General features: G+C 29.2%; 15 protein-coding genes and 3 long non-coding RNA genes across 23 annotated transcripts in view; 9 read left to right on the plus strand and 9 right to left on the minus strand.

The window, feature by feature from the left end:
- LOC111038743 overlaps positions 1 to 9337 on the minus strand; it is a 17148-nt gene extending 7811 nt beyond the window's left edge. Inside the window, exon 1 of the long non-coding RNA XR_002605005.1 lies at positions 9187 to 9337. This is a non-coding gene — a long non-coding RNA (uncharacterized LOC111038743). The remainder of the gene's footprint in view (positions 1 to 9186) is intronic.
- Positions 9338 to 41368: 32031 nt separating this feature from the next.
- Positions 41369 to 46601, minus strand: LOC111038752 (porimin-like). The gene is made up of 4 exons (XM_022321981.1): positions 46468 to 46601; positions 45996 to 46324; positions 41807 to 42115; positions 41369 to 41729 (listed from the first exon to the last, which is right to left on the minus strand). Exons 2-4 carry the CDS (start codon positions 46123 to 46125, stop codon positions 41635 to 41637), a joined length of 534 nt encoding a protein of 177 aa, XP_022177673.1. The 5' UTR covers positions 46126 to 46324; positions 46468 to 46601; the 3' UTR covers positions 41369 to 41634.
- A 2132-nt stretch (positions 46602 to 48733) lies between these two features.
- LOC111038751 (zinc finger C4H2 domain-containing protein) lies at positions 48734 to 54130 on the plus strand. Of its 2 annotated transcripts, XM_022321979.1 has the most exons (6): positions 48734 to 49037; positions 49597 to 49768; positions 49848 to 50026; positions 50515 to 50766; positions 51237 to 51314; positions 52818 to 54130. In XM_022321979.1, exons 1-6 carry the CDS (start codon positions 48964 to 48966, stop codon positions 52945 to 52947), a joined length of 885 nt encoding a protein of 294 aa, XP_022177671.1. In that variant the 5' UTR covers positions 48734 to 48963; the 3' UTR covers positions 52948 to 54130. The 2 variants fall into 2 exon arrangements, with proteins under 2 accessions (XP_022177671.1, XP_022177672.1); XM_022321980.1 differs by lacking the exon at positions 51237 to 51314 and having other exon boundaries at positions 48738 to 49037.
- Positions 54131 to 55288: 1158 nt separating this feature from the next.
- LOC111038753 (iron-sulfur cluster assembly scaffold protein IscU) lies at positions 55289 to 56867 on the minus strand. Its single transcript, XM_022321982.1, has 4 exons — positions 56292 to 56867; positions 55863 to 56087; positions 55702 to 55780; positions 55289 to 55546 (listed from the first exon to the last, which is right to left on the minus strand). Exons 1-4 carry the CDS (start codon positions 56364 to 56366, stop codon positions 55461 to 55463), a joined length of 465 nt encoding a protein of 154 aa, XP_022177674.1. The 5' UTR covers positions 56367 to 56867; the 3' UTR covers positions 55289 to 55460.
- Positions 56868 to 58063: 1196 nt separating this feature from the next.
- On the plus strand, positions 58064 to 58894 carry LOC111038754 (small ubiquitin-related modifier-like). The gene is made up of 2 exons (XM_022321983.1): positions 58064 to 58381; positions 58459 to 58894. The coding sequence occupies exon 2, from the start codon at positions 58463 to 58465 to the stop codon at positions 58859 to 58861; it is 399 nt and encodes a 132-aa protein (XP_022177675.1). The 5' UTR covers positions 58064 to 58381; positions 58459 to 58462; the 3' UTR covers positions 58862 to 58894.
- An 889-nt stretch (positions 58895 to 59783) lies between these two features.
- Positions 59784 to 67938, minus strand: LOC111038742 (PTS-dependent dihydroxyacetone kinase 1, dihydroxyacetone-binding subunit DhaK-like). 4 transcript variants are annotated; one of them, XM_022321970.1, is made up of 13 exons: positions 67631 to 67938; positions 65606 to 65768; positions 65456 to 65519; positions 64960 to 65067; positions 64766 to 64863; positions 64595 to 64684; positions 63874 to 64077; positions 62335 to 62494; positions 61573 to 61808; positions 60923 to 61079; positions 60615 to 60853; positions 60121 to 60257; positions 59784 to 60044 (listed from the first exon to the last, which is right to left on the minus strand). In XM_022321970.1, exons 2-13 carry the CDS (start codon positions 65750 to 65752, stop codon positions 59924 to 59926), a joined length of 1761 nt encoding a protein of 586 aa, XP_022177662.1. In that variant the 5' UTR covers positions 65753 to 65768; positions 67631 to 67938; the 3' UTR covers positions 59784 to 59923. The 4 variants fall into 4 exon arrangements, with proteins under 4 accessions (XP_022177662.1, XP_022177663.1, XP_022177664.1 ...); XM_022321971.1 differs by lacking the exon at positions 67631 to 67938 and adding an exon at positions 66537 to 66901; XM_022321972.1 differs by lacking the exon at positions 67631 to 67938 and adding an exon at positions 66053 to 66262.
- Positions 67939 to 72060: 4122 nt separating this feature from the next.
- LOC111038740 (isocitrate dehydrogenase [NAD] subunit beta, mitochondrial-like) lies at positions 72061 to 74649 on the minus strand. Its single transcript, XM_022321966.1, has 9 exons — positions 74451 to 74649; positions 74263 to 74313; positions 74128 to 74196; positions 73841 to 74059; positions 73558 to 73764; positions 73334 to 73498; positions 73021 to 73230; positions 72799 to 72954; positions 72061 to 72687 (listed from the first exon to the last, which is right to left on the minus strand). The coding sequence occupies exons 1-9, from the start codon at positions 74490 to 74492 to the stop codon at positions 72613 to 72615; spliced, it is 1194 nt and encodes a 397-aa protein (XP_022177658.1). The 5' UTR covers positions 74493 to 74649; the 3' UTR covers positions 72061 to 72612.
- Positions 74650 to 74781: 132 nt separating this feature from the next.
- On the plus strand, positions 74782 to 79509 carry LOC111038739 (NADPH-dependent diflavin oxidoreductase 1). Its single transcript, XM_022321965.1, has 9 exons — positions 74782 to 75105; positions 75594 to 75776; positions 76435 to 76686; positions 76752 to 76890; positions 77264 to 77521; positions 77582 to 77836; positions 78571 to 78735; positions 78828 to 79054; positions 79121 to 79509. Exons 1-9 carry the CDS (start codon positions 75014 to 75016, stop codon positions 79329 to 79331), a joined length of 1782 nt encoding a protein of 593 aa, XP_022177657.1. The 5' UTR covers positions 74782 to 75013; the 3' UTR covers positions 79332 to 79509.
- A 2765-nt stretch (positions 79510 to 82274) lies between these two features.
- LOC111038745 (casein kinase I-like) lies at positions 82275 to 98159 on the plus strand. Its single transcript, XM_022321976.1, is given in 10 exon segments — positions 82275 to 82689; positions 85323 to 85429; positions 95493 to 95524; positions 95527 to 95591; positions 95593 to 95718; positions 95779 to 95918; positions 95996 to 96074; positions 96158 to 96232; positions 97500 to 97776; positions 98038 to 98159. Coding segments are annotated over 10 exon segments (1056 nt in total). The 5' UTR covers positions 82275 to 82563; the 3' UTR covers positions 98067 to 98159.
- Positions 87623 to 89493, minus strand: LOC111038750. Its single transcript, XR_002605007.1, has 3 exons — positions 88551 to 89493; positions 88355 to 88477; positions 87623 to 87772 (listed from the first exon to the last, which is right to left on the minus strand). It is a non-coding gene; the product is annotated as an uncharacterized LOC111038750 (long non-coding RNA).
- Positions 98160 to 98244: 85 nt separating the features above from the next.
- On the minus strand, positions 98245 to 103985 carry LOC111038749. The gene is made up of 2 exons (XR_002605006.1): positions 103849 to 103985; positions 98245 to 100238 (listed from the first exon to the last, which is right to left on the minus strand). It is a non-coding gene; the product is annotated as an uncharacterized LOC111038749 (long non-coding RNA).
- On the plus strand, positions 102097 to 104969 carry LOC111038746 (vesicle transport protein SEC20). Its single transcript, XM_022321977.1, has 5 exons — positions 102097 to 102553; positions 102628 to 102812; positions 103604 to 103711; positions 103992 to 104113; positions 104192 to 104969. The coding sequence occupies exons 1-5, from the start codon at positions 102482 to 102484 to the stop codon at positions 104377 to 104379; spliced, it is 675 nt and encodes a 224-aa protein (XP_022177669.1). The 5' UTR covers positions 102097 to 102481; the 3' UTR covers positions 104380 to 104969.
- On the minus strand, positions 104741 to 105988 carry LOC111038748. The gene is made up of 3 exons (XM_022321978.1): positions 105673 to 105988; positions 105424 to 105610; positions 104741 to 105148 (listed from the first exon to the last, which is right to left on the minus strand). The coding sequence occupies exons 1-3, from the start codon at positions 105769 to 105771 to the stop codon at positions 105087 to 105089; spliced, it is 348 nt and encodes a 115-aa protein (XP_022177670.1). The 5' UTR covers positions 105772 to 105988; the 3' UTR covers positions 104741 to 105086.
- Positions 105989 to 106131: 143 nt separating this feature from the next.
- On the plus strand, positions 106132 to 114074 carry LOC111038744 (gamma-tubulin complex component 6). 2 transcript variants are annotated; one of them, XM_022321974.1, is made up of 18 exons: positions 106132 to 106467; positions 106777 to 106925; positions 107509 to 107577; positions 107634 to 107711; positions 107773 to 107856; positions 107913 to 107990; positions 108067 to 108144; positions 109011 to 109085; positions 109162 to 109219; positions 109359 to 109604; positions 110198 to 110362; positions 110434 to 110735; positions 110798 to 111023; positions 111096 to 111279; positions 111881 to 112431; positions 112495 to 112686; positions 112888 to 113060; positions 113517 to 114074. In XM_022321974.1, exons 3-18 carry the CDS (start codon positions 107528 to 107530, stop codon positions 113806 to 113808), a joined length of 2832 nt encoding a protein of 943 aa, XP_022177666.1. In that variant the 5' UTR covers positions 106132 to 106467; positions 106777 to 106925; positions 107509 to 107527; the 3' UTR covers positions 113809 to 114074. The 2 variants fall into 2 exon arrangements, with proteins under 2 accessions (XP_022177666.1, XP_022177667.1); XM_022321975.1 differs by lacking the exon at positions 109011 to 109085.
- A 2355-nt stretch (positions 114075 to 116429) lies between these two features.
- Positions 116430 to 117441, plus strand: LOC111038741. Its single transcript, XM_022321967.1, has 2 exons — positions 116430 to 116970; positions 117042 to 117441. The coding sequence occupies exons 1-2, from the start codon at positions 116872 to 116874 to the stop codon at positions 117408 to 117410; spliced, it is 468 nt and encodes a 155-aa protein (XP_022177659.1). The 5' UTR covers positions 116430 to 116871; the 3' UTR covers positions 117411 to 117441.
- A 2983-nt stretch (positions 117442 to 120424) lies between these two features.
- On the plus strand, positions 120425 to 134976 carry LOC111038732 (solute carrier family 15 member 1-like). The gene is made up of 17 exons (XM_022321959.1): positions 120425 to 120749; positions 120838 to 120987; positions 122274 to 122315; positions 122403 to 122475; positions 122541 to 122682; positions 124987 to 125079; positions 125255 to 125529; positions 125920 to 126002; positions 129427 to 129600; positions 131438 to 131686; positions 132420 to 132662; positions 132752 to 132849; positions 132937 to 133059; positions 133156 to 133255; positions 133327 to 133455; positions 134567 to 134674; positions 134736 to 134976. Exons 1-17 carry the CDS (start codon positions 120615 to 120617, stop codon positions 134835 to 134837), a joined length of 2319 nt encoding a protein of 772 aa, XP_022177651.1. The 5' UTR covers positions 120425 to 120614; the 3' UTR covers positions 134838 to 134976.
- Positions 134977 to 137318: 2342 nt separating this feature from the next.
- LOC111038733 (DNA-directed RNA polymerase II subunit RPB11) lies at positions 137319 to 138902 on the minus strand. Its single transcript, XM_022321960.1, has 4 exons — positions 138658 to 138902; positions 138496 to 138585; positions 138249 to 138423; positions 137319 to 137430 (listed from the first exon to the last, which is right to left on the minus strand). Exons 1-4 carry the CDS (start codon positions 138708 to 138710, stop codon positions 137395 to 137397), a joined length of 354 nt encoding a protein of 117 aa, XP_022177652.1. The 5' UTR covers positions 138711 to 138902; the 3' UTR covers positions 137319 to 137394.
- A 148-nt stretch (positions 138903 to 139050) lies between these two features.
- LOC111038731 (phosphoinositide 3-kinase regulatory subunit 4) overlaps positions 139051 to 144179 on the plus strand; it is a 7015-nt gene continuing 1886 nt past the window's right edge. The window contains exons 1-18 of the mRNA XM_022321957.1: positions 139051 to 139340; positions 139413 to 139593; positions 139663 to 139812; positions 139873 to 140045; positions 140117 to 140218; positions 140306 to 140432; positions 140500 to 140675; positions 140749 to 140859; positions 140970 to 141075; positions 141377 to 141517; positions 141587 to 141857; positions 141919 to 142067; positions 142897 to 143049; positions 143156 to 143467; positions 143537 to 143665; positions 143730 to 143941; positions 144005 to 144093; positions 144160 to 144179. The exon at positions 144160 to 144179 is cut by the window's right edge and continues 170 nt beyond it. Of these exons, the coding sequence (XP_022177649.1) occupies positions 139249 to 139340; positions 139413 to 139593; positions 139663 to 139812; positions 139873 to 140045; positions 140117 to 140218; positions 140306 to 140432; positions 140500 to 140675; positions 140749 to 140859; positions 140970 to 141075; positions 141377 to 141517; positions 141587 to 141857; positions 141919 to 142067; positions 142897 to 143049; positions 143156 to 143467; positions 143537 to 143665; positions 143730 to 143941; positions 144005 to 144093; positions 144160 to 144179 (2694 nt within the window). The 5' untranslated portion in view covers positions 139051 to 139248. The remainder of the gene's footprint in view (positions 139341 to 139412; positions 139594 to 139662; positions 139813 to 139872; positions 140046 to 140116; positions 140219 to 140305; positions 140433 to 140499; positions 140676 to 140748; positions 140860 to 140969; positions 141076 to 141376; positions 141518 to 141586; positions 141858 to 141918; positions 142068 to 142896; positions 143050 to 143155; positions 143468 to 143536; positions 143666 to 143729; positions 143942 to 144004; positions 144094 to 144159) is intronic.

Genomic DNA, 144179 nt, shown 5'->3' on the forward strand with positions numbered 1-144179 from the left:
TATATGGGTGGCCACGAGCCCACAAAATACGAAAAACCAATTTGTATTCAGATAGTAATGGAACACGGATAAATTGTTTTTTTCTTTCTTTCTTTTTTCGTTTCTCTGGCAAAGAGATCAAGGGAATTGGTCGGTGTACGCACAGAAAGTAATCTTGTTTACTGCACGGCGCAGTGCGTCCCCGTCCCTTTGGCACGTTTATTGTTTTGATATAGCAGATTTTGGCCCCAGAGGACGCGAAGTGAGTAGAAAGCTCATATAAACTAATCAATGGCATAGAAAATTCGAACGGACCGCGCCGCGGCGACCGGTGATTTATTGGTCGGCGGCGGCAGCCCGATGGAAATAACGTTTTAATCCTGGGAGGGGGGGGGGAGTATGCTGAAGCAGCTACGTAGAGACCTTCCACGAAAACGATGGATATTTATCGGTTTTCGAATCTAGGCGGGTCAAGAAACGGGGCGTACACAACGATGACAATTATTGCACTTATTGCATTACAATCTCTCGATTGATTTCTAGATAACAACGCATTAACAGACATCGGTGAATCTGAATAATGTGGAATAATATAGATGAGTGATAATATTATTTATTGAGGTGCAACATGAGTATAACGATGACGTGTGACATTACTGCAGAGCCTACTAATTTCTTATGTAGTATGACTTCAGCCTTGTGATTAGGTCTAAATGTGATCTAATTATCTAAATTGCTTATTGGTTGGGAAAATTGTAAAAGTATAATATTGAAATATATCAGCATGAATGAATATATGACCTATAATTCGAGTTAGTGCAAAATCCAAATATAATTGAAGACCTAGAAGTGTTAGGGTAGCAACTCCACTGACCTCTTTAGCCCCCACCAAGACGCTAGTTAGAAATGAGAATCGGACAATGCCAAGTGAACAAAAAAAAAGGTGAATTATGTAAGCTTTTTACTATCGACTACGAGGAGGTATGAGTTTTATTTTCAAACATTTTTTTGGTAAAAATTGTATTTAGTTTTTATTTAAATTGTGTATTAAAAAGAAACATGCGCTTGATCCAAACTCTTTTGTAACTCTGAATGCATGTTACTTCGTATTCAACTAGACGAAAAAAAAAATATAATTTTTAGTGCCACCAAGCATAAAACAGGTCAAAACGAATAAATACTATTTTAATTGACATGAATACAATTTCATGCACGAATTCGAGTGACGGCGTATAATAATATGATGTCCACGAAAAAAAATTTCCATCCATCAGGTGGACTTGCTGTAAATAATTTAAACGTATATTGTTTTTGAAGTCTGCGCTATTGTGATACTGAAAATTAAACAACATCTGCCGGGACGGAAAGAATTGGCTAACTAGGATGTTTTGTTGTGACAAGGTATAATTAAACAATTAATAACAAATATCTAGCAATGCACGTCTTATCTTTCCTATTTTTTTAACCTTAAGTTGTGAAATTTAATAACACAATGAAACGTGCACTACCTATTTTTCATATCCTTTGTATTTTGAACCAAAAAGTAGACGCATTTTTTTCTTTTTCTTTTATTTTTGAATAATAGCAATGTTATGAATTCATGATATTGTGACGATAATAACATGAAAGTCAAATTTAATTACAAATTTAAGTTCAAAAATGAAGGTCTAAAAATATTTTACTGCACACTTGGAACAGAATAGTATATATAATTTGGACTTCTTTGTCCTCATTTATTCTGTAAACGTGTATTTTCTGCTACACAAGATGAGCATATACTTTGTTTGCATTATATATTTACATTTTACAACTTAAGTTTACAAAGAAATATTAATTACAAAGCTGAGTAGTTAGTGGTTACACTGTAATTTAGTACCCATATACATGAATACAGTAATTAAATTAGACACATATGATAAACAATAAGTAATAACGTACGAAACGGTTTGTCTAAATAGTGATTGTAACCCGTTATTTATAGTCAGTTTGTTACGGATATATTATCATTATAGGTATTTTGTTTCTTAGATATTAGGAATACCTACTTCTATCCTGTTTATTTCAAAACGCCCACTTTGTTTGTATTATTAATTATCATTATTATTACTGCTTAAATATCAATAAAAATGGTTAGCTCCATTACAGAATTATTTTAAATCAACTTATTATTAAATTATATAATTATATATATATATATATATTATATTATATAATTCAATGTTTTTTTTTAATAAAGAACATTTTTTTTAATCCAGAAAGTGATGCAGCTATTACTTTGTTTAGTTTAGTATTGTAATCTGGTAAAATATTGATTTTTTGAACAATTTGCTTGAGTAAAAAATAAGTGTAGGAATTAAATTTAAATATTAATACTTAAGCATGAACCTGCTCCTTTTTCCCTTCATTTTATTACATTGAACAAAGTATTCTTTATTAATCAAAAAATATGACCAAATAATATTATTTTATTTGAATGATAATTAGCTAATAAATAACAATGGCCACTTACATATTTAACTTATTTACGAACAATTCACATAAAATATAAAATTAGTACATTTATTACAATGTTTTAATTAATTTAATGCACTCTAATTTAACGAAGGACAACATTGATGTTATATCAATACAGTAATTGTATTCTGAACTATATAGAGATAAATTTAGATAAAATCTTACCAGTCTAAAAAACATTTTTTAACTTACACCGAACTATTAGTAATCCTTATATTATTTCCAGAAATTCTATAGTCTCGTTATTCAATTTTCATAACTAGTTATAACATAAATTCTTTAAGGAAAAACAAAATATCAAATGCAATATACCTAATATACCTAATATATCTAAGCTTTAACCATACAAACATAGTAACATATTTAAAATCTAAAATCAAATCAGTCGAAAGTATCACGTATACCGTATACGTGATACCATTTATTCTTGTTATATTGATACAATCCAATACAAAAAATTCAAGAAACAGTACTCTCACTATATTCAATAATATATTCAATATAGTTTTTAGCTTTTTTTTATACCCTAATGCCAATTTGTTTCTTACTATCGATTTGAGCAAAAAAATGGGAATCGTTCACACTATACACGAGTGTTATTTACCTTAATTCTTGGAATAAAAATCCATAAATATTTTTTTTTGTTGATATATAAAAATTAAAACTAAATTAAGTACTAACGAAAGCGTTGCACCAAAATATTTCACTTTGTTCCTGTAATTTTAATTAGTACAATTTATTTTATTATTGAAATGCATAAAATAAATATCACAATATTATTATGAAGAGTAAGAGAAAAATAAGTGTAGGTGAAAAGTCAAAAGCTGGAACAAAAAATTAATGTCAAAAAACACGTTGAATAATGACTCATCATTAAAGATTTATATTGGTCGAACTTCTAACAAATATGACCCTTTTTTAATGATAAATAAAATATATATCTACATTCTACTTACATATAAATAAACATCGAAATTATGTTTCTTATAATTTATTTGAGCATGATTTAGATTATTAATTTTAAAAATGTTTTTATGTGTTGCACATTGTACAATCTTCGTATAAAATAAAATAAAAAATAGTTTTGTTTTTAAAAAGTATCTATTTTTTTTTCAAAGAAAATAAAACGACATTTCGTGTTTTAAAATACAGAAGTTTTCCGTCCTCTATACGAACGCTGCCTTTTCATGTAAAGAGATATCTGTTCACGGACCGACGGCACGTTTTCAAACGGCTCCTGTGGGAATTGCCCACCAAGGTAAGACATCCCCTTTGCACTGGCTCGCGGGTCCCCCATCATCAAGTATTAAGTTACCACGTTGCCATTGATCGACAACCAAATGTCCCGAAAGCTTTCGCGGTGTGCATGTATAATAATTTAGGATGTACAACAACAATATACACAAACACATTGCGTACTTAACTCTAACACGTATTAGACTTGACCAAGGCTATCACCAATGGACCGGAAATCCGTAAATGAACTTACGAATTGATCAGCAAATGCACATCCGATAAGTTGCTAGGCGTAAGTATTAATACTCGTCCCTCCAGTAATTATCATAATAATTAATCAGTTACCAGAGGACTATCTATAGGTTACCTAATATGTAATAAATCAATATTATAGACATTGAGGTGAATGAAAATAAACAATATAAATTGATTAAAAGACTTAAATAAGAGACAATTATAAATATTGTTTAATCGTTCAAAAGTATTTAGTCGTCTGGGAATATCATACAAATTATACCAAACTTTATTTTTTAGTATCTCAATTGATTAAATTATTTATTAAATACGTTAATAGGAAATTTCCTTATGATTTCTATGATTTTCAGTATTTTTAAATTTCCAACTAGTTATGTCAATTGTTCAAAAGTTTTTATCATATAAAAAATTTAAACTTATGTATGAAACAAATTGTTAAAAACTTTTAACTTAACAAACGTAATTTAAAAATAACATGATTTACAATATTTGTTATTTTAATTTTCCTTAACAGACTTGAGCAAACTGAAATAACATCCATATCTGTTTTAAAGATATAATATGTAAATTATAAGGAAATAAGTAATAACTTCAACAATATTATACTTAATTTAAATAATTAAATCATTCTTAATTTTATTTTTTGTTTTAACATTCTACTTTACTATCAAATGAGTCAAGACAAGTAATAAGTAGTTACATAAAGTGTTTTAAATAGATAAGTTAATAGTATAATATTGGATTTGAAATTATAACAACAATATTCTCGATTTAATACAAAAAATTGTTCTCGCGGAGTACCTACATAGATTGATGTAGATCAGAAGATATTTTGGAACCCTTCTTTGCGTTATATAAGCCAACCGCCTTCATACCGTTACGTGATTTGAATAACATTCCGTTTCAGCATCAACAAAAAACCGTCTTATATCAACTTCTATTCCGTAATTCAGATTTATGTTCCTCTTTCTTTGCAGTCTTTTTAATTCAATTTGTTTGTCTCAAAAAAATACACTTGAAATTTAATGTATATTGTTATTTTAAAAATGTACGAGTCAGTTTAGTTTAAGCAAGGATGATAAAATTATTTTCAATTATTAAAATGTTCGATGACATTTGATTTGTCATACTTCATTCGATTTTTATTTTATCGCGAAGCAGTCAATATCTTAAAAATACTAGGAACTTTGACATTTTTTTTTTTAGTTTCTAGAAGAATAATAACTACAGCATATTATAAGTGTGCCATGCTTAAAAATGTCTTATAATATCAAGTAACAAGTTAACAAGCAACAAATAATAAATCATCTTTACAATATGACTATTGCTTAGATAGTATTCAATAGTTATGAATACTTATTTTAACCAAATTGTTGTTATATTATAAGTTAAGTTTATACTTTGAAATCCAAAATGATATTTTACTATTTTACAAATGTTTTTTTCGTATCGGTCAAAAATATCTATTGTGACTCATTTGTTAGTATTTCAGTCAGTGATCTCGATGAGTACTGTAATTGAATCTTAAATAGATATCATGATCGTGAAATATTATTAAGCTCTTTTTGTAACAGTATATATATATATATATATATATGTACCAGTGAAAAGAAACTCATTTAAGATTAATGAAAACTATGAAAGTTTACCGCGCATTCAATTTGATCAATTTGGACATGCGTTTTCAGTCGAACATAATATAATATTAATTTTACGAATATTAAATTAAGTCATACATATATATATACCTATATACCTATTATGTATGTATATGTGTTTAGGACGTGGAGTTGAATTCGTAACAACCAGGCTATGTACAAAAGTTAACGAAATAAGATTCTTTGTCTCTCGGAGGGAGCCCTTCAAAGTTATCGTTTAGAAATCAAATCGACATCGTAATTTCATTCGACCACCGCCATTCATGGATAATCCAAGCGTATCAAAACCGTGGCCGGTGGCGGGTGGCGGCGTTATGAAAACGCCCGAAACTTTGTTAATAAAAGATAGAGAGCGGAAACGGAAAATACAAGCAAATTGCATGGGAAAAGGGTTAAGTGTAGACAGGGATGGCAAAGTTTTCCATATAATATAATCACTATAGCAGATTTCTGCTTATGGTCGTCTCCCCCCCCCCCCCAGCATATATTTCCCAACACTCACCCTCCGTCACACTATCTATCTGAACCGTAGTATTCACAGCACCGTAACAGTTATACTGTAATCGCGTGCGGTATAGGTATTTATACGTAAAATGCCGTCCAAACTAAGATCTACAGTAAATTTCAAGTAAGTCGAGCTTAAAGTTTTGCCTATAAAGGTAATTCTGAGATATTTAACACCATCGCGTGTGTCGCACACCCTTAAAAGTCCTATAACAATATTGTGCCCAACGCCAAACTGACTGCGATCTGCACATAATAATGACTATTAAAATGCCACGGGTCTTTAATATAAAGCTACCCCACTTATTTAACATCTGAACGGAATTTAATAATAATAATCAAAACATATAATTAAAATACATTTGAAACTAATAATTAATGAGAACAATATTATTCAACTATTGTAATATTTGAAAGTAGGTCGGTACTATCGATATTATAGTAATAATACTTATATAATAAATAACAGTTATACATTTTGAGAATCATAAACAAAATTATATTTCATAAATTTGTATAATAGGTACTCATTTTAATCATTTCATGATATAGTTTAGAACCTATAACAACGAATATTTAAACTTATAATATTATGATAAACAAAAACGTATTTATTATGTACGTATTTTTGTAAATTGTTTATTACCTACAGCATTACCTTTTTATAGGTATATAAATTGACTTGTAAATTAAAACTTTTATAGTTAATTTGTTTTAAGTTAAATAAAACAATCAATGAAAACAACAATTAAATGTTCCAAAAAAACAGTTTTTTGTTTATCTTTGGGAAATTAGGTAACTTTTTAATCGGAATACTTTTTAATTAAAGATTATGTCTGAGAAGCACTTGATTTAAAAAATAACTCACATTTAAAAAGTTGATTATTTTTTTTTCACTTGTGCATAATTTATTAAAAGAACAAAAAAGATTTACGCTGGTGACATTGCAATATTATATCAAAATGTAAAGGTATTAAAAAAAGTTACAAAAATACATTTAATCTAATAAGTAATTAAAGTGTTTGTAAGTACGTCACATTAACCAAACATTTTGGTATTGCAATTTTTAAATCTGTATTATATTATGTTTTTATTTCCTAAAGCGCTATAGAAACATAATATACTTAATTGCCTGCAATTAAACAATTTTAATTAAATGCATTGTATTTACTATAAATAAAATATATAATAAAATATCAACCATTACACTTATAACTTTTTAGAGACAAGTTGAAGAAAACTGAACAAAGGAAAGTCTTTGAAAAATTCTAAAACCTCCAACAAAATTACACAAATCCTGATAAAAAAGAAACTTTCTTCAGACACTCGAAAAGCCTAAAAACTAAAAAGCCATCGGTATTGTGACAGTGGCAAAGTAAAAACAAGATAAACTTCCGTAATGCAGTTTCAGTAGCTGTAACACAACAATTTATTGTTCGAATAACGTATTTTTTTATATTATACCATACTCGTATTATCTTAACGATTGAGAATTAGGAAAAAAATTTGTCTTACACTTGGGAATTTGTCAATGTCTTAATCTTAAACTCAAACACTTTAAGCTTTTACCCAATAACGTTATTTAATACAATAAAAACGTCATTTCTACCATATTTTAGATACCTACTTCATAACGTACATTGATATAGGCTTAAATTTGCATTGCACGTATTGTATGAGTGAATGAAATGATACAATTTGTATTAAATTAGATAGTCAGAAAACATAACCCATTTATTTGCACACAATTTAAAATACAACTTACACCACGAAACATTTTGATTTAAGAGTAGCAGTTCAGCTAATAGTAAATCTCTAGGTACAATGTACAAAACATTATGAAATTGAATATCTTAAATAGTCGTAACCGAGAAATAGATACTTAAAAACTCGTGATTTATTTATTAAATACCAAATATATTGTTTAGGTACATCATATAGATACGTATAACATGGTTTGAACATACTTTTACAAAAGATAAATTTGAAAACACATTTCGTATTTCAATCTGTGAGGGCGCTGCGAATTTATCGTTTTTACTAACAGGAAAAAACCTGTGTGTGTGTCAGTATGCAAAAATGGTTTAATTTATCAATAAAGTACGAACTTAACATACCATATTGATATATATTTTGATGTACGGTAGCAACGTTGTTACCATATACCATACTTAGTCGTATTTGACCGTACAAATAAAGTAACTACTGCACAACTATTTACACCTGACAGTATAACTGCAAACTACCAGAGCCACAGAATATAATATATAACAATATAATACCATCATACAACCATACAACCATTGTATATATTACCAAAGCACCAAACATGGGGTACGGGAAGCGCTGTGTGCCCATCTATTTAAGTTTACGTATTCCTCGCAAAGTCGCAACACTATAAACGATATTTAAAAACAATTAATATAATATTTTTTATATACCTAAATCCAATCAAAGCGTCGAATATTCATTTAAGTATTCACTTCGGTCGTTTGTACAGTGCATTGACACACCCACGCATTTTTAAGATAAGTATCAATTTAGTATAATCATACATTAATTCAATAGTATACCGATAATAATTCAGAAAAATAATACCAAGGTAACAATAAGAAACATATTATATTATAATATTAAATATAAGTTTATTTTTCACTCAAACAGACAACTCTAATTCCAAAAATACGCCACAACGATTACTTCAATTTTCAGTCTGACAAAATAATCTAATTTTTCGAGACATAGTTTTATAATTGTATTTAGTTGATGAAATATTTAAGTTAGAAATTTTGCGATCGTTTGAAAATACTTACAACATTTACTGCAATCTAAATTACCAAAATTAAAATTGGGCTTCGATCGTTCCCTCGTACATACTACAGAGAACCCGAATATTTTTTCAGGATGATAATTAGCGACAAGTTACGTTGAAATTATTGAAAACAGTAGTTTTTGAAATTCGTAACCCTTTTCATATGTGTTCAACGGTCTGCTGTCGCTTACAAAGTATTCACTTCAATAATTCAAAAAGTAAACGTACCGTCATTTGGATTAAAACCGATAGATTGATCACCTTGACCCGATGATCAGCCATGTTTAACCTCTTTTATTCTTCAAACAGTTCAAACATAATACGGCAATACTGACAATTTAAATTATTAACATTACAAAAATAAAATATATTATTAACACTATGTAAAATGAGCATGCGCATGAGTGCCATCGTCTAATATAGCCGGTGTTGCCATATTATCTGAATAGTTTACGGTTGGGGGAAAATTAATGAAATTACCGTATCAGTACCGTACACAGGTTTTTATAAAATTTCCTTACTGATAAGAGTGATAACTGATGTACTGTACCTTACAAATTAAGAAATATGATATACAATAAGTTATCACAATGACACAATTTATGATTTTAATTATAATTCAGTATTCAAATAATTAACAATTAGATAGGTAATAATATTTCACAGAAATATAATGATATACAGCAGACTGAGATTCCCTGTTTATTAAAATTGAATATTCATTCAAATAATCTAAATGGCTACTATAATGATTCTCATTAGAATATATTTTTACTGATATGTGTTATGTAGGTAGTCATTGACATTTATTGACATTCAATGAATCCATATTATACTATTATAGGAAAAAACAATCATAGATCATAGGTTAATGCTATTGATGGAAAACACCGTGCTAATGTGATCATAACAAAGTAACTGTGGTTAGGTTAAATGTGAAAGTCACGGGCGATTGTAGAGAGTCTTAGACGGTATAAGAATAGAGAATATTGTAATCATTAAGTCTATCTTGACGATTATGTTCCTATTAACAAAGTTATAAGTGTTACTTAAATCGTGTACCTTCTTATTATACCATACTTAAATTTCGAGTGCTGAAGTGGACGGACCCGTTAAGATATTTTTTGGCAGCGGTGGGTCGAATGTTTTAAGCTACAAATTGAACTGGGACAATAAAACGTCAATTGAAGTTCAAAACAAACGAAAGTAAATCAAAAGAATAATTCAGAAAATCAAAAACAAATTTGAGTACAATCAACGTCAATCTAGACGTCAACTTCGAAAATTTAAATCAACTTCAATCAACATAAATTTCATCTTCAAAACAACTTCAACCAACATACATTTCAACGTCAAAGCAACTTGATTCAACATAAATTGCAACATCAGGTCAATTACCGTCATGTATGCTTCCAATTTATCAATTGCACTAATTTCGTGTTTTTTAATTTCCTCCTGTTATTGTGCTCCTGCGGAGCCTTTTTCCTCATCAATCGAAATTCCGCAGGGGAACGTACTGACACGTGATTCCTTCCGTCAGTGTCTCTTACGTGCTGTGCCTAAATCGTTCAATAAATCTAATATTCAACAATTTTGTACATATGTTAGAGCATGCGATCTAGGTTGTAGTTCTAATACTAGTGTTGATAATAGTGTTATGAGAACTAGTATAAAAATTGATAAGAATTCTAGAAGACATATTGTCACTAATAAGGATGTCCATGACTTTGTTGATACTGTAATTGTTGTTGATAAAGCTATCTGTGTGCTTGGTGGAATTGCCGTTCTGTTGGCAACAGCCTCAACTGCGGGTGCGACTTCGCCTGCTGCTGCTGGGTTGGCGGGGCATTGCGTTCTTGTGCTGGGCGGTGCTGAGCTAGTCGATGCTATGATGTCTTATTTCAAATGGTAGTAATACTTCTATCCATAGTTGATTTTTTTAAGACTGGATCTAAATTTTTGAGTGGTAAGTTGTTGGGTAAAAATTGTATTTATAGTTAATAGTGGGTTTTTTCAATATTTGAGCTATTAGTAGGGGCCATTGAGATATTTTACAATATTTTATTTTAAAAATTATCATTTTATGCTGCTAACTGTTAAGTGTCAACTGTTTGGTGTCAATTATCATCAATCATAATATTGTATTCATAAGTTGCAGCTTAATCTCGTTTACAGTTCATACAGTTGTTGTTCATAACGTTTGAACCGATTAGTTATGACTAATTTATTGGTTAATATCGATAATGTGTGTACCACCCATCGAAAATAGGCCTATCAAATACTGTAGTCGTGGACATGATAATTTGTAACCTGCAACAGCAGCGATAGATAACGGAACAGCTTCGTTGAGAACCAACGGTGAAACGTACGAATATAAGTACCCTTTTCACAAGCTCTACAAGATATTAAAAAGTTTATTTGGGAACTAGAAATAAAAAATTGTTTAATGATTGATTTTTCATTGCAGAAATCTAATCCATTCAGCGAAAAATGTAACTGTGCAGTTATTTAAACTATTATCTATTATTTAAAAATTAAAAGTTAAAACTACTCACAGAATATATTGTAACATGTATTATCTGATTGATTTCTTAAAGCAATAAAATATGTGTATGACAAATAATATTTTTTGTTTGTACCTTTCATTTGGGTTTAATCACAAAGTGGACTAGATTAAAAATACCGACTACTTAGATATACTACTACTTTATATATAAAATTGTACTAGTATTACTTGTACCTGAGAAAATTATGAAATGTTGCTAAAAAAACAGTGTGTGCCAGTACCTATGAACGCCAGAAGTGAATGGTAGCGGAGAATCTGAATATTTTTTAAGATTTAAAATTGTGGTGATCGTGGACACGTAGCAACTCGCAATTAACTGTAGGTATGGAAATAATCTATGTTTAAACTACCCAATACTAGGGATATTCGAACAGACCGACAAGTTGAATTTTAAACACGCATCTGTGCGCAACCGTTAGACGATTGGAATAAATTCACTCACTTCAACTGTTAAATTGAATTGGTCAGCGTGTATTTTAGGTGCATTTTGTATGTAAATTGCAACTACATAGTAGTCTCAGGACTTTGTCGTGTATTATGGTTTTCTATTTGCACATTCTATACGGCTCGAGCTGTTTTACTACTGCCAGCCAACGGTATTCCGGCCGGTTTGACCTTTTTTTCGTTCTCGGTGAGGTAAACCCGCCGCGTATCAGGCGAATACGTTTTTCTGACAGTACTGCAGGTATCCAGCGACTTGGAGTGGTGCGTCTAACGCATAAAGACCGTTTGTTTTGGTAAAAGGCCCGCCGCCATTACCGACGGCGGCAAAGACGACTGGGGCGTTTTAATTAAATTAAAAACGAAAAAAAAAGCGGTCGGGAATAAGTGCAGGAAGGAAGGCGCGGTAGAGAGGAAGACCGGTGAATGAAACGGCCGCAATTAACGTGCATATTGGGCGCAGAGAAAAATTCCGGTGGAATTAAATCCCGCCGGAGTGGCGATGTCGGTGGCGGCGGCGGAAGCAGTGGCGAAAGAGGGGCGAACGAAAACTAACGGACTGGAAACTATGTAAGGACAAAGGCGGTAAATCAACTGCCGACGCGCGACGTTTCGTCGCAATTTTCCCGGACGACGGGACCATAGTACTATCTTTGGTCAGTGGCGAGGGGTGGAAGCGTGACAAATTTTTAAAAGGGCACCCGACGAAATGATACGGAAAAGTGGATTACACACCTAGTAAATTGTAATAACCCCTCGGCTATGGTTTATTTTACTATACTAGGAACAACTCGATTTTCCGGCACCGTGCAAAAACAAAAAAAAAATAATAAACAAATTAATTTAATCGTTTGTGTAGACTTGTTCAGTGATACACATGACACACATTTTAGTATGTAAGTATGTAGACATCAAGGAATGGAAACCGAAAAATGAAATTTATCTATGAATAAAAAATAAAAATTCAACTAGAATTATATTCAAAATTATTATGTTTAAATTATACAATGTTTTATAATTATATACGCTGAGGATTCTATACTTTCTTATACAATATTATATTCAATTCCATGTTCTATGATAAGCAATTTATAATTTTTATGTTTCTTAATAGTGTTGTTCAGAATGCACTCAAGTCATATAAGTCAAATGTTTCATGTTAAACTCGCAGTTCATACATTTGATTCAACAATTATGATTTTTGAAATTATTTCAGGTTTTTAAGTTTTTTTCATTTTCGTGTAAAGTATTATGAGTTGAGACAAATATCAAAGCTGCTGTTTTTCATTTGAAATCCTGTTTATGTATATACTTTTTATTTTTAATAATCCTGTTTCTATAAAATAACAATGGATAGTTATTTTTATCAACTTTTAAATAAAAGTAAACCGTCTTTTTCCACCTGTTTACTCATAAATGTGTCTCAATTAAAATAAACAATGTATGTTTATTTTAATACAACTTATGGTAATAAATTTACAATATGACGTAGGTAACAATTGATTTACACGATGATTACGTTTTATTAATATTATGCCTAAGTAATTGACAAATTTCAATGTATGTAAATACTGCTCTGAGAATGGTCTCGCTTAAATTTTAGCAATCGAAATGACGAGGGAAAACGGTGGATCGTGTAAATAATACAATCTTGATGAATAATACACTAACATCTGTCTAAAACTCTCACACATTAAATGGGTACTCGCATAACTTCATTACTATTTATAGCAGTAAGAATTTGTCCAAGAGATATTCATTATTGACCGAAATAAAACGCGATACCGATAAATTAAGCATTTTGATGTAAATCGCGAGATATTATCAAATGTGAATACCATTATTTTTCTACCTGCAATAAATCATAAATGTAATGTGTTAAATAAATAATAAAATATTTTTAATATAATCAAATGTTATTATAACGAACAAACGTTCAAATAACAATTATACAATATTGGTAGATATAGGTAACCAACATTTAAAAAAATCTTTTTATCGAATCGTTCGCGAATTACTTTTATTTTTTATATATATATATATTTTTTGAATATATGTATACACCTGCTGTGTATTATTAAGAGCTTGTAATATTATAACGTTACTGTTACATCTTTACCAGATATTAATATTATATTATAAGTAATGCATGAGAATCAAACACAATTTGGAAGTGGGTTTTAGACGTATACGCGTATTCATTCTTTAAAATTTAAATTTACTCATTGTGCAAGACTTTCACCGTGTAGTTGACGGAATGTAACTCCTATATTACTATAATACGAGCATACATATAAATATATAATATCAACTATATATATTACATTCATTTATTTAGATTTTAATAAAACAATGTATTACATTTTCTGAGAATATAGCTCAAAAGACAAAAATCCTGAACGATTATTTACCCTACGAATTGATATGACCATAATAACTCTGACCAGCAAATCATTCCAATATTGCGAAACTGCAATAATTTGTACACCATTGATACACCCTTTCCGGCGAACTTTCGATAATTTCAAACATCTTTCTATGTCTGTTAATCATATTAATACTGCGTGTAATTGTCCTTGCTCGCGTGTTATGGATTGGTTGCCTTGCGACTTATATACACTATATAAGGCCACTCACCACGGGCATAATATAATATACACTTGTGTGGCATAAAACTATTGATTTCCAAAATGAACATTCGTGTTGATTAACACCAAGCCGATTATTGTTCACGCGTACTCGTCCAGTGTGAAAGGTATGATCATTTAATAATCGTACGAAATCGTATTAAATCGTGTAGAAAGTCACCCGTGGAACTGAACCTAACCGCGAGCTCGGTGTTAAAGTCGCCTTTCAAAGTATTCTCGGTCGACGTGACTACTCATCGTTGCACTGACGCAGCTAGGTGGTGAGAAAACACCTCCCCTCGGCCGCATTAGAGGAAAAATTATATCATCGCTACGCATATACTTCAGATTTCTATAAAATTCGTTGTCACATTGTTACGGTGTTCTATATTTCGTACATTTGATGCGATTACGATTATGAATGCTGATGACTATATTATATACACAATGGCGAGTTTCATGGAGCCTCCCCCTCTCCACAAGTTGTATTTAAACATAAAATTAAAACACACCGCATCACCATGAAAATAATATCCGCCACTCGACTGGGGCTTTATATGAGGCACGTCATCTATTATAATATATCAACGGCCGCCAATTCACAATATATACTGGCACAGTTAGCACCGACTGCATAATATAATATAGTGTGTGGCATTCCCGATTCCGGATATAATAATTTCACAATACTATGTGACAAAAAAACGCTACGACGATAATATTATAATATATTGTCTATAGTTTTTCATTTTCCCGTCGGCATGACGCTTGTACGCATTTCGCCTGCTCCGTCGTCAAATCGAATGTAACGAATAATCGAATATAAGGTACATTTAATGGTGACAAAGCAAAATATTCAAAGCGTTGTCCAGCGCGTATTATGGTAAGTCGCGACGGGTGCCTAAATACACACGATAATCTACTCGACGCATACAATACTATTGTACAAATTAAATTATTGTATTAATTCGCGTCGTATATTGGACGTATAAACGCCTCTGCGCGGTACACGGAGGATCGTATAAAATAGAATAACGAGCTGGTACGGATATAATAATAATATTATTATTATCGCCCGTTTTCGTTGCAGTTTGTCGCTTTTTTTTGTTCGTTTCGAATTCCGTGTTAATGTCAGTTAATGCGCCTCGGCACATGTTGTTATTGCAATAATTTGATGCGAAGACCGCCGTCACAACTCTGGTCCGTCTCGGACTCTGCAGCCGGATCACGAGAACACGCAGCTCGCACATGGATAATACACTAAACAATATTAATACAACGATTGGTAATGATAATATTTTAACGACCTGCGCGGACACGAGGCGCACGAGTGACGATCGTCGTTGTCGAGGCGATTTATTCCGCGAGTGGACTAAGCGGACGGTGGTCGGTGATAATGTGAGAGAAACGTCGACAGACAGAGAGTGCAGAGCGAGTGAGTCGGAGAGAGAGTGGGCGTGTGTGTGTGAGAGAGAGAGAGGTAGTGAGTGAGAGAGAGCGAGTGATGGATGAGGGGGTGGGACAAAAAATGTCGTTAAACGCCAAGACGAGGAAGAGCACATTTCGGAAGCTAAGTGAAACCAGTTGACGAACAGAGGGCGCGGGGGAGCGGGCAATTATACTGCCAACTATGTTATGCCGACAAACCACGAACGTCTTTTTTTCTCGTTTCTATATTTTTATCAGACGGCTTCTATACAGCCACGATATCGAGTTTTTAAATAATAATAATATATAGGTATCCCCGTATGTGCGTTGAACATATTATGATAATAATAACGATAACGCGTAACATAAATACGCGATAATAATATACATGCTTCGCTGCGGTACCGCGGAGGATCGGAGTTAAAAAATTATTATACGACCGAAGCGAGTGAGTTTTATGTTCGTGTTTTTTAATACAGATACACTGCTGGACTTACGTACATATATATATATATAATACAGCCGAGGTCGGTACGGTACCCACAACTGCAGGCTACTGCAGTATTATTTCGTAAAGCACAACCGAGGGTCGTCACTCGTCTTTTGCGCCCACTTGCAGGTCTCCCTCTCGAGCGGTTTACTCGCGTTTTTTTTTTTCTGTTTTTTTTTCGAGCCATTAATTCTCGGATTTATGTTCTACGTCAACGCGTGGAAACTTTGCCGGGAGATCGAAGCCGATGAATCAAAATTTTCCGGTCGTTTTCCTTTATAATTTCTCGGAAAACTTTTCCCGTTTGACCGGCAACACGCGAGTTTATTTCGAAGGAAACCGAGCAAGAGACCATATCGCGCACCGTCGTACACTCGGCCCTCCACCACTACACACACGCGCACACGCACACACACACACACACACACACACACACACACACACACACACACACACACACACACACAACCACCGTCACGCTTGATGTATTTTTGTTCTTCCCGGAAGATTGAAATTCCACCGGCGACCATCCCCCACAATGTAATATATACTCCTTCGCGCTATATACAGCCCGGCAGTTTTCACACCCCGCTCCTTGGTCGTCATCGTCGCAGGCAGGGGCCGTAGTGGGGGAGGGGGGATAATACTTTGTGCACGATAAGGAGGAGACGAGTGAAAATAGTCGTGTTCACGCCGGCGCATGTAGTAAAAATATATATATATATATATAATATATATATATTATTAACTCCCAATTCAACGGGAAAACTCTGAACTGGTCTCTGTAAAACTGCAATGGTCGCGTATCACGAATTATCATTTATCACCGTCATATATGATGCAATGCAGAATTTTCTTCCAGTCCTATCGATATACAGGTAATGCACAACCGGGGAAATCGTCCGTGTCAGTCACCCCTTGGAAAGGTGTAGTTTGGAAAGTAGGGTCTTCGCGTATTAGGTGCTGCAGGGACTAAATCGTGACGACAACGACGTCAGGACCGGTCATTTGAAACTTGAAAGGCATATTTTTTTATTTTAAAGCTCATATACGCCCGGGGGTTAAGTCCAGCCCTTGCAGGTCTCTGTTAGGTACTTAATAATGTTCTTCTAACCCATGTGGCAAGCACATTTCACATAACATATTGTACAAGTGGTAGCGGTACACTATATACTAGTGGGCGTCTTCTATACCGCCTTCTATCCCCATCATCCCGCCTTTCGTTATTTGTCAAATTGTATTTATTCTTTTGTTTTTTAAATCACATTAACTTATTGCATTTCTATATTATAGCAATAATAATAAGTATAGATTGTAAATTTACATAAAAAAAATATTTATAAATTGTATTACCTAATGAAAAAGGAGGTACAAGCGTTTCATAAAAAATATATAACAACCTGAATCGTGTATAATATACGTCGACCTAATGTGTATACGATAAACAAGTCTTTCTTTTGGATGTTTTATATATTTTTTTTCAATGCCACCATTGGTATCATATAATCACGCACGCGTAAATGCAAAAATTACGTTTAATTATTCAGAAGATCCCCAGCAACCGATAACAATAAATCAAGACCCTCTTTATACATTGAACGCGATTACTAAGCGATACAAAGTGAGGTGGGTTTAGGTATTCGTATTAATATTGGGGTTTTTTTTTTAATAAATATATAATATAATATACTTATATATTCATTTATTTAAATACAATTTAACGTTTATATCCTACCGAAGAAAGAGAGCCGAAGTATTTCAATTTTCAAGATGAATACGAATTCAAATATATAAACCTTTCGAAGTTACGCATTTTATTATTTAGGTACATAGAATTAATATAAACATTAAACTGTATTTAAAAATGACGTTCCTTGCGTTCCATCGCAGCCGAGGTATATGCACTCTAATATTTATTCCGAGTTTAACCAACTATTAATTCTTGCAGGTTGCATTTATCGCTATAAAAAAATTGTTGTTTACCACAAAACCAGTCAGGACGTTAAGTACCCACCTACCCACCTTACGAACGCATTATTGTATAATATTATGTATTACAATAATTTTCATATCTTGCATCGCAGTGTGTTTTCATAAAATAAATTATACCAAAACGTATAAGCGCAGTAGTCACATACCTACCTAATGTAACGGTTAACAGTCATATCAGACTTCATCGTGCAGAACAATATTCATTACCTACTTATACTTGTTTTTTTAAGTATTTTAATAGTTACCGGCGTGCCGGCGAGATCGACACGAATAATTATTGCTCTGAGGTTATACAAGATTTGCACACACAGCAATATTATTACAACATTACCTATACGTTTCTGATCACCGACGACTCTCACACGATATCAAACGACATCCTAACCTATGAAGCTTAAGCAAAATACGTAAACCACGAGTCCACGACAGATTTTCTGGAAACGTATAAAACATAACCGCGCGTGCCATTTGTTTCCGACGGGTGCGTCAGTGTGCTTTAATAGCAATATTAGTCGAAAACCCGCGGTGTTTACGACTTTTAAATTGTTTTTCTGGTTGGACAGCTCGTGGAATCCCGAAACGGCGGCTGGTCCAAAACGAAATCAATCTATGCGGCACGAAACGCGAGAAAACCGGTGCGGTGCCGCGCGTGAAAGAACGAGCAGTGCAGTTCCGCTTCCGGCGGCGCGCAGCATCGTTTGACGTCGACTGCGTTCAGCACCGTCAAATCGCGTCCCCGCGCGTTTTTATCGTGCACCATCGGACTGCGGTAGTATTCGAAATACTTTCAGATCAGCTGGTCGTGTTTCCCGAAAATGTATTTAATGATGTGTTCAGAATACTTTAACGGTATTAAAATTACGTTTTAACTCGGTGTTATGTAAAATGTATCTTCATATGTTGTGACACACGAACTATCACACTTATCAAAACAAACACGATATAGTGTCTTGACATGTTTTTCAGCTACAATTTTAAATTTCCGGAAGACGAGTTGTTTTAATGTCTATAACAAAATAGATTTTAAAAGTAAATACTTTATTCAGAATAATATTTTTACCGAGTATTCGATGCATATTCGCAACAATGATCTTGACGTACTATATTATCAAGTTTTTAACTAAAATAATGACATACAAAGTATAAATTGAAAAAAAAATTTAAAAAAGTCGAAAAGTATATGTATAGAGAACAGAGATCATTAAATATAAAAATATTGGAAGTTTAATATTGTGTAAATATATGTAATAAAAACTTACTTTATAATGATTTGAAAAGTTTCAAAACGGGTTAAATAATATTTACATACTTATAATTAAATTCCTAATATTAAATATAACCATAAAAAAGGTTAAACCCTAAATACCCAAACCCCTCTCCCTAAATACATATCTACACCGAATATTATATCACGATTTATTTTGAATTTTAAAAACAAAAAATTTCACTCTGAAAATAATATGCTTTATTCCGTGAAACAATAGCAACAGATCACGTGTTATATTTTACCAGAGATTTATAATTACTTATTATATTTATTTAAAAATAATTATCTGTTTCTCTGAGTAGGTGAGGTTACACTCAAATGTATTCTTAGTTAAAAGTTTAACCAAATATGTATGCTTATAAATTAAAATGTACATTCCTTTAGCGTCATAAAAAAATTGTTGTTTATACATACTAAAAACAAGCAATATTATGTATCTACCTATTCCTTAAATTACACACAATTGTATATGTGTTAGATTTTTTTTATCTTGCAATTCATTACATATTATTATATAAAATAAGTTTAATATTAATAACACTTTAATTCATTACATATGTGCATTTTTATTTGAATGTAGCAAAAAATATTAAATGTTTTTATTATATGTACAAAACCACATAGGTATCAAGCCTGATATCAAAGGAATTACATTAATAGTACTTTAGTAGGTACTTAGTACTTACTATACATATTTGTAATCTATGTAAAAATAATAATAAATATTTTTTTTGAATAAAACGAGTTCTGCATAGATATGATGCATATTTTATAACTACACGAATTCTTATACATATACCTACCTGATAACTAAAATAAAAAAATCTTAACTGAAAATGCGTTTTACAAGCACTTGAGATAACTTTTATTTATTATTTTTGTATGTCCTATATTTGAAACTTGCCATAATTACTTTTGGCATATCTATACATTTATCTCCAACCAACATTTTATTCAAGTAAAAAAGTAAAAAAAAAACCACGATGCATATGACATTATAATTCGCAGAAGAAAATAATTTATTGTTGAGACGAGAGTAATAATAATAATAATTTTCCTTTAAGTATAATTTAATTAATTTGATTAATTATTACTATGGTTGAACAAATTTTATAAAAACATTAAGCCATTTTACTGGTAGGTACCAAATTAATTTAATGATTAATAGTTCCGATAGCACATTTAAGACACTGAAATATATTTCTAGTTAGTCTTAGTTATTTTTGCTATAGATAAAATGGTTACTTTTTAGGGATTCCATTCCAGCGTTTTATTTGTTAGTATAATATATTTAATTTAAAAATCTAATTCATAATATCTTATTATTGAGTTATTCGAATGATATTTGTAATCAAATATCAATTAAAACATTAAACTTCATACAACTGTTTGCGACATTTAATAAAAAATAACATTTTATTTCCAAGCTTCAATAATTCATGTGTAGTATCAGAATTATTATGTTATCAAAATGGGTATATAAAATAAATAAAGAGCACTGGCTTCACTTAATATCGTTGAATAGATGTATCAAAAGATGTATACATTATTTATAGTTTGATTTTGAGAAAAATAAATTCGTACCTTGAATTTATTTAATAAAGCTTAATCTAGATATAACTCAATATTTGTCAGTATAAACTGAGATAGAAGTATAGTCAAGATTATTTTAGTTATTTTCTCCTTCACTTGTCCCGTTTACATCATTCCACAATTCCATGCTATACTCAAATTAAAATAAAAAAAAAAGTTCTGAATTATTTACTGAGGGAATTCACTTTTTATTTGAATTATAAAAAAATGACCTAAAAAGAGCATTAGGTATATATTTTTTTATTTTGAATATCCTTAATAATTTTTATTTTCAATAATCCATTATCATACACCATTTAATCGAATTCAAATAAGCTTTCAAAATAAATTCCTTTTAACATATAATTTGCCACTAACGATTTGTATAAAAAAACTAGAAAAGTTGAAACTATATTGGATGTTTTGATACGATGTTTATAATAAATTATCGTGTACTATTAAAAGAGCACAGGCAAATGTACGAATTAATGTTCTATTAATAGAATTTAGAATGTAAGAAAAGTTTGGTATGCCGTAGATGTTAAGATTGAACGCCGTTTACCTGTTACTAATCAGTAATCGCTAATCAGTAGCCAAATATCATGGAATTTAATACAGTGCAATTATTTGTATACCAAGTGGAACATTGAACACAATACACAAACACACAATATTATTCATAATATCTAGTACCAATGATAAACTATGATTAGACTACATTTGCGCATATAAATACTAATATAATATTATTATTGCGATACAATCAGTCTACACAATTTAACTATTTCCATTGTGTATTAAACGTCAATGGTACAAACAATATAAATCGTTACAAAGGGGAACGTCACGAGCTTATGACGAACGACCATCCCACTATCTAACATCACACTCAAAGACACTGTCTCCGCGGAGAAATAGTCTGGCAAATTACATTTCCAAAAGATTTAACAATGAATTCAAAATATGTTTAACAGCATCAATGCATCAACGTTGTATAAATAATGTACGGGCGATGACTGTATATTACATACATCAGTAAACAACAGATGCAAAAATGTATGGATAAATGGCACACATATTTAGGGAGTTGTAGGATAACATCGATAAGAAAAAATAGAATAAGCAAGCATATGACGCATAATAAATAATACAATACCGTTTCTAATTATTTGTAACAAACCGTATTGCCAGACTTCGCCAAAGTTAAAATCAATCCATCTATTTCTATCGTTTTCCGTTTTGCTTCAGTTGAAATATATGGATAGTGCAAACACAATTACAATGACTATAATAATTGTATGAATAATTATTATTTATATGATTAACTTTTATCTACCGTGATTATTATGTGGGTAACCTCTTCTCGTTTAAAATTTGCCGAAAATCTGTCTCTTTCATAAATTTGAATTTAATCTTTTTCATTGCGTGCACTTATCCTCGTAATACTCGAATGACGTCATTTAAATTCGGATAATCATTCGTACACTACACTTTCCTGATTTTATTGTTCTTTGTTTTTGTGATACTACTTCCAATTCAAATAGTTTTTATTTACTTTCTCAGTATTTGCTACTTTGGTTATTTTTGGATATCCCCGAAACCGTCCAACTCATTTGAAATGAAAACTATCTATTTTATGTAGAGCTAGTGTACCCTAAGCCATTATGTATAATATGAAAAATTATTTTATAATAAAACGACAACATTTATTAGGTATTGTTTTATATTGATTTAAAATGTATATTAAGTGTTGAATTTCGTACTTGTGAAAAGAAACTTGTACCTATTCAAACGTTAATCACATCATTATTTTTAAAAATAAGTCCAAAGCAGATAGAAGTAAAGCAGTGCAAGCTTTTCAAAAAAAAAAAAACCCAGGTTCACCATAAAATTATTATTGAAAGCTTAGTAATTTACTAAATAATTTTAAATTCAGCCACAAGATTAAAACTAGTTCACCAGCGTCTAACTATTTTACACCTTAAAAACTCAAATACTCAATGACTCCAAAAACTAAAAAGTAATTTGTTGGTTTGTGTTTCGATCATCTAATATTGAGTTCATATATTTCAAATTCAGCCAAACTATAGTGAAAGTACTTGCGCCATTCTCCAAAGTACTTTATTCGGATATTAAATGATCGGGCTTTCAAAAACACGGACAAAGAAAAAAAAATACCTACCTATGCCAACAATATGGTACTCCACTACTCCCCCACAATAAATACTTCAATCAGCCAGTTAGGGATTACCTAAACATTGTGAATTTCCATCGCGGATCAAATGAATAATTGACACAATTAGACATTTTCTTATGGCCGTCGATTAAAACAAACCAGCGTACCTACTACCTATACATATAGTAATAGCTTATACAATAATTCAAACTTTAGCGTTACGGGTTAAGTATAAAGTCAAACAGTATCAAATTCAATAGTAGTAAACATTATTGACATTTTATCTCCTGCAAACTATTGTATGTTTATATTAGGAATGTTGTAAACAAAATTGAGTTATAAAGATGCCGATTTGTAATAGAGATTTGATGTTGAAAATTGTATTGTTTTGTTTACTCCGGCACAGAACAGCCGACAGGCCCTGAAAACTTGTACAAACCAATATTATGTCCGATCTATAGCATTATAGCCAGGTCTCATAAAACTGTTACGTTAAGAAAAAGAAAAATGGGCCAAACCATTAACCTCCAACAGCAAAATAAAAACTAAAAATCAATACGGTGCTTCACTTACATAACATCACAAATAATTTTTATGTTAAATGTTCAGTTTTATTAATTCACAATATGGATTTTTTTTAGTAAAATTTTATTCTACGTAACATAATTAAACTATGAAAGTTTGGTTTCAATAGTAATGTTGTATAATTCAATGCTTGAAATGTGCCTACATGATTCATATAAAACTGAACATAATTTACTAAACAATTTTTTTTTTTTTTGCTAAAGCAAACAATATCGACGGAGAATACATTATTTATTATATACATGCAATCTTAGTTCATACTTAATAAAATGATAATATCATAATCTATGCGTAAAATTGGTATGCATAATTTAATTTTGAATAAAAAGCCTAAGTTTCATATTATAAAATAATATTTTCCAAAAGTTAATTAATTCTGCACGTAGTAAATAAATCAACATGACATTTGTTTAGCGCATCATTTGTTTGTGAAAAGTTCGCTATATTTGTACTCGTTGAAATTCCAAAAAAGTCAGAAAAGGGAACGCGTGTTCTGCAGAGCTAGCGGAATAGACTCTTAATAATAATAATAATAATAATAAGTAAACGGCAGTGTTTCAGAGAATATAAAATAATTACAAACTAGCATTTAAATAATAATTTATCGCGTAAAAGTATTTTAACCGCAAATCGTCTAGATTTCCTTGGGCGAACGCGTATCGCAGCGGCAGAGATTAATCGAGTTGACCTTTACAGGTTTCAGATCTGACGGTTTAATTAAATTCGTTTTATGAACGTGGTGGCGGGAATCGTCGTCGACGGGACGATAGGAATAAGATCGGGTGAAACCAAAAACGATATAAATAAAGAACTACTATGAGGCAGCCGCGCGGCAACGACCGGCGTGCAATGTTTTTTTTTTACGATGTTTAATTTAATTTGACACTATCGCGACGGATGCGGTTTCGCCGAGTGAAGAAAATACGAGTGCGCCGCCCGGGTGTAATGTGTCACAAACTCGTTGGGGTGTTAAATGAGATAGAGAGAAATCTCTCACACTGCACAAGAAGTCAAATGATAATGGGGGCACCCTCATCCGCGCTGCAGCCGACGAAGACGAACGGGCGTGTCGCTCCCCAGCTCGGAAAATTCCCGAGCTAAGGAATTTCTCCCCCCCCCCCTACACACGCCCACGTACACACCATAAATGTATATAAGACCATAACCCTTTGCCTTCGTCCGCTTTTCTCGCTCACACACTCTCACTCTGTCTCTGTCCGTCTCTCTCTCTCTCTCTCTCTCTCTCTATCCATCTATTCTTTGCGCGCCGTGTCGTCGTCATTGTCGCACGAGGAACGAAAACTATTCCACGATGTCGTGTGGGCGCAGCTTCCGGTACACCGGTAGTAAGACTTACCCGGCTACCCTGCAGCGACGGTGTTTTTCCGGTGTAGGGGTTTGACGTTTAACGAATCGAATAATATCTCATGACAGCCTCCCTTTCCGACCGAGGGGGCCTTAAGATTCGGACTTTTCACGTGGACCGCTCACGACAGTTTGACAATCGTCCGGACTAGAAATCTTCTCTCGAAACTTTCCACGCACAGTGAACACGTGTAGCTGGATATAGCTCAAACCCACTTCCATCGTCGTTTGCACTCTCTAATTAATTATAATATTATGATTATTTTCACTGTCGGCAGGTATGCGCACAGCAGAATACCACTCATCGTTACACCATTCCGCCTTAACCGAACTCTCCGTTTTAAAAACCACCATTATAGGTATCCGTGGTATACGTTTTCATTCCTTCTTCTCGTCCTCGTTCTTCTGCTTCTTATTTTTTTTCGTCACCGTCGTTGTGCATAAACTTATGACTCGATTTTTAACACCCCACATTAATATCTCATACGCGAACATGAAAAATCCATTAATGTATTCTGGTGTAAAATGTTTAGACACTATTTCATTCACTTCGAGTTCTAATGCAATATTTTTCCGGTCATCACATTACTGTGGCACATAAAAATGTGTAGGTACACCAACAGAACAGCTTTAAAATGTTGATATATTAGAGACAATTTTTAATATACATTTTATGATCCAATAAATAAAATAAATGCGTAGGTATATTATTACAAAATCTGAAGTGCACAATTTAACAACATAATACAAAAACAATTATTATTTTTAAATATGAATTAGGTAAATAAAACTTTGTTCCAACTTATGTTTTTGGATAAAAATATAAGTAATGAGTTCATATTTTTTCTTATACAATACAATTTCAAACTTTTCCCTCGGAGCGGTGAGTCAAAAATAATTATTTTGTATTTTTTTTTAAAAATGTATTACCCATGAGAACAAATGTCAGTTAAAGAGATTGATAAACGCGAAAAATCCTGTAAGCTATAGGTTAAATTAACTTATGAAGTTTTTAGATAAATTCTATCAGGAGTGAAATATTATTATTAACTTAAGTTCCTACTTCTTATATACTAAAATAACAAAAATAAGCATGGAATTTGCTTATTTAAATTTATGTACCTACAATCTATATACAATAATAATATTTTAAAATAATTTTTCTCACCATTAAGTAATATAATAATATAGGTACTGTTACTGTATTATTTTTGTAAGAAAAATGTAATAAGTAAAGTTCTTTGAATTGTTATGAATTTATTATATAACATGCTTGTGTTATAATTTTCTTAACAAATTGTAATTCCTCGTGTAATTTACTAGGCATGTTATGACTTCATATTATTTAAAAATTTTAAATATTGAGATTGAAAAATCAAAAATGAAATTTAATTGCCTATCCAAAACGCCGGGCCACCGTAGTTGTATCATCGAAACTTGAAATTAATTAAAATAGTATTATAATATTCAGTTTTAGTTGTGGACGAGTATCGAACAATAATCGTAGAAAAAATCATATAAAATAAAATTATTATTTCAGGGACAGAGCTACGGTGTTCGATGTCACGTGCATTATTTTAAGTACATTATTATTATAATATATTTGATGGCACTTATAACTCGTATTTATAAACATAAAACCAAAGCGTATTGCAATTCCGTCCAACTTTATTTCGGATTACAATTTTACAGCTGAAAATGCAAACGCAATAGACAACAATATAGAAACCCTGCACGTTTTATTCATCCGTCGATAGCATCTTTTGTTTTTTTCCAAATCCCCCACTTTGGTATATATTTAAGGTCGGACAGTAGTTATTTTCTATCGTCAAACATCCACAAGAATAATAAAAATGTATCAATATTTTTCCTGTACACTGCAGTGTATTACAGGAACAAATCGCTATATACGCGCGTTTTGAATAACGCCAATAATAACATTTGCTGTGCTGTTCCGCTGAAACGTCTCAAACCTGCGGCGACAATACCGTCTCGATTCGATATTTTTTATCGAAAAAAAGAATCGTCCTCGAAACGGACAAGTTTTTCGCGAAAATCGCTCGATCCCGAGATGCTGAGCGACACGGAGACACGACTGCAGTAAACGCACAAGACTACAGCACTACAGCAGTACAATACACATATAATTTAATAGTATTATAATATTACGTACGCTGCACAGACGCCCTATCGCTCATTCGGCTTTGCACTAATCAAATCGTCTTTATCTCGGCCGTCCCTCGCACGTGGATATAGGAGAAGTCGTCGACGCGATCACTTCGCCCGTTCACATTGTACATGTAAGGTACTTGTTATTCCGGTTTCTTGGGGTTTTTTTTTTTTTTTGTTTTTTTTATTATTCTTTTGCCCTTTTTTCCCTCTCGAACGGTCCGTTCCACAGATATAATTCGGTTTTGATACGAATTTGATAACGTTGTACACCCGGTTCGCGTAAGTCGATTTCGCCCCCGGCCGTTTTGGGGTCGAACCGTTCGAACTCGGCGGCGGTAACGGCGGCACTGCAGCCCGATTGGGGTGAATAATAATAACACGTTTAATTCTGGTGCCCGTAATTGCTTCGATTCGAAAACCACCATAGAGAAGACCTCCCTTATCGCGTAGCTCAGAAACGATAAATTCCGGGTTTATCGTCCGCACGAAACCCTTGTACATTTGTGTCTGTTGCGTTAACACGATATACCTATGTATATATATATATATAATATATATATATACATAAAGATGTGTAGATATAGATGCAGATGTATATTATAGTGTCTCCGCCGGAGTAATTTCGCCTACGATATTTGAAAACCAAACATGCGTCGAATTTGTGGTGAGAAGTTTAATACAAACGTTTTTTTTCACATTTCCACTTCAAAATGCAATAGTACAATTTTAATAAACGCACAGTGTTACGTTAATATCGCTTCAACGCTCAACTATTCGCTATACAGTAACTGAAAGTTTACCACCAAAAACAAAATTAATTAAGTCAAAATAAACTAATTAATAGTTTAATAACTTTTTCTCGAGACAATAATAATTTATTATCCATACAGAGAAACACTCCTTAATAATATTGATTTTAAAGTAAAATATAATTTCACGAAATTTATTACAGTTCCCGTTTCTCGCTTCTCTTTAAATATTGTATTTAAAATTTTCAACCACCAATACTGTACGTTTAAAAACAGTTCACAGAATAACTTCACACTTGAAACAACGGGAGACGCTTTTTGTAACAACTATGGTTTACACTTCTATAATTATTTTTTTGCCAGACATATAGAAAGAGCCTGTGGGGCCCTAAAGACTATTAATGACAGATTTATGGACTATAAAATTTATTGGAAAGAAAATAGAGAAAGCGCATTAAATATCTACTGATACCAGTGATACCAATATTTTAATGGCCGGAAATTAATTGAGAATGAAAACGGGGCTAGCCGGTATACAAAGTGTATAGGAAATACATTTATAATTCACCTCTTTCAAATGATTTTAAATAGCATGAGTACAGTTACGTCTTAAATTATAATTTCGACGGGCACCAAGCACCTGGTTCCCAGTTGTCAGATTTACGCAGATCTTGTTTGTCGCCAAAAACGAAAAGATTCGATTTTTGTTTCAGTCAAATTGTATAATATTTGGAAAAAAATTTTCTCTCAATATTTTTGGAAACCATGTGATGCACAAACATAATATTGAGACATTATATCACGTTGTATATAGAGTACCTACGTGCACTACAGTAAAACAATATTCTAATCATCAAATAATTGCATATAATAATATTAACAGACATTAATTAAATTAATAAATAATAATTTAATTTTAAAAAATGCATTACATCACACTAAATTAATCAATATAGTATAATTAATTATTTTGGTAATAAGTAAGTACGTAATTATATGATTGCATTTCATACAAATATAAGTTATACAAGGTAATGGAGTAATGTCTAAATATTTTAAAGTGTTCAAAATATCAATTTATTCGTCTATCCGTTCAGAATCTAAAATAAACAATTTTATTCGTCATATAAATAAACAATTCAGTCAATGGCTTGGTGAGGCGCGGTCGTAAGCTCAATCTACGGAAACGCTCTGAGCGTACCGGCCGTCGTTGCCAGCACTCGGATGGGTGACCACCCGGGTTTTTAGCAACACATCCTTGCCACACATACAAATACGGGTTTCAAATCAAAAGTTTCCCCGTACAAACAGCTTATGACCATAGTTATAGGGCCTTGGTTCAATAAAAAATAAAATAATAAAATAATAGTTTAAAGTCTTTAAAAATGAAATGATAAAACTATCTTAACAAAAAGGTACTGATTTAGCCCTATATTTTTAATTCCGTCTTCAGTTTTGTATTATGTTACTTTTTTGGATATTTTTATGTTATCATTAGAACTGTTCATTTTTATGTATCTATCAATCCGTCTGTATTGTATTGTTTAATATTTTTTAAAACCGTAAAAATGTATGGATCATGAATTTATGAATGTGTTTTATACAAATTCTCGTTGAAATTGGAATGAAAAGATTTTCAAATAATTTTAGATATTTGCTGATAATTGTAATGTTGCTGTATGCCAGTATGTGAAACCCACATACTTAATCGGGAATTTAGAGTTATCATCAATATAATTTTTAAAGATACAATCGGTGTGCCGACATTTTTGCTGTGTGATTACTGATTAGGAATGTCTGACACAAAATCAAATTGGAAAAGTCCGATATTTAAGAAGGGTTGAAAAATGTTAGACCTAAAAATAACACAAAATTATTGGTTTAGAAGCCGAATCGGGTATCACCCATTCAGTCGTTATAAAACTTACTAGATTTTTTCCACTTTACGTCTGAATTATTATAGTGTTTAAATATTTTATACATTTAAGATTTTTGCACAGCCTTTTTCAAGTTTAAATCGATACACAATGCTTTTATTTTATAAACATAAATTTTTGATTGAAAAAACAATTAATTATACATGCATATATAGGTCCAACTATTCTGTATAACTTTTATTTCTTCACGTAATTATCAGTTTTAATTATTAAAAAAGTTTTGTCCTGTTGCGATAAACAAAATAAAACAATGTTATCAAGCGAACCGGGATGCTGGCCACAAATATTACCGCAAAAGGTTCGGACCATCATCAATATAAAGGCACTTTAAGATTCTTTAGGTGACGCCTGAACTCTCCTCATCTGGACGAGTGCCGTTAATGACTTCAGAGAATTCGTGATATTCCAATTCCTTAAGCTACCCGTCGTTTTTGGAAGCCAAAATTCAATTTTATCCTCTGAACATCGGAATGTTGAACCTTTCAAAAACAATGTACATACTTGTATAATCCTGTGCACAAGCTAAAGGGGTTAAGGAAAAATCTCACAACAAATTGTTCTATTTATCAGCGAAACAAAACAAAAAGATTTCCCACAAGACATGACAAAAGTTAACAATTTATGATAAAATTCAAAAACTAAGAACGATAAAATAAAAACAATAAAAGGGAAATACCTATAATATAATAGTGGCACTAATTTTTAATCCTATAATTTAAATTTTAAAGTCTCAAAAATCTATAGACAAAACGACAAAAACAACAACATTTTAAGCGTATTATGTGCATAAGATATTATAGTAAGTAATCCTACATTTTTATACCAAAATAGTTTATACATTTAATCTAAATATTTTTTATTCATTAACACGAATAATAAATTGCTTTTATTTTAACTTCAAAGAATAATACAAATTACTTAACCAACTCAGGTCCTGTTGTTTCAGTTCCACATAAAAATCGTATAGCATTGCCTACTTAAAAAATTACTCTCAAAGTCTAAAATCAAAATTAAATTATATAATTTCCAATTATTGAAAATAACTAATAAACATAAACGTATAACAAACTGACTTAATGCAAACTTATGATGTAATAATATAATGGTTTATGGATTTTACTATTGACACCTTCTATTCGAATGAATATAATTTTCTTCGCGACATTTAAAAATGTTAGGGTAAAATAAAATTTAGAGAAAATTGAATATGTAAAATAAATACTATGACAAATATTTATTCAACACTCTAATTTCAAAGACACGTTCCATAATATGTTTACAGAATTGTTTCCAATATTTAAAAACTACCTAAGTAACTAAATTGTAATTAAATTGGAAAATAATAGCTAATATTAACAAGAAGGTATAATAATTTTGTCAGTCTATCAAATACGCTATCGAATCATATTATATTTAAAAAGAGAGTAAACATTAGCTTGTGAAATGTATTGTTATTACTTGCAATAGAGATATAATATAATGGTATGTACCTATAGACACCTAGTTGTATGTATTACTGTACGAGTATGTTATGCATTTTACGAAACTTAACTAATATAATATTATATGAATTTGTGTATAAACATATTAGATGATAAGAATTATATAATTATGACATATACAAATATTTATATTGCAGGCATATTTTTTATTTAATACAATTTAAACTGAAACTTTAATAATGTATTTTCTATGGTTAGTTACCTAGTTAATAAATTATTAAAACGTTCAACTATTATACGACATATACGCCTTATACTAAAATCTATTAATAAATTTAAGTTGTAAACCTATTACAAAATGAATAAATTAATTAGATGTAGTTTTATATTTACTAAATATAACACTCGTCAAACATGATGAGTGATGACCAAACTGACCAGATATATAAATATATTTTTTTCTAATAGACAGGTATCGCAAACATTCCAAAATTCCGAGAAAGAGGTGAGAGGAGATGGAATAAAAAGGATGGACGAGGTTACTGGTGAGGAGTATTATTATATGAAACATAGCTATAATGTATAACTTTTATAATACATATATATACAGTGTGTCTACAAAAACGGGGTACACAAAAAGGCGAAGTTGTTGCGCACATACTCAAAATACAAGAGTTGAAAATTGTAAGTATTATAGGTATTTATGATTCAACAGTTTTAGTTGCATATCCCGCAAACAGAATTCAAAAATACGTATAGGTTTATAGAGTGCACAGTGTTTGGTAGACATACGGTATACTTAGAATGTTTCTTTACAAAATCAAAATCAATTAAAATGTAGTAATAGTATGCTAATAATATTTTCATTCATACATCTAAATTTTTAAATATGTTTTATAAGCCATGAAATTAAATCACATTGAAATTATGAAATCGAGACAAAACCCCTGATCATTTAATTAAATCAGTACATTTTACTGTCCTGACTAGACATAAACATTTGGCGGGACATCCACTGAAATTTCGGAATGTATAGTTTACTAGTGATGACTAATCATTCTAATTTCTACTTAATATTCCACAGAAGTAGGTAAACTAACCCAGTAAGGATCCTACTCCATTGAGTATAGTTAAATTAATTATTAATATTTTAAACCGCTGATGTCAACAAAACAAATTAAGTTAAGATTGAACGTTACTTATTTTATTAGGTCAAAAAGGTCCATTTTTAACTCGATTTTACATGGTATTAACTATTAATATTTTCTCAGGAGGTATTGATTTTGATAAGAAATTACATTTTAGTTTCCACTTTTTTCTTAGAAATATAGAACAATATAACTGCAATGATCATTGATTATTTTCCGATAGCTCAAATTCCTCCAACTTTTATTTTATCATCTGTATCTTTCACTGTGTTATTTGAAAAATAAGAGGAAACGTAAATTCACGTTCAACTGTTATACAGTATATAAATTATAACTAAAGAAGTAATGAGTAATATACTAATATATACACACTATGTAGGGACACGTGATAACATAAAAATATTGTGTATGCAAAATACCATATGATCAACACCTTTGAGCTGTGTATGATATAATTCATTATAAAACAAGCTAAGTACACAAACATTTTGCAACGCAAGCACGTACTGTATAATTTTATCAATCATGTGACTTACCTACTACCTACATAAGATTTTTAAGGTAGGATTATCTAAAAAAATGTTTTCAAATAAGTGGAAATAAGTACGTGAATATATGATAATTCTCATCAATGAAGAATTAAAAACACATTTAGTGTGTACAGGTAAGAAGATAAAATAAACTCACAAATAATAATATTATCTTCAATATTCACGGTTCGTGTATATTTTATTTTAAGCAACTATACATAATAATCTTGTTTATTAATTAAATGTGTTATTTTTATATTGAACATATTTTAGGATAATTTTTTTTTTTTGTAGTAGTAGTAAACTAAGTAAATGCATACATTTGCATAAACGTGTGGAACATATTATGACAATAACAATTTATTTGAAATATAGTAAAATCAAAACATAGACTGAGAGTAAATGATTATCTAATGAGAAGAAAAGTTATTTCAGACACAAGCTCCCCACAAATGATTACCCAATGAAAAAAAAGTTATTTTCAAACAAAAGACTTAGTAGGATCGAGTTAATTTGCCGTCCTAAAAGATTTCAAATATACCGAGTTCAAAACCACTCACCTCGCCCCAATATCTCTGGGTCCGAGCACATAAAAACGCTGGCTTCCAGAACAAATAATTACAAGGGAGAAAGAATAGTTTTCTACCAGTCCCAGAAAACTTTTCACTTATCGCTAAAACTTCTTTTTTTTTAAAGATCCTTCCACTTAATAAGTTCCCGGCCAAGCAGTTATAATACTTGCAGCGTTCTGTTTTAACGTTGTTACAATTTCCGTTTATTATTGCTGGTACAAATAACAAAAATACTGCAGTCGTGTCTTCCAAATTGCTTTATACTTCACTCATATCCATCATAATTTTTGTGTAATATGCATTTGTGTATGCTGTACAGTTTCTTTTAAATACAATAGTGTAATAATTTTATAGTACATAATACACTGAAAGCTTATTTTTAATTTTAATTAAACTTTGCACATCACTCATCCGCTACAATATGCACTCCGGGCAATTATAATTTATTACAATAATGTATATTTAATGTAAGGTTTGGGAACCAGTACCTGCAGTATGTATCTACTTACTAGGATATCTATGGGAATCGGTAAGAAATAGTGTACATTGAGTTTTAAAATAAGTAGATAGACTTGGAACGCATTGATTAGATAAATACCTATATATTTCTATCTTAATGATTAGTTTTAAGTATAGTAAAATACTAAAGTTTGAATAGTAAAAACAAAATTAACAATGTAACACATTGTGTTAAGGTCGTATTTCACACAACTTTATATAGCATCATGACTATAAAACGGATAACAAGACACATAAAATTCGCAATATTCCGAGGTTAAGCATGTATTAAAAGATTAGAGCACGTGAAACCCCTAAAGGATATTGCACATTTTGTAATTTGATTGAAACATCCACACAGTATAGTTTCTTATGTTGATTATCAAAAAGAAAAAAATTACAAATTCTTAAAACTGACTTACTGCTCTGAAAAACACAAAAAAATAAATAAATTAAGTAGATACGTACCTGATATACATAAATAATAAACCAATAATAAGCCTAATTTTTCAAATCTAAAGACTAGCTAGGTAATAGTTATGTATCAGGGTGCAGTGGCGCCGAAAACTTTACGATAACTTATACAACGAGTTATGGTATTATAATTTATAATATTATACATACATATTTCAATATTTCAATATAATATGTATACCTACTACACAACAGTTACTTATAACTTTCTAGCCATCACTCACTGCAATTCCTCCAACATAAAAAAAATTGTTAGATTTTATTTCTGATTTAGAGAATAATTTCGGAATTTCGTAGCTATTCGACCATCGCTATAAAATATTCTAGAACAAAAAAAACCAAAAATCTATTTAAATCTGCTGTGTTGTACGTCAGCAGTAATTAATATATTAAATTGTTTTTAAATTATATATTTCAATAGAAAATGCGAGAAAAGATAACTGCTGCAGCCTGCAGTGGTATAAACTGGTTAAAATAGACTGCGGATGATGATTTAGTGACTGCTACAAAATAATAACTTGTTTTCATTTAGGTATATATAATATAATTATAATCTGCATTTTATCACTGTGCAAGTGTTTTTTTCGTACAAAGCAAGAGACCATAACTGAAAGAATGCTCTTAACTGTATTTTTTCTTATCTTTATATGCCTATTCGTACCAATAATAATTTACTATTGTATTATATTATTATATTAGTGAAATAACAATGCACCAAACAAGGAATGATATTTTCACACAATACAAATATACAATTGATACCCCTAAAAACAAATATAGTACCTATTTTACCGAACACCTAACTTGTATGAAAAAAATTGTTTAGATATTTAAATTATACAATAAGAACTACTTGTGGGGAACCTTGTAAGTTGTGGAGTTTAACTTTTAAGCATTTTCTAATCATAAAAAATTGTACACACATTTAGTACAAAACAGTTTTCAAATGTCTGTGATTTTGACGAATTTTGTCAACATTTAAACTTCAAATGCCTTATAAAAAAAAAATCGTTCCTATATGATGTATATATAATATTTTTAAATAATTGCTGCAATAACAACCTACAAAGGATCTTCTATTAAATTGTCATGTTTTTTGACCAAATGGATTTTTTTATCGAAATTTAAAATATTAAATGTCTATAAATAGCTTAAATAGATTATACATTATAATTATACATTTATAGATTATGCCATCGAAAGAAAATGCTAACATTAACTTTTGGGGAAAACATCTTCGGTTTTTCGGTTTTTGAATTACAACAAAATAAGAAAGGCGAAAGCCGATAATAATAGCTAATTGTATATAAAAATGTCCGTTTTTCACTAATTTTTTTTTTTGCCCAATATTAAAAAAATTACTCGGAATTTTTATGTCAACCTCCCAAAAGTAACAACTAGATAAAATTTTGACGTTGAAAATCGAACTTTTGTTGTATTATAATATAGGGTACCGTGTATGTACATAGGTACAGATAACTGCCACAAAACAAGAAATCATCATCGTAAAATCAATACATTTATCGATACTCTCAGAATCTAAAATCGGGGCTCAGTTATAATTTACATTTTTATTGGGTACCTACCTAAAAAAGCAGCTCAAATAAAATCTAATTGTAACATAATTTTAGCACACCCTATAAAACAAAAACATACATCATAGTATTATATAGTATTATACACATGAATTCATCTCCAGTCGCGCCAACGAAACTATTACCTACTTGTTTGTTACTACGCACTACAATAATTATTCGTGTGATGAATTCTGGAAATTTCAATAGATAGGTTGTACATAGGTTCAAACACGCACTTAGCGAAAACAGCATAAACGTTTAAATCCTGGTTTAATGATTCCGTGGTATAAATCACACCAATCTCGGTAGGCCGTAGGCGTGCGAAATCGCAATTTCACGTAGGTATACCTATACCGCAGTCGAGAAAAACAACATACTATTATATCTAAGTATAATATTATCAACATTATAATATATATATTTTATGGTGCATTATAGTATAATAACAAAGTTTATGTGAGCGCCTATTTAACGGTCGGAGTTTTTTTTTCTTCTACAAACCAATCAGCATTAATTATTTAAAATCAGGTTCGGACCCTCCGCATTAATATTATAGTCTACGCAGTGAACAAAATATTACCTATTATATAATGATGTATAATATATACTCGTACAGAATAACGGAGTATATAGGTAGCTATACATACATTATTATGTTACGTACACTGCAGGATGATGCACTCAAACGAATCGAAATGCCGTAAAGGCGTACGTGCACCATTAAAATCAATCTTTCCGTAGGTTCTAAAAAAATATATATACCTACAAAGGTGCGTATAAATTATTAAAATGTGTATACAAACGCCCATTTTCCGCGGACACCGCCTAAATTACAAGTAAGTAGGTGCCTTCCAGTAGTGATATCATACACTCAATATTATACGTTATATATATATATACACAATACACAGCGTATATTATAATATACGCACTGCTGCAGCGGTTCGACAGGATAGGTAGGTATAACCTACCTGTTAATTATAATAAAAGATGTACCTATACAGTATACACACCTATTTACCTGCCGCGCGGAAGATTGTAATTACGTATACCGTAAGCCGTAAATAATTTTAACCAACTGCGGTTAAGACTTAATTAAAACACATCAATCATATTATTATGGTGGGGCTACGAATATTAATACAATACCTACCCTACCTACTATACATACGCATACGCATGTACGTGACAATATGCACCTACCGATGTACCTATATGTATGTATATTTGTATAATAAATAAGGACTATACCACTGTAGTATTTAAACCGCGCTGCATTGATGAGCCCATGATAGTTTATAAATTAGTTATAACTCGTAACAAACGACCGTTTTCCAGAATACGACAACAATTGACAGTGATGGTTTTTTGATTTTTTTTTCTAGAAGGGGAGGGGGGTCCTTTATCATTATCTTTTAATATATGAAGACAAATTGAGTCCAACCAGTTAATAATTACTAAATAAAATTGAATTCTTACTTAAACGAAAAAACATAACAAACATTTAAGTTACAAGACAAAATCAACTTTTCGTTTTTTCTTTGTTAATTTGTCCAAAACTTCGTCGGCCGTTAATTTCAAATCTTTATGAATACACATCATAGCTAGACCATTTAATCTTTTCTGAAATATTTAATAAGCAAATTAAGCTTAAATAAATTTAAGAAAAAATTAAAAACTACAATCACAATAAAAAATAAAAAATCATGTACTTAGATTAAAATTAACTACATACTATTTTGAGTCAAATAATATAGATAATTACTTTGTAAATTAAAAAGCAAAACAATTTAAAATTGTTATTGCACATTAATAAAATGTGTAATAAACCCTAAATACATTTCAAGTTTGATTCAAATTGAATGGTAATCTTAGTCCTTAGATTAAAAGAATATTTGTGAATAAACTCGTAAATGGCAACTATTTGTACAACAAGATTAGCTGTAGCAAACATTCAAATATACAGAATAATAATGATGAAATCACCAGAATTAAATATAAACGTATATCCGCATATAAAAATCGTAATAGCTAGTAAAAACCCCAACGCCCCGAGCGAAAAATGTATCACAGCCTAAATTTGAGGGATCCAGCCCCCCTAGACCCCCCCCCCCCGTAAAACCGCCACTGAGGATCAATGTCCAATAAACAAAAAAATCAAAACTAATAAATACAATATATTTACCCGGTGTTGTACGATTGAGAATTGAGAACGTTTTAAATTTTTATAGCAACACGATTGAGAACGATGTCGGCAGATCAAAGAAACAATATTTTGTACCTTAAAATCAAACGATTGAGAACGATATTCATACCGTTAATAATTTACACTTATATTTATATAAATAAATTATAATATAAAAAGGATAATTATTATTATGACATGTCACAAAAATGTTATCTTCTTAAAATTGGGTATAAATGGCAATAGCCGCAAAAGGTGATTAAACTAAAATTCTTAGTTCTGACATGGAAGTCATATGACATATTTTTTCTATATTGCACTTTAGGTTTAACCTTTCTATGATAAGACAATAAGAAAGAACAGATTCCGCTATTTTTCCCTCCATTAAGGAGATCGGTGGTGGACAGTTTTTAAGGAGCTCGGAATAGGCAATTTTCAAATTGCATATATGCGGGTCTTGTAAATGTGTACGTAGTAAGTGATGATTTTTTTATATAGTGTGTGAATGTGTATAAAAGAAATAGCGGAGCGTTCCCACCGCCGCCGCGCATGTAGAAGTCATCTATTCAACGTTGCGCGAGTGAAGTAAACAATAATTCATGTTCATTTGTATGCACTTTTTATTCATCTTACCGATCGACCTAATAAGTAATAATGGTATAATATTTAAGCAAACTGATCTGGATTAGTTATAATATGTACTTCGGACAGTCCATATTTTAAGATTTCTGAGGCAAATTCCAAATAATCAACTTTTAAAAATTCAAAATTTCAAAATATTCAAAATCAAAATACTTTATAGTTGTTGGGGTGAAATTGGGAAAGTATAGGCTGAATGATCTCAAGTAAACATAATAACTAATTCATATCAGTTCGAAAAAGTATTATTGTATATCTAGGTCGATAAGTATGATGGACAGAAGATTGGTTAGGTTATTTATGTTTTGGCTAAAATAGCTGTCCGCCATCGATCCTCTTCAGATATAAATGATAATTTATACACAATAAACATATTACATTTTGTTCAATTGATAATTGTTATGGTATAATCTATAATATATACCTAGGTAGATATTATATAGTATATACTATATATATTTATATGTACGATGTACCCATACTGTAAAATTTAACTTCTTTTAAAACTACGATTTCAAATTATTTTAGTCTGGTTCAGTAAGTACGTAACTATATATGTTCTTGATTTTTAGTTTTTGGAGACTTACTAACTAGGCATATCATATCATGTTGGTAGTTGGAAGTTATAAATTTTATTTTATTACAATAGGATTAAATAATAATCCAAATTATATTTAAGGTAGTCAGTTGTTACATAGTCAACAAACATGATGTATTGATGTTCATTGTTTTTCTCCCAAAGAAATGTTAATTAAGCATAAAATGTATTATTATAGTTCTCATCCAAAAATGCTGTTATCATTGGACCATAATATGAATGATGGTAACTTGTGAGTTGCTGCCTTTCAAACATTCTTCGGTAAAGGTGATGAATGATGGTATAGGCAAAGTATCACCAGAATAATATTAATTTTAAATCTTTTGTGTCTTTTGATATTGGACCTATTATTTTATCATAAACATTAAATCATATTATAGTTAATCACAACTCACTAAGTTAAAAAAATTGTTTACCTATTGAAATACATAAACAGTTGACAAAAAAACTATAAGAGCCAAATTAAAAATACGATATAAGTATTAATACACAAATGAAAAAAAATGTGAGAACCAATACTTCTCAATAAAATTCAATTTTACAGTATTCTCGCATACAAACAATAAAAATAAGTTGAAGATGGAAAAGAAGGTCATTATTTAAAAGCTACTTATACATCATTTTTATAAATTACATCTAATCACAACAATTTGCTTATAATAACCAACAATTTAACAATCGATTAATTAAACAATTTCATATTGAAATAAGAAAATGTGTTGCAACAAAAAAATTTTGATACGCAAAAATTTAATTTTTTGAATGAGTAATATTATTTATTGTTTAAGTGTTGATGAATATAGTAGTGAACCAACATTTTTTAATTACCTAGAGTAATATTTTAAGTAAGGCATCTAGCAGTAATATAACATACATTGAGAGTATAATACATTTTTTGAACAATTTGCTAATTATTATCTACAGACAATTAATATATGTCAAGGCTTTACTGTGAAACAGCTGATAAATGACTAGAAAGAAAATATTGTAGTTCAAATAATTTTTCTTGTACAATTAGTTTCGACCTGTTTGAACTAATTATCTGTTATTTGATTGATAATTTATTCACTTCATCAGATATCACTAACATAATAATTATGTTCACCCAAATTTACCATTTTGTGTAGACTGTAGAGTAGAACATTCCTTTTAGATATATTGTTTAAAACCAAATAATTTTTGGTTTACTTAACATTTATATTTTATACATTTTTATCAATTAATAAGGAAATATTAAACCCACACAAAACAGTTTAAAATAAAATACAAATTTATCTTTACAGCGTTTAATTATATAAAAAAATACTTAAAAAATAATTTTACATTAGTTATCACCAAAATAAATTGAATAAGAACAGTTTGTCAAATGTCGACTATTCATTATTTAAAAAAAAAAAACAATATGAACTGAATAAACAATACTAATACCTACATTGGGTTTCCGAATTCCTAATTTTGTATGAAGCATTTAAATATGCCACTAAAAATAAATAATGAGCACTGAATTTTGAGAAAGGGTGCTCTATTTTTAAAATAATTAATCAGTAAAATATTTTTACAATTATATAGGTTTTTGAATTAAATTTAATAGCCCTATATATAAAAAAAATATTATATTTTTTATTATTTGATCAGATTATCAATGTTCACAAAGTATGGTAGGCACCACCACGTCCCAAGTAAAAGAATCGGTATCCAACAAATCCGACTGCAACAATACCAAAAGCTAGGACCATGCCACCTGAAATTAATGAATAAAAACATGTTATAATAAGTAACTTTTTATATTTTTGAAATATAAATTAATTTCAATCATACCTAAGAAACTTGGACCATCCCAACTTCTAGCAGGAGATGGGGCTGGAGTTGGTTCTGGAGTAGGAGGAATAGTGGTCGTAACATTTGGACCCAACGTAGTTGTTGTAACATTTGGACTCGAAGTGGTTGTTGTCACATTTGGTGCATGAGTTGTAACATTTGGAGATAGTGTAGTTGACGTAGGACGTTGGGTTGTAGTTGTGGTTGTAGTTGTAGTTGGCTTTTGAGTAGTCGGTATTGATGTAGTTGAGTTGTTAGGTATTGGTGGATTCACAGTTGTGTTTCCAGCTGGGGATGGTTGAGTTGGTTCTAAAAAATGATATAAAATAATTAGTAAAAATATACTAATATAAGTAAAATATTTCTTAGAAAGGTGCTTATTATTATATCATTCTTACAATTTATAGCATAACATACCCATGTTACATAAATATTTATTAAAGAAAAGTGGCGTGCTACTAGATATTATTGGTCTGCAAGGAAAATTAGCAAAGGAATCATAGGTGTGTTGAATTGTATTTCTATGGCAATAAATAAATTGTTACGAAAACTCAGTCAGGAAAAAAAGTTGTATTCAGTCCAAAAACTTATCTCTGTAAAAGGTATTTGAAGACATTGAATTTTAATAATTTGTTAAAAATAACTAATTAAAATGTTGATTATATAATATTATTTAGACAAACATAGAATCTCTTAAAAAAAAGAGCGGTTGAATAAGCTGGAGAAACAGGAAATTTAAAGGAGTTTGGACGAGCTGAAAATGATTTCAATATTTAATTCATAAATTAACAATATCAAAAATAAACATGGTATACAACTAGCCAATTTAATATTATCAATGTTAAAAACAATATTTTAATTGATTTTATAAAGCTAATTACTTTATGATTTATAAAATTAACAAATGAATCTTGGGCAACAGATGGTGGTCCAATTAAATAAATTGTATTATATTTCGGAAAAGTAATTTAAAACATTTGAAGATAGCATACTTTTAAATTAATTTTTTTTCCTATTTCATGTAAGCCTACATACAATTTTAACTACTGTCAATAACACTAACACTATGAATATTGAAGGCAGAGTGATGCTCCCACCCCACCTAGTTGTTACACTACTGATTGATGCCTCGCCCACCCAAATGAAATCTCTGGTGCCCTGGTGTAAGTACCACCCAACACTTGTTTTGTCACTGATTACACTTAAGTATCTATGTATAGCAAAAAATGAAATACTTTAGTCTATCTTCAGTAACGCTTGAGAGTGACAGTATAACAAATATTGAAACATCTAGAATAATCTACAGTTGTTGAGTGAAAAATGAGACAGGACACCGCTTTGAGTGCCATCACTGTACCACTGTACTCAATGCTTACTACCACGTTGTTGTTACATTTCTATACAAACAAATCTATTAAGTAGTGATGCTACCCATTAGTACTGGGAACCACAAAAGAAATACAAATACATTACAAGTACATACACACATAATTGGACAAAAATTGTAACAATGGTAATATATTAATATTAATATTAAGTAGGTTTACACGTAATTCTGATTTGTTCCATACACACAATTTAAATACTAACAGTGGAAAAAATTCATTTTTTTCAAGAGCCATTATTAACGCCAATAGAATCTCCAGTCTTGGATTTTTTCGTTTTGACTTGTCAAGTATTTAAATCTAAAACTTTGTAATTTTTAAATTATAATACCTAAATATTTATTTTATAGTTATGTTTTGTATACCAAAATGTTGTATTTGTATTTCTTACTATTTTTACTTTTATTATTAACACTTGTCTATTGTTTTCATATTGTGCCAATTCACATATAATGTTTTTCTGTCTTTGTTAAAGAGCTTTTATTGGCCTGTTGATTTTATATAAATAAATAAATAAAAGTGATAACTGACAATACACTAAATACAAAATACAGATAATCTACATAGAGAGTATGTCTTCTCTAGAGTCCCTTCTTCATAGTATGCCCATAACTGTAGCCTAATAATTATTTTAAATGACCTGCAAAAATGTTGGGACCAACTTACATAAAAAAAATGAAATGACACCCATGCATTCATTATTACACTAAGATTCTGTTAAGTGATCAATTTAAAAAACGTAATAGAATAAGACAATTGAATTAATAGATAAGAGCAGTTGTCAAATTATAATTAAGTCGACATTTTAAAAGATATTTAAAATGTCAAAGCATGCACAACAAAGATCAAAATATTTTTTTCCAATACAAATTGATAAACAATGTTACAAAGTATAACAAAAATTTTCAAACAATTAAGCGTTATGGAATTGTCTAACAAGATAAGGCTTTAAAATATTCAAAACAATTAAAGATTCAAGGAGTAAGTCAATTCTATTTTAGTGGTTGCAAAAAATACATTATAAACATAATTTAACATAGCTCAAAACAGTTGTAGAAGGTATTAGACCCTAAATTCTTATCTTTGTCCTTAATTGGAGTTAAATGGATAACAATGGTCAGTGTAAATAATCAATTTATTTTATCAAAGAAAAATTGTTTTAGATTAGGTATTAATTCAATCATGAAGAGATCTCTAATCTTCATGAATTCAATGAACAAAATCAAACATAAAACATACAATACATATTTGATTATTATTTAAGTATCTAAGATACTTAGATTTGACATTTTAATATGTTATATCTTGTGTTCAATAGTCTGTTTTGATGTCCTGTCTATATTTTATTCAAGTTATATTACTAGTACGAAAATGAGGAAGATAATAGATATTTTAAAACCTCAAGATTTAAAAACACAATGTAAAATTAGACTGCATTAAAATGTCCAACTGCTGAATGTAACAATTAGCACGGGTAAGCTAAAGATAAAATGTAATACTTATTTACATTATTACCTATTTATCCATCAAAAAACCTTACTGTCTACTTTGTTAAAAGAATTAATGAAGAAACTTTAATATAATTTTAACTATGTAATCAATGCTATCAATGATTAACATTCAAGTTTAATAATATATCAAAATTATAACTACCTTACTAATTATAACCTTACTCAATACTCATAAAAGATAATTTATCATATTCTCTAACAATTGACAATACTTTTATGGTTGCATTATAACTGGGATTACTAGTTACTAGATATTTTCAAACTAAAAAAATTAACATTCTATAATTTTTAAGATAATTTACTTCAAACGCAAATAGATAAAAACAGTAAAGAACAAAACCATAATAATATGACCTATTCATCAATTTGTTTAAGAGATACAAGATAATTTTTTTTTTAATTATTGCAATATCAATCAAATGAGATTATTAGTCCAATAAGAAGTTTAAAACAGAAAAATATAAAATACCCTACACACTGTGATGCATTTATAAGAAATAATGGTTACACAATGTCCAAAATTATCAAAGACATGCTATTGTTTAATAACAATGAATTATTCTACATCTGTTTTATAATTCAATCAGTCAGTTGTGATGTATGAGAAATAATACATGTTTCTAAGGCAGTTTTGTTGAATCGGTTGTATTTCTATAAACAGAAATAACTTTTTAATCATCAAGTTGCAGTGACACAGTCAAAACCATTGTGGCCTAATTTCTCAACCTTGAACACAGTAAGCACTGAACAGTGTTAAAAACAGTCAACAAGAGAAAAAACTGTCGAGGGGCGGATACCAAAATTAACTTAGAAAACAATCTGTTGCGATAAATCAATAACTAACAAAAAGCCTAGCCTAGATAATAATGACAACTAGCTATGGGCTCACATTGCTCACAAAGTCACAACACAAACAATGTGACGTCGGGAACGCAACTTGTAAACACCGCGGCCAAAGTCCAGTGGGTGGTGGGCAGAGAGAGGTGGAAGTACGCGAAGTACAGAAGTCACAATCGAAACGCCACGGAATCAGAGGTTTCATTACGTGGGTGGTGTGGGTACACTAGTAAAAAACCCAAAGCGTTATCTAATTTGTATTTCCCGGTAATGGATTCGTGCGTGCGACAGGTCGCCAAACAATGGCGATCCAAAAGGAAAACCGATCGAAACCAACGTCGATACGTACGTGTCGCCGTTGACCTTGAACGGACGATTATCAATATTATCATAACTATTGATGTTGTTGTTTTCGCCGTCGTATAACGCTATTGAGGCACAATGGCGGATACTCACCAGGACCGACGGACAGCTCGCTGATGTGCTCGACGTGTTCTTTCGGCGCCTTGACGGCGGCGGTCAAGTTGGCGGCGGATACGTACGCAACGGCCAGGAGGACGACCACAGTTGTTTTCAACAAAACCATTTTGTCGGATGCACGATGGCGGTGACAAATTTGGGGGTGTGGTATCGTGTGCGGACAGACACGGACAATGCGAAGGACCGTCGGAGTCGCTGGACACAGACGAGACTAGAGACTAGTCGACAATGGCACACAAAGCGATTGACTGCGATCAATTGCCACACGTAACGTAACAATCAACGGCGCAGCAGTGCTGTTACGGCTACAACAAATAAAATGAGCGTATAAATGTAGAATATTATTATTACAGACGATCGTCGTGTGTGTGACGTGTGTATTGTGCAAGCACAATATATAGATATACAAAATAATGATATAATATATATGTGTGAGTTATATACTTACGCGTGATTCGTGGGATTGTGTTCGTGTGTGTGTGTAATCGAAATAAAGACCTCTGGACAGTGTTTATGGTGTTCTACACTGACGTAGTCGACGCAGCTTCGTTTTTGCGACTGAACAAACGTCGGAATCAGCTGTGCGCACTGCGCGACCTGCTCCGAACGACCAATATTGTAACTATATTATTTTTTTAATGACAATGACGACCGTGGAACAGTCGATCAGCAGCGACACCGTGGAAGAAAAACGCACGGTTCGTCGAGGCTGGAAGGCAAAGCGATAATAAATAATAATTATAAATTATATTATGGCCATTGGCCATTACTCCATTGTGCTTACTGAGAAAACTCTCAACTCTCAAGCATCGTGTTACGACTAGCGATCCGAATTCCATCATTTTTTTTCGGAAAGAGAAACTTTTCATACAGGGAAATTATTATTATATACTTACGTTATTTCATAAGGCGAAGCTTCAATGTACAAATTAGCCATAAGACTAGACAAATACTTTAAATGAAAATTGAAAACACTATCAATTTTCTGCACGTTATTAAAAAGCCTAAAAAAAAAGTCAAAATTAGTTTTAGGCTCCGTGCGTAGAAGTAGTGTGACGCACGTGCGTATACACGTAAAATCGCAAACTTGGGAAAGCTACAACTACCAAAATAATGGTTTTCTCAAAAAAATTCAAACAGTTTCTAAATTAGCTTTAAAAATAGGTCTTTCAAGTAAACATTGAAATTCGTAAGGTAGTTTTTAAAGGGCATTTCTGCTGAAAATTTATAACATTAATAAAATTAATGTAAGGAGATTTTCCAATTATCATCATAGCAGAAGATAATTGATTATGTAAGACTCCAGCACCCTCAACTCGTACATATTATTGTAATTGAGACTACACATTTGCTTTCATTATCGTGCAAAAATTAAAAATCATTGTTAAAAAATCTATAAAAGTAATAATAATCAACTAAATTATTTTATTTGAAATTAAACAAGTGTATATTTTCATAGTGATTTCAATTAATATTTGTTTAAGTCTACGCGATTACAAATTGTTGGAGGTTAAATTAAGTAATTTAGTATAAACTGCATGGAGTATGACCTGTGGGGAAAGATCAAGTTATTGAAGTACCTATTAATGTTTAAGAGGACGTAACACTTTTTTTTGTCTCCGTCTTACAGTGCGTAACTGCAAATGTACGTTCAGCAGATCACTTTTAGCTTAATAAGTTTAAAAATTAGGGTGAATCGACTTTTAATGAAACTTGATTATAAGAACATTATCTGTGTTTGACTAAGGGTTTTAATAACATTAAACTAGATTTATGCCAGGATTTTTACAATTATTCAGTTTTGAAGTGAATTATGAGCATTTTTAATTTACGCTATATTATATAGGTACCTACGCAAAATTTGCTAAAAAATTGAACTATCGTAAAAACCCCACATATATAATACCCACCCAATAACCTACACACATAGACATAGGTATTACTCCTGTTGTAACTTGTAAGTGACCTCGAGTTACAATAAGTAATTACTAAAAATATTTATTTTCTATGAACAATGCAAATACCAAACTCGTAATTAATTTCACATTGGCTTTTAATATTAAATTTCATCATGAATTCTCTAATGTTGGAAATTATCTTATACTTACAAATTATTAAATATACTTTTTCATACCAGATATCATTATCAAAACATCTATAAATAATGTTTAATGTGGATGTTAAAGAAAATATATTGAAGGAATGGCTTGAGAAATTACCTTTAAAAAAGTGTATGTTTTGTTTACCTAATATTACGGGTGATTTTTGTCATGACTCATTTATCATGGCCAGTTAAAGTAACATAGGTAAGTATCATATTATAGTGGATCCCTTCAGTGACGTATTTAGGAATTTGTCACAGAGAGGGTCTAGAAGAAGGCTATAACTTCCAAAATAATGATTTCAACCGATTAATTTTTGCACCCTCGCTGTATACATAGTTAGGTTTCCGAAAAAAAAATTGAAAAATTCGTGTTACAACTAGGTAGGTTCTAAACTAGATTTATGCTGACTAAAGATATCTTTATAGGGCTGTGGTCAAAACCACCACGGCCTTGAAGATATCTTCAAAATCGATGATTATTGATTTCCACCTTAGGTCATATATGATCTACGGATTTCCCTCAAGAAAATTATCTTCGGGTATCTTGAATGAATTTCGCAATCGCCAAGCACCCATTTTGCGCATTGATAACGTGATTCCACTGATAAGTGATAACGATGACTATCCGTACATCTGGGTCCCGCGGTGGTCATCGTCCCGACACCCTAAAGTCCGCTCCGCTGTTACACGACTAACGACGCTCGCCCCGCAGCGCGTTAAAATATCGATTTTACCGCCGCAGGACACCTAACGTACCGCTGTTGTTGTTGTTGTTGTTGTTGTTGTTGTTGTTGTTGTTGTTTTGATTGTTTGATCGTTCTTCTGCGTGTCAACACCGTAATGTCCGTAAACATGACCGAAGAAGTCCAGAGCGACGAGGTGTTCAAGAAACTCGACGCGTTGAAAGACATCAGGTGAGACAAGAAATCCGTCTCGGCTGAGTAGTCACATCCCCGCCGTCGTAGCACTTAGGCTGTTAATCATTTGTTCCATCGATACCCTTCCCGTGGTCTAATTAAGGCGATTTACTTGTCAATCACCAATTATTTTCATGCCTTCATCCCCAATGACACCCCCACCCGTGTTTTCGGACGTCCCTCCCCGCCGTCCCCTCGTTTTGTGTGTATATGTGATTGATTTTTCACAGTCTTGGACGAGTTCAATCTACTGATCATCTTACTGATGGATGAGCCATTGTTCTCAAACTAACCTTTGTCAGTACCTAGACGCTACCAAACCATAACATTTTAAGAAATTAAGCCAGTACCTACTTATGCATATGTCACATTCTTTTATGTATATTTCCTATACAAAAGATTATCTATAATCGTTTGTTGTAGGTAGGCAGGTGTTTATCTTCAATCTTGGTAGGATAAATCTTTATCTCAATTACAGCCAACTAGTTATTTTTAGATTGTTTGGTTTGTTGAAATATATTTTTTTCATATATAATGAATGATATTATTGTTTTAGAGACAAAACTGAAAAATTAGAAACTCTAAAAATGAACATTTTGAAAGAAATTGAAGCAAGTGATCAAGAAGATAAATGTCTTATTGAGTATCGCAAGGAATTGGAACTTTTACTACAAGAAAAAATGGCACATGTAGAAGAACTTAGACAGATACATGCTGATATAAATGCTGTTTGTTTAATATTTTCAACTTTAGAATTATTGATTTATGATTTTTTATTTAATTATTTGTATTATTTGTATTATGCAGATGGAAAGTGTAATAAAAAAAGCTGAAGAATCTAGAAATCGATCTATGGAACGTGCTAAACAAGTCCACGATGAATATAAACCTTTGAAGACAGATATTGACCTTATGCGTAGAGATTTACTTGGACTTGAACGGTTACCAGAACTTCATGAAGAAGAAAGTGATCTTGTGCGACCAGAGTAAGCATTTAGTTTTAAATTTAGTAGTGAATTGTTGTATGGCTAATGACTATATAATACGTTTGGTATTAGTTGTAGAATTATTTTGCAGTTGTAAGTATACAATCTCGTTCAATCATTTTCAAATTGTAATAATTTAAATTTAAAAATGATTTGAATAAAACTGTAATTATAAGTTCACAAAATAAAGTATAACTATAAATTAATTTTATATATATAATAGGAACTATTTATCGTAATACTATTTAAATTATTAATAGTGGATTAGTTTTGTTTAATTTATACTTTGATATAATGCGAACTTCATGATTGGATTTAATAGTTGTCTATTGTTCTTAATATACAGAGTATTTATATTTGACATGCCTATATTAAGACTGAGCATTTAAGGTTATGGTTTTCAAAATATATTGCAAAAAAATCCTTTTCATTATTTTTTCCAATCATCTTAGATTTTTTGTAAATAGTTTGAACTAATTTTGTTACAGTCTATTTGTCCAAACCTATTTTGACAAACAAATCAAACCGGCTGTGTCAACACCCCCAAATTCAGATTGGCACAATGGTGATAGTGTGCAGAACTTAACTCAAGCTCATCAGCATGCTCAAGCTGCTGTGGCGGCTTTTCTTGGATCTCAAGCAGCTCCACTTCAACAACTTGCAACTAGTAGCAAAATGGTGAATGGTGGACCTGTAGATACTAGACCAATACCTCCAATTCCTGGACCGCCAGCATTCAGGTACTTATAATTAAACAATATCATGTATTCTATATATTACTGCATAGAATATATATATTGTTTTTGTGTAACATGCAATAATTAAAAGTTATCTCTATTATGTATTTTTCATTATTCATAGTTAAAACTTTTAAAGGTATGATATTTATAAAATATATAATATAATAGTTATTATCAGTGGCGTAGTGTGAAACTTGATGGGCTCATATGGAGTGGTGGTCCTTAAATACAGAAATTATTTAATAGTGATGCTAGAAGCTAATAAAAAAAAATTATAATAATTTATAATATAATTGTTTTATTACTTATACATTTATTTAAAACAATACAATTGTATACTTAAGACATTTTTGAGCCTTTATTTTAGCCAACTGGTCCAAGGCTTTAGCTAAATGAATTTTCTATGGAAATAATTGATAAACCAAAGGCTACGCCATAGTATTTCGTAAATAATTTTTTATTATTTTCAGTTTTGAGAATGATCATTCTGCTGCTGCAGCCATGATGATTAATGTCAAGTATAAAATAAAAACAGTGCTTACATCAGGGTATGTTGTTATAAGAGGAGAATATTCAATTAATAACATTTCTACAATTTCTTTCATTATTTTGGACTTAGTCAATTTTATATATCCTTACAACATGAACAAACATTATAGTTTCTAATAGACTTAATTTGTATTTTGCTTTAATTGTATTAAATTTCTTCATCGTATAAACATATAGTACAGTTAATGAAATTGGTTGAAGGTATTTAAAAAAGTAGGAATCAATTCAAAAAAATTGAAGTCTTCGTTCTATTTTGTTCATACTGTGCTCAAGTATAACATTAAAATCCGTGATACTAGTTTTTGGTCTTTACAAAAACTGTTTTTAGCCTAGTTTTATTTTTAACTTACATTTTCTAAAAATAAAAATTAACCTGAATCTTTTTTTATTTATTTTTACATGCATTGTAAAAGTTGTGTATAATACACAACATGTAAAAGCATGTAAAAAAAATAAATTTGCCTCTTGAAGCCCCTCCCTAAATACGCCACTGATTATTATTATAATATTATATTACTCTCTTTTAAAGTAATTAAAATTGACAAGCATTTTAATTTCGAAATTTATTTTTGGTAAAATTGTGCCCAATAATACATAAAAAAAATTTTTTTTCACTTTATTTTAAAACACAATCTGTAATAATTAATAAAAATGTAATATTAAATTATTAATCATAATACAGTAGAATTGATAACTGGAATCTCTGGGATTAATAATAAATGTGACTATTTATTTTTCGAGTTCTTTACATCACACATAACATTAAAACACACTTTAAAGAGCTTTCTTGCCCTCATTTGAGTTGTTGATACTCAACTACATTTAAAAGTAAATTATTGTTTTTTAGCTATTAGTATGGGCTTTTCAAACACCAAGGGTAATATTTAATAAATAATGGACATTTTTTTTCAAATTTTAATTATTTTGAATAAATTCAATTTGTATGCAGCATTCAAACTTTTTCATCCCGCTGCTCCTTTAAGTGTACACTAAATGTTGACAGCTCCCAAATTATAAATGACAACAAAATCAATGTTTATATGAATGTAATTTATATTTTATTATTTATTTGCCATATTACATATATAAAAAAAATTAAAGCTATGTTTAGCGAATGATTGTTGTAGACAATTCAACGTTTCCCAACTGATGTGCCTCAATGATAATAGTAAACGTTTTTTGTAAAAATATTTATTGGTTTTCAATGATACTACGCGGCTCCCTTTGACAACTCCCGCAATGCCCCTGGGAGCCGCGACGTACAGTTTGAATACCTCTGGTATACAGCATAGATCACTATTCAAGACAATCTTCTAATTATTTGGTATATCTTAAATTAGAGATTATTCAAAATCTTTACTATTGTACTATCTGTCTGTAGTCTTAAATGTTACAGTTCTAAAGTCTCAAATATCAATTAACCAAAAATACATTTTTCAAAAATAAAAATATTTAGGTATTCTAATAACTATCATTAAAATGTGTACTGTTAATTTTTTTAGACAACAACCACCTCCAATGAAATCATGCTTATCTTGTCATCAGCAAATACACCGTAATGCTCCAATTTGTCCATTATGCAAAGCCAAATCCAGGAGTCGTAATCCGAAAAAACCAAAGAAAAAAGATTAACTAGCAATAACTCAGAGTGACAAATCTGAATTAAAACTTTTAATCAGAATTCAAAGTATATGAGAATTTAAATAAGTACTTTGCTGACACTGAACTGGCTTTTAAAAATTAGACATTTTAGAATTATGGAAATGTCTATTCATTTTGTTATACTAAATAAGATCTTGTTTAGATGCTTACTTTATAACTCAAAATAGGCTGAAAAAGCTAAATATGAAATTTAAACTTAAACAGTATTTTTATTTTTTAAACTATCTTAAGGATCATGTGTATAGTATATTATATAATATAAATACAGTGCTTGAATGGGAGGGGGGCAGAGCTTCTCTACTATTATTTTTTTTTTTTTTAATTGGATTGGTGGACGGCACATACTGCTGCCCGAAAATTTTTTTGTTTGAATGTGGATTTAAATTGTTGTGAATAATATTACCTAAAGAATTTTACAATTTTTAATATGAAAAATATTAGCTTATTATCTTGTCTATGGCTTAGAACAGTGGTGGCCAAACTTTATTTACCTCAGGCCATAAAAAAAAATTTACTTTAGTCATCAGAATTTTAGGTATAGGTGTATAATTTCATATTTAACGACGTTTTTATTGTACATAAATATAAAATATTATAGTTCTTTCGCGGGCCGTAGTTTGGCCACCACTGGCCTAGACTACCTATGTGTTAAGTAATCTTGCACTCAGACTGCAGTTTTTAAATTGTTAAATTGATCTCCTTTACTTAATTTTTCCCAATTCGAGTACTGTATATATTCATATTATATTTTAAAAAATGACAGTATTAAAATTTAAAATTTTTAAAATTGTGATTATCTTAAGCCCACATTCCTAAAATAAGTATTAAATTAAAAAAAAATGTATTTCTTTGTATTAAATTTTTTTTATTAAGTATTTATAATTTTGTATATTCAACTCAAATTTATATTTTCTCAGTTAATTATAACAAATATTATCTTAAGTGATTTGTGTTTGTAAATAAATAATTTTTATAAACATATGATTATATAATGCCATTTAATATTAGAAGCAATAATGAGTGTATAAATGTTTTTAAATTTACTAGTTCTATTGATTTGTGTATTTTGCAATTTCAAAGAAAATTGTCAATGATGAATTTTATCTATTTCAATGAGTATCAATATACAATATACCTTTGTCAATTTATAATATTTATAAATTAGGTATTTTAATAATTAATACTTGATATTTAGTTCTAATCCATATACAGTGTTTGATTAATTCTGGAATGTATTTTCGAGCTAATGTTAGATTATTGAAGGTATGTATTTTTTTTTTTCTTAAAATGCAGTTTTCCTAACGATTTATCATTTTTAAAAAGTTATAGCTTGAATTTTATTAACAGATCCTCATTTATACCTACTATATTCCATACCTTTAAATCTTCTTATATTAGCAAGTTTTAATATTGAGAATAGAAAAATTACACAATGGCAATCAATTAAAAATGTAACCTCATATTTTATACTTTTTTCTGCCTCAAAATCATTAGTTTGTTGATACTGAAAGAAACAATGCTTAGTTATATCTTGTAGTGAGGAACCAATTTCAAATATTTATACTCTATTCAGAATGAGCAAGGTACTGCCAGCGACCAGTATTCATCGGCTGTGCACCGATCGCCGTCTGCCACAGCAGTCAAATACTTCTGCTTACAACACTGGCGTGTGAAGCAAAGCTTCGGAACAAAGCCACACCATGCGCTCAAGTCGGCTGCCCGGGACATTTATTGTTTAGAATATAGAATAGGCACTAACCTCTAGGCTATTTTTAAGAAACTAACAAAAAAAATGTAGATTTTCCTTATGATAATTGTGTATATGTTTTGAAAACATTGGCACTCATTGGTCAAAAAGTGTTTTGGTACCTTAAGGCTTAAACTTAACCATTCACTTAAGTCAATTATTTGATTAAATTGGCCGAAATACATAGATCTGAATAGTCAAAAATAGGCAATTCTCAATCGACTAAGAATTCACACAATCAACTCCATCAAGCCCATAATCGTCTACTGCCCAAACTTTGAAGTAGCCAGAAATTAATTTAAAATTTGGGACAATTTATGATTACAAAGGAATTGGTCCATTTTCAATTCACCTCAATATAATTTCCATTGTATACTCTATTCTGAATGAGATCGTACCTTGGCGGAGACCAGTTTTCGCCTGTGACGGTCAAACGCTTCCCCCACCTAGAAAGCTCGTGAGACCAGCACTGCGGAACGAAGCCACACCCATGCCCAGAAGTCGGCCGCCGAGGTACGATCTGATTCCGAATAAGGTACAGTTGATGTTAAAAATGAAAAATAATTTAAAACATTTAATAACAATTTATTTTAAACTAAAATTGCTAAGACATGAGATTGTATAATGATCATCTATAAATTTAATATAGCAATCTATAATTTTTTTATGCAATTTAAAAATAATTTCAAGGACAACAAATATAATTTTATGAAAGTATTACTAGCTAACACTTTCATTAATCCTGGTCTTCTGATTTTTTCTTCTCTTGCTGTTTAATGCGATAATCAGATAATGCTGCCTTAATAGCATCCTCAGCCAACACTATTAAACAAAAATTATTAAATTATTAAAATATCCATAACAAAAAATAAATGGTAGGTTATCTGTTATTAGATTGAACAAATTATAACTTATAAATCTGATGTTATACATTATAACTTATATAAGCTATTGTATTATAATAATTCAACAATTACTTGAACAGTGAAGCTTCACTGGAGGCAAAGATAGTTCTTTGGCGATTACTGTGTTCTTTAAGGAAAGTGCTTCATCAACCTTATAATATATTAGGGATTTAAATAAATATATATTTAAATAGGTATATTAAAGAATACAATAAATATACAAATAAACTAACAGTTTTTCCCATAACCCATTCTGTAGCTAGTGAACTAGAAGCAATAGCAGATCCGCAGCCAAAAGTTTTAAACTTGGCATCAACAATTCTACCATTATCATCTACTTTAATCTGTAACTTCATGACATCACCACAAGCTGGTGCGCCAACCAATCCAGTTCCGACATTCTTGTCATTTTTATTCAACGACCCAACATTGCGGGGATTTTCATAATGATCAATAACCTGTAAGCAATGTTAATTAATATGAATACCATAAAGCATAATATCTGACAATGTAATTAAACTAAATGGATAATACTATATAAGGAGTCTGCCATTTGTATTTGACCAGAGGGATGATTTAAAAGTAATTTGATCAATATAATTCAACTCGACTTAGATGTATACATAATATTATAATATAATGTAATAAATTTTAACGCTTACGTTTTTATGATAGAAGAGACACGGAACGCTGTTAGCCTTCGTCGTCAGACACTTGGGTATTTTGTTTAAAAACATGATCACTGGATTTCGTATTTGAATCGAATGAATGACGATTGCAACTGCTGAGTGCAGACTGAAATCGAAATGAATGAACAACGATGAGAGTCGAGATGTTGATCAAAACAAGTTGCACAATATTGCAGCCTGCAGGGCTAATATGCAGGTATGCTAGACAGAAGTAGTTGAATGAGCATTAAGTAATAATAAATTGCAATTCAAAAATGAAAATTGAAAACTTAAATGCGCGACCGTCAAGTTGCCGGAGCCAGTTGTAATCGGTATCAGACTGACATCACTATCAGTTATCAGAAATTGTACATTATTTTGGTAAATATTTACCAACGATAAGACAAAAGAGGAAAAAAAAAATGTTGCTAATGTAAACCTAACCTTGTACTCGAATGTTCATGACCATGTTATATCTATATAGTAATATTGTTATTGATTTTTTTGTAGCTATTGTGATGTTGTCGACGTCCCTTCAATAAATACAGAACAATAATAAAATTGTACCTAACAGTTGTACTGCAGCTAAAGGTACAAAATACAAATCAATCAACCAAGGTCACGTTTGAAAATTAAGAGTAGAGTACAATTTATCATAATTTGACTCGTCATATGTTGTATATATAGATACTATTGGCATGGTCTCCGTAAACTATTCCCAGTTCCTATGAAGGTTGTACCTATTTGTTGCTAGGGATAATACTTACAAATCGTGCTTATTTACATAATTTAATTAATTTGTTCGATGAGATAAATCATACGGATTATACATTTATACGCAGAAGTCATTTTACCTTGTTCATAACACATTAAGTAGGAAAAACGATTCTTAATCCTTCCGAATAACAGTTGGGTACCTACATATTGTTTTTTGGATCGTTTAATTTTTCAATATTATTTTTAATTTCTCAACTTTTATTAGTGATCAGAGACCTCTGTACAATTCAGTTTCAAGCTTTTGATTGATTTCTTTGATTACTCCATTTCTTGAGGGTAATAATGCAGAAATTATTGAACATGAAAGAGTAATGCCGTCATGGAATTGCCTTCTGTGTAACTTTCAAATTTTAATACTAATATATTGTACACCGTTATTGATTAAGTTATTATACATTATTTATACCATGAAAAAAAAAAAATCCGTGTTCTAATGGTAATACCTAAATGGCTAAAGCTAAATACCATCGTCATTAAATACCAATAATTAATCTATATGAATTTAAATTTGTCTTTTTCCCGCCATAATGAAATGTATGCAAAGAAAATCTAAAGTTAATATTTCTCATTATTCAATAAATTCATAATGTCTTTCTTTTGGATGACATGATTATTAATAGCCAGATTAAACTCAATTTAAACCTCGAACGTACAAGAAACAATTTACAATACAAATTCGTATATTGTGTATATTTATATTATTATTGTGTATAGTTGCTGGTGTATTAACTGTGTGTAGATGTATTAAATTGTTTCGGTGTATGGAGACGAACAGTTGTACCTACAATATAGTATACGATAACCAGTGCTCGAATTCGGAAAAAATAGAAAAGGGATGCAAAAATGTGGGTACCCGAGTCTCGAGTATTCAAATTTCTTATCGATTTCGATAAAATTATAAAGGATGCACAAGAAATATATTTAAAAAGAAAAGAGGTACGCGGATGTCCCCCGCATCGCCCGCCAATTCGTGCACTGTTTGATAACAGAGCACAGTTGTGGCAGTTGTAGCCTGTAGGTAATCATGTCATGTACATTGTCAAAGAAAGCGTCTATCGTGGTATCGTGAATTCGGTTATTGCTTTTGTGTTGTGCCTCGAGTCTCGACGTCGATCTCCAAGCGTTCAGTAATTTTGCTTGTCCTGTCATAATATTGATATATATCACCGTTCTGGACGCCATTTTTAGTACATTAAACATTATTAATTTGAATTTTAAGTGTTCGAATTGTCATAAATTCACCATCAAGTATAGTTAAAAATTCCTAACTGGACGTAATTTAATTTTAGAGCGTAAACGTCATAATCGTTAGTAGAATATCTTTTATTTATTTTTCTACATTTACCTAGACTTATTAATTACAATGATTGTAATTTTACTATAGAAAAATGTCAGGTGATGAAGATGCATCCAAATCGCTACCATCCACATCTGAAACAAACAACATTGAAGAGCCAAGTGAACAGAACACACCTGAAGGCGATGCCAATACAAATGCCGGTGCATTAGAAGCTACTGATGATAAAGCTTCAACTGCCGATGAATACATTCGTCTACGTGTAATAACTAGCGATATGACTAATGAAGTACATTTCCGTGTAAAAGCTGCCACAGCTTTGGTCCGTCTGAAACGCTCATACTGCAGCAAGTTGGGTTTTCAGGTTGATGAATTACGTTTTGTGTTTGATGGCCATCGAATCACTGACGATGATACTCCCAAAAAACTAGGTATGATCAATGACGATGTCATTGAAATCTACCAAGAAAGAACTGGTGGTGGTATGTAATGTTTATAAATATAAGTTAGTTGTTTTTATCAACAATGATTTATTTTTAATCGTAATTCTTTATATATTGTAAACAAAAAGTAAAGGGTTTTAAATGGTTCTCCTTCATCTACATCTGTAGTTAATTTAAATGACCATCAATTATTATACAATTTCATGTTTATCTAAAATTTAAAAAAAACTTAATTTACCATTATTTAATTAAAGATTATAAATTAAACAAATGTCAAGGAACTCATATTTTATTTTTGAATATTTTTTATGTATTTAACATTTTTAGGATTAATTTACCTAGACTAATAATTTGTAATAAATACATACAATAAAATTCAATTATATGTTTAATTAGATTGTCCATAACTTAAAATACTAGGAACCTTCAAATAATGATCTACCAATTAGAGGTAGGTAATATAATTTAAGTTCCTTTTCCTATATTGTTTTTTTCTATAGTAAACCAATCTTGAGTAATAATTATTAATATTTTGTATTTAATGTGATGGTATATTTACCTATAAACTTGTGTATTTTTTATTTAATTGTACCCCAATACAATAATGTAAGATATGGCCGAAGCTAAATTAACCTAATAAGTGCATAACTTAGTTCATGCTAAGGTTTATGATTTGCCTACTTACTATTAAATCTTAAATCTAATTTTTTTTTATTACTTGTTATATTTGTTAAGTAAATATAAATATTTTATTAGTTTGCATATTAAATTACATTTAATTGTAGGTATTTATAACTTTAAAGAATACATTTTTACTGTTGAAATATGAATTAATAACCAGATGCTTAATTTATGTTTAAATTTTAATTACCATGATTATATTTACTAAACATTTAAAATAAATAAATATATTAACTATTTTAATTAACTATACTTATCAAAATAAAAATAAAATCAATAAGATCAATTAATTGTTGCATTTTTATTATTTATTGTAAATTAATTTTTACTTAAACATCATTTTTTTTACATTAAACTATAATATTAGTAAAAACATATTAAATATATAACAAAAACGACTCTAATTGATTATCATTAAAAAATAATATTTATTTTGATGTATCCATATAAGCGGTATGTATAGCATTGAACCATAAAGCTACACCATAAGCTCCAGCATCCATTTTACCAACAGAAGTAACACTTTCTACATAAGAAGCTTTGCCAAATCTATAACATTAACAACAAAATTAAATTTATATCATTTAGGTACACAAAAACCTACAACATATATTTTCAAACTAACTCTGCTTTCATTTGTTTTACATCATTGCAAACATCATGTACATGCCGTAATGCTTTTTCTAAAACTGTTGCATAATCTTTAGCATTTAAGTCTCCATGTTCCTGAAATACTTGATGTATCGCAATTATTGGATCAAACTAAAAAATTATATCAGTAAATTAAAATAAATACAAACTCTGCCTCATATAAGGATATTCTCAGTTTTCAGGCTTCTTCACATGGTGGCTTCAATTGGTGTGACTAATGTGTACTGAGTCTCACACTTTTGAGAGTGACGCTTTATTTTTTATCGTTTACCTTGAATTTTGCTCATTTAAACAGCCGATTGTTAGAAATGAAAGTTGACCAAAACCAATTTATCAATGAGTGTGATACTGTCGTTATACTAAACCTGATGAATATTGGTTATGGTCTGAGGTTACTCTTATATGAGACAATAAATAGGTACTATGTACAAGTAACATAATAAATTTATATTTAAATGTAATAGGCACCATGGTTTTATCTCCTTTTCTTGCACTTGAATATTTCATAGATGTATCTAGTGCATTCTTCAACGCTCCACTCCAGTCTAAATAGTTCATTGAAGCTAAATGCCCAGCAGCTCCAGTCAACAACAAACTATAAAGAGCCCCAGAGGCTCCACCCATTTTATCCTCACAGATAAATGCCAAAGAATACAAAACACTGGCTGGGTAGTTTAGTGGAAGTTTGTTTAGAATGGTAAGCAATTCTAAATTATAATTCAATTTTTATTTTAAAGATTTAAAAAATTTTTAAATAAATATTTGTAGTAATTTACCAGAAGCAAACCGTGAAATAGTTGAACCATTGTCGCCATCTCCGATTTCCTGATCCAGTTTATTTAAGACATCGACATTTTTCAAAAGATCTTCTCCAATTTGTTTCAATATACTTTTTAATATTAAACTTGCTTTTTCTGATATACATACCCCTAACTACATACATTAATTATTAAACATGCATAAACCTTTTGCACTAAAAATAAAATCCATTTATTTTTAAATGAAGTTGGTGTATTCTGACTTGCCTTATATAAGTATTAAACTGCCTATCATTACAATAAAGTTTAAATTAATAGATATAGAATATTAAATAACTCCTGATTTTATTTATTTAACCTATAATGGTTATAATGGAAATTATCAAACATAAAGTACCTAGTATATGATAGAAAAATAAATAACATTTTTAATTATGTATTTTTATTTTATTATATGAATTAACACCAAACAGCAGTTTGTAAATATTATTATAAAATTAGCTCTTCTATTTTTGTATTTATACTGAAAATACTAAAGAGTAAATATAATAATATAATACAATGCCACAGGTGTATGCAACACAAATGTTCTATCTTTTTTTATATATATTTGGTGCACAGCTTTAATGCATACGTAATAATTAACTATTAAACTATAGAATATTTACTTTAGGATTTATATCGTCAATTTTTGGAATTTTTATCATTTCCGATTTCTGTTTTTCAATTGTTTTGATGCTCATATGATTTCCTGGCCAAGCAAAAGCTGATGTTTCTTCATCTATATAATTAATCCATTCTCGATTGTCCGTTACATCAATAACACTTAATTGAAATCCATACATATTTAGAGACACAATAAATGTTCCCACAAACATACGGCTAATGTCTATTTTAAGTTCATCTATAAATGATTGTTAAACTTATTATTCAAAGTATTACAAGCCTACATTCAAGAAAACATTAAAAAATATGTAGATGTCCCTGGATAAATCATAGTTCATAATTATTATTATTTATATAATATAATACAGATCAGCGGTTCTTAAATTGTGCTCTGTAAAACCCCAAGGTGCCAAAAGAAATTGTATTAATTACTTTATACATAAAAATTATAATATTTCCGATTTTGTAATCTTGAGAAAAAAAATTTAATTATGAAAATAGGAGTTCTGTTGAGTTACATTAATAACTATGGCATAATTAGGAACTAGAATGGCTAAACTCCTCACACCAAAAACAATCCAAAGTTTCTTGACAATTAAAAATCCAAGGACCACCAGTATCTGTATCTCATTCGTACTGATGTTATCAACCATAAAGTATACCATAATAATTAATAACATTATTATATTTTAGTTAAAAGTTGCAGATCATTTTATAAATGGTATTTACAAAAACAAAAAAACAATATATTATTGTATACATACCAAAATATTCTTTAGCGTATTTAGCCAATGCACCTAACTCTATGTGTGATACTAATCCGAGGTTATTCACAATCAAACAGATTACGCTGAATTCTTTCAAACCTAGGGTGCTACATATCTTGTCTACAGCTAAGCGGATCAAATCTTTCACATCACATGCCTATAATTATGTTCATTATTATTAGTTTGATAAATAGTGTATAAATATGTTACTGAACTACCTAAGTATATCATAACAAGACATTGGTACCTATATGAAATTGTGAAGTTTGTATAAACAATCAGGCCTGTATTAATGTTTAGTTACATATTAAATGTTTCCCTAGAATGTAATAAAAAAAAAAATGTGAATTATTTATCCCTACTTTGTATAATGAAAATTCAGTGCTCATTATGTAAAAATATCTTAATCTCAAAAGACAAAAATGTCCGGGAGACATTGAAAGTTCTTAATTAGCTACATACCAACTTAAGAATTAATATATACACTTTATAAGAAAAACTAGAAAAACAAATTTCTTCGGCTGTTAAATGTTCACAATTTAATTAAGATTTAAAAGATTTTTTTCCTAATTTGGAAATAATATTTAGTATAAATACCTCATATCTATATCTATTGAAAATGAAATTGATGAACCCTTTTACTGTATTAAAAAGGGCTGAAAACTATAAAAAATAACCAATAAAAGAATACTGTATAGTGTATAATATTATAAATTATTTAGACAACACATAAAAAAGTATTTAGTTTGTTAAGTTAATAATAAATTATTAAAGAACTTAACTATTATTTTGTTTATGATGTATCTTTACTATTATTGTACTATGTTAATTTTTTTTCTTAATAAATTTAATTAAAATAGAAATATATTTGACATCTGTATAAAAATAATATGTACAGGTCGGTGGCTAATATATAGGGGTGGGTGCAGACTGCAGGGTACCTTGAACATTTCGCCTAGAGTAATGGACAATGGTAATATTTATTATTTTGTTTTAAGAGGGCGCCACACCCGCATGCGTTGTCTCCGTCTTACAAACGAGTAACATACCAAATTTACGCTCAGCAGTTCAAGTTGTATGCCGTTAGCTTAGAAATTAGAGTGAATTAACCTATTATGAAACTTGATGGTGAGAACTTTATCTGTGTTTTGTTGGAAGTTTTTTTACAATAATTCAGTTTTTAAGTGAGTTATGAGAATTTTTAATTTACATTTATTATACAAGCATACCTCGCTTAAAAACTGAAGTATCGTAAAAAAAGCTTCCAACAAAACACGGATAAAGTTCTTACCATCAAGTTTCATAATAGGTTAATTCAATCTAATTTATAAGCTAACGACATAAAACTTGAACTGCTGAGCGTAAATTTGGTATGTTACTCGTTTGTAAGACGGAGACAACGCATGCGGGTGTGGCGCCCTCTTAATCTGAGCCTGTAAGCAATATATGGGTATTATTATTACCTTTTTAATAATTATTACTTATTTTTTAGTTAGTTATAGTTTTGTACAATATATGATATGTATTTGATTATACTTTAACTCTTGAAGTCCCTGCTTCTCCGTGTAATCCGACTCCGAATTCAAATTCTCCTTGTTGAAGTAAAAATGATGGTTCTTCACCAGGTACATTACATGAAGTTGCACTTATTCCTAGCGATGCTAGCTTTTCATTGATATTTTTACCCAAAGACAACAAATCTTCAATACTACTACCTCGTTTAGCCAACACACCCAATATCTACCAACAATAAGTAAATACCTATATATAAATATTATATTTTTAATACTTTTTTTCTATAACTATTTCAAGCACATTTTTCAATGTATCTAATGAGTAATATTTCAAACTTTATATCTAATTTAATAATATTTAACTCTAATAATTACTTTAAAATGAATTCAATATTAATAGCCCTACAATGTATTGTGTGTATCTATAAATTATATATATTATAAATTAATATATATACCTATACTAAAAAATAATAAGAACATGGTCTGGATTTGTAGGATTTTACTTATCATTACTGAACAATGAGCATAATATATTGTAACTTATAAGGGTAAAAAATAGGTACTGTAATTTACAATCAGAAAGTAGGTATACTGTATATATATACTAGCTACAGAGTACGGGAGTTGAACAGTTGAACAGTGTAGTAGGTACCATTATTCCAAGTGACAAACTGGCATGTATCAATTATAAAATTACATTGTGTAAGACAAAATATTATTTTAAAAATCATATAAATTACCTTTATAACATACAATAAACCACACATGCCTCTTTTCCCTACTTTTCCTCCAGGCCTTGAACAATCATCGCTCACTATTAACTCGGCCACCTGAAATTAAAAAACCTGGTTATTTTTGATATACAAATAAGTTTCTCTTACTAAACAATCAATAATATCTAAATAATTCACATTAATATTGTCGATTTTTTTTGCTTTTTCACAGGCCAATCCAAAATTAAATACGTCACCCGTATAATTTGCCACGATAAGTAAAACTCCGCCATTACCTAGGTATAGTACATAACAACGTTTTACATGTTTACAAAATTACTCAAAATAAATAATATTGAAGAAGTCAAAATTACAATATCATAGGTACTAACAGTTGTAATTATTTAAGTATTTGATTGCCTGGTAAATATTCAGTGATGAACAACAAGTAAACACATAACCACTAACAGACGCGGATAACATCCCATCACCAATATATCCTGTAAACACATTATAAATATAAATAATAAATAAGTATAAGTTAGAAACTATTATAATGAAGGGCATAAGACTATAAGTTGAATTATAAGCCAAAAATCACAAGCTTATTATATTTTCTACCTGTAAAAGGTGATATGAAAAACTGAATGTGTAGGTAAAGAAACATGATATGTATAAAGCTTTATTATTATAATATAAATGCTTATAATAGTTTCGTAATTAAAACCTTTTCATATTCATTACCTACCTACTTTTAATTATAACTTTCTATAAAAATAATTTATAGGATTTAACAAATAGGTAGGTAGGTACCTAATAAATGTTATAATGGTTTGTATTTTAATACCTAATATATTATTTTGGGTTAGGTTACACTTTTGTACTTACCAAATGGATATGGTTCGTGTCCAGATCCGCCGCCACCAAGTAAACAAACCCGTTTTTCTGAGTTCTAAAAATAATTTATAATAGTATTCAATTTGTATAGTAAATATAGTACCTACTAAAGTTATAATACTAATTATAAATAAGACTAACCAATTTTAATCCAACTATTCTACTCTCTGGATACACATCAAATGCAGGATAGGTGTAAGCTAACCCGTCAAACATTTCTTTTAGTAAGACTCTGCCATTTTTCAACAGGTATTTTTCGTCTGCTTTTGAATTTTTATTGGCCATCATATATTATACCTATAGGCTGTAATCAATTTTGAATGAAAAATACTTTTCTTTAGATAAATTTTTTTTGTATTTTTTACAAGTTTAGGTTACGTACCTACGTAAGAGTTATGTCAGATAAATATGCTTAAGTACTTACTTACATATAATTATAATCATAATAGTTATATTCCTTTTTATATATGGAAAATATTGATGAAATACGTAAAAATTAATTAATATGTAGGCACTATATTTATTAATAATATAATATTATCTAATGCATGTTACAATATGACCTATATGGCTATACAATATACATACTTGACAGTTGGCGCGTTATAAATACGATCACCTGAATGTATTAAAATATATTCTACAATACTCTATTATTACTCTGATCTCAGAATTAAGCCAACTATGAACTTGATATAAAAATTAAACCATAGTTAACTGTTCAAGAATCATTCTATTTAAAATATAGCGTATACAAATACGCTATACCGATACAAACATATGGGTAATATAAGAAGATACTTATATTATCTATGGATACATAGCGAAGACTAAAGAAGTAACGAGTGGCCAGTGGAATATATTAGGCAATAGGTATAGTAGATATCTAATTATCTCGTATAGTTATATTTAAGCAGTAACCAATTATAACGGAAAAAACAACTATAACAGTGACCTACATAACTAAACGATAAACGAGTTAATATAAGGGTTAGGTTATATAGAATAGCTGTATTATACTAAAAAATATACATAGTATTTTAGTGTTTATAATCAATGGTCAATGACTTACCTATATAACTATATAAATATAGATATATCATATATCATATATAATATGGTTTTTTTTATAGATCCGCCGATCATAGATCTATATCATGTGTATACGCCACCGACCACCTTATTAGTTGTTAGCTATCGATGAGTTACGACTTTACGAGTATCTAACTACGAACTACTTACGAACTTAAAAATGTGCGTGTGATACGTCGAACACTCGCACGCGGCACGTATAACCGTGAAACTAGCCTAAGGTTAGGCGTATAGGAGCTTAAGACAAATGTTGACAATTTATTTTGTGAAAATGTCAACTTAGCGTATTCGTTGTCATATTATGCAATAATTGGTCGTTTTTAAAAATATAATTCGTAGGTAGGTACAATAGGTACATCACAGTACAAAATATGTAACACGCCTATTGTCTAATCGAGTGCTCAAGCCTGTTACCCCTCCCACGTCACACCCTATGTCTGTAGGTTGCCATTATTTTTACTTAGTGCATGATTTATTCAGTCATAGGTTACTGTTTAGTGTATCACATGGGTATTTACTAGAATGTATATTTATTATAGACCAACCCGTGGAATACTGGAATTAACCATACCTACCTGATTTATAATAGGTGCACAGTCACACAAACTTCCATACTATATATTATATGCACTTTATGTCTATATATTAAAATATACTACTGTAATATAGTCAGTAGTCAAGTGGGGGAGGGAGGGATAAGATGAAATGGGATCCCTCCACTTTTTATGACTCATATTTTCCATCCTTCCGCTTATTTTCTACGACTCTTAAAGCAATATATGAGAACTTAATAAATTATGAAAGGCATCTGTCCACTTATTTTGAGCCACTTCGAGTTTCGACCACTGAATATAGTAGGTATAGAGATCTGTTAATAGACACAATAATGCACTTGCTTATATAGTTATATCTATATGATACCTAATATACATGTATTTTGTGTATTGAATTTAATACATTAATACTATAATTTGTATAGCCATATAGGTAGGTACCTACCGTGTTTGTGTATAGATCTGTCATCTGTATTATAGGTACAATCAATTAAATTAAGCTGATGTTCGATATATTTACCAGTTATGGATGTGTGATATGTCAACTTCAAGTAGGTACTGTAATTTTCTAACTTTATGTGTCTATATATTAGTAAAAGAGTAATGCATACAGTATACTATAAAATACAATACAAGCCTATGAAAAAAATAATATTCCGGAATGAATGTGAATTAAACCTTTTTACGCGTGAACTACACAATATATATATCAATGACCATTACCAATAAATAGGCAGGTACATATAGGTAATCACATCACATACTAAATTTATATTTATGTAATCACGATTCAAGAAACAAGAAGATAAATAGATATAGATTGCAAAATACAATGTACAACAAATTTATCTTTTATAGGTGAAGTCCAATGTTGTAGTCTCGAATTTAATTACATACTTCAGATAACTGATAAGTATATAGGTAGCGGTAGTTTTAGGTACTAAAGGACATAGGTACCGAAGGTACTTATAAAAAAAATAGTTATGCAGTAGTTTATTGTGACGTATATAAATTACCTAATATATGTATGGTCATTTGTTATAAACTAGCTAGTACAATATAATGTGACTATTGTTAATTTACTAATTATCCGCCTGCTATAATAGTGGTACTATTTCCTATTATCTAAATTATACTGATTAGATAATGTTTAAAGGTCTACATACCTATACATATTATATGTGTAGACGTATTATAGTAGGTAGAGATATATACCTAATGTGTTTTATATAAGTCAATAGCTACAAAATTCACATAGGTATATTATATAAGTTGTACACTATTACTATTTGTTAGTTTACACTAACAAATGATAAGGTAGGTACCTACTTATTATATACCTACAAATTATACAAATACAAATGTAAGAAATAAACTATTTTTTATTAAAACAACAATTTGTAGGAATACTCTGGGTATTTTTAATTCTAGGTATTATTTACACATTGAGTTTTATGCAAATATTAATGTTGATGTTCAGATAAATAGAAAAAGTCCAAATGTGGTGATTTTATCAATTTTATTTATTAACTTCAAGTGGCAGTTTTAAAAGTAGATATTATAATTTCATGACGAATTTAGATATTATTGAATAACAAATCAAATGCAATTAAGTAATATAGTACCTACTAAAATTAAATTATGTTATGATTAAAACAGTGACGTATGATGATTGAGGACTTAATATTATTATAATATCATTAACCCTGAACGAAGCATCTATAATGACGTATTGACGTGTATAGTTCGAAGAGGGTGGTACATAATGATCATAGTCCATAAAAAGTGAACCAACCAGGAACATGGAAAAAAGGGCGTCAATCGTTTTCGCCAAAAAACTCGATTTTTGTTTCCGCCAATTCTCGTTTCTGCCAAAGCGAGAAAAGTTCGATTTTCATTTCCGCCAAATCTATTTCTACCTACCTATCTAAATATTATAGTTTGAGAACCATTTAGAGTTACCCTGGAGCCACCACGAGGAGGCGGTTTTCACTGACCCCCCAAAAATTGTTTAATTAAAATTAAGTTAATTAAAATTGAATTTGTCTTACAATATAATATATATAGTCGAATATTTTTGAATAATTATTTAGTATGTATTATTTCGAATAAAATAATTTCTACCCTTTTTTAAAAAAGGTCATTCTTGAAATCTTTTTGTTTTTGTGTGGATTACCTAGTCGTTTTTTTAAATTACATCTCATAGGTTTTTGCATACACATGTAACTGTTAGTTTGAATGTATATGCTGTTTTGAACATTTGAAATTAAAATTTTAAAGGGTTTTCAAACTCCAACTCAATAATATAGGTAGAAATAAATTTGGTGGAAATGAAAATCGAACCTTTTTCGTTTTGGCAGAAACGAAAATCAAGTATTTTGGTGATGATGGCCGCCCGAAAAAAGTATCGTTTCTGGAGTGATGTTAGAGTAGGTAAACACGAAGTTGTATGTTCTATAGAATATTAGGATCAATGGGCCGTTGAGTAAGGAAGAAATTAACTTGAAATTGACGGATCCAGGGGGGGAGGGCAAAGGGGCATTCCTTTCCAAGCTCCGTAGTTTCCTTAATTTTAGCCTATTTCCCACTGTAGTGCAGTTGATGATGATGTCTATTGATGTAGTAAATTGTTTTGTTTTTCCCAACTCCCCCCTTAAAAAAAAAAATTAGCACTAACTTGACATCGGCGTCAGAACTAGCGGATACTCGGTCATAAGTTAAAATATCGATGGACAACATACATATAAATTTAGAGAGGTGGACAAGTGAGTATACTATAAGTTAAGTTAAAATGTTAATTTTTTTTAAACTTCCTACAATCCTGGAAATTGGAAAAACAATGCTAAAAATAACTTGAAAATTAAATTATCGTATAAGCAATAAATATAGTTGTATGTACACGTCAAATATTATGATATATGCTGTTTATACTTAATGTAGACAATATTATGAACTACCAACTATACCTATATTATGTAGTGATGCACTTACATTGCCCGGACATTATTTCCAAACTATAAATTCAAAATTGTATAAAAAAAAAAGTGGCTCTTTGATGTACAATATTTTATTGTATTTTTCGAACACTTCGGTGCCACTGCTGTACAGTATAATAAAAAAATTCAATAAAATTCATTATTATATCTTAGGAAATAAATCTTTTTGAAGACCGCAATCACTCAATATGATCTACCCAATTTTGAGAAAAGCTGGACTAACAGTCTGGGCACTTTTTTATCGTCAGATAAAAAATTTGAAACTACAAAATACTCTATTAAATTCTCATCTATAGTTATATTATATTATATTATATATTACTATATACTGTGTACTGATCCATGTTTGTATTTTTTTTTAAATTTGTATATGGAACTATTAAATTTGTAAAGCTACCTTTTTTAAAGTTAACACATAACATAGTAATGTAATAGAAGTCTTAGAGTTTTGAACAAATGTATATGTATTAAAATTCATTGCTATAAGACGTAAGTACTTAGCCAATGTCGAAATCCAACAAAATATTATTAGTATAATAAAATAAACAATATAATAATAATAAATATAATTAATTACATTTTTAAAATTAATATTAATTATATATTTATATATATATGGTTATAGTAATTAGTATGTACATTGTACGGTATACCTATGAAATAAATTAAATAACTACAAACGAAGATATGATATAATATTTTATATTTTCGGACTATTTGTCCGACAATAAAACACGAGTAAGGACTTTTTATCACGCTTTTTTTTAAATGGACTTATTGACCGATTATCTACCGTAAAGAGTACATGGTTTTTTTTTTTAGTTTTCAACAAAAAGATTTTTACAGTGCGTTTGACATAATTAGTATAGTCGGTTTTGGATTCTGCTTTACATTTTGCTCTTAGTTCGGAAAAGTTTTATTAGATTGAGATAAGTCCAATGTCCATAACGTTTATGTAGATTATATATTAGTATTTTCCCTAAAATCTTTTGGAGGGTGAACACAACTCCGTAGTTCATAAATCAAAAATTGAATCGTAATCCCCGCGCAAAACAAACAGCCTCGTAAGAACGTTACCATGCTAACCAAACGAAGGAACTCTGGAGCGGTCGAAACACACAATGATTATTTTTGGCTACACATATTAAAAGCTCCGTCACCGCCGCTGCCGTGCGAATCTATCTATACCTATTTTTTTTTTTTTTATAAAAACGACCGAAATGAAAACGAAACCGACGGCAATAAAAACCACTATCTTACGGTTCTAATGAAATTATATATTTATTAATTTTAGTCTCAGTTTGGTTCAAGAGCCTCACGAAATTGATTTCAGAGCCGCATGCGGCTCGCGAGCCTCGTTGTGGCAACACCTGATATATATAGTGAAAAACATATGAATTATGAATACAATTTATATCTCTAAGAAGTTCTAGGTATGACAAATTACCCAGCTACATAATAAATATTCAAGTTATTTGAAGTTTGAAGTTTATGTGAACGAGGACGGCTGGGTCACGAACAATTAAATTTGTAAAATAAACGTTTCAGATGTTACTGTGATTAACTACCTAAGCAAAATATACATTTTTATCTTATTTTACTGATGAACCACTTTTATTCTATATGTATATATTTTGTTGTGTTTGCAATTTAAGACTTTCATTAATTATCTGAACTATTCAATTGGTCTGTAATCTAAAATAACCACCATAAAAAAACAGTTAAAAAAACTCTTTAAGGTAGGGGGAGCTAAAAAAAATGGTGTAGTGATTTTATTTTCAAAGAATTTTAATAGTGATTAAATAATATAAATGTTTAATACTGGTAGTTAAATAAGATTTTATTTAATATTAAAATACATCAACAATTAATGATAATAAAGTATATGTATATACTAGATATTTTGCTGATCAATTCTTATAATAAAAACTGATAAACTGAGGCTAATAATTACAGTATATAATTAATTGCAATTTATTATTTATTTATATAAATGGGACTATTCTTAAAGTTAAGCAATAGGTTTCAATACAATTATTTCAAATTATTTTAAGTACAATAACAGTATACTAGTATTATAGACTATAGTATAGCAATATGTTTTAGTGCATTAATTGTAACATTTTTTAATAAATATTAAAATCAATATTTATAAATTTGTCTTAAAAGTATTAAAAACACAAAATTACAGTGTCTACATTTTCTATGGTTAAAAAAAACCTTTTAAATAGTATCTTAATACACGTCCAATCAAAATATTTGATATTAATATTTTTTTAAATATTAACTTTAATAAATAACCATAAGTTAAATAACAATATGAAAGGAAGTATTTAAATAATTGATAAAATTGTTATCTACTTTAACGATACATTGTTTTTTAAATTATGAAATCTATTCATTAATACTGTGTACAACCGATGAAATTAAGCTAAATTGAGAATACAAATTATTATTATAGGAAAATTTAATGTTCAACTCTCAAAAAAAAGGAAATAATATTAATTTAAACAATAGCTTTTATAACTGCATCAGTAAATTCATGAGTGCTGCTTGAACCACCTAAATCCCTCGTTCTCACCTAAAAAAATTGGTTAAATTGTTTTTAAATTTTCAAATCCAAAATTTACATATTATAATACTAAATTATATTTTACATTAAAATTAAGAATAAGGTATTAACAATACTCACTTTTCCTGCAGCAAGTACTTCCCTTATTGCATTTCTGATGGATTCACTATAATGTTGTAGATTAACATGTCTTAACATTTTTGATGCACACATCAACATTGCAGTCGGATTAGCAATATTTTTACCGACGGCGGTTTGAAATACGTGTCTTGCACCCTAAGATAATTATTAAAAGTTAGTTAAAAAAAAAAGCATTAGTTAATTTAATATTATAGTTATTACTGGTTCAAACACAGCACATTCAGGACTGAAAGAAGAGCTAGCGACAACACCTGCTCCACCTACTAAACCGGCCGCCAAGTTATCCAATATGTTACCGTATAAATTGGGCATGACTAGAATATCAAATTGTTGAGGATTGGATACCATCTGCATAGTACAGTTATCGACAATCATAGCTTCAAAGTTGACACCAGGATATAGTTGCTTGATCTTAAAACAAGAAAACATAGTTTAACAAAACAGTATTTAATTTGTAACATGTATAATTTTTAAGTATTTAAATAATTCTATATTTATAGAATTGCCAACTTACCTCTGAACAACTTTTTAAAAACAAACCATCTCCGAGTTTCATAATGTTAGCTTTATGAACACATGTAACACGTTCACGATTATTTCTAATAGCATAATCAAAAGCAAATTTTGCTATTCTCTGAGATTTTGAAGCAGTAACAATTTTTAAACATTCAACTACACCCTAGAAGTAATACAATATTTAATAAATAAATAAGTAATAGTGAAAAAGTTATCACTTACATCAACTGATTCATGTTCAAGAGCTGAATATTCTCCTTCTGTAAGCTCACGAATAATTACCATGTCTATATTTTTATGTCTAGAAGCAACTCCTGGCCAAGAAACTACATGGACAACGTTGGAATATAAATCTAAGCCTTTCCTGAGTTTCATATGCAAATTTTGAAGTTCTCCAGAATAGCTAACATCTGGACTCATTAATGCACCCTGTGTAAAAAAAAAAATAATTTGTATGACATAATCTATATTTAAAGAAAAAAAATAATGGCAGCATATAAATTACCATTAAACAAATTCTATTGCGATTGATTGATTTGATAACATCTTCAACTTTAGCACTGCTAGAATGTTGTACTTCTGAAAATAATATGGTTTCAAAATCAATAGGAGCTCCAATTGCTTTCAGTACTGTTTGGACGGAGTTCATCAATTCAGGATAGACTCCATCACCAGGAATTAGTGTACATGTAATTCTTTCAACTGGCAAGTTGGAAAATTTATCCTGTAAAATAAATTATTTAAGTTGAAAATCAAAACTCAGATATAGGTACTAGGTATGTATTAGTTTACTTCATTTGGTTCACCAGATGCAAAAGTCCTAGCAATCGGTGACTTGATGCCCACAGTTTTAGCGGAATCCTAGAAATTAAGACAAAATAATTATGTAAAATTTTTAATAAATCAAAAATTTAAGATTAATTTTACCAATGGTGACGGAGTGTGGAGACATTTATTCCCCAATGCATTTTGAGCTGACTGTACAAAAATGAACAAACATAAAACACAATACATATTATAATTTATATAAGAAAACTGTTAAGAATAAGATGGTATATTACTGTAGAAAATTAAAAATTAAATATTATCATAAATTTATGTATTCTTGTACTTACTCTGTTCATCAGTAGTTTCATTCCATTTTTAAGAATCGACATTTCGATTAAGTCGATTACTTATAGTGTTTGAACTGCGAAAATTGTAGGAAAATTAATTATTAGTGTCGAAGAGTAAAAAAAAACCTACACCTTCGGACCTTCCGGTTAGCAATATTATATTTCTAGATCGCAGTATCAAAGAAAAAGAATCGGTGGATCGCAATGTCCAATGAAGTCACAGATTTCAATAATCATCATAATTATCATACGGTAATCGTACCGTATGTACAACCCTTTAGAGGGTAACAGCTGTAGATAAGATCGGTATGATTATACTGATAAGAAATAATGAGAACGACTTAAACCGCGGAAGTAGACGACAACGACAAATAATATTTTGAATTTAATTATATTCTTAGTTCTTACCAACTAGAGTATATAGTTATACGTTCGTACATAATTTTTAATTATTCTACATTTGTTCTATTATAATTGTACTATTCGATACTTCAATAGCTCAATGGTCTGACGATAAGAAAAAAACAGAGTACGTGATTCTTGACTATAAACTTAGTGACATAATGGACAACAGTCGCCGACTTCTCATATTGTACGGTAGTCAAACTGGATGTGCCCAGGAGGTCGCTGAAAGGATTTGGAGGGAATCAAAATGGTACCAAGCTTTTTTTTATTTGAAATTTGGTCTTAAATTCAGTTAAGCTTTTAAACGATTTTTTGGATTTTTTTTGCATTCATAATTTGATGGTGCATTCAAAAAAGTCGCTTAAACTTAATTTGAAATTTTTGGTCAAAGATATTTGAATGCTCGATTTTTTCAAAAATCGTGTTTTTTAATGTAAAATGCCAAAAATATTTTTTTTTTTAGAAATGTTGGTTTTTATACTCTCAAGTCTCAATATAGTTTAATTACTTCAAAAAAGTCCAAAAACTCAGTTTTGAATTACCTTTAAATCTCGCTTAACATGCAAATTTATAATCAAGTTTATGTGGTTTATTAACAATAACATAAAAAGTTTAATGTATATTTTTCTATTTGCTAGGTTTTTGCTTTTATTGACTATTCTTGTTTATTTTTAAATTTTGATACTTATTTATTATGTAAGTTTTAAAATTTAATAATATATTTTGTTTTCTGTTTAGGTTGCATTATAGTGGACCTGTTATTGCAATTGATGACTATCCCATTGACAAATTAATTTTTGAAAAAAAAATTATTTTTGTGTGTTCAACTACTGGACAAGGTGACCAACCAGATAATATGAAAACTACTTGGAAATTTCTATTAAGAAAGAATTTACCTTCTAGTTCTTTAACTAATGTTGAGTAAGGAAACTTTTCTGTTGATGCACTAAACATACAGTTAACGCGTTGAATGCATTCTCTTTTTAAGGTATAATGTAGTTTACACCCAACTGTCATGTTAATTTTTCATTTGTTCATAAATATCATATGATGACGCTACAGCTAAAAATTAAATTGTAGCAAAAGCGAGTAGCGCACTTTTTTTGATTTCATATATTATTTGTTATAAATCTATGCAGGTGAATTGGAATAAGATGTCTTTATGATTCTTATTACACTGAGTCAAAGAGTAAAGATATATTTTTTTAAAGTAAAGAATATATAGATTTTTGACTATACCGACCCAATTGTTTTTTGTTATGTATTAATATCATTTTCAAAACACCACTCTGAAAAACAATTTAAAAAATACTTGGTTCCCATTTATTATTTCATACTCATTGATAATAGGAAACATGGGTTTTATACTCTTTTATGGGTACATTCATTTTTGTCAGTATATTTTAAAATTTTAAAATCAAAAAACTTAATTTGTATTAAACTTTGTTGTTTTGCTTTGCATAAGTCAACTAGTGTATATTTACTGGAATTCAGCTCAGTCAATGTATTAAATTAAAATATTATTTAATAAAAAATGTATTATTGTATACTATTAATTATCATTGTATAAATATTGTAGGTTTGCTGTTTTGGGTTTGGGAGATAGCTCGTATGTAAAATTCAACCATGTTGCTAAAAAACTATACAGAAGGCTTATACAGTTAGGAGGAAAACCATTATGTGATATTGGGTTAGCTGATGACCAACATGATATCGGTGCATTTGCTGTTATTGATCCATGGATAGATAACTTGTGGAATGTATTAATTGAAAAACATCCACTTACAGATGGATTGACACCTATAGACCGAAATTCATTACCTCCACCAAAGTACATTTTAAAATAAATCAATAGCACATTTTCAATGTTTGTGACTAATAAAATATTATATTTAGGTGGAATGTACATACTTTAAGTTCAAATATTACTATTCATAAAAGTGAAACGTTACCTAATAGTGACCTATTAAAACCAAATTCAACAATAGTCACTTGTTTATCAAACACAAGAACTACAGCTGAAAATCATTTCCAAGTAATTTGTGTTTATTTCATTATAAATAAAAATCAGTAACAATTTTATATTTACTCGTTTTTCATTAAAACTTAATAAATAATAATAATTTTTATAAATTCAAAGTAATTTTTGTATTTGCATTGACAAAAAATAATATATTTGAACCTTAAACTTGATAATTCATGTTTGGTACATTTTTCCTAGTGTCAGCCTTTTGGGCTGCAGCTTACTACTTTTTTACTCTACCCAGCACATCTTAACAGGTATCTAACTAAAATTATACATTTAGATCAATCAATATGTATCACTTTCTTTGACATGGGCTTACTGATTATAATTTGTATATGAATAACAAATAATATTTATTATATTTATTTAATCATTTATTTAGGATGTACGATTATTAAAATTTGAGTATTCAGAAAACAATATTAACTATTCACCTGGAGATGTTTTAATGGTTCGTCCAGTTAACTCTGAAACATCTATAAACATTTTCTTCCAATTGCTGAATGATAATAAGAATATGAAATTGAATCCTACTACATTACTGAATGTGGTCCAAAGCAGCAATGATATGCCTATACCTTATAATTTGAGCAAACAATTTACTTTGTATCAATGTGCTAAATACTACTGGGATTTAAATGTAAATATTTTTTAGTTGTAATAACATTTATATTTTTTGATGATAAATGCAATTATGTAGATCATACCAAATAGGTATACATTTCAATTGTTGTCATACTTCACGGATAATGAATTGGAAAAAGAAAAGCTGAAGGAATTCACCACCCCTGAAGGACAAGATGAACTATATAGCTATTGTAATCGCCCAAGAAGAACTATTTTAGAAGTATTGGCCGATTTTCCTCATGCAACAGCTAATATATCTTTAGAATACCTTTTTGAAATTTTTTCTCCGATACGTGCGAGAGCCTTTTCAATTGCTTCAGCCCCTTCTGTAAGTTTTTATTTATACAAAAAATTACATACATTTATAAATGTATACAATTTTATCATTATAATGAAATATAATGTAAAGATGACTAAATATATGGATAGGTTAGGTTAAATTAGATTAGGTTAGGTTAGGTTAGGTTAGGTTTGCTTCTCGGTATTATTTATAATGTGAAATGGTTTTGTTTTTATTTCATAATACAAAATATTTAAAAGTGTAGGTATTATTCCCAAAAGTCCAGGGTAACTTTTATGCATGAATTACTCCCTGAACATTTTTTAAAATGCAGCAAGAAGATTTGAAAGAATTTTTAATATTTTATCATAAGACGTGTAGTCTATTAGATAACATAATTTAAATTAGTAATGTAAAATATTTTGTACATCATAATCTATTATTGAAATAATTTGATTTAACTGAGTATTAAGTTCTGTGCAATGAACAATGCCATTTTTTTTATTTTTGCATACATATAATAAGAGTATTTATGAATAAAAACAGCTAATATTTTTTTTTATATTACAAAATATTTTTCACAAATGTTGTAACATAGCATGTATGCATAACAGCATACTAAAATATTACATATATAAATATTATGTATCATATTATACAGAAGTCAACAATATGATTTATAGTTAACTATTAGTTTCATTTAGTGTATTTAGTAAATTATAAATATGCTTTTTATAAAACTATTTAGTTTTAAGTTGTATTATTTATTCATTGTTTTGTAGGTACACATAAATGAAATACATTTACTTGTTGCTGTTGTTACATACAAAACAAAATTGGTGGCTAAACGAATTGGCTTGTGTTCTACGTGGCTTTCTAGCTTAAACATTGGTGATAAAATTCCAGTTTGGATTCAGAAAGGAACATTTCAGTTTCCATATAGTCAAGTTAATATTTTACTTTTAAAATATGAATTAATTTATATTTTATAATACAAACAAAATTGTGTAATTTATTTTTCTAAATATTTTATTTTTAGTCGTGTAATGCTATAATGATTGGACCTGGTACTGGGGTAGCACCATTTCGGAGTTTTGTGCATGAAGCTGTTGCTAATAAATGTGGAAATGCAAAAACTTTACATTTATATTTTGGTGCTAGAAATAGATTGGGTGATTTTCATTGTGTTAATGATTGGGAAAAACTAGTAGCAGATGAAAAATTATCTTTGTATACTGCATTTTCAAGAGATCAAGATCATAAAATGTAATTTTTAAATTATTTCTTGTTTTATATCATCAAAATAAATAAATAGTTTTTTGTTTTTTTCAGTTATGTACAACACATTTTAGAACAAAACAAAGAAGAATTACTTAAATTACTCTCTAGTAAAGAATGTTATGTATTCGTTGCTGGAAATGCAAAAGACATGCCAACTGCCGTAAAAAATGTATTTATAGATATACTTACAAAAAATAAACATTTAAGTACTATAGATATAATGGAAACTAAAGGATTTTATCAAACCGAAACCTGGAGCTAATATTTTTATTTTACATCAAATATAAGCACAATTAAATATTATATTTATTAAAGTAATTTATACAATTTAATTAAAATGTATCAATTTACTGAATAAAAATTATTAATTGGACTAGATAGATAATTGATTATGCTCTATTTATTGTTAAATAATAAAAACTTATCATGTGTGTAAGTAAGTTGTGTGAATTTTATTTATTTTATTATTACTTATTAGACAATAGAAAGAGCGAATTGGCTTGTAGAAAAATCAAGACACCTAACACTTTGCCGGTCTATTAGAAGTACATGGTGGGCATGTTTTCTGTATTGGCCATTATACCTGCCAATATCTTTAGGACATAATATCAAGTATTATTTGTTGATGAATAGTGGCATTAGTTACTAACACATTTTTAATATTCCACAATGCAAATTGCTAGTATTAATAGTATTATAATAATTATTAATTATACTAAGTTGATTAAAATTGTATTATACCTATTACCTATAAAGTATAAACCTAGTAACCTTGAAAAACTGAGTTCAGTGTGACCTGTAGAATAGTAATCTCTATAAGTTAAAAAAAAATTATCAAATTTGATTGATTCTACAGAACAGGATCATCATTCCCGTAGTGTATTTTTGTGGACAAAATTACATTAGGACCGGGTGCCTTTGTAACTTATTATAATGAGTATTGAGTAGTAACCTAATAAGTAATAACACAATATTGTAAATGGCTATAATAATAGGTAGGTATTATACTATTAAGGTATGGTACAGTTTATATATTAAGACAATATATGTACCTAATCGATTTATTTGTATGTAAGCTCAATGGCCCATGTTGCTGAGGGTCTTTTATCAATAAAAAAAAAAAAAATAGTTATAATTAGTATAAATACAACTATAATACATATTATATAATATATTTATACAATATATTTTAATAATTTATATAATAAAAAAAACAATAAGTCAATACGTCAATACTCGAGGTGCATGTTTATTCAATGTTCACGTGTTTACATAAGTAAACACAGTGCATGTACAGTACCTACTACAGTTTTTGATTATAACTCGATTGTCTTTACGTAGATGTAGGAGCCATACGCACTCATTGACTCATTAGTCATTTCTCATAATAGGTACTCGTGTACCTATTGACTATCTATTTGTTAAATTATCTATTGCCCGTGTGCGTGAACGACTAACGACGATAGGGTTGTTACTTGAAACCATAATGTAGTACATGTATAAAACTTTACAGTTTATGTACCTTTGTAGTTAATACATTTTTATATATCTACACTAAACGTTTATACAGTGTGATGACTGTGATTCGTTTGTACATAAATATTAAGAAAATGTCTAGTTGTCTAGTAGGTATTTATGGCAACAATTATCAAAGGTCGAATGTGGAGAAATAGTTAATTATTTACAGATGAATTAATGAAAAAAAATTGCACTGTAAAATGAAACATTTTTATGAAATTCTAATTACAATAATTTCCAAATTTGCAAACTTTAATCGATTATTGAAAATGTCTACAAATATCTCAAAAATAAATAAAAATTATTTGAAAATATTATGAACCCCTTCTGCAGGACCGGTCCTTATAGGTATACCGGGGAGGGGGGTAAACACCACCACCCCTGTTTTCACCACTGCTTACGACACTGCCTACTACCACAGAACAATATAATACCTTAGGTTAGGTAGGCGATTATTATACACGAATTCAGAATTGTACTTTAAAACTATTAAATTTATAATAATATATAATTCTTTACTTGTCGCGACCACACAATACCTATATCCGTGTTAAATTTAGTATTTATTCATTTACTTTCAATAAAATGTGTATATATTATGGAATAAATTATTAAAACGTACTTTATTTAAACTTTTAAGTATAAAGAAAGAAAGTGAAATAATAATACTTTGAAAAATAGTACGGGTGGTAACCCTGACTATCTATGTTATAATTACTAAAAAAAAAATAATTTACAATATTACTTTCTATGTTTGCAACTTGTTACATACCTATTACCTATCATCTATCGTATTTATTTTGTAGCTTTATGTAATTTATGCCATTTTTAAAAAAGAAAAAAAAGCTTTATGCAATAATACAAAAATATAGAAAAAATTTACCAGTGAATCTAGAATTTGTTAAAAACTGTATTGTATTTTTGACTAATACAATTTTCAAATCACCATAGGCCATAGTCCACATGTCTCCAAACCCATAATCACGGACCTATTATATAACAGCATAATTATAAGCAAAATAACAGAAACACCACTGGTTCGAATTTTAATTCTGAATTCTGATACGTCAAAATTTTCAGAAAAATTATCCGCTAAACGATTTAGAGCAGGAAAGGTGTGGTTTCATTTGAAAAACATAAGTTTGCATGTTGTATCCCCACAAAACATTTCTTAAGAATATGATACAAGAATTTGAAAATATGGTGGTCTTTAAATCGTGGCGCAGATGGCATATTTAAAAATTCTAAAGATCAGATCTTGAATAACTGTTTTATTGTTGGAAAGGGGATGCTGAGCATACTTGGTGAATCACTCAGTACATCAATATTGTATTGTACGGTGACTGCGATTGGTGTTTTCCCGAAATAGTATTAAATATTAATAGTGTCATATAAATATAAATTTGTAATTATGCATCAATAAAGCAGAGGTGTATTTTATATTATTAACGACTAACGAGTACTGATTCGGGAATCATAGAATCTGGATAGCTAGCTAGAATTCTGCGACTTTAAGTGCCTAAGCGTCGAGTATTTATCGAAGATTCGAGACGGTTGAGACTTGAAATCGAATAGTTCTTTGAAACGTACGCGCGCTCGAAGTGGTGGTGGGTTACAGTGTGGCGCAGGACCGTTTTTTCCGCGATCTCTTTGAAATCTGTCGTGCCTGTACACCGCCAGTGTCGCTAGAGTCGCGGCGGAATTAATGTCAGACGAGCCAACAACAACAAAGCGATCGGACGTAATCGGAATAATTTTTTTTGTTTTTTTTTGTTTTCGTCGAATTTCTCCAGTCTCGTCGATCGTTATGTGAACATTAGAATAAGTCATCGGCAAACCGACTTAGTCTGTACAATAATATTATCCTCGAAACACGAGCAACGAGCTGCGCGCGCGCCCGCCCCCCAGGCACATCCGACGCGTCCGTCGATAACCAAATTTGGGAGCTGTAAACCGTCCGGGAAGTCGTACGCAAAATGTCGAATGTTGCCAGTACGTTCAAACACGATTATATAGGCGGTGGAAAGTACCGTGTCGTCCGGAGGCTCGGCAGCGGGTCTTTCGGCGAGATATTTCTCGGGCTCAACGTTATCAACGGCGAGGTGAGAATAATACATCAACCTTATTTTTATGTCATCCTCGTTTTCTCTCGCCCCGTCTGCGCCACACTGCCCGACTTGCGTGTGCACATGACAACGACTTGCGTGTGCACTTGTACGTGTGTACGTCCATCGGACAAGTCTGTACATACCTATAAAGTCTTGTGCGCGTGCATTTACATAGCTTGTGTGAGATTGGTGCCCGACGGTGGCCCACTCGCACTAAATGTAGCGGTTACTTGGGGCCTGTGCACTTGGGCACGTCGTCCGCGACACTCCACCATTCGCGATCTCGTCGCCGATTGACGATCGTTGCACGGGCAATTGGCACCTAATATCAAAATTAGTTGTCGGTTTATATGGTATCCCCCTGTACGTGGGCACAGTATGAATTAATATAGTACTTATTTGGTGACACCTGGTAAACCATACATGCATTACCTGGGTGTCTTCGCATCGCGTTTGTTATCGTTCGGACGAGATAAATGAAAATATAGTTAAACGCATTAGGCAAAGCTTTCTAGTTTGTTTCGTTATGTAAAATGTACCCGAATTATTAAATATAATATTGAATACAAATTATAACTGTTAAGTAACTATAATTAAGTAGGTACCTAGAACTAATGATAGGAATAAGAAACTAGACAAGACTCTGTGCTAGTTGGTATTATAAAAAGCTACAGATAAACTTATTAAGAACACCACAAAGAACATTTTATAGATTAGGTAGTGTAACAGAAATTAAAATTATTTTTAGTCAAACTCACTATTATTGATGAAATTAAATTATTAAATGAACACAATATTGCTGGCATCGTATTTAAGGGAATATATTGTGACACTGTTAAACTTGTGAAAACATTTTTCATTAATCTACAGCCTTAAAGTTGTGTGTAGTGAACAGAGCAATGCATATGATGCACATGATAAGTAGGTTAATTGTATTTGGTTTCAATTAAAAAAATGCATGTTTTATATTTATAAATTAATTTACTATACTAGCCTCTGGACACCTACTACCCACTAGGTTTTGTCATCATCATAATTTCAGTTATTAATTGTTGAATCTACCTGCAATTTTTAAGCTTGGTACCTAATATCTTTACACCCAATTGTGTTAAAGCTTTATATTAATATTTATCATAGATCCTGATTTTGTATTACTTAGGTACTACCTATTTAAGATTTGAAGAATACATTAATTTTTGGATTAAATGTATTATCTAATTACAAAAATAGTAGGTACTTTTCTTCTATCTCGGATACCACCAGTATCGATTTCATTATCTTTCGATTACCACCAGATTGGATGCAAAGATTTTATATATTATGGCACCGTAATGGATTGGAATAATACAGTGCAAGAAGTATGTGGTAACCTTGGTGGTAGCTAACAGAAAAAAAAATCGAGGATCCAGGAAATAATGTTGATATTTTTGGAGTATGTTTTTAAAGAGAATAAATTAATGCTGAAAGAGTATTAATGGAATTATCAATTAATATACCTAGTTATGTTCAACTCTTGAGAAACAATTTCTATCTAAAGCGGAAGTGTACCTACATAGGCACATCAAAAGACATTTGTCCAGGGGGGGGGGGTATAATTGTATCAGCAGCACATACCCTAATAATTGATGTTATAAACACTAAACCATAAATAAATAACCCTGTGGAAGGAGGGGGAAGGAGTCATACCTTTTCATAAATAATAAGTAGTCTTACTGTTTATTTAATTTTATTAAACTATTATTATTTATTATTTTTTAATTTAATTGGAATAATTTGTATTATGAATTTCTTAAAAAAAAATTGAAATTTCATTTTAGTGGTTTTAACATTTTTACTATAAAATGTCTTTTAGGTAATTAAAAAATTACAAGTACCTACCTACTGCAGTTCATTATTAAAAAACAATTTGATGTATCAGTAGATTTTAATATACCTTCCTATAGTTATGATATCAAACCTTGAAATTTAAGCCTTGGTTATAGTATTCAGGTCCAAGGTGTAAAATATAAAACAAAAACATGATATGCTTTCTCAAATATATCTAATAATAATATGTATCATACCTATATGATACCTTCCTAGTACGCTTATTTATATATTATTGTTTACTACTCATTTTTAAAAACCTATATAATACTACCTATTTTAATTACTTTTTGTATATTTTAAAATAAACTACCTAGGTACCTATTATACCTACATTTATATTATTATACATAAATCTTGGACTTGGGTGATCTTAGTACGGTTTAATGCATAAAACCAATTTAGTACATGAAACATCTAAAGATTGCATCCAGTTAAATGCCTTAAAGACTTTGACATCAAATATTTCTACATATAATTTATATACAATTTATAATTATTTTAGAAATAGAGAACTGTTGAGGTAATCTATTTCAGTAAACTTATACTTTGTTGTATTTTATTTTTTTTAAATTATTTTTAAGTCTTAAGTCTAGCAAATAATGTGTAGTAATAATAGTTAGATAATGATTTAGGTAGTTGTTTAATATTCTAAAACGTTTAAATTAATTTCTAAATAAGTTGGGGGTTTTGTGTTATTTTAATTAACAACAGATCTTGTATGTAAATTAAATTTGAAAAACGAATATTAATTTTTTCAGGAGGTGGCAATAAAATTTGAAAGTGCAAAAGCTCGCCATCCTCAGCTACAGTATGAAAGCAGACTTTATAAAGTATTACAAGGAGGAGTTGGAATACCACATATGAGGTAAGTTAATTTATTGTTTTTTTTTTATTATATACACTTATAGTAACTATTGTCTATTATATATTATGTAATCAATGAAAACTATACAAACAAAAAATATTCAGTTTTTCTGTGTGTCCCCTGTGTAAGCACCCTTTTAATATGCAATATGCAAAATGGGCCTTGAGATTCTTGAGCTTAGGATTACTTATGTACCAAATTTCAGAACCATGTATGCAATAGACTTGGATGTGGATCGCTTACACCTACATACACATACACCCACACATACATTGAAACATAGACTTTTATTAATTGAGTACATTAGCACAGCGATTCCCAAACTTTTACGACCACGGCACCCTTAAAAAATTGTTTGTGTTTCACGGAACCCCAATGTTTAATCCAACTCAACTACAATTTTTGTAAATTAAAAAAGGAAAATCAATTCCTTAAACTCTCAAGTCCAAATAATATTTTAATGATACTGTTAATGACTTTTCATTATTAAACTTAGTTTAAAAAAAAATTTTCAATCAAACATTTTTTGAACAACAAACATTAAATAAACATAATTTTCTCAATAATCACATACATCTAACGAAACCCTTGACATTGTACCACGGAACCCTAAGGTTCCGCGGAACACACTTTGGGAAACGCTGCATTAGCAAGCTCCCCTAATTTAATTCAAATTCCAAAGTATACTAAAGTTACATTATAAAAAATAAATTAGGGATTAACATTTTTGGTCAACTTCGATTTCAAAAAACTACTTGTTATTTTATGAAGTAGGATGAGGTAGAAAGTTATAGAAACCTACCGTTGTTTATAAGCCCAATGTTTTTAAAATATAAAGAATTATTATTTTTTTTTGTTATGCATCACTTTAAATGTAAAGTACAAGTATAAGTAGTAATGTATGTTCTTAAACAAAAAAAAAATAATTTAATATATAATAATGTCGGCCTTGTTCACAATGAAATAATCATCTTATATGCACCAACCTAACTAGTCTGAGAACCCATAGAGCCTATCGTGACTTATCCTTTGAGAAAAGCATAATCATTTATGTTTGAAAAACAAGTCTTAACAACATGGTCGTTTCTACACACTACACTTTTGATTTTTAACTATTTGAATGTTATGATTTGCTTATTTGTATTTTAGTATGATGTATTTAGAAAAGACTAAAAATAAAACTTATTAATAATAGTTCTTAAATTTTGTTCAGGTAAGAACATTTTGACCTATTAAAAGAATATAAAATTATGGGTTTTTTTAATGTACATTAATTTTAATTTTATGAAAATTGTCTATGTTTCATTAGTTATCATTCATATTAGTTTTAACTTTGTTCAAACAAATTACTTTGGATTATTTCGTAAAAATCATTACAATATAATATATTACTGTATATTGGTCTCAGTTTGATTATTTTATATTTTATCATATAATTTGTTCATTTGTCATATTTTGCGTTAGGCTAAACATTGTTCCGAGGTAATCTTTCAAGACGATTTATCGAGAGTACACATGACCACCCGCCATGTGTTGTATCGGCCTTTAGAAACATAGCAATTTGATTTTAGTAGAAGGACTTTTGTTTTGTTATGTTTAATATTGGAGTGAGTGGCTTATTATTAGACTTGAAAGTAAAAATTTCATGTTTTTACTTTATTTTCTTACAATATTTAAATTTTTGATCAAGTTCTGAACTATATTGTAAATACTGATATGTCACTTTTATATTGAAATATCTTTAAAAACTTACGTATACAGATAATATTTTAACCTTTAATTATCCTTAATAATTAATATTAAATCTAACTGCATAACATTTAAATTGATTCTGCTGACTATTGAACGAAAATTTGGGATATATACGTTTTAACACATGCTAGTATTACGTACTTTTACACTTTAATAAGTACATATTTAATTCTATAGACGTTATAAATATTGAGTATTTAATTTTTACCTTGATTTTTTCTATATAAATCATGTGTACGGTGTGCCTTGCTGGGGTCAATATACACATTTATTGGATTATTATATACTAGACGAAACATAGTATTAAAAGTTAAAATACGGCTTCATGTTTTTTATCCATAAATATAAAACAATATTATTTTTATTTTTTCATAAAAACATTCTAAACACGTATTGGTTTTGTTTTTCAATTATGTTCTTATTTAAAACATCGTAATGTATTATATACTCACAACATTTATTTAAGTTGAAGTTAGTAGATTTTATTATTTTTTCTATAATATTTATTGTGTCTTGGTTGTAACAGTGTTGACGCCTCATTGTTGTTTTACTTCAATGAAGGTTATTTTTAAACTAAACGATTAGTTTTACCTATTTTATTTGAAAAAATATATAATGTTTTACATTTTTGTCTGTTGGTGTTTGGTGGAGTGGAGCAGGGTAGTCTTATTAAATGTACGTCAAGTAACATGCCTCCCTTAAAAAATAAAAAGTAACCGAAGTCTATAACTGGCTCTATTACCGAATGTAAAAGTAAACGTGTATTAAGTTCACAAGCACCCACGAGGAGTAATGAGTTTTGAGTTACTGAATACAAGATTGTATACTATCCCAGGTCACGTCTTATGATTATTTTAGGTATATTACGTAATGCTTTAAGGTTTAAAATTATATAAAAATGATAAATTATTATACAATTAATAGAATATATTATTATGAATTATGTTTGCATATTCAGGTTATTTTGATAATTAATATTAATGATTATCTTATCTTTATAATCACTGTCCGTTTTCTGTAATACAATTTTAAAAAAGAAAAATCGTTTTTGTTTTGTCACACCGCCCAAAATAATGTTTGTCGATGAATAATATTGTAAAATAATATCCACCCCGCCGTCCAACAAACAATAACAACAGACCATTATAATTGAATAGTATTATTAGTTATTACTTATTAGACGTTTGTCTTGATTGAATTCACAATAGGCGACGTTGCACCTATGTATAGTTTACTATTCTCGTTACGTAACGATGTTTTCCCGGCGGCTCTTTCTCCTGGAGCACAGTGACGCCACTATGAAATATAAGTAATATAATGTGTAACTGTACACACAAAATATATACAATATAATAATATTATTATGTACCATTGCCGTCGCGGAATAATATCTATCACGGAACTTTTATATCGCGCACGGACGACTCGGCAACGTCGCGCGTACCCGCGGTACTGGTGTACGACTGCAACAACTACGTCGGGTCTCCAACAGCAACTGGCAACGTCGCTCTAGGGCCATTAAACCATCATCATTGTCTTCGTCTGGGGCCCGTCAGCTGCAGTCCGGCACTCCGTCGTATGCATCCACTATGCGCTGCGCGTGCCGTGTCTAATATAATATAACAGCCACGGCGTGAAACCAACGGCCGAGTTTTTCTTCAACCGTTTGTTTGCGTTTGGTCACTGACTAGATAGAAATCAAGAGTCCCGAGATGGATATCGAAACGAATTTTAATTTTGGTCAGAACGTTCTGTACTTCTGTGACCCCCAAGAACCCCCCTCCTCCCCCACGCACACACTACAGAACACGTGCGAAATCCGTATCGCATAATGGCCAATAATAGACGATCATAAAACAAAAGACTGTTAGTGTTACGTGGAAAAATCATGTAAACTAGCAATACTATAGTGTACTTCTTATAGCTGGTGCCTACAACTACCGTCATTATGCGTTTCAATTATGTATAAAAATAATTTTATTGACATATTTTTACGCATGGTATAGTAATCTTGGTAGATGATACTTTTTATGCTCTACCTTAGTGCTCATGTGCTAGGAAGAACATATTGGTTTTCAGTCGTAATATTGTTAAACAGATTCAATCGTGAGAATAATAAAGATCTATAGCTATTATATTATAGGTAGTATGACAGTAAAAAAAAATCATAAATCAAATACTTGAACTCTGGAGGATTGCCGAGAATTGAGAGGTACCCTGGTGAAGGGTGACTTGGCTGATAATTTAAAAATTGGGTCGACATTTAAAATAAAAAATATGTTATATCATGTTTTATACTTAAAATTTAATTTACTGTTGTAAAATTATTAATTTTGTTAAAATTTATTATGTGGTTTTTGTAAATTTCATTTTGGAAGTCAATATTATTTCTTTTACCTTACTTATTGCTTAAAATGTATCGAATTGAAATAATTTGTTACGTTTTTGTGTCACAATAAATTAACTTTAAAAAAAACTGAAAACCCTTTTATGGTTAGGTTATGTTTGATTTCATATGATAATGGTTATCCTGGACATCAAAGATATAGTCCTTATTATTGAATTATTCAAATGTCAAGGTTATATAACATATCACCTAAATAGTTAAAGTTTTGAATTTAGATGACCATGAATTCTGTTAGTTTAACATTATAATTAATTCCTTAAATAATTGATCCATTGAGCCCATATTATTATATTTATATTCTGAGTCACTATAATATTATGTCTGCGCAAGGTTGACATGTTTTCTCTAACAATAACATTTACAGACAAATTTTTCGAGTTAAATAATTTTTATGAAAAAATATCTCATTTTTACTTTATTAAGTTCTATGCATTTTTTTGTATTATTATTTATATTGTAATTTTATTTTATTTTAGTACGATATTAATTAACAATACTTTTATCTTATTATACAAATACTATTTTTCTAGTCATAATTCATAGTAAAAATTTGTCTAAATTACTAAAATGTTCGTTCTACGGTATTTTTATACTATCAAATAATTACGGATAATTTGATTTATAATGTTAATTCTCTTTGAACGTGACATTTAGTACTTATGTTTTTGTTTTACAGTTACCTACCTACATTGTGTAATGCAATAATGTGTATACTCTCTATACTCCACAGTAATTAGTATTATATAGTATATACATTTAATGATCTGCACTCTGCTGCAATTATTTATAACTACTTAAAAGAACAGTTGTTTTGATTTAATTCGTATTGATAATATATAACACCCTTATAAAGAGTAATGAAACGTAATAAAAATCTAAAAGAGTTCTGGGCCAAGCAAAACATGTATGTTTAATGCTACAATGTATTTTTTTTAGCTTTAAGATCAGTAAAAATATACTCAATATTTCTGGTAGCAAATTGGATTTAGTTCGTAGACCCCAAGTCTTTCCATTATTTTTCAAAATAATCGGGAAAAATAAAATTCGAGGAACTCGGTAGTCGCTATTCTGTATAGTAATAATTGTTCATTGTACTTCCTAATTGAGTAGGTCAATGTAATGTTTATGTTAAACTTGAATTCAATGATAAATCAATTGAAAAATAATAAAAATAAATGAATTTGCATACGAAAAAATTTTCTGATCGGAGACAAGATAATTATTATTATTTATTTATACTGTTATTAATTCATTTTTCCTTTTATTAATATAGTAGGTTGAACTAATTTTTGCCAAAAACAAATGGCATATACTTTATATATTATGTTTTATATTTTATATGCAGTTAAAATTATAATATTTAATTTAGTTTAATATAATATTACCAATTGTCATTAATTTAAGTGTTAAGTCAATACCGACGTACCGTAAACCAGTGTAGATAGATTCGTGGTATAAATATTATAAATTGATAAGAATTGATCAAAATATTTTGAAAATGCTATTTAGGTACTAACTGTAAAGTACGTAATGGATGAATGTTTTAAATTTTAACAATTCATATTTTTTGAGTAATAACAAAATTAATTAATTTCATATCCAGTAAAAAACCTAATGAGAAATATGATGTAGAAATTAAAAAAATTATGAATTATCTATATTAATAATGTGTACCATGTGAACAATTAAAAATGTCAAGTAGGTAGTAAAATATTTTAAAAATGTTATCATGTCTAATATGTAGAAAAGTATGTATAATATCATATTAGCATTTCCTAGGTGGCGGATTTAGATTTTTTTTTTTTGGGGGGGGGGGCAATATTTTTGTTACATTAGTACATATTTTTATAAGAACACTTATATTAGTATAATGGTATTCTAAAATATATTATTAATTATAATGTATATAAGTGTACGCACATAAAAAAAGTATTAAAATTAAAAATATTTGTTTAGGTACCTATGTAAGAAAAATATAATTAAATGTCTTACAAACGAAATTGTAAACGTCTCACATGTTGTTTTGCAAACAAATCTAATACTTCTTCTTTTGTATCAATTATTGATGATGAATATTTAATAATAATAATCAGAAACCTGCATTTTTCGTGATTATAAGTTTTACGTCAGTTATTTTCTTACACGTCTTATGGGTCATTGGAGGTTGCAGGCCCCTCCGGCCCCTCCTTAAATCCGCCATTGCTAATATGGATAACTGGTCAACATTTGAAGTCTATACAGCTTGAATAACAATAAAAAAAATTTTTTCGGTGTTTTCAATTAAGTACTGGGAATTTTTACTTTCGACCCCTCCCCCCTTATTCCTGCAAATTATTAATCAGATCTAATTTGTTACACGAAACCACCCCCATGTATTTTTGGTTGTTCTAAGATGACGTTATCACGATTTGACAGTTTTACTTTTTGGATATTATATACTTACTTTTCAAAATATTATGAGGGGCTACGTGACATAAGCCATGAAAATAATTACAGGTATCGTATTTTTCGGGAAAATATTTTGTCTGGATAATATCCAAAAGGGACTAAATGTCTATAGAATGTTATTTATTTTCCTTAGTAGTATTTTTTTGAAACGATATTTATAAGATTCGAAAAATTAGGGTGATTTACATTTCCAGAATATTATTAATAGAGATCAGAATTAATTAGGATGATATCACTCAGGAGCCAGGACTGGAAAATGGTGACAGATATTAAATAAGAATCTTATTTTACATGAATTCATGACTATATTTTTTTAATAAAATAAGATTCCTATATATTATCAGTCCTATCCTATAATATTGTCCCAATCGCCAATTAATACAAATCTCGTAAATTAATATTCCTTTTTAATATCAGTCCTAGGGTCTAGAGATCTGAGTAATAATGTCCTTACATTACTAGTGCCGCACAGAGGTATTTTGAGAGCACATGCAACTAACAAATGTTACCCACCCACCCGCCCATTTTTTTATTTAAAAAAACGTTACTAACTGTTAACCTATAACCATAGGCGTCTACACCTACCCCCCCCCACGAGAGCACATGCAGTTGCACCCCTTGCTAACCTATCTGGGTGCCATTGTAAATTACTATCAAAACAAATGATTTCTGTACTTTATGTCATCCTGGTTTGTACAATTATATTTTATCAGTTCAAGAAAGTACTATTCCTGTATAATACATTTTCTAAACTATAATATTCTGTACTAAAAAACAACACAAAACATTATTTTTCTGATTTATATAATAATCACTCCATACAATGTTTTGTCGGTGAATTTAAATTTAACACATACATTATTATAGTGACCTACTCAATTACGAAATCTGCTAAGCAGTATACGACTTCCCCCATTTTTTATGTTAATAATAATTTTTATACATTGTTTTTACATTATATGACTTATTCAATATAGGTTTATTGTAGTTTAATAGGTTTTATTATCATAGTCGTATTTAAATATAATTAGTTAATAACTATTTTTAGATATATTCCAATATGTAATAACTAATAACTTAAATAAGTTTATCAAATTTTATTTGTTTTCGTCTTTGTGTGGATTATTATATTGTATACTATTATAAAGTAAGTACTAAGGTGATTATTAAATTATCGTGTTACTTTATCATGAATTAATATACATAATATACTATACTCTACACACACATATATTATACATTTATTTCTTTACCTTATACATTTCGAAAGTAGTTTTCATTTTCATTTTAATAATAATTTTTAAAAGACCCGATTTTACTCAAATTTGATACACGTACCTATTTATTTTGTTATATTTATGAGTAATTTGAAATCGTAGGCGTCTCCGGTGTATATAATTCATGCTGAATCAGTCATCCGTTTCGGTTGCGCAGCGTGTTCCTATGGCAACATTTGATCCAAATAATGGAAACCTCAAAAGTAAATGTAAAATGTTTATAACTGATATATTATATTATTTATTCAATAGTATATGCACTTATAGGTACATTACGCATACGTACACTATACATGTATTAATCCGACAAGGTGAATAATACTGAATGGTATTTGTATTATATAAATGAGTTAATATAAATCGTCGCCTTGTGGCTTATTTGGACAAAATTACAAATTTTAAAACAAAAATGTCGAGTTATTATACAATTTGGTAATAATTAACCTTGTTTACGAATCACTGTGTATTTAAACATTTTAACATATTATGGATTTTCTTTCTTTATATGAAATTTCATTCTGCTCTTTACTTTTCAAGATGATTTATTAATATTTTTCTTTCGTAGTTAAAGCTGGTATGATTGTTGTTTAATTAGAAGAAGTTATTTTATTTTTATATAAATATAATATATAAATAACCAGATATTATAATTGTCGCAATATCTAATTACTAGTGAAACGGACTAACACTGTATGGTCGCAATGCAATAATCATAATTACATTATTTCTTATGATTTTTGATCATCTTCAAAATTATAAGCATTTTATTAGATTGCGACTACCTGCGTAAAATAATGTAATACAATATTATTATGACTAATTATTATTGTATTTTGGAAAAGTACGATTTTTAATTAATTGGAACATGAGACAATTTTAAGGGTGGACGATTATTTGGGTCCGTCTTTATTTTTTGATGATGCAAGCAGGAAATTAGGTTTATAGGTCACCGGGCGGAGTTGCGTATAATAGAGATGCGAGGAAAATATACCACGCCTATAACGCAGGTTTCGTTTTCTATTTTCAGTCGGGTTTCACTTTTTTCGACTTTTGTCACCATAAAACACATCTTTGACCTCTATAGATTTAGGTATTTCACCAATTCATATTTTAAATGTATCATAATATTAATTTTATCATTGTATAAAATATTGGTGTATCTATTTATCATGTGGTTTGAAAAAGAATGTATTAAAATGTGTATAACTACATGCAAATAAAAAATTAATTAATGATAAAATATGTATTCAATTCTGGTTTTACAAAAATATTAGTTTTTTGTCTGTGACTCAATTTTAGGGTCAATATTTTGTGTTTCAATTTTTAACTTTAATTTTAACTTAATGCGAATTTGATCTAGTTGGTACTATGTCGATAAAAAAAATACGCGAATATAATCGAGAAAAACAAGAATGTTAACACAAATCAAGTTTTTGACCAAATCTATTATTTTTTTTAGTTATAGGTAATTCAAAAATGTATAACCGAGATAGTGGTGACTGGGATTTTTAACAAAATATTTATATTAGAATTTTCCTATGGAATATAGGTAGTTGTCAAAATATTTTGAAATATTTTTTTTAAGTTATCCACAGCCCATCAGCATTTGAAATATTGATATTTTTTGTTTTTTTATAATTTACATTGAATAAGAAATGTTATGCACCTTTACTATTTAATCAAGGTTCCTCAAAAGTTGTACTACTTTAAGTACAAGCATTTAAAAGTTATTTGTTTAATTGTGTTAAAAAAATCTCAAAAAGATTCATGCAGCACTTCACTAGATTGGAAACTCAAATAAAAATTTTACTTTAAACATGTAGTTTTTTAAATTCTCTTTGTAGTATTTAATAAAATGTTAAGATGCATCAATGCAAATTAGATGAATGTAACTAAGCTTCTGCATTTGACAAATATGTTTGACCATTTATTGACCCCTACCCAAGGAAATGGAAATTATGGTATATATTATATTCTATTATGGTAATTCATATATTTTATTTTTATAATAAAACAGCCCAATCCCAAAATTAAAGAACAATATACCAAATTAACACATTTGCAAACAATAAAAAAATATAATAATTGTTATAAGATGGTTAAAAATTTTTAAATTTAACTCAAATATGTTTAAGTAGCTTAAAAGTTTTAAAAAATCGATTATTTTTTGTTGTTCTAGATGGTTTGGATTAGAGAGGAACTACAACATCTTAGTGATGGACTTACTAGGTCCATCATTGGAAGACCTATTCAATTTTTGTTCGCGGCGGTTTACACTTAAAACAGTGCTTATGCTTGCCGATCAAATGATTAGCCGTATTGAGTATGTACACTGTAAAAGTTTTATTCATCGTGATATTAAACCGGACAACTTTCTTATGGGAATTGGACGTCATTGCAATAAAGTATATTATATTATTCTGCTATATGTTGAACCAAATGTCAATAAAATTTCTTATTTTTAGTTGTTTCTTATTGATTTTGGATTGGCTAAAAAATATAGAGATATGCGTACAAGAACGCATATTTCATACCGTGAGGATAAAAATCTTACAGGAACAGCCCGTTACGCCTCTATCAATGCTCATTTAGGAATTGAACAGAGGTAATTATAACAAATAAATATATATTTTTTTAATTCATTAAATATTAACATTAAATTTATTTTTTTTTTAATTTTAGCCGTCGGGATGATATTGAATCCTTGGGATATGTACTTATGTATTTTAATAAAGGATGTTTGCCATGGCAAGGCTTAAAGGTATAATACTAATTTTTGAGTTGTGCATGTTAATTTATAATAGTATATTAATTTTTTTATAAATTTTTATTTAACTATTTTAGGCAGCAACAAAAAGGCAGAAATATGAAAAAATTAGTGAAAAAAAAATGTCAACACCTGTCGAATTCCTATGCAAGGTAATATACACTCGTATTAGATTCTAAATGGAGCTATAAATGTATTGATTTTATAATGATTGTTTTAATTTTTTGGAGTACTTTACTCAAAATAAAATTACCATAGATACATGATTTTTTCATCCAATATTATCAAAATTATTGTTGATAAAAATATTATTTTTTTGAGCTATTTATATCCTTCGGAAATTATTCAGATTTTGTAAATTAACATATTTCTATGTATTGATTTTTGACGTTTTGTAATCATTCAAAAACAAATAACTGTAGACTTGAAATTTTCGCCAAATATATTAGCAATTCCATACATGGTAAAATATTCAAACTATTTTGACTCTTAGTTATTTATAGCCACGAAAATTTTCAAATGCTGTAAATTATTTTTCAGTTTAAAATTCATAAAAGTTTTTCTTTTCATAGCTATCATTAGAAATTTTAATAGATGATTCCCAAGTTTTTCTACCTCTATCAAAAAAAAGTTTAGTGTTAGTTTTTAGCTATGAGATCGATTTTAATTATTTTTTTTTTTATTTATTAAATTTGATTATTTATAACATGATGACTCAACATCGTTTTTCGTATTCAATGATTTATCATTTCCTCTCAGTATTTAAGGTTTAGATGAATAGAGTAATTGACCTATTGATTTTCCACCCCATTCATCTATAATTTGAATACTTACAACTCATAAACTACTCTTCAAAAATTCAATTTTTATATATCGAAGCATATTGAAAAATATTTTGCTTAAGAATATAAAACTAAAATACTTGTTGTCATTCAAAAAAGTAAAAACCTTAATAGTTTTTGAAATTACGAGTGTTATATTAAATTAATCTATCAGTATCATATACATATATTGTGTATTTAAATTTTAAACTTGAACATCTTACCCTTTTTTAGACTGTGTAAAAAACTAAATAGATTATGTATATATTTATAAAAAATAGTTTATTAATTATTGTGTGTAACCATACATCATAATTTTTTTTTTATATATACTAAAGATTAATATATCTTGACAAATAGTTAAAGGTAAATGTATTAATATAAGAAACCTTTCTTTTATTTTTACAAGATGATTCTTTTAAAACTAAAAATACTTGCATTCTAAAGTTGTGTATTTCTTAAGTGTTCGCTGTTACAAAAACCAAACTGTATGTTATTTGTATTTTATTTTCATTAATTTAAAAATATTATTTTATATTCATAATTAATGCGCATAAAACTCTAGATAACATACTTTAATGGATTATTTTTAATTTAGGGACTGCCAGCAGAATTTGCCATGTTCCTAAATTACAGCAGAGGTTTAAGATTTGAAGAATCACCAGACTATATGTACTTGAGACAATTATTCCGCATTCTATTTAGAACTTTAAATCACCAATATGATTACATCTTTGATTGGACCATGTTGAAACAAAAGGAGTACAATAATGATGGACAAAGTGCTGCTGTACCACAAGGCGGCTCACCTGTGTCTGGCGCAGCTGCAGCTGGCGGACCACAACCATTTCCCCCCCAGACGTCAGCTACCCTAGGTAACCCATGAACTAATAAAATGTTAATGGAAGAAAATTATGATCTTTGTTCAATAAACAAACTGAAATTTTTTAAAAACAAAAATCATCTGAAAGTATATTCTGATGTATTTAATTTTCAACGGTTAGTAATTTAAATATTTCTTTTCAGTTTGTTCAATTTGTCAATCGTAATTTTTTTTTACTGTAGCTTACATAATATAATAATAACACAAAAACTTGAAAAACAAAAAAAAAAACTGTTTGTTAATATTTTTCTAGCTACTGCGAACCAGGCGAGCAAGAACTGAGCCTTCATGTACTTTAATTTTAGCTTTGAATTTATATATTGATATAAATATTTTGCAATTCAGCAACTAATTAAAGCAATGTCAACTCTGAAATTCAAATCTTTTTATTTTTCAATTTTCAAAATTGTGCACAAATATTTAAAAGAAAATCTCACACAAAGTGTATAATTTTATGTATTTTTTTTTTAGTGTATTACATCATAATGTACAATAATTTTTGTTTCAGGTAATCGCTAAAATTAAAACTAAACAATGGATCCCTTATCCTTTAACCCTCCTGGCCCCTCTATATAAAATGCGATTTTGTATTATTTTTTATTTGCCGTAATTATATAGCATTAAAAAAAATTATATACATATAAATCGTGCCTTCCTCTATTTTGTGGAGTGGAGTGGCCAAAACTGATAAACTCCCATCTCTCTTTTTTATTATTATTATTATTATTAATTCCTCTCATTGACTTTTATTATTATGGAAACCAACTATTTTGAAAATACACGCCCTCGTATGTATTGTCAATTCAAATAAGTCGTACTTCATATAATATATGTGTATTTATATTTTATTATTTATATATATATTATATATATATATACATACATATAAATATAAATATATATATGTTTTTTTTTCAAAGTTAAGTATTAGGTGATACAGAAACTTACTTTTAAATTAAAATAATTATATATAAATAAATGTCGTTTATGTATTAAATAAAAATAAAAAACTATAACTCATTTTTATTATTACTTTAAGTTGCATTTAATGTTATTTTTTACTTTGTTTCCTATTTTATTGTTTTTGAACTATTCAATACTCATAAATAGATGCATAAATAAAATAAATAGTAAAATAATTTCAGAGTTTTGTAAGATATTGTGTTCAACATTACTGAACTATAATTTATGCCAATAATGTTCATAACTTAAGAAGTATTAATGAGTAATTTTTTTATTGCTTAACTGTTGACTTTTATTGAATTTACTTGGGCGATATGTATTTATTTTATTCACAAGTAATATTGTTTCCTTCAGTGTAAAAGTGAACTAATTTAAGGATTTCATTTTGTTCATGTTTTAGTGTTTTACCTATGTATACATGTATATTATTTTTATATGTATATACATAAAAAGAAATGTGTACATTACTTTACATTATAGAGATTATGCTTAAGTGTTTTCTAGGATCTATGTTAATATTACATACATTTGAAGAGGTTTACAGTATAATAATTTATTGTCTCTGTTTAACAAGTATTAAACAAGGCAATTTTGTTGTATTTTATTTCTAATATATGACAGAATCTAGTGAAACATTAAGAATTTTGAAAACAGATAAGAGTTTATACTGAAGTCTACTTGAAATTAAAATTTTCCCCTGGATCTCAGCTATATCATCTGTTTTGTTGTGTCCGAAAGTTGAGCTAAATCATATAATATTAATTTTCCACTGGTTTAAAAAAAAAATTTTTTTAAGTGTACTGAAAGCTACTATAATATCAGTTATGACCGCATATTAAGTCTATGCAAGTCATACATACTATATTACTATATATACAAACCAAGTTTTAAATAATGTTTCTTGGATGGCAATGATTATTTATTAATTTATATCACGGTATATGAGATAGACTTTCTCCAATTGTGCTTTTATCTAAACGTCACTCATATCACTAGTGTTAAACCCTATTTTAATTTCTAAGTGCTGCTTATATTGTACAGAACATTGCTGATCCGACACTTTATTTTTACATTAATATTTGAAAATTCATACATACATGACACTCAATAATTTGATACTCTCTTAATTCAACAAATTCCAGCTTCATCATGACAAATGAGATCCTAGTGTATATCAAACTCATATTTAGTTATATCATGGACCACGGTGTTAAATGGGTATATGCTACTATAAATAATATCTATAGGATATAAATAAAATTGTAAAATAAGTAAGTACAACTAACTGTATCATGTATCTATTTAAATGGATAGATATGCAATAAATAATGTAAACATGTTAACCTGACAAATAAGTACTGCAGCACATAAACCTTCAAACCAAGTGGCTGTTGACAGTTATATCTATTCATTAGGGCCCGGAACTTGATGCATCTTTTTTCTATTGATTTAATATGTTGCTCGTCTTTACAGAAATTCGGTTCATGAAATCTATTTTAATGGTAAAATTTTTGTCAGTTATCTGTAAATCGTTACAGTACCTATTTTAAAATATAAAAGAATATTGAATTATTCTCAATGAACCACGGCTATAGGTATGGGCGTATAGCCATTATCCAAGAAGACTAGAATAATCACTAAGGAGAGTTGGAGACCTAATTCCGCTTTCGAAATGAATCGCACGATTAAGCGGCCACTGACTTGTGCTGTGAACGCTAGAGTTGCTAATTTAACCAGCGGTAATGTATGGATTATTCACATAGACATAATAATATATTTTTATGTCTATGATTATTCATGTCTTTTGGTAAATGTACGCATTTTTTGAACCATTACCATTTTTAAATTTTATAGCTTGCACGATTACACATTCTTGAGAAATAAATTTGTGTTTATACATATCAGGATAAAACGGTCGTTCAAGAAAACATGTGTGGAGTATCGAATAGTATCTGGTTCAGACTTACTGCTAAGTGATGACGGATTGTATTTAATACATTATTTACACAATAATAAAACAAATACTTATGAAATATGCACATATTAAATGCGTAATCGTATTAACTATAAAATCTAAGGAGGTTCATAATTCAAAATAATGCGTATATTTTCCTAAAAAACAATCTCTTTATTACGCATGTTAAAACAGCAACCCTCCCCTAGCTTACGCAGGGCAGCGTGTGGCCATTTAATCGTGCGACTCATTTTGGCATATATTTCTTGCGGCCCATACGAGTTTGGTCGCCTTATTGAGCTTATTCTAGTCTTCTTGGTTATAGTTATTCATATCCGTAGCTGTGCTCCAAAGTTCAAACCCTAAGTTTTTCACCTCCTAATGTTCGGTGTTGGTGAGTTGCGGCCCGTGTTTATAAGACAGACGTACGAGTTGCGGCCACATTTTATTTATCTCTTCATATCAGCGTGACAGCGTTACCCAGAAGACACCACGAGGCGGTTGGCTGAGTCGTCTTCGCTTAAAATTTGTTTTTTTTTATTATTTATGGTAAAATGAATTTTTTTAGATTATTGGTTGGGCAAAAACTGTAAACTTAATGATTTAACGAAAGCAAACTGCTCTATTTCTATTTGTTCTAGCTTTTCTAACTTTCATCTGTATTTGTATTATACATTTTCGTGAGTCCTAAACTTTAAATTTTCCTCCACCAACTCATACTGCCGGTACAAAATAAATACATTTTCCGGGCCGCAATTCACAGGTCTCCAACACGTTAATAACATGTCGGGCCACAACCCACCTATTGGCTAGGTATAGCCCTAATTTTCAATCAAGTATAACGTGGAACATAAACTACCTGTTTTCCTAAATTCGTCTCCTAAGTCCTAGGTAGAAATAGAAGAAGAAGAAAGAGAAATAAGTTTGCAAAAACCTGTTTATTTTTCATATCTATTTATTTATTTTTCATAATTATAAATATAATATCATCAGCTCTTCTGTTTAGCGTTTCCAGAATCCTAAATCACCTCAACTTAGCATTTTGGCAGTGAAATTTATAATTTATGAAAATCTGAATGAATTTATTCTTAATCCACTATTTAATATTGCATAGGTTTATGGCATAAACATTAGACTTATAAAAAGACTGAAAAAAAATGTTCTTGCCACGAAAAGAGGCCTTTGACCGTCACGAACACAGCGACGTTTCCGTAATGTTCGATGTGCTGCACGCGGCTGCAACAAGTAACAACCAATCCATGACAAATTGGCTGGGTATGTCCCATAGGCATAGAAACATCAATACATCTATATATTTTCAAATCCATGTGTGGTGATTACCACATGGTTTATGGTCTAGACCACAGACTTAAATGATAATATACAAGACCGTGATTAAAACAGATAACAGTAAATTGATAGTGATATAACGATGACATCACTTACATCAATAATTCAAACTTTAAGTTCAATTTTTTAATAATTTTTCCATTATTACACAGTATAATGTACATACGATTATGAGACAAGAATAGAAGATACTATATTGATATTTGATATGTTTAAATACTGATCTAGTGATCGATTAAAAATGAGAATAATTTAAGTTGTTTTTATTTGACGCGTTTGAGTGTTTACTGTTTAATGATAACCTTGGTAATTTAATTTGGATTCATAGAAATAGGTACATTGTTCTTTGAGAAATTTGTATTGGTTTGTCTGTTTGTTAATTTATTAAGAGTTAGTATAAATCGTGCTGTTTAAATTATTATATTGCAAGATGATAAAAGAATTAAGCACAGTCAGAGAATGCATAGTAAACACAAATGTGACATTAAAGTCTATAATACAGGTAAATTGTTAACGATACTAAATAGTTTTCAAATATAATATGCACAAACTTAATTCATATGTTTTATAATGTAGGACATATATTCATGTGATGGACCTATTGAATCTTTAACACAATTAAATGCTGATGGTAGGAATCAAATTAACATATTTAGGAATTTAATAGAAAACTTAGAGCTTTATGCTCGAGAAGCAGAAAGTCAACAAGAACGATCAGAAGTTGTAGAAGAAGCTCGTAATCAGAGAGAATATTTAACTAGGTAATTTAAAGTGAAGCTTAACCTTTTCTACTAAACAAAGTATTTGAAATATAAGCACGGTCAAAATAAAACCATACTATTTCATAGAATTTTGACCATTTTAAGTTAATTACTATATATAATTATTGAAGTTCCTTACACATATTACTGTACATTATTGTGCCAAAAATATATGAATATAATTAGTTAGGATTTTATAAATTTTTCAAAATTTTGTATTTGAAGCCCTAAAAGTGTCAAGTCTTTTCCTAAGGATATTATACAGATATTTACTGATGTTTTTAGTTTGACTAACTATATAAATATATGTTGGTGAAGTTTTAAAAATGAAAAACAAAAATGTTTTTACTCCTGAATAATGTTAAAATAATTATGGATTTATTATACAAGAAGATTAAGAGGAGTATTGCCTATTGTACTAAATAACTTATACATAGTTAAATGATTATGACTGGGATAGTGGTAATGTTTATTAATTATTATTATACTGTTTCTGTAATTTTGAGGTATCTATAAATACTGATTTAATTGTACATTTTTTTTCTTGTAGCATTATTACACGAGGGTGAACTGTTTGCACATTACTTGACCCCCCATGTAGGTTTGCTTATAACACAATTATATATACAACATTAGACATTAGACAAGAGCCCAAGACTACTTTCCTTAGCATGTACTAATGTGTATGCATAGACTATAGGCTCCGTTAAGGTGCACAATTTGATTTAATTGTAATTAATTTTTCTTAAATACAATTAATATTTACTACTGATTCTTGAAATTGTATATAGTAACATTGCTTCATTCAGAAAGGCTAATGTAGAGTGTATGGCAAGGATTCACAAGAAATCTAGTGAACAGTTGTTAGGTACAAGTAAAGAAGAACAAGTGCGACATAAGTGAGTAGTACTTTAAGTACAGAATAAATAAAGCTATTAATTTTAATTAGTGTTTAATAATTTAGTATCTTACTTAATTTAAAAGATTTAATATATATTTTAATATTTTAATACTTACTGTTATAGTTAGTACTCACTGTTATAATTTTGTATTCATTAGTTATCACTCATTGACAACATTTCTGTGGTTGAATAGTTTTTGCTTTTTTAGCAAGCAAATTAATTATATTGGTAAGTAAATAATTATTTTGATATATTATGTTTAAATATTTTGTTTAAGGCTGAAAATGGATAAAGAAAATTTATTAAAACAGTCGTCAACCGTTACCAATCAACTATTATCAGTCAGTAGACAATTGGCAAGCACATCTCAACAAAGCTTGGACACTCTTGAAACTCTTTGTTAGTTCATAGTAATAAATTATTTTGTATTTTTCAACTAGTATTTTAATTAGGTTTTTATTATTTATATATTTTCAGTAAAATCATCTTCAACTGTATCTAATATAAGCAGTGAGATTAAAAATGCCAAGGGAGCGTTAACTCAGTCTGAAAAACTTTTAAACAAATATGGACAACGCGAAACAACTGATAAAATTATTATTATGTTTGCTTTTGCATTTTTTTTATGTGTTATTGCTTATATTGTTCAAAAAAGACTTTTTTGATGCCAAAGTTTACAGTTTAAAATGTTATGAAATTTGAATGTCAATATGTATATATAACTTATTTATTTTTCCATTATGATTAAATATAAAAAATTTTGCTCCATCGCAACAAAATTTGTTATTCTAAGATATTATGTTAGGTAAAAATATTTTTGTTTTATAATTATAAAGTGTTTTTATCACACACAGTTATCATCAATGGATAAATTCATTTAAATAAATGATTTTTTCATCCATTAATATGATTCATATAGTTTTTTACCACTATAGATAGGTGTTACATTGGCATATGGGCTTTTTTAAAATATATTTGTAGAGGACAAATTGTATAGGTAGATAAATAACAAACATTCACATGATATATCCTTTAAAAGATCTAGTGTTTATTTAGATATATTATTTGTATATCATAATACAGGGCTATGGGATCCTTTATTACAAATTATAAGATGTTTCCTTATATTAAATAAATGAAAAAAAAGTAATACTTGGAATAGTTTGATCTTTCCCTTATCTAAAATTGTGCTGCTTTGTACCATGTAATTTTTCAAGCAAAATATTAATATTGTGACAGCATATTTTAAAAAAAATGTAAAAGTAATGATCTTTTTTACAAAATATTTATTAAGATAATTAGGAGTATCAGTAATTAAATACAAAACAAAAAATTATTTTTAAAGTTTGAATCAACGATTCATTTCTCTTCATTACTTCAAGGGGTTTGGTAAGTTGCATAATAGTAAAATTGCTTCATTAAATTGTGATTTATCTAAACAAATATAAAAACATTCAAATGTAAATTAATAATCACTAATTTTTGATTTTAATAGGAATCTGTTAATTGTCAATAACTGTTAGTTTACTAATTTTTCATGCATTTTAGTTCAAGATTATAATATTAATGAGAAATCAGTGAAATGTCCAAGACAAATATTTTTAACAGCAAATTTTTAAGGGTCTTTGAGGGTTTGATAACAATATAATTTTTGTGTTTGGGATGGAATTACTATTCCAAACTTTAACATTCATGGATTGTGTACTTACCAAAATCATCAGTTATTGATGATGGCAAATTGTAGTAACTTTCTCCGGCTACAGTTCCTTTATCTTTGGCCAAGCCATGCACTTCTACCCATCCATCTAGAGAGCCGTCAATCGGTTCATGAAAATTAACAGTCACCACTTGGTCATCTGTTGTTTGCATTGTTACGGATTTACCATCGGGACTCACCTAAGAAAACAATGCAATTAAGTGCATATAATGCAATGCAGATACCTAGATAAGTACTATACCTTCAACACGTTTCCTATCAATGTCACGGGCTTGTCGGTGAATTTTTGCAAGAAAGAACCGTTAACAAACGTCCTCGTGGGTATAGTTACGGATTCCATATTATTTTATTATTGCACGGTGGCTATAAAACTTTAAATATTTTTAACGACTGTCACTTGAGTAAAAAGCAACTGAGACAGGTACAATTGATAACAATCGGGCGATGAATAAATATTAAATAACAATTAACACTGCCGTGTCTAAAATCGGGCACTTCAGAGCAGGATTGCAAAAATTATAGCTGTGCTATTTGCTTTATGTTTATGGTGTTTTCCCGGTTTTTTACCTCCTTATCATGGCTTTGTGATGCTACTATCTATTTATCTACTATAGTGGTATAAGTCTTGAAAATAACAGTTTGGTATACAACATAAGTACATTAAATGTTATCATATATTGATAATACATGATAATAGATAACGAAAAATAGTATCTGATACAGTGATAAATATACATAATTTTTCAAACCAAAGTTAAAACTCAAACTGTCAAACGTCAATATTTACTATTTATCATTGTAGTCAAACGAAACTTTTAAAAATATGTATAGAGATAATGACACATAATAGTTTAAGTAAGGCACTGTATACAACTTTATTGTGCCGTATTTAAAGCTTAGAATTTTAGTAATTACCATCCAAGCTAGGAGTATTGTGGTGTGTTATTTTCTTGCTGCATAAAGTATTCTTTAATTCCACTACTCCCAGATTATAGTATGCAAAGTGTATGGAAAGGAAATTGAGTTTGTCATCAAAGTATGTATTTGCATTTTATTTTAGTTTGATTATTAGTGCAACTAATACAATCTCAGATAGGCTTGAACAGTTTAAATTTATGGTACATATTTCTCAATATATTTAATTTTGATAAATTTTACATTTTTACATTGGAAAATGTATGAAGTTTTATGAATTAATTGAATATTTTATTATAATTTATGGAAAAGTTTAATGGATGGTTATATAAGTAGTGTATTGAAATATTTCCTGTGATAGGTGTATTAAAGACATTTGTATTTCATAATTGTTTGTTTATGTTTTTATACGTAATTATATTTTTTTCAGATTTAAAACAAGCTGTCTTATGGATTTCTCTAGTGTTGAATATTATATCATTTTGTGTGTCTTGATTGTTCCAGTCTATTATTTTTTTCAACTTTGGGCATGGCTAGGATGGGAATTGTTTAAGAATAATTAACCATCAAAAATAAAATGTAAGAGTAAAAAATCTAAATTTTTTTGAATTATTACCTTGTGAGGTTATACAATCTGTATAAATTAAACCTTACTGATTTAGTGTTTGTTCCTGTGTAGTATCGAGTGAAACATTGCAAAAACCATGTTACCCCTCTTAACTAAAGATAATTGACAAAATATAATGAGCAGATTGACTAAAAGATATAGTCTATAGTAATTGGAAGGTTGTTAGTATAGTTTGTTTTATTTTATTTGCTGCCACCAATATCTCATTCTAATCATACTCTCTGTATGCACATATACATAAATTTTAAAGTAAAATCATATGAGCTTAATGAGCTTATCCTGGAACCTTGAGTTTCGCTTGGTATTAACAGTATCTTGTTCAACCATTCGTACTAGTGATTTCTACTATTTATTGATTAGTCATAGAGAAAACTTTTTGGAACACTACTACACTAAACTTGTATAGGTATTAAAGGCTTTTTGGAAACAGTAATTATTTTGTTTGATATGTGTAAATTATTTTGTGTTACATGGATATTAGTTTAGATTTAATAATTAAAATGTATATAAATATATTATTTTTTATGCATCTAGAAAAAAATAATCAAACACAATGTCTACTATATGCAGTTCAAAAGTTCTAAATACTTTAAACGAAGAAAAGTAATATAAATGTATTTTATATTAAATTAACATGTCTAACATAGATATAATTACAGAGACAACTCAAGTTTGTTTGATAAAGGAAATTCTGTGTATTCCATTTACAACCGATCAGATGTTGTAGACAGAGAAAAGTAATAAATAGTTGAAATATATCATATTATTTTAGTTAAATATATGCAATTTTCTTTTCAGAAATATTCCAAACATTTTTATAACACCAGAATTTAATCAATTGGATGGTGTTTTGTACCCGCCGAGTATAATAAACAGAGAAAAGTATTATGCTTTAATTAAGTTTGTTTAAATTTGTTATTTATTTAAATAATTTATAGAACCATTCCCAATATATTTAATTTCAATCCATTTCAAGAGGACTCTACAAATACTTTCAGTTATACAGATAAACTCATGTAATTTACTTTACATTATACTGACCTAGCATTTGTTTATTTATACTAATATGCATGTATATATATTTGTTTACAGCTATCCTAATTTATTTACCTTGGACAAGATATATTCAGGACCTTGTGGTTATAAAAATGATATCTGGGAAAAATATTGGTAAATATTTTTTTTTTATACTTTGAACAATTGAATTCTATTTACATTGTCAACAGTGGCATTGTTACCTTAAAATTTAGAGCATTTGCTTATTTATTTTACTATATATTATGTTTTATCATATTTTACCAGTAAAGTGCATGTTTGTAATTTTTCATATTACTACTCATAAGGTATACTTATACACAATCTATAAACATAAAATATATAATAATTTTATGTGATTAGAATAATGGCAACTGTTATTGCATGAGAAAAAAGTCACCCATTAGCAAATAGCATGAGGGTAGTATATCTATCTATCATTCAATGGAGGAGTGTATCTATATATAAGATCACGAACATCATGGGGTAGCGACAGTATAGGTAACTAGCTGTCCCTTCTACAGCAGTATGTATGAATAAGCTGAAGTGAAGTGTTTGATTTGTGACATAGAGCAAGGAGCATTAGTATTAAAACTGGGTTTTAGATAGTTTTTTTTAAAAAAAGCCATACTTGGATTATGGGATAACCCATTGTGGTTAAAGTAAAAGTTTTTAAACATTAAGTTTAGTGTGAATACTGAGTTTTAAACAATACATTGTGAAGTAAGCGTTTTTTTATTGTTATTCAATAGTATAAGTGTGTATATGGTAACTCAAAGCATGACGCTTTTAAAAGGTTATACTTAGATTTTTTTTTTTCATTAAAAGTTAAATTATGGTAGAGTAATTGTAAAAATATTGTTAAAGGTTATATGGACTCTTTTGGTCTTGTTTATATTATTTAAATTTATAATTTGAACATTAGTGCACAAGTTTTATGTATGATTTACATTTTTATTTGTTTTTCTTTGTTTTTACATTTTATGATTTTTTTTTTATAGTAATTATACAAGTGTATTTAGTCTATCAGATTTACAGCACACTGATTGTGCACAACGTTTAGCAATTAATAATTGGTAATGACTCATATTTCTATTATTTCTGCTTCGTACTGCCCATTATTTTATTCGAGTTATATATGGTATGTTGTAGGGGTAATGAAAAAAAAGAAAAAAAATGTGCAGATGATACATTTTCACATGAATCTAAGGTAATTTAAAAGCATTTTAAATTCTTTCATTACATAAATTGAATTCCCAAGTTATTAAAAGTAATAATAACATGATTATTACAACAATAAAATGTTTTTATTAATAATACACATATTTAATAATTCTATATATTTTTAGGAGATTTTTATTGACTCTAATAATTTGGAAGTAAATGAATCAAAGACAATTGAACAATTTTCCATCCCAGGAGAAGAAAAGATAAGTTCTGCTCTATGTTTTTGGTACATTGCTACGGGATTAAATGTGAGAGATCATAACTTAAAAACATATTTCCCTCAAAGAGAAATTAGTAGCATATGTATCATGCAAGATATTAAACTAATGTTGATCAATATGGGCACAACTTATTTTATTGTAGATGAAGTTAGTATTCAATTTGTATAATAATAACTTTTTTAAGCCTATACATTGTCTCATAAGAGTAACTTCAAGTAGCGACCGATTTATGTCCAGTTTGATCTGACCACACTCCCAGAGCTCTCAGACTAAATCAGTTTTCATCGTCAGCTTTTGTTTCTGACAATTGGTCATGGCTGATAAAATATTTTACCGTGTCAATCTTAGAAAAGTGCAAGGTAGGCAGGGGTGCAAGGCGGTTGTTGAAATAATACAGTGTCACTAGAGAGCAGGGCACTGAGCACCCATTAGCCATACCCACCCATTGTCCTCATCATATGCAGAAACTAGTTGCTTGGGGATACTTTTATGTGAGGCAGCGTATAAAATAGTTTACTTTTATTATACATCAAGACCATTATACCATAACTCTAAATAGAAATTTTATCAGACATGTTGTGCAAGAAATTCAATATTAATTGTATTAATTATAATTAATCAAAAATCATACCAAATCATATAATTAAATTATTATCTATTTAACTACAATTCATTTATTCTTATAAAATATGAATGACTATAACTTAGTAGGAAAGTTTAAAGCTATGTCATATTTTTAGGAAACACTTATGTACAAACGAAATGGAAACATTAGTATTAATGGCTTAACACCAGAAATGTTTGAATCTGCCACTGATCCAATTTTGGAGTGTTCTAATTTATACAAAATTATCAGTAGCACAATAGTCAAATGGAAGAAAATATGTGACAATAGTATTATTAAAGTATGAATCTAAATAAAATGTTAAAATTATTTGCAGCTCGTAAGTTTTAGTATAATTTGTTTTGTTCCCAGGCTTTCATATTTTCAGTATCTAATATATTGGATGATTATGAACGATCAATTTATGCTGTATCAAACGAATCTTTGTTGTCACTTGTTGGTCGTTTATCTGTTATAACACCTCGCTTACAGTTGTTAGCAAATATATGTTGTATAAAAACACAGGATTGCATGGTCATCCCAGATAATATACCTTGTGGTATACAATTGTTGAACAAAATTCATGGTTATTTGCTTGAATATCGATTCCCGAATGATTTATTTCTAAAGATGTTGTTATACATTTTTGAATCATGCTGTTTAGCTTATTTCAAGTACTTCCTGCTATCATTTTTTTTTTTGTTAATTTTTTATTCATAGAGATATTTTTAATTAGATTTTTATCGAATTGGGCATTAAGAGGGGTGTTAAATAATGAAGAAGCTGGCATGTTCATTCAAGTAAAACCAGATATTGACGATGAAGATATTGATAGCCGTATAAGTTGGAATCGTTTTATAATAGATGAGAGTGTAGAAGTTCCATTGTTTTTAAATAAATACAAAAATGATATTTTACATTGTGGAAAAACTATAAATTTCTTCAAAAAATTCAACGACTTAGTAAGTAAAAATAAAATTATTTTTATCTGTAGTATTTATAATTGATACTTATATATTTTCATTTTTTTTCAGAATGTGTTTTTACCTAATTTAATTTGTTGTTTCGATGCTGTTGATTCCCAGAAGGCTTATAAACAATTTTCAACTTATTTCAAGTATGACCCAGGTTTAAAAAATGTAAATTGTGTAAAAAGAATGTCAAACTGCTATTTATATGAATCAATTGTTGGATCTGATTGTTTAAAAGACAATACTGGTAATTATTAAAATTTAAAAATTTAAAATGCAGAAAGACATCGCGTTTTTATGTAAAGACAGTTTTGGTGAAAATTTTTTTGTTGTATTAAAAAACTTAGTATTTTTTAAATATAATATAGATTTTTGGTCTATGCTATTTATAGACATTCAAAATGTTCTATTTTTTCAATTTAAGTATTTAAAAATATCAAAAATATAGTTATTTTAGTCAATTTTCACATACTGAATTGAATATTTACGAATAAAAGGCAGTTTCAGTTATTTTATTGGAATTCATAAAACGTTTAGACTGATTTTAACCTATTTGTATCATAATCCTGTTCACACTTTCTAAGATGTTATTACCTTATAAATTAATAACAATAGTATAAAATAAAATTATATGATTACATTATATTCAATGTTTTTTTTTAAACATACTGTGCTACTAATAAAAAATTAATTAATACTTCCATTTGACCTAGAGGTACACTTTTAACTTATTATTCAAAAAAGCAACTACCCTGGAATTTAGTTATTGAGACTTGTTTAATACTTTAATCAATACATGAAATATAGTACGTAGTAATTAATTGATGTAATATATTTTTTGATTACAGATAGCTATCGTAATACAACTGATAATATAACCAATGTTACAGACATCAAAATATATTCTAACGATGAAAGTTATGAATTGTTTCAAATACCTGATTGGACTTTAGTTAATAATATATATGACTTTAATAAGCCTTATGGATTTTTTTTGGATCATAACGATTCGTTAATATATAATAGCAACATTTTTGATGTTATGAACATGATAGACTATGTACCACATTCAATACTAATACCTGCTCGCATTCAAAAGAGTGTTTGTGATAAGCAAATATTGAACATGTACTTTTACCAAGAAAAACTAATGGAACATCTATATTACTTATCTCAGTGCTTCTTTTTGATGAATTGGACGTTTTCATCTAAACTGTGCCAGACACTATTTGATGGTATTGTGACAAACAGACAACAACCAACTAACATCTTCAATCCGGTCAAGTTGAAATCTATTGTAGATGATGCTATTCAAGATAGTTTTCCAAGACATGAACTACATAATTTGACATTGGAGATGACTTTTATTCCAAGCCTAAATGGATTTATTGACATTTCAGTAAGTAAAATAATCAATAATCATATTTTTCTCATAGAATAATTATTTTAAATTTTTATTAAGGATGTGGAATGTATAGAATTAAATTATTCACCTGAGTGGCCAATGAACATGATTCTGTCAACCAAAATATTATTGAAGTATAGACGAATTTTCTTGTTTGCCAATAAATTAGAATTTGTGTCATGGAGTTTGTTAAAAGCCAGGGAAATATTGAATGTATATAAAAATGATACAGGATTTCAGTTTAGAAAGGTAAGTTTAGATACTATTATATACATCATATGTGTAGACATTTTCATGTACAAAATATTAATGTGTGCCTTCCAGTAATTAGTAGGCATTGTTTAATCTGTCAAAATAATATCATTGGTTTTTAATACTATAGTATAAATTATAATAAGCTTAGCAATATGCATTCATTATTTTATGTAATTTTGCAAATTATGTTTATAGATTAATCTTTTTAAACATTGGATGACTCAATTTGTATCATCTATTCAGCAGTATTATAAGCAAGTGGTAATTAGCACATGCTGGTCAGAATTAAACGAAAACTTTGAAAATGTAAAAAATTATGATGATTTATTTACGTGTCACAAACAATACATGCATAAAATGATAAAACGGTTAGTATGATTTGAATAATAATATTTAATAAGTAATAACATAAATATATGCAATTTAAAAATATTTAATTTATTATAACTAGTATGTGTATTGGGGTAGCCCAACATATGATGTCAGTATAAACCATTGTACAATTTAAAGTTGACAGATATAGAGTAGAATAGTTTATCAATTTTGTACAAAAATCTCAGAAAACACAAATTATATTTAAATTTTATTGCTAATGCCTGATACTGTTATAAACATTTTCATAGATGCTGGTTTCTTGGTATTAATTTATGTAGTTGCTGTAGTACCTCAGTTCCATTTTAAGGAAATTCTACATTAAATACCAAAAAAATACCAGAGCCAAGTTTTCAATAAATATGCAAATAATCAATTGTTATTATAATTAACATTTACAATCATTATTATCACTATATTTTCTGATGTATAATGAATTTGTATGTTTAAAGGTGTTTCATGATTGTTGGTCTCAAAGATAAACTCATTATGTTGAACAAAATATACATAGAAATATTAACTTATTATCAAGCATTAGTGAGTGGTCAATTTTACTTGAAAAATACTGAATGGTTACATTCAGAGTTCATCAGTATGGAACAGTCTTTTTCTCGGTTTTTAAAGCTAAGAGAAATGTTTTACATGAGTGTATTGAAAACTGTGCAAACGCAGGGAAATCATTATGTTGAACAATTGGAAAGTTTAATTACGATACTTGGACCGTTAAATAATAATTTTATATGAGTAGTTATGTTAATAAGCAACACTTGTAGTTTAGTATATTTTCAAATTGTTATTAACTTATCCATATTAAATGTTGTTTTTTTAATACAGTTAATGTACTCATAGTTTTCTAGCAAACAAGCTTCAATTAAAATGTTATCTTTTACTGCATACACAAATATGTTATACTGAAGACTCACTACTATAATGTCAATATGTAATTTATTGTTATTTTAATACTAGTTTTTTGTTTTTTCACTGTATCATAAAATTATATATATACATAATGTATATTAACTTACATGATAAAATATTAATGTTTCGGTGATATTATATTTATTTATTTACTGTCGTCTGTCATACAGAGTTATATTTTTTTTGTTGAATTTAATTTTACTGCAGAAGCATTGATTTTATAATATATTATGAAATCCATGGTACGAATATATTCACTAACAGCATTTGCTGTGTGCCTGTGCCTATGACTCTATGAGTACCTATTTAATATTCATGAATACAGTCGAGCAAATGTGTTTGCAATTCCAGCACAATGAACTGCAGCTGCAATAAGGCCAATAAAGCACTGATGGTGACTTATTGGCAGCAGTTATCACAGTACCAGTACGACCGGGGAGTTCAGTGGTGTTATTTCAGTTTTCTATAGAGGGGGCAAAAGTTTTTACCAGCCCAAATAGGTAATTTAGAAAATATATAAAATAAATATTTTATTCCAATTATCAATTTGTACAATAATTTCTCAGTACACAATAGGCATAAAAATAGACATGTCTTTGTGCTAGTTAAATATTATATAATTAAGGATTATCGGAAATAACCAGGCACCAGTCGATTGGGCTGCTTTTAAAATTAGACGGGGACAAATGTCCAGCGCCCAACTTGCCACCCTCCAAATGACGCCACTGCAGCCAACTTCTGCACCATCATAGCGACATGGTAGCATGAGGTATATGTGGGAGATGGATCCCCTATGGGCCATTACTATTTTTATGTATAATATTAGTCAGGGCGCTATCCTGCGATTTATCTTAGAAATAATGAATAAATATCCCCAATCCCCCAATTAAAATTTCTGTCTACCCCACTTCATGGAAGTATGGTATTCCAAATGGAAAATAAAAATAAATAATAAACATTTTCACATATAATATTAACTCTTAGACAAGGCCCTTCGATTTATCTATAAAATAACACCATCGTTTATTATAGCATAAAATACTTAGGTCTGAATGTCTGATCCTTAAAAAACGCTTAAATTAGGCCTGCTATACAAAACAATAATTGCTAAACTCTAGGTCTCTAGATGAAGTCTTTGTACCCATTTCCAGTTAAACAAATTATAAGTACAAAATCCTCATGAAACCTATTTGGACTTATGTTACCTATCTAATTATGGGGAGCTCCAAAAAAATCCACCATTTACAAAATGCAAACGTATTCATCTACATCACTTCGTGTAATTACTATGCCCCTTTAATTTCTACGTATGGAACCATACACAACACTCAGATTTTGGACTATACTGAATGTCGCAGAAGTGGCCCCCTCGTCTTTCAAGATTTTCCGTTACCACCCCGGCACCCCATCCCCTTATTCTTGAACATAACTCAGTAAATATTCCTATATATCCGCCGAAAAACTTATAAGAGGCGTTGGTGTTTCAATTTGGCTTAAGTTGAACTGATAATAATAAAAATAATAACTACACATAATTAAGGCAGAGGACTTGTAGTTCTAAAAAATCACCATATATGCACTAAAATGTACAAAATATGCATTTTAAAATTATTATGTGTATTATAATGCATTAAAAATATGCATTCAAAAATAAGATTTTTTTGTTTGAATATATTTTATTTAAATTTTGATGTCTGTGACCGACGTCCGACATCCGACGTCCCCGTGGCCCGTATTGGTAGATAATATCTTATGTAGTGAACAATATCTGTGCATAAATAAAATAATAACCGAAAAATAAACTTAATCAGCCATCCTCGAGACGTGTCTCTAGAAAAAACATGCGTGTAGGAACAGTCAACAATCATATTAATATGATCAAAATTTAAAATAATTTAAAATTCAACATAATTTTGGTTGTATATTAAATTTAAAATTAAATAAAAACGTTGACGGTAAAAATATTGATAAAATGATAAATTATTGAAAATATGGATATTAACGTATGGTTAGGTTAGTCGAAGAAATATGCACTAAAACCCCAAAAAAATTCGAAATATGCATTTATATATTATATGCAAAATAAATTGTAAGAACTAGCTTTTTTTCAGCATGAAACGTATTTGTTTCTTACTCTGTTATTTTTGTGATCGTGCAAAACAAATATACAAATGCTAAAAGTCATCTGCCCTACACATCATATATAGGTATATGTATGTAAAATATATGGCCTAATAAACTTGTATCGTGAGTGCAAGGTTGCTAGCAATTTTCTACTGTCCTCAAGATTTCATGTCATACCTACATGTTTTGTTTTTTTCTACGATCACCTTTTCCTTACTTCAAAACTATTGCATAGAGTAGATACGATATGGCCTCTCTATATATTCTTAATCTGTGATTATCATAGGCGGAAATGGGGGGGGGCTTGGGGGGACTTAGTCCCCCAAATATTGTAATAGCCCCCCCAAAATTTTGTCGTCTTTATGTGAAAATATATGATATATATATTTACTAATTGTACAGTACTTATTCGCGAATGTTCTCGTACGTTAGTGCTTATCGAGAACCTTCGAGAAACATTATATAATCGATAACGTCATAATATCTTTAAGATTATTCGAGAACAATCGAGAGCATTATCTCGCATCTATATATATCAGAAAAACTAAACCGTCAGTTACCAGTCCGCAGCATAGTCCCGCACGAAGTAACACGCGTCGCATTGTAAACAAGTCCGCCGCCGCCGCCGTCGCCGCTATACCTAGTGTGTTAATCTGTTTTAATAGTGGCTACTCCGTAATTATTTTATATTTTTATATCTCGTATTTTTAAAATGTTCTTTAACCGTTGGTGAGCCTTAATAATAAAATAATAATAAATAATAAAATGTCTAAAAGTACTACATATTATGATATTTTTAATGTAAATAAAAAACAAAATAATCTAACACACGAATCACCAAATGTTTTAAAAGACCATTATCAGGTATATACTATTTGAATAATATGCATGATATACATTTAAATAAATTGATTTACTCCAAAAAATATTTTCAGGACTTGTTGGACATATCTAAACAAGATTTAAGATCAGAAATGACAGTTGCCAAAAATTGTATTAAAAGTTCATGCGATAAAAATGATTTTAAACTTGAAGATATAAAAAAATATGTCTCAAAGCAAGTCTACCCAAATGTGTACAAATTGTTGCAAGTGGCGATCACTCTTCCAATTAGTTCATCAACATGTGAGCGTTCTTTTTCGGCAATGAGACGCTTAAAAACATGGTTAAGAACATCTATGCTTCAAAATCGTTTCAACACAATTTCAATACTTAATATTGAAAAGGATATTGTAAAGCATATTGACAATGACTCCATAATCAACAAATTTGCAAGAAAAAATAGAACAATTGTGTTACAATAATTTTAATAAACTTTATTCTTTTAATGGTCTTTTTTTGTTGTATTTATGTGTACTTATAGGCTGTTAAAATGCTTTCAGATTCAATTCAACAAAATATGCGACACAATGTGTTTCTTTGTTTTTCGATATCTAACAAATTATTTGAATATAGTTTTTATTTTAGTTTAGCCCCCCCAGAAATTCTAATGGATTTCCGCCTATGGTGATTATAACTGTTATTACAGATTGTATGTGTTATATAATATATTCCAATAAATGTAATATGTAAAAAAAAAATAAGTAGATACAATGTTGATAAACATTCGTATATTTACGCCAAGCATTTTTTAAAGTATGGTATGCTAGCGATTCGTGAGTGACAGATTATAATATTATTAACTATTAAGTAGGTACCTGAGTAGGTATAATGTAAGTTGTAACTTGTAACTTGTACCTAACATTTTCTATTCTGTAGGTATTCTGTTGCAATTATGCATTTATCATTTATGCATGAAATCTACATGACGAGTAGGTAGATTATGATATGTATAATTGTATACGGTTTACCTTATGCAATATTATTGCAAATATTTCATTAAAACGAGCTTATAATATCTTAAAGGTTTTAATAATTGTTATTTTTTATTTAGGTAGACTTGTTATAGAAGTGGAATCTAAAAAAAAATAAGCAGATTTTATAATGATAAATTACATATCGATGGGCGATGGCTACACCGCAAAACCTAGTTAGTCGATTTTATCAAATTTTACATTAGAATTGCATTTTACATTACGAAAAAATTGTGTAAAATTTATAATGATATATTTTTTTAAAATTATCCTCACGAAAATGCCGGGAAAAACATTATGATATTAAAATGCACAGTGCATCCAATAAAAGAAAAAAAATCTTTTTTTTGAAAATTTTTACTTAAGAGGTCTTGTGCCGTGTAGCCATCGATATTATTTATAATATAATTCATATGCATATTTTTTTTACTCATACCGTTGTTATACTTATTACTTATTAGTTACCTATTAGTATGGATTTCAGAAAAAAGATCATAGACATTAATATGAAGTACATCAGACATATCTTATGGTTATCGTTCATTTGGTTCAATAAACTATTTGTGTAAGTACTTGTGTGTTTTATTTTATAAGATGTTTAAATCTTAATTCCTCCAAGGTAATTTTTTACGTACTTAATTACTTATGACATAATAAACTGTACTAGATACGATACAATTTATTTCCTTACAAAGTTAGAGTTGCAAATTTTAAATTTAAATGTATAGATAATTGAAATTACTCATAGTTAACTGTAAAAATAGTTTTTTAATATGTCGACAATCAATGTACTTACTGCCGTTTTGCCGTGTAAAATATACTGGGGGTGGTTTTTTTTAAACATTTATCTGTAATTATCTGAATCTCGGTAAAATATATATTCGTTTACTTGGTTTACAGTACAGTGAAACTTGACTTAACGGACACCTGTCTATAACGGACACCTCTCTTAACGTACACAATGACCAGGTCCCGGCAAAAAGATAGGCATTCTAATGTATTTCGACCTGTCTATAACAGACTCCTTATTACGGACGCGGACACTAATATTTAATCCAACAATATCATAACGGACAAAAAAACATACATACATTCTACGAAACAGCGTCGATAAGGAACGCAATTGGGTCATTCAGTGAAAACATGGATTACGACCAATTACATTATCGCCGATTACGATAACGCTATAATTGTCTATTGAATTTATACAGTCCAAGATATCCAGATATAAATTGCAATAAGTATAAAATATGATAACCATGAGTATCAAACGTTTTTATTCAGTTTATATCGGTTCGCACTGTTCGCAGTCAGAGTTGTACATCTTTTCCTTAGCAATGCCACCTCCCGTGCCGCGTAAAGCTTTAAATTAAAAACAAAAGGATTTTCATATATGAGCGAATTAATTATCCATCACAAGTTGGAAATGCCCAAATCGAAGTTCAAAAAACAAATATCAATAGAATAATTTTTTTAAAAATAATTAATAAATGTAAACAAATATAATAGTATGTACATATAATACATTTATAATGTGTTATTGTGTGTATATAATATAAAATTAATAATTGTAATTGTAATAAATAATTAAAATTCAATTCATAATGTAGAATGTATGTGTTTAATACATATATTTTTACTTATATTAATAAATAAATTATTATGATATATGTATAATATTAATAACGATTATACCTAATATGTACATATTATAAAATATGAAACAATACGTAAAATGTACTTAAACATTTTAATTTTTAAAACATTGAAACCTGTCTACAACGGACACCTGTCTATAACGGACAATTAGTTTGGTCATATTATGACTGTCCGTTATATACAGATTTCACTGTATTTATGAAAAATGAATTTAATAATGTGATTTTTTAGGCTTCTAATTTGTTTAATATCAGTTAATATCATTGAATCATCTTAAACAAAATATTTTACTTAACCATTTCCTAAGGTTTCACTTAAGCTAGGTACCACTTGGCTTTTTCTTTTTTACAAAGCATTTGTATATTTTGACGAGTTAAGAACAATACCTCGATGGTCTAAAAGGTCTACTAGGTTTACTTGTTAGGTTATCCATCTACACCAAGGTCAGGGATGCTCTCATATATATCTATATATTTTATGCTAGGTTAGGTTCATATCAGAGCCGCGTTTAACGGGGGGCAAGGGGGGCAATTGCGACGGGGCGGCAAATTTTGGAGGATCATAAAATTAAAATTTATTACATAAATACATTTATATTTAACATAAAATAAAAAATTTATAATTTTAATTTTTTTTGTGTGACTGTATAACTATAATAAGTACATATTATTTCGTTTACAAATACCACGAAAAAGCCGCCGTCCACCGCTGCATGTCAAAAGGCGATAAGAATTAAGAACTTGTTCTAATAATTGTACTGTTATCGTATAAACTATTTTCATTATTTCTGTACGTTTTTTTCTCAAACATATTCGGTTACAAGTAAATCGTTATATTTTATCTCAGCAGTCAGTACATTGTACTGTTAGATGCGCAAATATATTTTCAATTTGATGATTTTTTTTTGACAGTTAAAATATTATTTTGACATCAAATAGTGTAATAAGAGTTAATTGCAAAATTAAATACCTAGGTAACAATATTTTTATATTAATAATGTCAGACAAACGAATTAAATTAAGCGGCGCAGCATACAAAAAGGCGGCAAAAGAAAAACTAGAAAAAACCGATAATTTGCTCAGAAAAATTCCAAAACTTCATTCATATTTTGCTGCTACAAATCCAGAAAAAGTAAGCTTATGTCGTATACTCGTGCCTAAATTATACAAATTTATTTCTCATTACTTTACCCATCTATAAATATAAAATTATGTAATAGACGGAATCGGAATTAAAAAAAAATAGTCCAAAAAAGATAGATAAAATAGAAAGTTGTTTAGCTGTTGCTTATGAAATTCAAAGTAATCAGATTGATGTTCAAATTGACAATAAAAACGCAGAAGAAGCGACTTCGACAAATGAGCAACAGGTATTGTTGAAAAAAATATTTATTTTGAAATGAACCTTTCATTTGTTGGGTTACCTGTCCATCCGAAGGATAGACGTGAACCTAAACAAATGTAACTCTATAAACCATTGAGGAGGAAAAGTAAATGTAAATAAAATTAAGACTTAGGTAGTTAGATAGCTCTAAATAGTAGATTTAAGATTTATTTCTAACCTAAGCTTCTTTATTCAAAAAATAAGATGACTTGCTGACATTGCAAATTCTGATTTCATAGCTATTTTCATGTGAGTTTAGTAAATACCTACGCAAAAAAAAATCAAAATACGTTATAGGTGCGGCACACAACAGTAAAGTTAGGTGCGTATGCGTATGCGCAAAAAAGTAAAATCGCAAATTTCGGAAGGACATATTTTCCGAAATAATGATTTGTGCAATTTTTTTTGCACCATGTTCTTAACTCCTTGAAATACTTATTATGTTTCTCAAAAAACACCAACAAATCGTGTGGTATCTAAACCGAAATTGTTGGCGTATCTAGTGTTCAGAGTGGGCCCGGAATAAGGTACCTATTGCCCTAGTTGTATCTCAAGAAAATAAGTCATATTTTTGACGTAATCAATGAAAGTGCTACGCATCAACGGAATTGCATTGTAAATCATGTGGTGTGTCACTTCTTATCTTTGGTTAGAGGACTATCGACTACGTTACACGGGCATATTTGTTGTCTACGTGCATTTAGATATTGGGAGGACATGGGCAATTAGTTACGAATGACTGTGACTTTGTTGATTTGTTTTTATTTTAAAATTTGATATTTAGTTGATTTGACACATCATAAAAACACAACAAAAAAAGTAGGTAAGTATAGGGACTTAATATAAAGTAAACAATAGGTGATAAAGAATTGGTTTAATCATTAATACGCTTAAAGAAATCATACGTTTCATTCATGACATAAAAGTGAATAGTTCTAAGACAGTAAGTCCTATATCTACTATCTATAACCTATATACGTAGTCGTGAGGTATATGCTAATAAAATAAAAAAAACGATTCAATTGCAATTCGAATGTGATCGTGTAAACTTAAAATAGATAGATAATACATGCCCATTATACTATTTAGCTGATTGGTCTATGAAATAATTATAAACACCGTTTAGTTGTACTACATTTTTCATCAAATAGGTGTTTTATAAAATATGTGAAGTGGTTAATGAAAACATATTTGTTTTTATAACGTTGTCGTCATAATTAAATATTAATCATTTTTTATAATTTCATAAAATTGATTTAATTATTTAACTAGGTAATAGAGTCTGAGTTCTATATAATGAAAAAAAAAAATAACGTGAGTACTTTTATTATAACATTTATTTTTTGTATAATATATATATACATATATTTTTAACCGTTACCTTAATTGTTTAATAAATAGAGTTATCCAAAAGCAGTCTGGTATATATTTGGAAACGAACTGTGTGAACGGTTTAGTTATTATGGACTTAAAGGTAATTCTTTACACAAACATTAATATTAATGTTGGTTTAGTTTTTAACTATTCATACGTTTTCAGCTATTTTGGTTTTATTTTTTACAACTGTTCAAAAATATGACCGTGATACATCCACGGTTATAATTCATATGTTTATTGTCTTTCAATCCGTATCAGCATTGTTTGGAGCCATCATCGCAGATTCATACTGGGGAAAATATAGGTGAGTAAAATAAACAAAAGCGTTGTATTTATTATTTGTAGGTACCTACATGATTTTTTTAAATTTATATTGTTAGGTTAGGTTTACCTGGTTTTTAGAAAACTTTTGAGTGTAAAAAAATTATCCAAGTAAAGTGGTTTATTTTTTTATGATTTTTAAAAATTAATAAGTACTCATTCATTTGAAAAGTATTTCTTAAAAATTTTTACGACTGAATCAACTTTATTTAACAAAAATATAGAATAATTAGATTTTCGATTAACCATGTGACTTTGCAAAATCTATCCTCCGCCAGCAACGAGGGATTTCTGTTTTATTTTACTAAAACTTTGTTGTTAAGTGTCAGTACTTATTAGTTAGGTATCTTATGTTTTTGAGTCATTTAAGATTTTACTTACCAACTCGTACAACCCTCACAAATTTCTATACTCGATAGGCTATAGCCTATATAAGTACTCTACCAAGCTTAATTTAAAGTTGACAGTAATACGCCTGTAAAATCGAGTAGGAATGTGTGAGTAATAAAACGATAATCAATTTGGCTCAACTTAATAAAATACCTTTTTTCAACGAGAACCAATTCGGCTAACCTTAATAAAATACATTTTTCAAACAGAAACTAATTCGGTACCACTGTACCAGCCTAATTAAAAACCTTATTAACTTATTAATATGATTCCAATAATCCAATGCAAAGATAAATTATAAAATAACTAGCTGACTCCGTGCATTTTGTTGCCCGTTAAAAATGCCATATCTTTATAAGAGACTTGATGGTGATAATGCGAGCATGTATATTATCAGGTAGGCAATCCACCTGTGGTAGATTGCAGACCCCGCCATACTATATTACTATCTATATGATTACCTATTGATTATATGAATAAATATGTTTTATTTTTTATTTTGATTGTGGACACTCCGATGAGCAGCTCTAAGTGCAACTCAGCCTCCTTGGTATGCAATGTGTGAAGATTCGATTTGATGCATGCTTAAACCTGTTCTGCTCGATTAACCATTGGCAACCAAAAAATAAAAAAAAAACTAATTTCCACTAAAATTTAAGAAAATAAGTTATTAATTAAAATAAACGTTGTACATAACGTATATATATACGTGTATATATTATATATACATTGTACACGTTTATATACAAATTTTACGGGTTTCCAGTAACCTGCAACCTGACTTTTTCGTAAGTCAAATTATATGTTTTCCTTGATATTTTATATCTTTGACTTGTAGCATTGCGAGTTCCGCGACTTTAGTTTGTATGGCTAATTGTTTTTTTAAAAACAAAAATATTTCATCAAAAATTGCCAAAACTCCTAATATTATTGCAATACTCTTTTTTTTTTTTAATGTCGATTGTATGTATTTTATCGTTTAAAAGTTATAATTTATATTGATACTAATATTCGGTAGGTAACCGAATGTGGTTGTGTAGTGTTGTTGTACGCCCGGTGCGTATTATTATATTATTATACAATTTACTTTTTAAATTTTAAAAATATTTTGTGTGGCCACTCTTTACACCTAGGGGTATGAAAGTTTACAACACTCTCTGAGACCTACTTAATATACACATTACACACAAAATTTCATGAAAATCGGTCCAGCCGTTTCGGAGGAGTTTGGTAATAAACATTTTCCATTGTGACACGAGATTTGTATATAGGTGTCCTGTGAGGACTTTCTCATTGCGATATCTCCTGAAATAATGTAGATATCATAATTCTGATTTTTTATTAAGACTCATAGAGATAAGCACTACAAATAATTCATGTTTTAATTTTTTTTTATGTTTCGGTAAAAAAGTTAAAAAATATTTTTTAACTTTTTATTAATCATTGAAAAAAAAATTTAAGATAGCCATTTTGTAGTTCATTTTTCTGAAAATATTGACGTTCCAACATTTTAATTTTATTAATCTCCTGATTTTTAATCAATTTTTTAGTTAATAGGTAAAATAGCAAAAAACCGGTTTTTGTGGCTATAATGGGTATATCCTCACGGGACACTCTGTATAATGTATATTAGTATATTAGATATATTCTTTTTAATGAGTAGTCAATTATATTTAATACTAGTACCTATACAAATATGTTAGAGCAATATTTAGATTCGAGTATCATAGTATTAATGATAATACCTTAACCAAGTAATTAAGATAATAATATATCAATATATCTTGACAAGATTTATAAAAACATTTATTAAAATATGTTTTATATTTTCATTTGTTATGAAAGAAATTTTTTATCATATAACAAAATTATACATATATTATATTTATATTTCCAGGACTATCTTCATCTTGTCTATTGTACACGCATTGGGAAATATCATAGTGGCTATTTCATCACTTGTCACTTCAGTCAGTATACATTTTCAGAGGTATCTACCTAGTACCTATTCTAATAAGACTAAAATACATAACATTATTTTTCCTTTCGTCATGTACATTAATGCAATGTACTATTGTACTATAATCATTGTATTCATATATTATTACTAAAATAAAAAATGATTTCAATTTCACTAAAATATTATATTTTACTACTATTTGCAGATTATTTACTATAATTGGATTAGTGTTAACATCAATCGGAGCAGGTGGTATAAGACCATGCGTCGCGGCTTTTGGTGGTGAACAATTTGTGATGCCAGATCAAGAAGATTGTCTGCAAATGTACTTCTCAATATTTTACTTTACTGTCAATTTAGGATCATTGTTATCGACATCAATTACACCAGAGCTGAGAAAATCAGTTCAGTGTTTTGGCAAAGATTCATGTTTTCCATTAGCGTTTGGGGTGCCTGCTTTACTTATGATGATCTCAATAGGTAAGTTATTATTAATAATTCTGCTTATAAATTAATTAAAATATACGACTTAACCAACTACATTAGTACACATATACATATTATAGGCTACAACACAATAGTTGGTTATTATAGTAGTTATTACTTGTCTAGGCCGAAATGTCGAATAAACAAGTTTCCGATTATTCATAGAAACACTAATATTTGGTTAAAATAGTATAGTTATACCATTTACCTAGGTACCACGTGTCCACGTCCTACCTATATCGTATACTTAATAAGTATAACCTATACCTGACTACCCACTTGTTACGTAAATATTGTTTTGAATATTTTTCGTTATTGTATTTATTTACTTAATACGTTATAAAAATATTTATATTTCATTTGATTTTTTCATGAATTTTTGAGTATTCTTTGTAAGTGCCAAGGACATGTATACGATCATCAAACCCACGTTCAGTATCATTACAACTTCAATTGGATGCATATTTGTAAGAGTACCTATTAAATTTATAACTTTAAACAAAAATACTTATTTAGTACATAATTATTATTTATATTTTATACCTATATGCAACCTAAAGGCAAACCTAGAATGTTAAGTTAATTTTAACCTACTAACTTAACTTTTTTAAATTTAATTTTCATTAACTTAATGTTTAACTTTATTGATTTTTATTGATCCAAACTTAATAAACAAATATTTCCTTTAATCAAATCCAACTTACTTTAATTTATAAATAATTTTACAATAAATATAATAAAATTATTATTGATGATGCATATTGCATAAACATTTAGTTTTTAATATTTTAAACCATATTATTGACTATTTATATATTAGATAATAAATAAATAAACAACATATCTTAATTAATTGTAAGTTTTCATATAACTTTTAACTTAAGTGAGTAAGAAAAAAAATTAGGATCACTTTGAACTTTTCAAACATTTTTATATAAACTATCAACTTCACTTAACTCGGTTAAATATATTATGATTAACTTGCCCAGGCTTGACTATATCATGTACGGCTATACTGAAGATTTACATATTGCGATATCTCATGAGATAATAAATATATCGTAAATCTGTTTTTTTTTCTATTAGACTCACAGAGACAAGGACCACATTTATTTAATTTTTTGATTTAATTAAATTTGTTGGTAACAAAATTAAAAAAATACTTAATTTATTTATTTTTGAAACAATTGAAGATATCCATTTTGTAGAGTTTATTTTTCTGAAAATTTTGACCTTTTAACATCATAATTTCATTAATTTCATGATTTTTTTCGTTTATATGTAGGCGACTCCCTCTCGACGGCTGTCGACAATGTGTATATTTTCACATTCTCACGGGACACCTTATATACTGTATAGGTACAAGTTATAACTAAGTTAGGGAACGGATTTATATGCACAAAAAGTCCTCAAAATAATTTTTTTTTTAATATTTTAATGTGCTACAAAATATGGATTTATTTTAAAATATGAACCTAAAATTGAATAATAAAATAAAATACAATTTGTAATATTATATTAAATTAATTAAAAATGGGTATTTCGTCGTCAAGTTCTTCAACATAAAAAATCTTTAGACATAAAACCTGACACAATTTTACCCTTAAAAATAATACGCACGAATTCACGACAATGGCTGATCAGTTTGAGACGAACACTTAAACTATCATATGAATTTATCTACATTAATATGTATACAAATGTCGCATATAAGTATGTCTTATTCTTGGCTATAACGACCAGTAGTAATTTTACATAGACCTCATACTACTAGACAAACAATGAGTGCAAGGTGGATTTAAAAGGTGAACAAACTAGAAAAAAAAGTGATGCTAATAAGATCGCTTTTTGATTACTAGATTACTCGTACAAACTGTAGTGCGGGGTAGACGGGTAGTTGGGTAAGATATATATATATATAAAGACTATTTTATTTTTTCTTAAAAACAGCCTACATGGCTACATCGCACTGCGAGATGTTATTACGCCGCTTGTAATGCAATTGTTATACCAGTGTTGGGAAAGTTCCTTTTAAAGAGGATACAAGATACACCACACATAGAGACATGCTATAGGTTATAGCCCATAGGAGTGTAGGACATTGAGATAATAGTATAATACAACAATCTGTTTTTTTTAAATTCAATCTATTTCCTATTTTAAAAAATGGAAATGAAGAATGAAAAAAACAATTCATAAATTTACTTTAAAGTCAAACTATTTATATATTATTTTTATATATTTTTATACTGACATTTTGTTGTGTTTGAGAAGAACTGATTTTCCACACAATGAATCTTAAATGAAAATTAATTTGATTCCCATTTGTCTACGACAAAATTATTATTATTTGGTTATACAGATTATTTGTAAAACACATCAATATTTCGAGAACGTATTTCGTTTATTGGTCCATGGCTCGCGGAACCGGTGTCGACAAGTAATCAACAGACGGCATCGCGGCTCGGTTTTGGCGCGGAAACACTATAATATGCGCTTCATAAATACTTTGGCACTCAACGTAATAAAAATAACTATTTTTTTCATTATTTGAGGAACGGAAATTTTCTTTCAAGTTCCTTAAAAATAGGAACTCTTTCCCGTTCCTCGTTCCTATATTTTAAATAGAACGCGTTCCGAGCTTCGTTCCTATTAAAGGAACGCGTTCCTTCCCAACACTGTGTTATACACAGTTCTTGTCTAGTAAGGTAGATAAAATTTTACCGATATTATGTGGACGTAGACTTGAAAATATAAGATAAAACCGATATATGTGTACTATAAATAAAAATATAAACTATAAAACAACAAATACGCAAAATAATAAGATTAATCTGAATCGGGGACAATCCTCATCAGATTTCAAAAAGCTTATTCCAATACATATATACATTTGCATATAAATCCGTTCCTTTTATAAGTTATAAGTCATAACTTATAAGTATAACCATAGGCATGGATGAAACTGTGAATTATAATAAGTGGACTGAAGATCCCAATTTGTTGCGCTTATATGGTTATAATTTATTATGTACTTAATAAATAGGTATATCGCATCTAGTTATATAAACTATACAGGGTGATCTAACAAGTATGCTCACCCCCTTTTTTCTTTAATAATGAAGTTATCCGAAATCTGTTTTTTGGAATCTTTAAATATACTCAAAGACCATATTTTCATATTCTTGAGATTTTTTGTACCACTTAAGGAGTGTCCTGTAGCGATACAAACTTTCATTTTTCAAATGGGAACCCCTCTTTTTTTATTGTTGCTTAGCGTATAATTTTTTTGAGAATTTTGATGTATCGAAATAAAAATTCGAACGAGTGGTTTTCAAGTTATTGGACAATTTGTATTAAGGATAATAATCCATAATAGGAATATGCTTATACAGTTCTACACATGGAATAAGAAAAATAACTAGATAAATCAAGAAGGATTTCACTTACTATTTACCTAAGTGTTTGCTGAATATATATAAAATTACATATTATTTTATATTATGTGTATAGAACTATAGAACTATAGAAGTATATTATCCTTAGCACAAAATGTGTAATAACTAGAAAACTACTAGTTCGAATTTTGATTTCAATACATCAAAATACTCAAAAAAAATTATCCACTAAATAATTTACAGTAAAAAAGAGGGGTTCCCATTTGAAAAACAAAAGTTTGTATCGCCACAGGACTCTACTTAAGTGGTACAAAAAATCTCAAGAATATGAAAATATGGTCTTGAGTATATTTAAAGATTGCATAATTCAGATTTTGAAAAACTTCATTATTAAAGAAAAAAAGGGGGTGAGCATGCTTGTTGGATAACCCTGTATAGTTGCAGGATATTATAAACTATATCTATATTATAATATCTTTGTTCTCCGCAAAAGTACGCATTGAAAAAAAAAATAACCGCATCTTCAAATGAAGTGAAAAGGAAAGATTGGTTGGAATATGCAGATGATAAATACAATGCACTTGAGATATCTGATTTGCGATCAGCATTGGACGTTATGTATTTGTTAATTCCAGTCCCATTGTTTTACACACTTCTTGATCAACAAGTAAGCTTTTCGTTATTTTAGTTAAAAAGGTTGATCTTTACGTATGTCATAATGTCCATAAAGTAGGCAGATAATATTATATTTTAATCCAGTGGCATACCCAAAGTTTTTCAATAAGGGGAGGGGGGCTCAACAAAGTAAATCAAAATTTGATATCCTTCACTCCTTATACTAGGTCGTTATTACGTTATATACCGTAACGGCTGCATCCTATAGTTGGGTCCGGAATTTTAGAAGGTACAACATAAAGTTGAGTCCTTAATTTTTTTTTTGAGTACTAAATATTATAATTTTCCTTCCCATTTAACAGACTTAGGGCTGTTTATGATTTATTTAGACCAAAAGTATGGTTGAAAATGTTTTTTACAGTTTATTTTTTTAGTTTCTTTGCCATTAAAAATATAAATTATTAGAATTTTACACAAAGGTTCTAAACAAAGAAAAAATATTAAAATTGTTATAAATCAACCTAAAAAATACATAGGTGTTGTATAAAATTAAAATATTGTTTAAAAAATCACACGTGTTTAGGTAAAAATGTATAACAAATTAATTTTACAAAATCAAATCGATTAATCATTCCTGCATTTTTTTCATTCATTTGTCTTTTATACATTTTTCTTTTAGTATAATACAGTTTCTTTTTTTCATTATTTCTGAGTTTCTTATTAAAATATATGTACGTTTTTTAAAACGTCTAAAAACTTATAAATATTTGGATGAGCTGTGTAAAACATAAAATTAAAATGCGAATCGACTCGTAGGAATCTGTGGTTCTCATTTTCGATGCATTAAATTCCGACCAAAGTTTTGGTGGAAATCTTGATTATTTATCAATATAACTATCAAACACATAATCCATGAATTTTCGAATTCGATCATCGTTCGTTTAGAATTTTAGATACTAATTAAATCTTCAGTAAAACAAGCGCCCACCTCTTCTGGGTGTAGAAATGGTAAGTCGAAAAAAATTTAAGATATTTACTAATTACTAAATTCAGAATCACTCTAATATTCACTTTTGTTTCCAGCTACACTAATAAAATCGAGTAATGAATAGCTTCCTCAAAGTCTATATAAAATATAAATTGTTTGAGGTAAAAATGTCAAATAAGTTTTTCGCATTCATTACATAACATTCGGATATTTTATTGAAGTTAATCAGATATTATCTGTACCTGATATTGTCTAACAATATACTATCGTTTTATTGGCAATAACTCCTACACACTTTGTACTATAAAGTTACCTTTCAATATCTACAAAAAATAATCTAAGATAATTGCATGGGCACTGACATATTTCATAAAGGAAAATACCAAAAAATTCATAACCAAAAATATATCTAGCTAATCAATGTCAATGACGATATTTTTGTTTGATTTAAAAAAAAATCTCGGACCCAACTAGTGTAGTATCTGCGATTTAACCCTAGTACTCGCCACTCGGGACCCATTTCGGATGCGCTGGTAATAACCTCTCTACATATAATTGTTAATACTCAAAATGCTTCTACAAAACCACCGTTTTCAGATATATCATTGTTTGCACTTTGCCTTTTATTATATAGGACCTATACCATAACACGGCCAATGAGAAGGGCTGAAACTCCCTAAGTCCCCCTGGGTATGCCACTGTTTTAATCTATATTTTAATATTTTATAACAGATTAATGAATTCAAATAAATATTTTGATTACATTTTTCACAACTAATTCTTATGTGACATCAATATAAAAATTATGTTTATCTTTTGATTTCTTCTGTATACAAATTTTAAATATCTAAATAAATGTGTATTGTATAAAGTATATTTAATAAGTTAAATGACTTTTTAGAGTTCTCGTTGGATTTTACAAGGAACACTAATGAATGGCAAAATCGATTTTTTAAATTGGATTATAAAGCCTGATCAAATTCATTTAATTAACCCATTGTTCGTTTTAATATTTATACCAGTTTTTAATGTCATCTATCCACTTTTGTATAAAATTGGTATAACTACAGCTTTTCGAAAAATCATTCTTGGTGGAATGTTTGCTGCAATATCATTTGTATGTGCTGCATTTGTCCAATACGCGATAATCGTAAGTATTTAATAATAATTCCGTACCCATGTACATTTCGGCAATTCAATAAAAATGTTAATAAATAGCAAAATATGGGAATTTTTACAGAAAATTTCAATTTTGTAGCACTTCTGTTTGATCTGACAAAAATTTTATCAAAGCTGAAATTATTTGTTACTTTCAAAATAGCTAATTTTTGATTTTCTTGGTACTAATAATTAATATTTGCAAATTAAAAAAAACGGATCGCATTCATCTAAATCAAATTCTATTGAAATGCCCACTTATTTGAGTACAAATTGCTATTAAATATACCTCTTAGAAATTTGATTACAAATAATTGTTGGTACTATTTTGTACCCAGCAGCGTCAATTCAAAAGAAGTTTCGATTAGTGTGCTTTCTAGCATAACAAATCAAAAAGTATTTCATATTCATACTGATAATTCAATAAGAAATTATGTCGATCTTCCTATATTTGCAGTTTGTCGAAAAAACATGTGGTATATCAATGAACGTGGTCCACCATACTTATAATTAAAGCATATAGTATGCGATCAACCAACATAATATATATAAAAAAACACGTACCTAAGAATTTCATTTAATGTTACTCATAGTTTTACTCTATGATGTAACCGTAGTTTAAATTAATTTTCGTTAACGTTTTACTTCAGAAATAATACACTTCATTTTGCTCGGTGAAATAGTAGGCGAATAGGTGATTTAAATTTTTAAATGATTGTTTTCAGGGCCAAACATTTTCCATGCCATCGATTGGAGGCCAATTAAGAATATACAATAGTTTTGATTGCAATGTAGCCATATCCGGTTCTTTGGTTGGAAACTTCAGTGTTGAAAAATTAGATGTACTCCATATTAATTATAATTCAACTGCATTAAATGAAACTGACGTCTTATTTATAGACTTAGATCCTTTGTGCAAATTAAAAACGAATACTTTGAAACAACATGTTTTCATCGACAAAGGAATGGTTAGAATTATTTTGATTTTATCGCACAGCATTCGGCATTTTGACCATTTATAAATCAACTGTAAAAATGTATACTTTTTTAATTTAAGGTTTCATCATATTTGTTAACGTCTACAAATAATGTTGATATTGAATTAAAACATTTAAACGAATTTAAAAAATTAAAGAACGGAAATTCAAATCTTAGGTAAGTGCGTCTAAGAGACATGCCCATAATGTCCATAAAAAAAAAATTGTTTAATTATTATATAATATTATTATTACAATTTACAAGGATTTTGCATAATAATTTCTCCGTAAAAAACATTACATTAAGGGATACTAATAATAAATTGTCTGGAATAAGTTTTAAATTTTCAACGAACCAAGATACAAATTATGAATTACCTGTCGGAATGTAAGTATTACCAAATTATACTTATATTATATTTATACCTATGACGTATGCTTAATAATTGAATTATTTTTTATTTGGTATTTATACTTATTCCAGTTACGACATATATTTGGATAATGAACCTATTTTGCAAAATGTTGAATTTCTCCCTGTTAGTATTAATGACCTATTATTTCACCATTACGTTAACCACACGGTAACTAATTCAAACGCATAGGCAATATAAACATTTATTGATGTTAAAAATTGTATTGTTTGAAATTTTAGAATGCCAAGTTGATCACTTTAGAAAAAGGTAAATATATCCATATTCTATGGCAAGTTCCACAAACGATTTTAATTTCAATAGCTGAAGTAATGTCTCTAATTACATTAATGGAATTCGCATTTACCCAAGTAACATAATTAATAATTAATAAATTATATATATTATATTTTGTATTAAATAAATATTTGTGGTGATATTAATTATGTAAAGTAAGGTACCTATTTATTGGGGTCTCGACAATCGAGAGTAAAAATATGAACGATCGACAATTAAAACATTGTGATCGATTAAGCGCCGAGAAAATTGAGTGAAAGGAGAAAAGACATAATATTAAATAAAAAAATATTCGATTTGATGAATGCTTAAACCTGATCTATTATATAAACGCACAATAAAATATATGTATAAATATATACAATTAAAAAATTTTTTGTGCTGATTTCAACCAAAATATTTAGGTACTTTTATCAAATTCTCAATCGTATTTTACCGAACAATTTCGTTGTAATTATGTTTGTAAGTATACTTGCCTATGACATTATGGATATTCGACTGTTTTCGGATTTGGTCATCATCTCCGTCGTCTGATGGATGTCGCTTGTAGACAATTTTGGAGGGTACTTATGATAGTAGGTAGAGACTCGAAGTTTGCAAAAGAAAAATAGTTTTAACCAATAACTAATGTAACACATTCGCTTGGATATTCAGATAAAATTAATTGTTTTCTTTTTTTGGCTAAACCAAATAATTATAATAATTGTTTATTATTCAACGTCGATACCTTGCCTGGAAGCATCTGTGGTGTCGAGTTTGATTACTATTTATTTTCAGGTATTTTTACTAAAAAAGTTATAGGTGTACAATTTACATTTCAATTAATAAATAACTCAATTGTTTATTAACTTAGACAAATGCTATTGCGATAGAAACCTTCTCCGTGATATACTCTTTCGTTAAAAAAATCAAGAATATCTGATAAGTAGTTCCAGAGTTTACCCTGTACCAACAAAGATTTTCATTTCACACATGCACATTTATATAGATATCTAGATTACAATTTTAACTTTCGTTATTATTAGTTAACTATTACACATCATATTGTGGTGAATTCGTATTTATTATATATATTTATATTTATATTAGCATGTGTGATATTTAAGAATCTTTATGTTCTATACTCTGGATGCTTATATTAGTATAAATTATCATCTAATGACTTATTATATAATACATTTTTAGGCTCCATCGAGTATGAAGTCATTTCTTTCAGCAGCCAATTTGTGTACCGTGGCAGTTGGAAATTTACTTGTAGTTATTATTTCTAAAATTGGACTGTTTGAAAATCAAGTATGATATAAGTGATAAGTAGTGAATTATTAACAAACGTTTTTAATCAAATTTTTTTTAGGGTCATGAGTTCCTATTTTATGCAGTTTTAATGGTTTTGGATATGATACTTCTTATTTTCATGAGCACAAAATACAAGTATAAATCTGTACACACGCAATGATTCTATAGAATAAAGAATAAACAGCAGATTTTTCGCTTAATTTAGCATCATGAAAGACGTAGTTTTGCTGTAATTGAGTAGTTCAAAATACTATTTAAACAATAGTATAAATAAATACAAAAATATATTTTGTAATAATATTATAAAATATTTTATAATATATGTTGTTTTTTAACTACTAGAAACCACGTAAAAATGTTTTTTTTTTTAGTAGATAAGTTTTAGCACTATTTCGTACCCGCTATTTATGCTTCAATTGTCTTCACATCTGAAAATACCATGTACATCTATACATCATAATATACAGTTGAAGTGGTTCAGAATAAGTAGAGGGATGCCTTTCATAATTTATATATTGTTCTCATATATCGTTTAAAGTCATATGAAATAAGTGGAGGGATGGAAAATGTAAATTATAAAAAGTGGAGAGATGCCATCCTATCGTATCCCCCCCCACTTCGACCACTGTAGTACATCAAAATTATTCTTATTATGAACATATATAACACGTACTGTGTTTATTGGGATGTCGCGGCTATAGATATGAATTGATAATTACATAGAATTTAGATATTTGTGGACTGTGGAAATCATTCTGCAGTATAATAATTAATTACCATGATAGACATAGATCATAGCCCCAACTATATAGAGACATTTTTCTGGAGGGGGGGGGGAGCCTGTAATTGCGCCTGTGTTGATAGGCTTATAAACTAGTATAGTACATTATACGTCTATGATTATTAAACTCGTTGAACGATACTTCGTGTAATTTTTCATATTTCAGAGGTGGCAAATTATCATCTTGATTTCTTGTTAAAATTTTTTTTACGTTTGGAGACATATTAGATATTTACACACTTTGACCAATTAATGTCATTTTATTTAGTATGCAATTATAGCCTATTAATTTTATGGCAATTTCAAGATTTTCTCAATAAAAAAGATGTTAATAATTTATAGGTAATCAATGGTTATACCAATGGAGACTCAGGGGTGGACTGAGATTCATTAGACCCATTATTATGAAACAAATTAGGCACTGTAGCATTATAAATTTAACTTTTAGAAATTAATTTACAAATGTGGTTATTCACAAAGTCACGACTCACCATAATCAATAGGCAGATGGTAAATGTTTTAAAAATTTTGATTTATTTAAGGTAATATTAATTGTTTGGTATCTACATTGTACTTTAAATCACAAATCAAAGGTTAAATCTACAGTAAAGACTATGTGATAGGCAGCTGGACTACATTTTCACTTAGATAGACAATAATTTGATAGCCGCGAACCACGCGCTGTTTCGTTGGGTTAGGTTAGGTTAGGTTTAGTAAGGTTTGATCTAACCTAACTTCGTTAACGATATTGGCCGGTATTATTAAGATTGAAATTAATTCGATATTAGCAGCACGTTATCTACTGCCAACTCATTTAGAGGTATAACGCGTACGTGAAGAACTAGCCATCACAGTTGCTCAATTCCCTAATTAGATATCACTGCCATAATGCATACGACTTATAGTGATGTGGTTGTGGGCAAAGCTCCGTAGGGTTACTTTTTAAGTAAACTTATTGAGGGGCTTCAGCCCCCACCTACCCACCAAAAATGTTTGAGCTAGTTGAAAAACTAAGTATGATAAATGGTTGGAACAAATTTTTTAAAATTACCACTCAGTTTAATACTGTAATACTGTATATGTGTGATACTGTATGGTGTTATACCCTAAAAATTATTAAAATTTGAGTAAAATGATCGAAAAACGACGAATAAAATCAAATGTTTTCAATTTTCCGATAAGCCAAATGTACTTAAAAAGCATTGCCAAGGATTTCCCCAAAAATAATCCATTTTGTACTGTAATCCGGGCCCTATTTATAAGTATTTGGTTTATCATCTACCAAGATGTGCTAAATAGATGTACAAAATATGTCAAAAATGATATTATCATACCAGGTGGATTATTTTTTACCATTCCTGCGGACATAATATTGTATTATTAATATGATATAAAATGCAATTACACAGTAGCACAGTGATCCAGTATTCCAGTCTGCCCCTAAATGTAGTTCTCATAATTGTATTATAATTTGATTGATTCCGCAAATAATAAAAGTTCTATAACATTAAAAAATAAGAAATGAAACTAATTATTTAAAAGATGGTAATATTTTTTGAGCTTACAGCAGCAGCACAGTAGTTAAATCTGGCACTGTATTTGTATAAGTTTTGTTTGCTGACTTAAGTAAATATCTTCAAAAATATATCAATATTATTAAAACACGTCAACAATACTTGAGTCTTACAAATTAATTTGTTTTTTCTTAATGTTGAATTATTCTCCTGATAAATATTTAAAACATTTATATCTATACCTAAAGTTAATGTTTAATATTTTTACAGTTATAAGCTAAACATTAATGGTAAATTCTCCAGGCATGATCAGCACGGGCTGGATGCTTATGAATAAAAACTTAAGTAGTAAAAATAAAAAAATAATTTTATTATTTTTTTTGCTTATCAGAATATATTACAATCTGTTATACTTAATCATATTAATCAAGGCCTTCTTTTTTCTCCCTTAACGCTTCCTAAAAAAAAAAATAATAAAAATGTTAGTTGTAATATTTAAATAAATATGTCTATAGCAATGGTATGTTTAACCATTATGGGATATTTTAAATTATATCTGAAAAATGATAATTTATCCAAATATTGTGGAGATAACCTAACCTTGAGATCATCAAATATAACAAATTGTCCTGTGAAGCCGATTAACCTCCCAAATAAGGACTTAAATAGGGTCCTCAGATGCATAGGGGAAGAGCCCAAAAAGTTTCAAGGACAAAAATGTGGAAGATTTGTAATTTACCAACTACAAACACAATTTTATCTATGATACCGTTCAAAACTATCACAAATTACATGTAAATTTTTGTATTGTATTAGTGTTTACATTTAACCAAAAAAGGTTTTATGCAGTTAAACTAAATACATATAATATGTCATTAAACATTTACAAACAACTTGACTGATTGAAGTCTTGAAGTAATACAATTATCCATATCCATATGGCTAAATATTAAAAGGCTCAGCCCCCCCTTATTTTTATCCATGGGGATAAAGTACTTTGTGCTTTATACAAAATCCTAGAGAATAATTTTTTTTACAGTACAAGTTTGTATTTTACATTACATACAAATTTAACTAGTTCTATCAAATGATATTATGATAATAGTCAAAAAATGATGAGTACAATCTAACAAAAATAAGTTTATCACTACTTTTTTTTTTATCAAACATTGTGTATTTGTGTTTTTGAATTTTTTTTGAAGACTGTTCAATTACATAGACATTGTACACCAAAACAATTTACATAGTTCAACAATTAATTATTCAAAAATAATACCTTGAAGCGTTCTTCAAACAAAGAAAGTTCAGCCAAGAGATCAGTTATAGAGTTAGTTAAAGCATCTTGAGGTGTATAATCAGATGTTGTTTGAATGCGAAGTTCAAATTTATGTTCCAGTGGATGTGGTTGTTTATATCCGGCGAAAAGTACATTAGGGTCTTTAAGTAGTTGGCTAGATTAATAAAATAATACATTATAAACACAATGATGATAATCAGTAACCATGACAATCAAAAGTATTCACTTCCGGATCATGTTTCCCAAAGTATGATCTTCTTTGTTGACTGTAAAAATTGCTGCGTTTGTCACTTTAGTATCAACTTCTTTGACTATCCTAAAATTAAAAATCAATGTTAGACAACCCTTGAAAACAAATAGACTAGTAGATAACTCAAAAACAACTCACTTTTTTTCTCCGTCATACAGCAAAAACGATTCAAACGTCGGTGGGGCATTCATATTTAAAACTTTAAAGGTAAATGGCTACTTACACGTCCAAGTGTCCGACGTGAATATTTATATTTTCAAGTACTCAACCTCCTGTTGCACTAAACACTAAACATTCAGAACTCAACAAGCGGCTAACCGTTTGGTCATGACAAAATTATTTTGTCCTGGGTTTGCTGTTTGCTGCCGTTACCTCCACGAAAACTATAATTTTGAGATAATATACCGATATCTTAAATCATAACAAAAACAAGTTATTATTATTTTTTGATACGTTTTCATGATAAGATTAGACCATTTCGATTTTAGGCGATAAGCGAACGAAAAATGATAACAGTAGTTTGAAAAAGCCAAAAAGGTTTAATTTTTCACTTTTGTTCTTGTACGGCAGTTTTTGACATATGTGCGTCTTTTAAAAATAATTATGGGTTTGGGGCGATTGATGATTACCACTGAAAATTGATAGTATTAATGTCCACGCAATCGTTTCTCCATCAAATCGTATTTTCCCAAAAACCGTGATCAACACTGCGGTTATATATTTCTGAAAATGGGCAACCAACTGGTGGGTATAGCGCCATCGGAAATATTTCCAGTCGAACACTATCTGACCGATCACTCGCAACTGCAGTTCGATGCAAGGTAATTTTAATTGAATTCCAATACCAATACGTTAATGGTTTGGTATAAATTGTTTTCTGTTGTGTTTCACAGCTTGGGGAGTACTAGGTTTTTTAAAGTAGCCCGTGCCAAGTCTCAAGAAGGAATGATTGTTGTCAAAGTGTTTGCGTTGCACGATCCAATGTTGCCTTTGGTTAAACATCGTGTGCACATTGAAGAGATTAAGTCCAAACTACAGTCCGCTGTCAATTGCTTATGTTTTCAGAAAGTTGTTGTACGTTTACTAAATCTTTCAGGTTTCGTTAGAGATAATTCGGTTTCACTTGTTGAATTTTTTTTTTAGATGACCGACAAAGCTGTTTTCTTGATGCGAGAATATGTCAAGTATAGTTTATATGATCGAATCAGCACCAGACCTTTCTTGACCATGATAGAGAAAAAATTCATTGCTTTTCAAATATTGTTTGCTCTAAGACAATGTCATACATTAGGCGTATGTTTTTATTGAATTACTAATTAATGTGAATTCTAATTTCAAAATGTTTGTACACAGGTATGCCATGGTGATATCAAGTTAGAAAATATCATGATTACATCTTGGAATTGGGTGTTACTTACAGATATCGCCTCCTACAAACCTACATATCTGCCTGACGATAACCCTGCTGATTATTCGTTCTTTTTTGATACTTCTCGTAGAAGGCTATGTTACATAGCTCCGGAACGGTAAATAATATAACTGTTACCTATAATGTTACTTAAATAGTGTTAAGAGAACATTCAATTGAATTCTGTAGTTTTGTGAAGACATCTGCTGAGCTTAGCAATCAGTTATTACCATCTGAAGATCATGTGAAAAAAGGAGAATTGACTCCAGCTATGGACATTTTTTCCACTGGGTAAAAGAGAATAAATAACAAATATTTAAATATATAAATTTTTTTTTAAAAATAATACGTCATGGCGATATTATTTTCATTTTATAGATGTGCATTAGCAGAAATGTTCACAGATGGTCGCCCACCTTTTGATTTATCACAGTTGTTGGCATATAGAAATGGAGAGTATGATCCAAACACTCACGTTGACACTATTGACGATGAAGGAATTAGAGTATGTAATACAAAATTAGTTATAACTTATGAACATTTGAAATATTTTATTCAATTTGTTATTTTAGGATCTCATTAAATCCATGATTAAATTAAATCCAGCAGACCGTTGTTCTGCTGAATTGTATTTGGATGAAGAGAAAAATAAAATATTTCCCGATTATTTTTATTCTTTTCTTCAACCATATTTACAAATGTTTTCGGCTACAAATCCTATAATTTCGCCCGACGAAAAAATCGATAGGTTAGCAAGTAAAAACATTAGTATGTTTAAATGATAATCAAATTACTCTAATTTAATGTTATTTACGTTATAGATTGAAAAGTGATATTAACGGTATAATTAATATGTTGCTTCCATCAAATGATTCAGAAGAATGCACTGATGGTTTAGTGTTAATTGTTCAATTAGTTACTTCTTGTATTAGGTAATAGTTAAAATCTATATATGTAAATAAAATATAGGTAATGTTTATAAATTATACATCAATTAATTTTATTGGATATGTTCATATTTTTTTATTATATGCATTTTCAGGGGTTTGCATTTATCTACAACCAAAATACAAGCTCTGGATGTTTTACTTGAACTATCAACGTATTGTTCAGCAGAAACAGTTTTAGACAGAATTGTACCATATATTGTAAGTCAAATTCTTATATTCAAACATTTTGCAAAAAATATATTATAAAATTAAATGTTCTTTATTATAAAATTGTATAGCGGTTTTTATAATAGTATCTATAAAAAAATAATGAAATACTAAAATATAGTTCATTATAAATACCTTGACATCTTGGGACAATTTAAAAAAAACCCAATTAACTGAAATGGAAGATATTTAAGTTTTTAAAAAGGAACATGTTTTCAACTTTGTTTTCTTATTAACATGTGTTATAAATAGTAACTCAACTAAAATAATGAGCTTAAATATTTTGTTAAAGTTTCACATGATTCAAGATGTTTCTCCTGGTGTAAGGAAATCTGCATTACATGGTTTGAATAATACACTTTCAACTGTTAAAAATTTGAAGCCTAGTGATGCAAACACATTCCCTGAGTATATTTTTCCAGGTTTAATAAATGTAAGTATCAAATTTATTTGTAAAATTGAAAACAAAAATTTGATTGGTAAACAAATGTGATGATTTTAGGTGGCTCACGATGATGCAGTTATTGTAAGGACAACTTTTGCTCAGATTATTTCACAATTAGCACAAACAGGTCTAAGGTTTTTGAAGTGTTGTCAAAATGTGCAAGATGATGAACCGACCTCAAATGCTTTTGAGACTGAGCTTGCTACACTACATGAAATGGTGCAACAATCGGTATCATCGCTTCTCACTGATTCGCACAATATTGTGAAACAAACTCTAGTGAATAGTAATATAATTGAGCTATGCGAGTTTTTTGGCACCCAAAGAGGTATATTTTTGTTATGAGTTTTATGTAATTATTTATATTAAATTTTGTTTTTTTTATTCAGCTAATGATGTGATTTTATCTCACATGGTAACATTCTTGAATGACAAAACTGATAAACACTTGCGTGCATCATTTTTTGATAACTTTGTCAATGTTGCTGCATTTGTTGATTTACAGTGTTCTCCTATATTATGTCCATTATTGCAACAAGTAAATTTACAGCAATGTAGATATAGTCAGTGGTGTATTGGTACGGATACGCGGGTATACGCCGTATACCCGTCAGCAGATTTTCGATTTTCGGCGTATACCCAATGTAAAATATCATTTTACGGGTATACGCTCTTAAAATAACTCGAAAACCAATTATTCATAGGAAAAATTGTTATTTTAATATAATAATGAATTTTAAATTAAATTTATTAATAACATTTTGAAAAATAGATGTTATTAAAATATTATGTAATATTACCAATATGGAGTATGAATGCTCAGTCCATGGTTCTCAACCTGTATTATGTCATTTATAAATTATAACGCGCGGCAAATGTGTTTCTTGCGATGTTATGTTTTTGTAACCACTGATGTTATTAAGTGTTTATCAGGCTATGGCCAATTAAATGGTTTATGGTGTTTATTTATAGATTTATTTATAAATTATTGTTACTGCAATAATGGGTATTTTCCTTCTTGAATCTTGCTATTCGAGTTTACGACTTATTGTACTTATCGTAGTATCGTTTGACAAAGAAGAATGAATACTAGTCGGTTCCATTGATGATCAGTGTTAATTTTAATATTATTATATTAGTAAAAATACTGAAAATTTAATAAAGAAATAAAATAAAAATAATATAATATAAGAGATTAAGTCACCTAATTATTGTAATGATTATTGACTACGAGCGAAGCGAGAAAATTTTTTTTTGGTAGATTATACATATTTTATTAGTGCGTATACCCATAAATATATTTACCAATACACCACTGGATATAGTATATATATATTATATTTTGTTATTGAATTTATAATTTCTAGGGGTTTACAGACAGTGAAGAGTTTGTAGCAAAAAAAGCACTTAATGCAATGACACAGCTGATTGAGAAACGCTTGCTTCAAAAAACTGCCCTTTACCAATTAATTAGGGATATTTCTTGTTTTCTCATACATCCAAATTTATGGATAAGACAGGTATGTTTAAATGTGTATTTTATCTTTTCTGTATAGGGGCATCACTGTTATTTCAGAAACTCGCAGGAATATTTTATTTGTATGTTAATTTTTTTATCTATTTTAGGCTACTGTGGGTTGTTTTAGTGCTACAGCACGGATGTTAGATGACGTAGATGTTCAGTGCAAATTATTGCCTGTAATGAAGCCTTATTTGAAGCATTCAATTATATTAGTAGATAGAGAAGAATTAGTAATGAATACTTTAAAAGACCCTTTACCACGAAATATTTATGATACAGTTGTTAAGTGTTCAATTCTTGAGACATTAGTGGATATATTGGGTGAACGAAAAAAAGCCAGGACCATCGCTAACACTGGTCATATACCTTTAACAAGTGTTACACAATCAATGCATCAAAATAGTGCATTAAGAAATGTAAAATATAAATCATTCATTGTTATTAATTAATAATTTTATATTATTATTTTAATTTATACATTTTAGTTGATTAGGAAACTGGAATCTGAAGGGATGACTGAAATAGTAGAAGATCAGTTGTTGGCACTATCTAAACATATATTGAAAGTCCACAAGCAATTAGCATTTGACAACAAATATAATACTAAAGGAAAAGTAAATAATTTTACTGACTTATGTATGTTTTTATTTTGTATATTCCAACCTAATTTTTTATCAGATAAATATTGGAGACACAAAACTCAACGTGCATTGCCATTCTATAGCATTGGCACGATCGCAAAATTCAAAACTTCAAGATCCTATTCCATTAGCAAATAGGCGAAGAGGCATAGATGATCAATCTGTTTCCAATATGAACGATGAGTGGAAATGTATGTTTGGAGGTTCAGAGTTGTCGTCTTCTAAGCAAATGCATTCTTCTCGAAATCCGTAATAGACTTTTATTAACCTCATCAATATTACATTTACTGTATTAGTATTTTTTGTGCCTAGGTCACCTATCGGTGGTTCTTACTCATCTGATGTTCAACCATCTCCATCTCATAGTATTGAAGGGCCTACTGATATGTCATATATACACTGTAAGCATTGTAATAAAAGAGAAAAATTTTAATTTAAAATTTTCAATGCTATATTTTTGTTGGTAGACCGTTATGCACCATGTAAA

Source organism: Myzus persicae, unplaced genomic scaffold, assembly GCF_001856785.1.
Source record: "Myzus persicae strain clone G006 unplaced genomic scaffold, MPER_G0061.0, whole genome shotgun sequence".
NCBI classification, from domain to species: domain Eukaryota; kingdom Metazoa; phylum Arthropoda; class Insecta; order Hemiptera; family Aphididae; genus Myzus; species Myzus persicae.

Excerpts from the sequence above, each read along its gene's own strand:
- LOC111038752 (XM_022321981.1), bottom strand. The coding sequence starts at position 46,125 with ATGGTTTTGTTGAAAACAACTGTGGTCGTCCTCCTGGCCGTTGCGTAC. Across the intron at positions 42,116-45,995 it reads CGAGCTGTCCGTCGGTCCTG|AACCAACTCAACCATCCCCA; the intron begins GTGAGTATCCGC and ends ATCATTTTTTAG. Across the intron at positions 41,730-41,806 it reads GGATGGTCCAAGTTTCTTAG|GTGGCATGGTCCTAGCTTTT; the intron begins GTATGATTGAAA and ends CATTAATTTCAG.
- LOC111038740 (XM_022321966.1), bottom strand. The coding sequence starts at position 74,492 with ATGTCGATTCTTAAAAATGGAATGAAACTACTGATGAACAGA. Across the intron at positions 73,499-73,557 it reads TTGAACATGAATCAGTTGAT|GGTGTAGTTGAATGTTTAAA; the intron begins GTAAGTGATAAC and ends TATTACTTCTAG. Across the intron at positions 72,955-73,020 it reads AATGTGCTGTGTTTGAACCA|GGTGCAAGACACGTATTTCA; the intron begins GTAATAACTATA and ends TAATTATCTTAG.
- LOC111038748 (XM_022321978.1), bottom strand. The coding sequence starts at position 105,771 with ATGGAATCCGTAACTATACCCACGAGGACGTTTGTTAACGGTTCTTTC. Across the intron at positions 105,611-105,672 it reads TGATAGGAAACGTGTTGAAG|GTGAGTCCCGATGGTAAATC; the intron begins GTATAGTACTTA and ends TTGTTTTCTTAG. Across the intron at positions 105,149-105,423 it reads ATCAATAACTGATGATTTTG|ATAAATCACAATTTAATGAA; the intron begins GTAAGTACACAA and ends ATATTTGTTTAG.
- LOC111038742 (XM_022321970.1), bottom strand. The coding sequence starts at position 65,752 with ATGATGGCCAATAAAAATTCAAAAGCAGACGAAAAATACCTGTTGAAA. Across the intron at positions 64,864-64,959 it reads ATACTTAAATAATTACAACT|GTAATGGCGGAGTTTTACTT; the intron begins GTTAGTACCTAT and ends TACTATACCTAG. Across the intron at positions 62,495-63,873 it reads CAGGGACTTCAAGAGTTAAA|GCATGTGATGTGAAAGATTT; the intron begins GTATAATCAAAT and ends ACATAATTATAG.
- LOC111038754 (XM_022321983.1), top strand. The coding sequence starts at position 58,463 with ATGTCAGGTGATGAAGATGCATCCAAATCGCTACCATCCACATCTGAA.
- LOC111038753 (XM_022321982.1), bottom strand. The coding sequence starts at position 56,366 with ATGTTTTTAAACAAAATACCCAAGTGTCTGACGACGAAGGCTAACAGC. Across the intron at positions 56,088-56,291 it reads GTCTCTTCTATCATAAAAAC|GTTATTGATCATTATGAAAA; the intron begins GTAAGCGTTAAA and ends CATTGCTTACAG. Across the intron at positions 55,547-55,701 it reads AGTGAAGCTTCACTGTTCAA|TGTTGGCTGAGGATGCTATT; the intron begins GTAATTGTTGAA and ends TTTGTTTAATAG.
- LOC111038732 (XM_022321959.1), top strand. The coding sequence starts at position 120,615 with ATGTCAGACAAACGAATTAAATTAAGCGGCGCAGCATACAAAAAGGCG. Across the intron at positions 120,750-120,837 it reads CTGCTACAAATCCAGAAAAA|ACGGAATCGGAATTAAAAAA; the intron begins GTAAGCTTATGT and ends ATTATGTAATAG. Across the intron at positions 122,476-122,540 it reads TAGTTATTATGGACTTAAAG|CTATTTTGGTTTTATTTTTT; the intron begins GTAATTCTTTAC and ends ATACGTTTTCAG.
- LOC111038746 (XM_022321977.1), top strand. The coding sequence starts at position 102,482 with ATGATAAAAGAATTAAGCACAGTCAGAGAATGCATAGTAAACACAAAT. Across the intron at positions 102,554-102,627 it reads CATTAAAGTCTATAATACAG|GACATATATTCATGTGATGG; the intron begins GTAAATTGTTAA and ends TTTATAATGTAG. Across the intron at positions 103,712-103,991 it reads GAAGAACAAGTGCGACATAA|GCTGAAAATGGATAAAGAAA; the intron begins GTGAGTAGTACT and ends ATTTTGTTTAAG.
- LOC111038739 (XM_022321965.1), top strand. The coding sequence starts at position 75,014 with ATGGACAACAGTCGCCGACTTCTCATATTGTACGGTAGTCAAACTGGA. Across the intron at positions 78,736-78,827 it reads TTCAGTTTCCATATAGTCAA|TCGTGTAATGCTATAATGAT; the intron begins GTTAATATTTTA and ends TTTTATTTTTAG. Across the intron at positions 79,055-79,120 it reads AGAGATCAAGATCATAAAAT|TTATGTACAACACATTTTAG; the intron begins GTAATTTTTAAA and ends TGTTTTTTTCAG.
- LOC111038744 (XM_022321974.1), top strand. The coding sequence starts at position 107,528 with ATGTCTACTATATGCAGTTCAAAAGTTCTAAATACTTTAAACGAAGAA. Across the intron at positions 109,605-110,197 it reads CTTATTTTATTGTAGATGAA|GAAACACTTATGTACAAACG; the intron begins GTTAGTATTCAA and ends TCATATTTTTAG. Across the intron at positions 110,736-110,797 it reads TGCTGTTTAGCTTATTTCAA|ATTTTTATCGAATTGGGCAT; the intron begins GTACTTCCTGCT and ends ATTTTTAATTAG.
- LOC111038733 (XM_022321960.1), bottom strand. The coding sequence starts at position 138,710 with ATGAATGCCCCACCGACGTTTGAATCGTTTTTGCTGTATGACGGAGAA. Across the intron at positions 138,424-138,495 it reads TTGGGAAACATGATCCGGAA|CCAACTACTTAAAGACCCTA; the intron begins GTGAATACTTTT and ends TTATTAATCTAG. Across the intron at positions 137,431-138,248 it reads TGTTTGAAGAACGCTTCAAG|GAAGCGTTAAGGGAGAAAAA; the intron begins GTATTATTTTTG and ends TTTTTTTTTTAG.
- LOC111038751 (XM_022321979.1), top strand. The coding sequence starts at position 48,964 with ATGTCCGTAAACATGACCGAAGAAGTCCAGAGCGACGAGGTGTTCAAG. Across the intron at positions 50,027-50,514 it reads AGTGATCTTGTGCGACCAGA|TCTATTTGTCCAAACCTATT; the intron begins GTAAGCATTTAG and ends ATTTTGTTACAG. Across the intron at positions 50,767-51,236 it reads CCTGGACCGCCAGCATTCAG|TTTTGAGAATGATCATTCTG; the intron begins GTACTTATAATT and ends TATTATTTTCAG.
- LOC111038741 (XM_022321967.1), top strand. The coding sequence starts at position 116,872 with ATGTCTAAAAGTACTACATATTATGATATTTTTAATGTAAATAAAAAA. Across the intron at positions 116,971-117,041 it reads TTTTAAAAGACCATTATCAG|GACTTGTTGGACATATCTAA; the intron begins GTATATACTATT and ends AAATATTTTCAG.